The sequence below is a fragment of the Lupinus angustifolius genome, chromosome LG08 (assembly GCF_001865875.1).
Source record: "Lupinus angustifolius cultivar Tanjil chromosome LG08, LupAngTanjil_v1.0, whole genome shotgun sequence".
NCBI lineage: Eukaryota > Viridiplantae > Streptophyta > Magnoliopsida > Fabales > Fabaceae > Lupinus > Lupinus angustifolius.
Genome location: NC_032016.1, coordinates 7,639,713 through 7,743,667, shown reverse-complemented (window position 1 = coordinate 7,743,667; position 103,955 = coordinate 7,639,713). Strand labels below are relative to the sequence as shown.

The window sequence follows — 103,955 nt, the reverse complement described above, 5'->3', positions numbered from 1 at the left end:
CTAACTGGAGATCCCTAGAAATAGGTTCAATGGGTAAAAGCAAGTTGTGAAGTGATATGAGAATGAACATACTATAAAGTTATGAGAAGCATGATTCCTGCAGCATATGTAAGGATGAGTTAAACTCTTAATGAGATCTATACTCCAATTGGAGTAGAGTACCCAGGCTACATGAGTACTCTTGATAGACTCACCTATGTGAATGTGGAAGTGAGGTCACTTCCTATGAAATTTTGGGGCATAAATTTCTAAAGCGTTCACTATACAGGGATAGACGTGCATGACCTTTAACACACAAGTTTTACAGAATACACATTTGAAAAGATTGTGTGATTTGATGTCGGAGATAGAGTTCAAGACTACGAGCCACTCTAGTAAAATCTGGATCTTATTCACTATGGAGAGGTTCAAGTCGCATGACACAATTGTTTATGCACAATCTTATTGAGACCATAAAAATTCTTGGAAATCGTTTTTTAATTTCAAGTGGGAGATTGTTGGAACATGGTTTGTTGAAAACCATAAGTGGAAACTTTTGGGTGTGAAATATAATAAAAAACTCATAAGTCCCACATAGAATAATTTTGAAAAAAACAACTTCTAAGTCTCACATTGGAGAGATGAAGAACTTGGAAAAAATTCTATGTTATAAATAGAGGTCTTCCCTCATCATTATAATTTGCCCAAGTTGAATGCCCTTTCATTCAACTTTTTTTTCTCCCTCATATTTCCGTAGCCATATTATGGGAAAGAATTGGCACAAGTAGCCATATTATGAGAATTTTGAGAACTAATACTGGTAGTCAGTATTGTGGGAAGAGAATTGGTACGGGTAGCCATATTGTGGTGGATGTATTCAAGATCGGTTTTTATAACGGTAACATAGATCTGAGCTGTTTTATCCTGGGGGCGGCATGATTGATAGTTTGTTTGCACATTTTAGACAGTGCCACAAAATGTCTTAAAGAGAGCAATCTGGTCGTGACTCAACCAGTAAATATTATTTCGTGTCATTCAGAATTATTGCAAGCAACAATAACAATAGAAAAAAATTGATGAAACATTATAGAGGTTTGTGCAAAGTGGCATGAATATTACCAAAGTATAGTGTGAGAATATTTCCAAAATGAAAGTATAATAAATTAAGAGTGTAAATAATTATTATTTGCTTATCTTAAATATAATCTCCCAATTTATATACCATGGAATTCTAATTAAAGAGAAAAAGGGTAGAGAAAGAAAAACTTAACATATATTAAAGTTACCAATGAGATATGTAAAGACCATCTAAGTAAAAGTATTAAAAAAATCATTCAACGATATACAACAAAAGTCATAACTTAAAGCAAATGAATAACTATAGTGTATACTAAATATACCAAATGTATTATTTGTGTTTCGGCTCGACATGGTTTTTTTACCAATCTGAAATTTAATCCATTGATGAGTGATGTAGAGTGGGGGGTGAGGAAGTGCCTCATAGAGTTTATTTGCCGATTGGTTTTTGAAGATTAATAGAGAGAAAGTGAAGATTTTGGAATAATCTCAGCAATTTATTTGATAACTCTCGTGTATTCCTTTTATTCATCTCTAAAATTCAATTCACAAACATATATATTTAAGGGGTCGGCCTTAAGCTCCCAAATACTCCCTTCCAACATTGTGCACCGACCTCCTGTTGCAACAATTGTTGTTGTTTAACTAGTGTTGGTGTATCCGTACCCTCTTCTCATGTGCAAACATGTACAACATGCATGAGCACACCATTACATGAAAGAATGTTTTAAAAGAATGTCTCTTCACCACTCACACATGTCTTTTTAGCTAATCATCATTAAAATAAATCATGTTGCTAATAAGCCGTGCTAATAATTAGTATAAATTAATCTTCAATATTGTTCACTATGAAATTCAACACTTAAGCTCTCAAAGATCTACAACCATGCCTAAGTATTACTAATTTAATTTTTTAATTGTATTCATATGATGATCACTACTCTTCTTTGTCCAGAAAGTAATTAATTTTGGTGAAAATGATGACACGTGACATTAAAAACATTTAATAGAGAATTTTTTAAATTATTTTTCAATATTTTTTTTAAATCATCAAACTAATCTGGACTTCACATTCAAATTAACAATGAAGAGGATCTCAACCCAAACTATAAGTTAAATATAAAAATGTGAAGGTCTGCTACTTTTTAGAATAAAGACTTAGACAAAAAAAACTCTCAACCAAATATATGATTACTCTTAACATCTTTTTTATATGCAATTTTTCTAAAAGGGATTAATGGAGAGAGTGCATAATTTCTGGGATTTGAGTCAAGACAACTATATTTGACGTTTCACCAACTTAGTTGACTTTTGAGAATTACTCTCAAGATACTAAAGTATTTAGTGAGTTGATTTTATATCATACATGCATGAATCTTAAGTGGACTTGTAGCATCCAATCAACTCATATATCACATCAGACATGGTGATATATACATATGGACCCAACTACCAATTTTTCTTCTGTCCTGCCTTCATCCATCATAACTTTTTTTCAAAATTTCAACCCGAGCCGAACCGACTCGAGGAGGTGACAGTGTACATGTGTATGAAGGGGTTTTGTTTATGTATGTTCTTATATTATCTACCACAAAACCCTTGCATCTATGAATCTCAACGTGGGCGTGGAAGATGGAAGTGTTATTATTTGGCATATCTGTCAATCTAGGAATAATGAAAAGGATCCTCTAAACTCTAAATTTAGTTTTCAAGTGAAAAAGTAAAATTATATCTACACACTTAATTTACTAAAGTGAGTGTACTAAAAAGTTCATAAAGTATATCATGAAATCATTTATTGAATATAATTTGATTGCATGCATATTTTAATCTTTACGCTTTAAGATATAACTAAACACATTGCTGATGTCGTTGATTAGAACTAAACACAAAATAAAAGATTATTGTGTGGACGAAGTCGTTGGATTTGATCTAATCCACAATGCAAATATAAAACCTTAATATTGTGCCATTTGTAAAAGCAAAGAACATAAGTGAATGAAAGGAGCACAAATGAAATTTGAAAGCACGTCCCATTATGAATTCGAATGGGGATCTTTTGTCCTCAAATATCACTATTTTCTTGTCTCAAACCAATCAAATCTCATTAATAACACACAAAAAATGTTTTTTGATTTTTTTTAAGTATATGTCAACTTTCAATTAGCTTAGGACACAATAAGCCATAAAAAGTGGGATAGATGATCTTCATTCATGAAATTCATGGCCTCTTTGCAAAAGAATGGGTTGGTTTTCTTGTTTGTTAAGCATAGGAAAAGATTATTAAAAAGGATGAACTTCACGTAGGCAACTTTCTCCAACAATAACATATTTTGCATTGGAGGGATTTTCCATTGTTGTTATTGTTTAACCGTTTCTTAATTAGATGGGTCAGCTTGTATGGATAAGCTTTTCCACAAATGGATAACTCAATGAGTATTATGCAACTTTTGAATGGGAATTGCACTTCCATTCTCACTTCTTTCAATGAAACAAAAAATGTGCTATTATTGAACAATAAAATGATTGATTTTTTATATGTAAAACTTTATTAAATGGGGAACAAAATTAGAAAATAATATAAAACAAGAAAATCCAACAGGAAAAATAATAAAAACAAAACCATAACCCAAGACAAAATGACTTACTAACAACATTCCTCAAAATCAGATTAGAAAATTATTCAAACAAAAACATGATTGTGCCTCTGTGTCTTCCTTTAATCCATATTCAAGAATTGAACTTTATCTATCAAATCCATCCATTCTTTCATACATGTTTTTTTGTTAAAGATGATGTCATTTCTACGTACACTTTCAAAGGAACTAAATACAATTTATCCAAAGTACAGAACAAATTTCTTTCAATAACTGATCCTTAATTGACAGAAAATGTTACAAAAAATCCGATTGAAGGTAACACCACCATGAGCTTCAACCAATCATAGAAAAGCTAACAAGTTCAATAAAAAAATTAACAAGAGAAAAAATATGATTCATATTTTCTAGTTGAGTCTAACACCAAATACACATAAAATGATTAATTATATTAGAGTGAGTGAATTAAGAAAAATAAGATGGTTTATGCTTTAAGTTATACAATTATAAAAACTCTCAACTATATATAATATTACAACATCTATTGCATCATGGACCCAAATTAATTTAGTCTTTAACAAAATATATATTGGGGTTAATTTGGAAAAAGAGAGATCTTTCCCCATTCTTGGTGGGTCTAACCTGCCATGGCGTCACCCAACAAAAGGAACAACTTTTTGTAATAAAAAAGCATTCCACCCTTTCTTTAATTTAGAACCCTAGACCCCACCACCACCCCCAACTACGGACACATGCACAAAGGGGACATATATGGAGAAGACAACTAATTCATGCATTAATTGGTTATGCATAACATTATGTCCTTCATGAAATCATAAATCCACATAGGAAAGTGAACACCCATGCATATATATGTGACCTATAGTATTGGAAAATGTTCTATGTTGCTTGATGATGTAATTCAAAACATAACAAAGTATGTTAGTATCATAAAGTGATAATTAATCAATATTATTTTTATTTATTAAAAAAGTTACCTAAGCAAAAGTTGTACTCTAAAAGGAAATGGGGTGGATCCTTTTTAAGTTTCTGGCATAAATGTATACCCTTTGGCTTTCACTACCAAAATGGATAAGCATGCAACTATATGAGTGTGCTGGTGCACTAGAAGGAAGATATCCGTGTTGTCTAAACAACATACTGCTGATTCTTGGACTTGGATTCATGATATAAGTGGGCAATACTCGGTCAGGAGTGCTTATCAATCTTTGCATCATGTGGAAGGAAGTCAGGACATTGTTTTCTTTAAGAGGCTTTGGGCTTCTAATGTTCCAACAAAGATGAAATGTTTAGTGTGGAGAATTGCTTTGGATGGGGTACCAACTAAAGTGAACCTTTGTCATAGAGGTGGATTATCTATGCAAGATCCCCTTATTTGTTCTCTTTGGGGTGAGTTGGAAGAAACTACTAGTCACTTGTTTTTTTCTTGTTCAACATCCTATCTTGTTTGGCAAAAGCTTTATTCTTGATTTGGTCTTATATCTATCATTCATAATGATGTAATGACTCTCTTTGCATCTAATGAAAACATGATAGGGTTGGAGAAGGAAAAAAAACAATTATGGGTGGCTCTTTGGTTTGTCACAATTTGGACTATACTTGAGGTTCCAAATAGAGGAGATGGTGGAGCTTATTTTTCTGCATTCCTGGAACCTGATTATTGCCCGCTTTCCTTTCTTTTCTTACTCTTATGTTGATTGGATGAGACATCCATCAACTTGTCTTTCTCTTTGTTAATTTCAGAGATTCGGTGGATAGAAGTACCACTTGTTCTCCTAATATTTTATCTCTTGATTAATAAAGTTTTCATTGCTGATTAAAAAAAAAAGAACACGTCTTCACGTTTGTCAATCAAATTCCAATAAATAATATAAAATGTTAGTTTACATTTTTATTACTTTTCTTTTTAATTGAGTATCATTTTCTAATTGAATGAAGACATAATTGAGAACACAAATTGGGGACAACCGACTCAATTTTGGTACACTAAACCTATTCTCCATGTTTAATAGAAAGCTACACGTGCATGCTTTTATACACACATGTTTATACCATGCATTGGCATCGTTATCACTATAGAGTATAGACCTTAACTATACCATTATAAATCATTGGTTTTCGAGGTACAAACAATTGGACCACACACAGTATTAGTCTCTTTCCTTGCTTTAAGATTTCACTAATGATTTGGAGATCTGGTATTGGATAATATACCTCAAATCTATTTTAATCCACAATACAGAGACAAAGCTGAAAACCTTGGCATGATAAAATTAAAGTCCAAATTAAAGAACTATAATACATTGTGTATGTGATGTATAGAGTAAAATGAATAGTCACACATCCAAATAAATATATATACTTTTTTTCTCCATGAAATTAAAGCAAAGCTGGAGCTAGGCAAAAATGTCAAGTAATTTGTTTATACAGAAAGTGCATTCACAAGAAACATGAATAATTTTCATAATTTGGAAAAAAAAAATATCTTCTTTTATTTTCTTAGCAGCTTCTGGTTGAAAATGCCAAACCTATATATTTTAACTATATTCAGAAGACTTTGAGATGATTATTACATAACGCTTCTGTTTTCTTTTATCTCTAATATTTTGAAGGAGAGGTTGGTAGATAAAGAACTCACCTTTTTTGTTCATCGATAAGAAGATAGGGATTTACTGAGTTTTATTTTTGAGTTCATCGACAAGAAGATAAAAGATAAAAAAGTCGTTATTAGGAAGGGAAGAAACTCGAAGAAGTTACACTAAAACAATTCTACATAAATACATTATTGTACAACGAAATAAGAGAATATCCCTACACATAATTGGGGTAAGATGATAATGAGACATATTCGCCATAAAATTTGCTACCTAGTTTGTTTATGTGTGAATATGAACACATTAAGTTGTTCAATCCCTTTCCCATCATGCTCTAACCACTTTCATTGAAGTATATGGATGAAGATCGTTACAACCATTATTAACCAAGTTGACAATCATTTCGTAATCACTATCAGGAATTACTTTCGTCAAACCTTTACTCCATGCTAGAGTAAGAGCGGGATAAATGTCCCAAAGATTAGCCCATAAGACATTAGAAGCTCCCAAGTTATCGGAAAAACTAAACATCTACTTTCCTGAGTCATTTGTACAAACTCAACCGCAACTCGCCATGTTAGTTGTCTTTCTAACAGATTCATCCATGTTACATTTGAACCAACCAAATGAAGGGGGGTCCCAACCCACCAAAATATGACTATACATAGGGCTAGTTAGATGGAAATCTAATAATGAAGAAGATCCAACCTATCATTTGTGTTTAAGTGAACCAGAAACAGTGTTGCATTTGCTTCGTGACTGCGAGTGTGTGAGACTTTTGTAGGGTAATTTTCTCTCCTTAAATAACCAACAAGTTTTTAACTTTCTTCCTCCATTTAATTTTATTTTATTTCACATCTAGGTAACATTTTAAGTCATTTAAATTTAAACAGATAAAATATATATAATTATTACATATTTAATATCAATGAGGTGTATATCAACAGTGCACCATCCAACAGCATATACTATCAATCATGCATGGATGAGACAGAATGAAAGTAATAAAAATAAATGATTAGAACTCATGCATGGATGAGACAGAATGAAAAGATTTGATATTAGTTTCATGCTTTGAATAAATTAGATGTGCTGGTTATTTCTGTGCCTTTGCTCATATTGTTTTGTAATTGCTTTCATTCCATTGTTTTGCTGTGTCAGTGAATGAAAAGTTCGACTATGAACAATGCATTCTCTATGAATCAACCATGCATTATTATAAGCAACACAAGTGCCTATAAGTTGTAATTATAAATTCCTTATTAATAACATTACCTACTTATCTCAATATTATTAGATAATATCAGAAAAATATGAGGTGCAAATTTATCCAAGTCAAAGATGGCTAACAAGTAACAACTAATAATATGGACAACCCTTCCCCTTTCTCAAGTCTATCATAATATACCATTTTCACCATATTTTTGGGTAGATACTATATTCCACATATGCTTACATATCTGGCTTCTGACTTTTACCGTAGGAAAAAAAACTATTAGCGTCTGTTCGAGAGTTATGTTTTGGAGCGAAAACAAAGGAAAGAAAAAGTTTAAGAGTCATCTCAGTAGTTTATTTCATAGTCCTCAAGCTTTTCGTTTCCCTTTAAAATTCAACTCACAAACAAACCTCTAAGAAAATTGACAATTCAACTTTTGTTTTTCACTGTGTCCTTCTAAGCCCATTCACAATTTGGTGTTCTACTAAATACCGGTCAAACTTCCACACCAATTTCTATTTTCTTTCTTCCACAATGAGTTTCAACATAAGTGCATGGTCTACTATTCACAATGCCAAATCTTTTTTCTGTCACTAACTTCACATCTAGAACCTGCTATGCTTGAGCAATTGGTGTTGTTTCACTCTCACTATATCTATCCTTTGACTTCATTGTTCTTGATGATTGTAGTCTTGATATAACAGAAAATGTCTCAGAAAAGGAAGTTGACTTAACCTTCTTTCGCTTGGGCTTCTTTGGAACATGAGAAGCCCCTGAAGATGGAATGCAATTGTAAGTATTTGGTGTAGGTTTCTTTCCTCTGGATTCTTCAAAGTCTGTTCAAAGGGTTCAACCAATGAATATTTAGAAAACCTATAAACCAAAAAGCCATGTTCTTATAGATCATAGTTGTGCACTAAATTTAATACAATCAAACAACTCCATTTAAATAAAGAATCTAGATATCCTTTTCAAGCCTCAAATTTTATCCACAAACATTCAAGGGACAATAATAATCAAATACACATTCCCCTTTTACTATTTGACCCGTGAAAAACATGTGTTTGTATTATTCAGGTTAGAAAGAATGATAGTTCCACATTAATACAAGATATCAATATTTAATACAACCATATTTGGAAGCCAAAAACAACACTTGACTCAAGCATACCTTGAGAGGACCATGATGTATACATATCCTTAGGATTAGGGTCCCTTACTCCACCCAAGTTGCCCAGTGAAGTTGAAAAATTAGCTGTTTCAAAATCATTCATCTGCATACAAAAACAACAACAAAGGAATAGACAAAATGATGAAACATATGATCCTATATAGTTGTAACAGAAATAGAGAGATAAAGTACACTTAAACCACATAAGCTACATACCCAACTGGGTTCACTCCCTGAAAGACCATCCAATCCAATGTGAGCCACATGCTTAACATCTGTTGGATACCCAATTTCCATCTCCCTCTCCTTCACAACTGCATAAACAACACCCACATCACATCTTCGCCGCGAGAAAATGAGTAAAATGTCATTTTGGTCCTTCGAACTCACTCAATTCGATCTCTAATGTGCGAAGTAGATGATTAAATTGACATTTTTGTATAATCTTGGAAACCAAATTGATATTTTATACATAGGAAAATAAATACATTGATTAAGGGGTGTACAAAGATATAAAAAAATTACCAAATATTTGAGTGATATGTTTGAAACTCTTGTAGATTCCTTTAAACTTGGTTGCCATGGTAGAGATCACAAGTCTAATAATGATGTATGAAATGATTTGGCCTGTCACAAAATGGAATTTTGTTATATACAATACTCAGTTCACAAAAGGTGCAGAGTATAGGCTAAGGCTTCATTGCATGTGATTCAGGAATCACTTTTTGGTTTCCTGTGTATGAAGATTGGCACCTGCATATACATTAGATAAAAAAAAATGATTTTTTTATTGGTCGTGAATGTGAAGACTTCATTTTCAAATTGATTCTTAATAATACTAACAAACTTAAAAAACTTAGATGAGAAGTTCCAGAAAGAAGATAAGGGAAAAAAACAATACAATACCTCAAGAGTATTATGATGAATATTTCTGAGCTTTCATCATCATTCTAGAACTCATGTATGGAAATTAAAGTATCTATCTTTGTCTATTTCCAAGTAGAACTAAGGGGTTTATGAAAAGCTGAGATTTTAAGTGATGGGTATAAAGTGCAAGTTGAAGTGAAACATGGGAAAGATAGAGTATATAAAAAAGGTTGAAGTTCTAAGTGGAGGAAGAGAATAGAAGGTGGGTATCCATGAATGGAAATTTATAAACTTGTGAATGAATGAATGAATGAATGGTGAGAGAGAAGAGAAAGGTTGGTTTAAATATATGGGACAAAGATTCGAGAATGGAAGAATATTCAATATTTGATTTGTTTTGTTTATTAAGAAAAGGCTGAAGAGTACACTTATTGGTGTTGAGAGTTCAGAGATTAAAACAGGGTAAGTATCTTTTGGGAAGCAGATCAAGAACAAATGATAAAATTGTGATTTAGATACAATTAAATAATATTTTTAAGGCAAAAGCAGATAGTATAAAGATTTTGATTGAGAGTATATAGATTTATATTAATTACAATATGATTTATTATTTATTTGAATATTTTTTTGAAGAATCAATAGTAGTTAAATATAGATGATAGATGATGCCATTTTTTCATACAATAATGTCTTAATTTTTTGGTACTATACAATATTCATTTTCATAGAAGAGGGTTGGGAAAACAAAAGAAAAAAGTTGGTGTGATACTTTAATCTTTTAGATATAATAAGATTCTTAATTTGAAAAAAAAATATAATATCTTTCAACGAGGATTCTTTTCCCAAATTTAGCTATACTAAAAATAGGTCATTGAATTAAATGCAATAAAAATTAGGTTCCACTTGTCCTTGAAAAAGAAATGATTTTTTTAAAATATTTCCAATATTTATAGTTTACACACACTTATACCATATATAAATTTCCACCAACTCTTTTTTTATTTTTCAGAGTATTCCTGAATTGTAATCTCCTTATATAAAAAAAACTATAGATTAAGGTTGAAACTACAATCGAGAGGTATATATAGTTTGAAATCAAAACAAAATAATTTAAGGAAATTACGGATTGAGAAATACAGATGTGAAAATAAGAATCATTTGCTAAGCTGTTGTAAGGAAATTACTATGATATATATACATTTGTACATAACAAGCATAGCATATTAACTTCGATATATTAACATAGCTACCTGAAAATTAATATTTATTGACATTTTTAATACAATTGTTATGGCTTTAGTATAATAATAGTGTGTGTTTTCTTTCCAAATCTGAAAAGAAATATATATTCTCATAAAGGATATGTATACTTAGCATCTCTTATACTCAAATTTACTTGCTTTGTTGGCATATTTATCAGAATGGTTGAAGGCACGTTGTTGCTCCAGTTGTTCTTGATAGGAGACAGAGCTTATATACCTTTCTTGTTACATAATCAAAACCATATTGAGAGTCTCACATTAATTTGTATTTTCCTATTAGAAATGATATAATAATCACAATAGAAAATGATAAAAAGAAGACTCGTGAGTTAGTTTTTGGAGGGAGGATGTTAATGGTAGACCTCAAAGTCGTGAAATATACACTTGTGAAATGATTTTAAATTTTTTTTTTCCTCCAAAATTTAACTCGCAGACAAACCCGATAATACAATTATTATTGCATGTAAAACCGTGAATGAGAATTTGATGCATAATTTAGGTTGAAGTGAGACATACACGACAATTCTAGAGAATGAACAACATTTTTTTATGAAAATCAATATTTATGACAACCTTCTTGAGCTCTATACTATTTGCAATATCAAGGTCATGGTATGAACCTGAATGCTCAACCTGATATACTTGAAAAAACACATAAGTGACATTAAAATCATATTTACAAATTTAACTACATCATCACGTGGTATGCCTTCACAAGCGTCTTGAAAGGGACATTATTAATGGGCCGAATCTATAATTACTTTATAAGGAAAACATTCTCTATTTTTTCTACTTTGTCAGATTCACCAACAAAGTATATTTCTATATAAAATAATTCATCATCATTCAAATAATCATTCTACATACTAAGTAAGCAAAATATTGAATAGTTTTTATATTTAATAAAGCTCATATTATATATGACTTTCTAGCTAGAATCATCTTTAATTTGTGTGGTAGAGAATGTGTTGTATACTAAATCTACAATTTTGCATAATTTTAGGATAATCCTGACTCCCTGTTCACATAATAAAAAATCATTATCTTACATTTTGTCAAACTTCATATATCAAATATATTTGAACGTGAATTGTTAAAATTTTATGTATTAAATTTTGAGTGTAAGAGAGATAAGTGTAATTTCTTAAAACCTACATAAATCATCTCTAATTACAAATATACATTACACTGACTATCATCATTGTAAGCCTTGTAAGAGAGTAAGTGTAATTTCTTAAACAAAAATAGTGACGAGTGTAATTAAGTCAAACAAAATATAGTATATTGTGAAAACAAGTCCAAATAGTGTAAAATTTGATGTATATTCATTATGTTTTATTCATTACAAACTAAATCATTAAGTTTAAGGAAATGTTTAAATTACTTTCATACTATAATGTAACTAACCAGAATAATGAATAGTTACCGACTTTTATATTTGTCTTCACAATATACCATATTTTGTTTGACTTAATTACATCCGTCAGCATTTTTATTTAAGAAATTACACTTATCTCTCTCTTACAGGTAGTCAGTGTAATATATATGTATGATTAGGGGTGGTTTGTGTATGTTTTAAAAAAGTCTGATTTATGTAATTTCATTAAAACTTAAGGGATGTGAGTATAATTTCATCTTAAATTTTTTAATTTTTTTAATTTATTGTGTGTTTTGTCTAATCACAAAACTTAAGTATATGAAGTGACGAAAGAACATATGTGATCACCTTATTTTGGGGAGAAAAAACAAATATCTTGTACTTTGTTGCATCACCAAATAGACTAGGTTCTATGTGGAAAAGATTCTAGGGTGTTTGCATATCACCCAATGGTTAGTATTCTTTTACAGCTATTTTTTCAGTAAATATAAGTATTTGCCTTCTCCTTAGACAAACAAAAGACATGAGAAAGTTCTGTATTGCATGATACGTGTTAAATTCATATAAAATGTTGGACCTATTTTGTAAGCAAGAGAGGACAAAAAGAGATAAATAATCACGGGGGTACTTTGTTTTTAAACTTGACATGCTAGTCAACATGGGTTGTGTATGCAGGTGCAAATTTCAGTTTTCATAGACGTGTGGAGAACAATGGACATCTATTCACTGTGGCTGAGAAAGAGAGGGAGCACATATGTTGTCCAGCTTTTTGTGTCACATCATATACTATTACCTTTGATTGGTTATAAAAAATTATTTAAGTTAAAATTGTAATTATTAAATATTTTTCTGGCCGATCACATCTCCTGACAAATGAAGAAGCACAAAGGAGTGAGACAACAGATGAGTATCCCCATAGAGATTAGAGGCATTGTGTTTTCATTCTCTAAAGTTTTGGAAAAACTACATTACTCCATCTTGGATTGAAACATGTTCACAGAGTAAAAGTCCATTTTGGTTGTATTTAAAATTTTAAATGCTGAACACTTTCGATCTCTTATATATATCCCTTTGTAAATTTCACATCACTCGAAAAAAAATTAGTACTTCAATGATATGCATGAAGACTAATATAATATTTAGAATAATATATGAAAATAAGATGGAGAGGGGGTTTTGGAACATTGGAAGAAAAGGGAAATAACCAAGGCAAAGAAAGAACCATGAAATCTTGACTCAACAACACAGCTAGCCCTTGCTAGCAAATCTGCAGGAAAGTTGGCTTCTCTGTGATGTTAGCACAACTGCACAATTCACTCTCCAAGGATTTTGCCTCCAACCACCAATCTCCACTGCTAATGGAAGAAATGTATATATTCTCAATTTGAATTGCTTCCAAATAAGAGCTACCTGATTATGCTAATATTAGTGTTCAATTTGAAAATTTTGACATGAATGATCTCTGAGAGGGAGAATAGGGGTGCCATGCCTTGCAGAGCTACTAAAAAACGAAAAAAAACAATATGATTCACTATCTTTTATGAAGGGCTAGAGCCAAGCCTTTAAATTGTGGTCATACCCGCAATTGCAGCTTTAGTAGTCCATGCAAAGGCATTGCAACCGCATTTCCCCAAAATTGTTCACAATGATGAGAAATGCAACTACGCTGCCACCAAAATTGCAACCACAATTTATAATGGTTGGGACAATACATGACTTTTCTATAAGGCCTTTCTGGGTTTCAAAGATGGGTTAAACCTCTATTTGGTGGGGGTTGAGCTGCTATTAGTCAAGTGACTTTTTCGCAATCAATAATACTAAAGAGCAGGGGCAAAGAGTGAAGAATGATCACATCATGTGGGTCGGTGATATACTGATATGCAACCTTGGAAAGCTAGTGCTATCTTAAAAAATGGGCAGATTTGTTTGAGAGTAACACCAAAGAAATAAAGAAGGGAGCTGAAGGTGCTGGGAGGCGGGAGCAAATGTGTCTTTGTCCTCTCATTCCTTCATGGTAATGAACTGAAACCTATACTTACATATCAAATAAAAGAGTAATGAATTTAATAATACATGATAATGTGCAAAACACATAGGGAATGGATCCTACATATAGTTTTTTGACAATCTTTATGCAGAAGGAACACTCGCTGCATTGATTTTGTCATCCCTGGATACACCCTACACAATCAAACCATCCAAATCCTATAAACTACTTCAATATCCATCACACACTGGCACAACAGTACAGGTCTATGTATATTCAGTTTTAAGAGCATGATTAACAAGTAACGGTATAACAATCAATTCAGAAGAACATTTATACGAACATGCAACGCAACAGTATCCAATTCCTACATGAAACATAACAAGTCCAAACAAAATAGACACCCCTGGATTATAATCAAAAGGCAGACATTCAACTTTATAACGTAAAATTGTCTAAAATTCAAGTGCACCACAAAAAGGGCAGTAACAAGTTACATATATTCCTGGCAGAGTCTTAACATAAAGCATTCTTCCTAAAGTTTATAATTATCCATTGAAAGATGAAAACAAACGAAATCGTATGATAATGGCAAACCTCAATTCCAACCAGAAGGCCAAAATCCATGAATCCCATAACCTGTCTTCCAATTGTCCAAAAACACAACCTGTTTAACAGCCAAGAACGAAACCAACAGCGCGAAAATCATAGCAACCCTCTGCACAGCCACATTGTTCAACTTCACAAGCCCCTGTGTCAAAAAAGCCAACAACAAACCCACAACAGTGTACAAAAATCCAATAGTAAAACCCTCTGCGCCGAGCTGCATCCCTGAGCCCTGGTAAAAGAACACAATCTTCGACGGATCATTGCGATCCGCGAGAAACATCGGCATCTTCCTTATGATATTATGCATAGAACCAGAAACACTGAAAAAGTAAACAAACACAGAACCCGCTAGCCAAACTTTCGGGTCATGAAACAGAGTTCTACCCGCGATAACTCTTTTCGCATAAAACGGAATCCAAGCCAAGATCCCAAGCACAATGAGAATGATCTGGTTTCTAGATAGAAAAGGAGGTCGAACGACGGGTCCCACAGAGAGTTTCGTTTTCGATTCAATAAATTCAACCAATGATTCAGGAAAACGAGAGAAATCACCCTGCTCCATTACTTCTGAATCCTTGAAACCCTGATTGGGTCCCACAATGCGAATATGAGGGAGAGTGTTGACGCCGAATTGTGAGAAACTGAATTGAGATTCTTTGAATTCAATGTGACAGAAGAAGATCTTACTGATAGCGTCAGGGTTATCGATATTGTTGGCGATGAAAGAAGATGAAACGAGGTTGAATTCTTTGAGGAGTTCGAGGAGGTGGAGCTCCGATTTGTCGTGGAGGTGCACGGCGTCGAAGAAGAAGAGAAGAGAATAGGGACGAGGGGTTTTGACGGAAGAGATGAAACGAGAAAGGGATTGGTCGTTGAAGTGAATGACGCCAGATTTGGATCTGGATTGAAGGGAGAGAAGCTCGGCGACCACGTCGTCGTTTGAATCGGAAGTGGTGGAGGAGAAGGAGGAGAGAGCGATTAGGAGGAAGAGGAGTGAGAGCTTCTGAGAGAAAGCCATTGTCGTTGTTGGGAGAAATAGAAATGAACAAGGTTTTGTTCTGTGAGTTCTCTCTGTGAAGAAGACTTATAAACTATAGGACCAGGTTAAAAGTCCGATTCCTGGCACGACCAAGAGTATGGAACTAATCTTAACTACGACTTCCTTCGTAATAAGTGTTGGCTCTCAGAAATCAAATATTTGATTTTGAGATGTAATGTTGTTTTATGTTATTAGACCAACGTGCTGTTAATTATACTTTGAAAGGAAATAATTATTTAGGGATATTTTAGTTATAAAAATAAGAATTATAAGCTAGGCTTATGAACTAAAAAGTTATTTTTCATTTATTAGCCCCTTCATTACCTTATTTCATCATGGAAATATAAAATTTTTGAAGATTTTAACTGAAACACTTACTTCTATTATGCGTGATAAATTAACCAACTAAATTAAACTATCAAGAATTTTTAATTGATAATTTACATATGGCTAGGATTAGTAGAACAAATAAAGACCAAGACTATTATAGATGAAATATTAAATAAGGATGAGGTGAGTCAAATACAGCAACTTGATCCATGTGTTTAACCCCAAAAGAAGAAAAAAAGTCCTCCAGATGAACCATTTTCCCCCAATGGAATTGAAAATTAAAAAGAAATGTTATGATTTAAGTTACTTGAGATCCGTATACCTTAATACTTGAGCTTAATTGATATGATATCAAAACATGTACATAAACACAAAAAAGTGCGGATTTTTTTTAAATGAAATCATTTATCGCATATTCACATTTACTTGGGGATCCATGGCCACTTAACATTTTGTGCAGAATTTATTAAACAAAAAACAATTGATTTTGTCATCCCTGGATACACCCTACACAATCAAACCATCCAAATCCTATAAACTACTTCAATATCCATCACACACTGGCACAACAGTACAGGTCTATGTATATTCAGTTTTAAGAGCATGATTAACAAGTAACGGTATAACAATCAATTCAGAAGAACATTTATACGAACATGCAACGCAACAGTATCCAATTCCTACATGAAACATAACAAGTCCAAACAAAATAGACACCCCTGGATTATAATCAAAAGGCAGACATTCAACTTTATAACGTAAAATTGTCTAAAATTCAAGTGCACCACAAAAAGGGCAGTAACAAGTTACATATATTCCTGGCAGAGTCTTAACATAAAGCATTCTTCCTAAAGTTTATAATTATCCATTGAAAGATGAAAACAAACGAAATCGTATGATAATGGCAAACCTCAATTCCAACCAGAAGGCCAAAATCCATGAATCCCATAACCTGTCTTCCAATTGTCCAAAAACACAACCTGTTTAACAGCCAAGAACGAAACCAACAGCGCGAAAATCATAGCAACCCTCTGCACAGCCACATTGTTCAACTTCACAAGCCCCTGTGTCAAAAAAGCCAACAACAAACCCACAACAGTGTACAAAAATCCAATAGTAAAACCCTCTGCGCCGAGCTGCATCCCTGAGCCCTGGTAAAAGAACACAATCTTCGACGGATCATTGCGATCCGCGAGAAACATCGGCATCTTCCTTATGATATTATGCATAGAACCAGAAACACTGAAAAAGTAAACAAACACAGAACCCGCTAGCCAAACTTTCGGGTCATGAAACAGAGTTCTACCCGCGATAACTCTTTTCGCATAAAACGGAATCCAAGCCAAGATCCCAAGCACAATGAGAATGATCTGGTTTCTAGATAGAAAAGGAGGTCGAACGACGGGTCCCACAGAGAGTTTCGTTTTCGATTCAATAAATTCAACCAATGATTCAGGAAAACGAGAGAAATCACCCTGCTCCATTACTTCTGAATCCTTGAAACCCTGATTGGGTCCCACAATGCGAATATGAGGGAGAGTGTTGACGCCGAATTGTGAGAAACTGAATTGAGATTCTTTGAATTCAATGTGACAGAAGAAGATCTTACTGATAGCGTCAGGGTTATCGATATTGTTGGCGATGAAAGAAGATGAAACGAGGTTGAATTCTTTGAGGAGTTCGAGGAGGTGGAGCTCCGATTTGTCGTGGAGGTGCACGGCGTCGAAGAAGAAGAGAAGAGAATAGGGACGAGGGGTTTTGACGGAAGAGATGAAACGAGAAAGGGATTGGTCGTTGAAGTGAATGACGCCAGATTTGGATCTGGATTGAAGGGAGAGAAGCTCGGCGACCACGTCGTCGTTTGAATCGGAAGTGGTGGAGGAGAAGGAGGAGAGAGCGATTAGGAGGAAGAGGAGTGAGAGCTTCTGAGAGAAAGCCATTGTCGTTGTTGGGAGAAATAGAAATGAACAAGGTTTTGTTCTGTGAGTTCTCTCTGTGAAGAAGACTTATAAACTATAGGACCAGGTTAAAAGTCCGATTCCTGGCACGACCAAGAGTATGGAACTAATCTTAACTACGACTTCCTTCGTAATAAGTGTTGGCTCTCAGAAATCAAATATTTGATTTTGAGATGTAATGTTGTTTTATGTTATTAGACCAACGTGCTGTTAATTATACTTTGAAAGGAAATAATTATTTAGGGATATTTTAGTTATAAAAATAAGAATTATAAGCTAGGCTTATGAACTAAAAAGTTATTTTTCATTTATTAGCCCCTTCATTACCTTATTTCATCATGGAAATATAAAATTTTTGAAGATTTTAACTGAAACACTTACTTCTATTATGCGTGATAAATTAACCAACTAAATTAAACTATCAAGAATTTTTAATTGATAATTTACATATGGCTAGGATTAGTAGAACAAATAAAGACCAAGACTATTATAGATGAAATATTAAATAAGGATGAGGTGAGTCAAATACAGCAACTTGATCCATGTGTTTAACCCCAAAAGAAGAAAAAAAGTCCTCCAGATGAACCATTTTCCCCCAATGGAATTGAAAATTAAAAAGAAATGTTATGATTTAAGTTACTTGAGATCCGTATACCTTAATACTTGAGCTTAATTGATATGATATCAAAACATGTACATAAACACAAAAAAGTGCGGATTTTTTTTAAATGAAATCATTTATCGCATATTCACATTTACTTGGGGATCCATGGCCACTTAACATTTTGTGCAGAATTTATTAAACAAAAAACAAAAATAATGACAGCTGTGGGATTTGAACCCACGCCCTTTCGGACCAGAGCCTAAATCTGGCGCCTTAGACCACTCGGCCAAACTGTCTTCGTGTTACTTCATTCTAATTCAATTATATTTAACTTATTCTCATTGTTATTAAAAGGCACAATCAAAATATAATAATATTATTTCTCTCATGTAAGATTTAATCCTCCTTTTTCTATAGAACACATACAAAGAGATTGGTCAATATAAAACATAATTAATAAACTTATGAGATGTTTATGTTGAGCTTCTCTCTATTTTATCACTCACCTATCCATAATCTATTCTATATTTTATCTATTTTCTCCCCTCCCAACATGATTCTTTTTATTTTAGATGTGTATATAGAGCATTTTCTCAAAAGAATATGTTTATCCTATTAAATATAGTTTCTTGCATGTTTATGCAATTAATTAAACGAGTCATTTTATATATTAGTTAGGTAATGCTTTTGTTGTTTAAAAGTTTGATAATATTATTTTTTAAAAGGTATAGTTTCACCCATGCTACGATGCTCAATGTCCTAAGCAATATTTCTATCTAAGAAAGCGAGAGCATAAAAGAATATAGAAAAAAGTCTATATTAATAGTGTATAAATTTTATATTCTATCATATTATACTTTACTTCATTCTCCTTCTTCATTTAAACCACAAATATGGAGTGTTTTAGTTTGGAGTTTAGGGAGTGCCTCAATTTTTTTTAATATTTCAGTCTAAAAGGATGCTGATATAAGTCTTACAAAATGAGGGTAAAAATGAAAAGGTTTGGATATGCTTCTAAAGATTTTAAGGTGAAGACTTTATTTTCGGTGTCATAATAACTTACCAAACTAAATCAAGTCTTTAAGAAAACTTATAAAAAAAAATTAATTGATAATTTAAATTTGGATAGGATTGGTGAACAAATAAAGACCAAGATTATGATAGATGAAATATATGTTACCAACAGAAAATTGTAAACTAATGTGTTCATTATATACTAGATGACAACCTTAAAATAAGCAAAACAAAAGAGGTTACAATCAGTTTTAAGATTATACATAATAACTCTCCTTTGTTATTTACTGCACACTCAACCATTAACATATTACATAAACTGAATATAGAAAAAATATATCTTACCTTCCATTTCTTAAACTGAAAATTCTATTTTCAGTTTATTAACCATGCTGCTGCAGCTTGTGAACACCCAACAAATTTTGAAATGAAGGTGTTTTGAGAGGTTTGGTAAAAATGTTTGCCAATTGATCTTCATTTCTGCAATACTTCAAGACAATTGTTCCATCATTGTTAAAGTCTCTAAAAAAATAGTACTTAACATCAATATGTTTACTTCTTCCATGAATTACAGGATTTTTAGAGAGTTTGATGACTGATGTATTATCACAATATATTGTAGTAGCCTCCTCTTACTTGAAATGTAGTTCTTCAAGTATTTTCCTCAACAAAATGGCTTGACAAACACAAGTTGAAGCAACAACAAACTCAACTTCAGTAGTTGATGTGACTATAGGTTGCTTTTTAGATAACCATGACACAACTCATGTTCCAAGCATAAAAACTGCCCGAAGTACTTCTCCTATCCTCTTGATCCACTGCAAAGTCACTATCAGTAAATCCAATAAATTCTGATTTTTCACCCTTCTTGAAAAATAGCCCAAGTTGTTTTGTTCCTTAAAGATAATGGATGATTCATTTGGTAGCTAAGAGGTGCATTTCAGTTGGACTTTCCATGTATCTACTAATTAGGCTGACAGAATACATTATATCAGGCCTAGTAGCAGTTAAAATACATCATATTATCTACAATTTGCTTCAATAGTGTGTTATCCACCTTTTTCCCTTAAAAATCCTTGTTTAGCTTCAAGCCATGCTCAAATGGAGTACTTACAGGATTGCAATCCTGCATCTGAAACTTGTTTAAGAGTTCTTGGGATACTTCTTTTGAGAAATAAAATATTCATTAGTTGATTGCACTACTTCTATAGCAAGAAAATGATGCATCAAGCCAAGATCAGTCATTTCAAACTCAATAATCATAGACTTTTTGAACTTTTCAAACATTCCCAAATCATTTCTAGTAAATATAAGGTCATCAAAATATAAGCAAACAATAAGTATTTTTCCTTCAAATCCAATTTTAACAAAGAGTGTGTGCTCATATGGGCATTTTTTAAATTATTCTTTCAAAAAATATGTCCCATTCGACTATACTAAGCTATTGGAGCTTGTTTTAGTCCATAAAGTGTCTTCTTCAACCTATACACTTTATGTTCATTTCCAACTTTAATATAACCAGGGGGTTGATCAAAAAATATCTGCTCATCCAAGGTTCTATGAAGGAATGTCGATTTAACATCCATTTGATAAGTAAGTTATGAGTTTTGAGTTGCCATGGCAATCACCAATCTCATGGTATCATGTCTTGCAACCGGAGCGTACACCTCTTTATAGTACACACCATATTCTTGCTTATATCCTTTTGCCACCATCTTGCCTTATATTTATCAACTTCACCATATTCTTTTCTTTTAGTTTTGAAAAGCCATTTTACACCAACAATTTTCTGTCCATCTGGAAGATCAACAAGTTCCTATGTATGGTTTCCTACTATGGCTTCAATTTCTTCAACCATTGCCTTTTTGCCATTTTTATTCTTTGGCGACAGTCTCAAAAGTTGTGGGATCACAATATGAAAATAATACAAAATGAGTAACATGATCATCAATTTGATTAATTCCAGTTACATCAAAATCTTTCATCCAAGTTGGCCTTTTTCGAATGCGACTTCTATGAGGTTCAACATATGCATATGTTGAAGTTTCAGCTCTTGTTGGAGTTGCATTTTTTTCTTCTCCTCCATGTTCAACTTGTGAATTATTTGTACAAGTCTGCTTCCCATTTTCTTGTTCATCTTCTTCACGTCCAAATTCTGAAGTATTTGGAGTAAGTTGTTGCACATTCCATTCCCAAATTTTTTCTTCATCAAAGATGACATCTCTGTTTGTCACAATATTTTTAGTGAAAGGGTTGTACAACTTATATGCTTTGGAGGCTTCACGAACACTAAGGAATACACACTTTTCACTTTTATCATCAAGTTTCTTCCTTTTTTGGTCTAAAACATAGGCGTAATGTAGTCAAAATTCTAAGATACTCGACACTAGGCTTGTGTCCATTCCATGCTTTTGCAGGTGTCATGTTCTTCACAACAAATGTGGGACTTCTGTCTAGCAAATGAATACTCCAATTCACTCGCCAAAAGTTTCTTGGCACTCCACTCACCTTCGAAATGGTTACCCATGTTCAAGATATTTTTATTCTTCCTTTCTCCAATGCCATTTTGTTGTAGTGTGTAAGTTGATGTAGGTTGCCTCTTGATTTCATATGTGTCACAAAAATATGAAAAATTGTTGTGAGTTGTATTCACCACCACAATCATTGCGAAGAACCTTGATTGCATGCCCACTCGTTGGGTTAAAATAATTTTAGACTTTATAGGAAAATAGTTTGGGCATTTTCTATAAAAAAAATAGTATTTTTTAAATGATTCAAAATAAGAAATATGTAAATTCAAAATTTTAAGAGAAGTTCGAATTTTGAATTATATGCCATAAATCAGATTTTTAATATCGATTTAAATGTGATTCCATTCCAATCAGTGCACGAAACATTGTTCAGGCTCAATACACCGCGACACACCCAATCACTCCCTATTCAAGCATATTGGATCATGTGTAGTCGTGTGCATCACGCGATCCTACACCCTACTCCATCAAACATTCAAGGATCCGCTACATGTATGTCACCTCTCCTCCTTGCAGCTACACCAACCAGCCTGCAACATGTCAGCAGGCATAGGCAAGCTACACTACTTCTGCCCACATCGAATCTCCTCTTTAGTAAAGCTTCAACAAGTTTATCTCTTTTATATTTTCTTTCGTTCAGTCTCACATCTGAAAATTGTATCAATAATTTTGTTTAAAACATAATCTTACTCAATAAATGTTTTTATCAACGATTTGAAAAAAATATTTTTGATAATAAAAATTAAGAAAAAATCAATTATAGTGATGATTAATTTGCAGTATAATTTGATTTTATTTGGATCTTTTCTAAATGATGAATAAATAACATCAAATGAAAATTAAAATATGCATTTACTATAAAATATAAAATTCGGATATTTGATAATGATAAATAAATCACATCAAGTGCAAATCAATATATGTAATGCACTAAACTGGATTGTTTGATAATTTATGTTGAAATCTCATTATTCCTATAATTACGTAATAAAATATAAATCTTATGCGAGAATAAAAATATGATGTAATGATAAATAAATTATGCCAATTCAAATTAATATGTATATATGCTATAAAAATAAATAAGTAGTGAGAATTGGATTGTTTACTAATTTACATTGAAATCTTATTTATCTTATAATTACATATAAAAAATCTTTTAATGCATATTCGTGTGACAAAATATATCTCACATCGTAAAGAAAAAATAATTTTTTTTCTTAAAAAATAACCTTTTTTCTAAAACTTGCATTTAATTAGAATTTTCTTAAACCAAGTTTTGATATGAGTTGCGGTATCGGACATCAGGGGTATGGTGTACTCATATCTTTGAAAAGGGGTTTTAAAATAAAAAACAAAATTAGAATTTCCTAACCATATTTTAATATGAGATGCGGTATCGGACATAAGAGTTATTATGCTTCACTCATATTTTCTAAAAAATATTTTTAAAATAAAAAAAAAATTAGAATTCATTAATCAAGTTTTAATATGAGGCGCAGTAACGGACATAGGGGTCATGCTTCGCTTATATCTTTTTTTTTTCAAAAATATTTAAACTTCAATGTTTCTTTTAAGAAATAAAATTGACCCAACCAACAAACTTTTTTCTACTCAAAGAACTACGTAGTCTTGATTCCCATAAAGAGGATACGTAAGACCAAAATCACTTTTGTCAGACATAATATTAAAATATTGTTTTTTTGGGTAATAATAACACAATTAATAGTCCATGCAATATAATAGGGTACCGTTCAAATGGGCAACCAGGGTTCCCTAGTGTGTAATCGACTCCCGAATTTGAATATCAAAGTCCAAGGCCTAAGGCGATTAGGCCAAAAGAGTTTTCTACATTTTTGACTGAAAAAAATGTAGTGGCGACTCTAATAAGTTCGTGCAGCAAAAAATCGGGGCACGACAGTGACCATAGCGGAAATGCCAAAGCCATAAGGGATCTTTCACTTCACTCATTAAGCAAGTTTGTGCACTTTGAATCTTCAAAGGAAACAACTTGTTAGAACTCATTTTAACAACTACAATGACTCATCTGATAGGATCATATATCTCACAAACATCTTTTTGTATGATTACTATATAACCTTTTTCCTGCAATTGACTAGCACTCAACAAATTTGTTTTCAAGTCATGAACATAAAATTTATTAGAGATGGTTTCCATCAAACCATTCTTGGTTTGAATTTTACTATCTTATTTTTCCATCACATTTATAGTAGAGCAATCACCAAAAGTTACTTGAGATCAAAAGCTTTCGTCTAAATAGGAGAATGATGACTTACTTCCACACATGTGATTGCTATAGCCAGTATCAACATACCACACATCATATTGGAATTTCTCATGAGTTGTCATCAGCAATGTTTCTTCTCCTTTCTTCTCTACAAAGTTAGACGTTTCTCATTTTCCTTTGTAGTTAGGCAATTCTGTGTAGCACTCATAGACATATTGGCCAAACTTATTGCATCTCTAACACTCTACCTTAGACTTTTCATAAATTCTACCTCTTCCTTGTTGTCGGTGAGGATTGTCTTTAAAGTTCCTGCTTGAATCTCTATTTCCTCGACCCCCATGTCCTCTACCTCTACCGTACCCCTTCCTCTGAAGTTATTGGAATGAGTATTAGTAGAAGTCTTCAATGCTTGTTCCTCCGTTGTTGAACTTCTATTCATCTTTTGTTATGAACTAACAAGGAACTTTGAAATTCATCATGGGAGAGTTCATCAGTATCATTAGACTCTTCAATTGAGCACACCATATAATCAAATTTTGGTGTGAGTGAGCGTAGAATTTTTTCAACAAAATTGCCAGTAACCATTATCTAAGCTTACTGCAGTTCTGGTTCTGCTATTCGAAAAAAAAGAGGAAGATTCGTTTCTTCAATATAATGCAGTTCTTTGCTGTAATAGCCAAGGCATAGAAAAAAATATGGTATGTGCAGCACCACTTGAAAAAGAAAATAAAGTCTCTCCAATGCCTTGTCACTTTAATTGTTCCCTATGTTTATGTGGCTTTGATACTAATGTTAGGAAGAGGAAATTGCAAGTTGATTATTGGTGACTTTATTATACACTAGATGGTAGTCTTAAAATAGACAAAGAAAAAGATATTACAATAAGTTTCAAGTTTATACATAATTACTTCCCTAAAGTGAACTTAACTTGCTACACTACACACTCAACTACTAACATAATATATAAACCGAATATAATAAAAAATATCTAACAATATCAAATAAGGATGAGATGAGTCACAAATACAGCAATTGTTCCTTGTGTTTAAACCCCAACAGAAGAAGAAAAGTCCTGAAGTTGAACATTAAATAAGGAATGTTATGATTTATGTTTAGGTGAGACTACTCCTGGATTTCGAACTAATACATAACACAAAAATGGAGAATTTTAGAATGAAATCATTTATCACATATTTCACATTCATTAAACAAAAACACAAAAAAATGACAGCTGTGGGATTTGAACCCACGCCCTTTCGGACCAGAGCCTAAATCTGGCGCCTTAGACCCCTCGGCCAAACTGTCTTCGTGTTACTTCATTCTAATTCAAATGAATTTAACTTATTCTCATTGTTATTAAAAGGCACAATCAAAATATAATAATATTATTTCTCTCAGGTTTTCTACAATGTAGTCTTGCTTAAAATAATAAGCATCGTCTTATTTATATCAATCATCTATGTATACAAAGGAGTGCATAAGTGAGTTCATGAGATTAACAACACCAGAAACTGAAAGGGGCACAGTTCTGTTCAGTTATATTCTGATTCTGATTAGGGCTCTGAAATTGATCAGAAATTTCAAAATCAAATAGGAATCAAAGCCATTAACTACTGCAATGGTCTGCGAAAAGTGTGAGTTTCTAATCCCTACTTCTCACACCGTATTTCCCAATCAAAAAATGTGCTTTTTTTGTTGTGGTAAATTGAAATTGGATTGTAGGTGAGAAGAAATTAGCGAAGGTGATAGTACCAGACAAGTGGAAAGAAGGAGCAAGCAACACCACTGAAGGTGGTGGCCGCAAGATCAACGAGAACAAGCTTCTCTCCAAGAAGAACAGGTTCCTTTAACCCTTAAACCATATATATTTTCATTATCTGTTTTTTTGTTGCATTAATTTCTTTATTTTAGCATTGATTTTAAGTTGGTGTATTTTATTAGTTGGTAATGCGCTTAAAGTAAGTATCATTAGTTTTCCTAGTGAAAACTTTGGAATGCAAATTTAGTTGTACTTGTTTGGTTTAACAAAAGTATGGAGCGGAAATTGTGGAATTTGAGCTTGTTAATGTGGCTATTTGTCTGCATTACTTCATGATGTGCTATGCATATCTTCTATTTATTTTCGAGATAATTGGTCCGGTTCTTCCAGGTACACTTGTGTCACCAAATACTTGGTATGATACTCTCATGGTTTGACAATGTGTTTTGTACATGTATAGGTTTATGCTTGCTGTATGGCACAAGTTGAGACTTTAGAAAGAAACCATAATGTTTTCGGGTGATAGTTAGTAGTCTCTGAGTACTAGTTACACTTTTGAAGTTATTTATCAACTTTGGACAGATTCCAGGAAGTAAACTTCCTGTCTGCTGAGTGCTGATAAAGCGTTCAATTTTGAACAATTATATTGGTAATCCATTCTTTTTCGTACATCTACCCTCCCAGGACTCCACTAAGTAGCAGCCTCGTGCATTGAGTCGTCCATTTTTTATGGGTATCGGTTTCTCCCGCACAACTCTCCTCTGGTCACTTTATGCTTCCCAGTTTTCCCCTACATGATGTTTTGTTTCAAACTTTCTGTTTCTAACTATTGCTATTTATACATTTAAAACTGGGCATATGAACTGTGACTATCAAATGCTTTGATTGATGTAGCTCTTGGAAAATATTTTTAGCTAATGGTTCAAGCTTCAAAACTGCAAGGACGTATAGACTGATCTCTTTTAGCTTCCTATATCTCATATACTGGTATAAGATTATGTAATTAGTTTTCTAGTCATATCATTTTGGGTTTACAATGAGTGACATTATGGAGGAGAGCCAGTTCTATCCAAAGTACATTAGCAAGTACGCTTGAATGAGGGCCTTGTCATTACCTTTTGTAAATGTGTATGCATTTAGTCTCTCTTCTAATATGATTTTCAACGCCATCAACATAGTTTTTATCTAATAATCTTTTGCACCTGCATTTTTTGTGTTACAGTACCCTTTTGCCCTTTTCCAATTATGTTATTTGTTTCAGCCGCTTGCATGTTTGGTTCTGGTCATGACTATTATGTGAACTTATTGATTGCTTGCAGATGGACTCCTTATGGAAATACCAAGTGCACCATTTGCAAGCAGCAAGTGCACCAGAATGGCAAATACTGCCACACCTGTGCTTACAGTAAAGGTACTATTTCATCTGTCTGAAATGTTTTGCAATTGCAACCGTAATTTTTTATGTCTGTGGTAAGCTAGTTGCATTATGTTTCTCTTTCAAGTACATTACTTAAATCCTGATGTTTGTTGTGTTGCAGGAGTTTGTGCAATGTGTGGTAAGCAAGTTCTGGACACCAAGTTTTACAAACAAAGCAATGTGTAGTGGATACTGGGTGGTGTCTTCTGCATCTCCTTGTAATGTGCATAACTGCATTGTCTGTCTATTTAATTGTCTACATGATCGTGTGGCTAACATACTAATTGAAGTTGTAAAGAACAGATACAGTGAAGGGTTTTTCTGTTATCTGCATTTTGTAATTTAGTTACAGAACAATGTTCACTTCTGATGTTGAACATACCTCTGGCATTTAAATCCTTTTCTCTTGAGCTTTTATGATGTTAGTTCGTTTGTATAGCTGTAATCCTGATTTCTGCATGGATTTTTCTTCACACCTTTGTTCATCTTATAGAGATAGCAAACGTCTTGATGATTAGGGGCCTAATTTGGTTTGTTCTACTGAGTGCCCATTCAAAGAGCTGGTCCATTGAGTTTACCTCAAGAATTAAGCTCATTTTTTCTTGCATTTGAAGGTTTGATGACTAATAATGGCAATGAAAACCGAACCTCCCCGAACCTAACCCGAATTTAACAGGTTAAACTCGTTGTTATTGGGTTCGGGTTTTACCTGATATTAAATTTTAGATTTGGGTTCGATTTGGTACATGTGCTACCCTACCTCGAGCCCACCCCATTTAAAAAATTGAATAAATTAATATATCTTCTAACCCTAGTTTTGTAACAAGATGGCATAATTAGAAACTATTTAATAACTCAAAGTCCCAGTGAACCATCTTCTTTATTTATTCTTCTCCTTTGACACAAAAGCAATTGTTTTGTTGTCTATAATTAACCCTTCCATTTCCACTTTGGTTCACTTTTCTGCTCAAGCTCTGCACAAAATAAAACAAATGAATTGAAAATTCCAATTATGGATTGAGAAAAGCTAGTTAGTCGTATGAATGTACTTACTGTTTGGGAGAGCGAAGAATGGAAGCAGAAGAGAGAGCGTTGGCTGAAGCCATTCTTGGTTGGGGTAGAAGATAGTGGATAAGATGAAAAATAACATATGGTTTAGTATGGTATTGCTAATTTCAATCTCGCTCAATTCGGGTTCAGGTTTTGGATTTCGGGTTTGGAGTTAGGTAAGCGCAAACCCGACTCGCCCTGTTGTCATTCCTAATTATGACACACAACTAGGGATAGCAATGGATCTGGAATAGATCGGCTAGTGCACTACCTGGATCCGACTCATTATGCTATTTTAGTACCCATACCTACCTTAGATCCGTGCAGATACATGTTAGGTCTGCTACCTGCACGTCCTTGGGTACCCATCGGATATGCGGTTACTTAGAAATTCAAAAAATATTTTTAAAAATTGTAAATAATTTATACATTTGTGTATATGTTTCTCATGATCATATGTGCTATTTGAGTTAATAAAAATGATAATAATAATTATAAAACATAGTTAAAGTACAACTATATAACTTTAAATTTAAATATTTTTTTTTTTACTAAAAATATAATTTTAAATAAGACAATAAAACATATCAAACGTTTAAGATCTCTATGAACATAACATTAAATAATAATTATGAATTAACAAATATAATATCAACTCTGAAGAATATAATATCACGATTATGACGAAAAATAAGTTTTGCTAACATGAGTCAAGTTATTTTCACGAAGGATCATGTTAACATTATATATCCAAATATTTGGACCAAAAAATCAGATTTCATTTTATTCACACAACTCTATTTCAAGGTTATTTTAGTTAATTTGCTTTATATTGTTTTAAAACATTATTACATGTTCTCTCTATATTTCATCTCACTTTTCAATTATTTCCCTTTTCTTCTTGGAAATGTTACTCACCTCCTTTCTCATAAAACAACTTTTCATTTTGCTTTTTAAGATAACTTACATTTTTAGTTTCAAACGTTTTGCTAAAAAAATTTTATAGTCAAACATAATTTTATAGAAAAAATCTAACTTAATATATTTTAATAGTTAGATTTAATGTCTATATTAATACTTTAATAGTATTTTTGCTAATAATTAAATAATATAGATGCAGCTAATTAATTAAATAATATAGATACAGTCAAATTCTAATAAAGACTAAAGATATATTTCTAATCCGAAAAAAAATTGAAAAAAATCAAAATATAATTGATGCATTTAATTATTTGCATACATTTTCTCAGGAGGAGTATAAAGAATGTAGATGAAGATTGTTTTAAAAAATGAAATGTTTACATAAATGAAATGTGACAATGCAACTTTAATATATTTTGTCTCTTTGTCAATACTCAGACATAATTATAGTGTGCAATTTTCTATCATTTTTATTTATTATAAATTTGATTCATGCAACAACAAAAAATGTATATGTTTGTGGGACATAGGATCATATTTTATGAAAAAAATCATGTTAGCGTTATCATAAACGATTAGTGATATGTATTCTTTTTTGAATTTTTTTAGCAAAAGGTTTGAAACTAAAAATGTAAGTTATCTTAAAAAGAAAAATTAAAAATTGCTTTATGAGAAAGGAGGTAAGTAGCATTTGAAGAAGGAAAGTGAAATAATTGAGAAGTGGGACCAAATATAAAGAGCAAAAACATGTAATAAATGTTTTTAAAACAATATAACATAAATTAATTAAAATACCTTGAAATTGAGTTGTGTGAATAAAATAAAATCTAAGTTTTTAATCCAAATATTTGGATACAAATGTTCTGTTCAAACTATGTAGAAGTCTGCATACCCATTCCCATCCATGCGCACAACTAAGAATTTGTTTTAATCATGTGTTACTCACATTGGTAGTTTAAATTTATTATATACATTATAAAAGTGGTTTAGGGAGATGAGCCCAAAATTGGATTTGCACTTGATTACTTGTACATTGTATAGTAGGTATAATTACTATACATTACAATGTAATATAAACTTCGACCAGATTGCAATGTTATGAAATTCAACCTAAAGTTTTGATCCTCATGGTTCTCGCTCATTTTCATTTTGGTTAGAATAATATTTTCTTTCAAATCAACTCAATTTTCAACTACTCAACTTTTGTTTATTTCGCTCTCCACAAATTTTAATAACTTAATTAGTTATTCCACAACATATTATCTTCAAACATTAGCTCAATTGTTAGATATGAAATATAATCGAGTTTAAACTTTGGGAGTATTCTTACTAAAAAAGAAACAATCTATTAAAAGAATAGTTTTTAATAGTCTTAATAGACAAATAAGGAAGGATTGACTCACTAATGATTTCTGGTAGGAGATAATCATTTTGAGTTTGTAATATGATGACACTAACTCTCTCACTAAGAATAATCATTCTCTAATTGATTCGGGACAAAGAATGAGGACAACATTGGAGACAGATAATCTTTGTTCCTTAAAGCCACCTTTAAGCCTATGCAAACAGCATGAATCATGGCACTAAATGCCAGTTATAACTCAGCAACTCATTTCATTTTCATAAAATATACTTAAAATCATTAAACTAGAGGTGCACAATACCACTGCAAAAGATGCAGGAAAATCTGAGGCCATGTACCCAATTCACTGAAAAAATAATGCAATAGCTAAAAATTACTGTCTTCAAAGTATGCTATTTAGTGTTTACAGACTGTCATCAGAGAACAAACTATTTAAATTGCATGTATAAACTTAGTATTTTTATTATTATAGATCCACAATTTTGTGGTTGACATGAATAATTCTACACTACCCAGTATCCTCCAACAGCCACCCACAAGAAATAACTTTCAGCATCCCAATTTTAACTATCATGTTGCAGTTTAGTTCAAATGCAGAAGTAAAACAAATACTAGTACTTTAAAAGCAGCTATCTTCTGCGCTTTGATTCTTTCCGCGTATCTGCCACATAGCTCTTGAAATTTGATTTCACCCATAAGCGTCTCAGCACAAGATCTTCCTTTCTTGCTTCATCTATTGATAAAATGCACTAAATCAGTAAAATTCAAAAGGTCCATGACCATTGAGATACATGCTAGTAGGCTAGGCAATAATGTAGAATCCAGACCAATGAAGAAAATATAAAAGCAGAATGATTCTAACACAAATAATTACTGTACTTAAGTGGTGCCTAAAAGAAGTTCGTTGCAGATAAATTGTAATCACCTATATTAATCCATCTATCGTGAGGAATGCCAAGGGACCTTTGTGTCAGATAAGAAGCATCTTCCCAAGAATAAGAGTGTTTTCTCAAGTTGTATCTCCAAAACCAACAGCCAGACCACAGCAGCAACTGGATGGAGGGCATAACTAATTAGTACTCACACATAAAACAATATTAATTTCGAGGTTAGAACTGCTTGTGGGAAAGAATTTCATATATGTAAACATGGAATTAAAATAGAGCAATGAGAGCTACAAGAAAAGTAATTGCAGTTTCCAAATGATTTGAGCTCTAACCTTGCCTAAAGTATAGGGTAAAAGAACAAATTGCACACCAACGAGTGTCCATACAGAGGGTTTTTCTGCTCCTGTTATCTGCAGGTCAAGCTCATTGCTGAGGTCTTCCTCCTTTTTCCTGCATATACAGATTTCACAGGCTGTCATTTTGTGCAAAAGAACAAGAAATTATAGTGAATAAAGCCCAATCTTGTAAATTAAAGATAAATTGATTGAACAGAGGATGAAATAAGAATTTGCATGCCCTAAAACCAAACAGAACATGATATCATACTTGTCAATATTCTTTTGAGTCTTCTTCTTGTTTGTAACCCCTCCACTACGTTCAAGTTCCAATGCCTTTAGTCTATTTTTATATGCAGGCGTCTTCTTGACCATAGCCACAGCCTAGACAGAGAAAATTCAGGGGAATGAATCCAGATGCTTTAATCTTTAGAGAACAATTTTACCAATAACAAATAAACCGACTTGCACAAAAAGAATTGTAGTACATACTGCATATCTACTAAAGACAATGCATGTGCACAGCCCTGATCTATTTCAAATCTTTGCTACACATCTAAGATTATAAAGTACATAAAAACATTTTAGAACGCAACAACATCTGGAATCATTTGACATATACGATACAGAAAAGTTTTACCAGAAAAAAATGGGTTTTGGCAACCCTGAACTTCAAGACCTAGCTTCCTTACCAAGTTATGGTCAACAAAAGATAATGAACCCATATAAGATGGTTCACAACAAATCTAAAACACTTACAACATTGTGCAGTTGTGCTGGGGACAAGCAGGTTGAACCCAATATTTAAAAGTTAACCCCTCCCAGGCGCTCAAGATTTAGCTTAGCTGCATGAAATGTGTCTTTACGTATTTGTCACTAGGGCAAATCAGATGTCACTATTGGAATAATTGTTGGTGGTTCAAATGGTGGATATGCAAGCAGGATAACTTACATGCTATTCTATATCAACATAATCTAGGATCTATCAGTTTAGAGAACAGAGTAGGATAAATGCATAATTTAAAAAACAAAAGTGTGAACCTTAATTTAATCAATGGTTATCATATCATTCCAATCCATAGCACCATTCCACATCAAGAAAGCGTTAAAAAATCAAATGATAGTTAATATATCACAGTACCTCATTATATCTTGACGATTGATGTAGATATTGGAAACATGAAATTAAAATAAGAAGACCAACCAACACAGCTCGAGTATCCTAGCATCATGTAGAAATACACAAATATTACAAAAAATCAGGACCAATTGTAAAAATTAATCAATAACTCAACAATCTGAATCAATTTCAACAAAAAAAGTAACACCAGCCACCAGCGAAAATGAATGAAATCTCACCGTCTTGTGACCATAGTATGCACGATAGTACTGAGCAGTGTTATAAAACACCTGTAAACAAAAGATGAATATCCAGTTCAACTTTCAAAAAATTTTAAATTGACAATAGACCATATGAAAACCTAAAATCTAGTTACCTCCTCTGGATGTGCAATCGCATAATCGTATTGCTCTCGCGTGGTTTCATCCTTTAAAATCTGCACACAAGTTATGATAATTGTTATTCACATGTAGTGTTTTAAATTTAAATTGCACTTCACAACCGTAATATTGTGGTTTCCAGAGTCTCCGCACAGCGACCAAACGGAACCGCGATTTAAAACACTGTTCACATGGAATTTAAATCTATTGAAAAATGTAAAGTTGGAGTAGCATAATATAAAATATGCAGTATTGTAATTAGGCACCTCGTAAGCGTTGGCAACTTTAACAAATAGCTTTCGTGATTCTGGATCAGGATTTTTATCAGGGTGACTGAATCCAACGAAAACGGAGAGAGAAATTAAAAATTAGACAAAAGAAGCGAATGAGAATTCGAACCCAAAATTAATAAATTAAAAAATCAAAATTAAAAACTGACTATTTGAGAGAGAGTTTGTAGTAAGCTTTTTTGATTTCTGAGGCATTAGCATATTGAGTAACCCTGAAAATGTAGAAAACAGTGGCGAGGGTTAGAAGAAAAAATTGAACAAGATTTAGAGAAATGGAGGAAGAAGAAAAAAGGGAAGGTTATGTGTATCTTACCCGAGTAGATCGTAGCAATCGTCTTCGTCACAGTAGATTGCGAGAGAAGGAGAGATTGCGGCGAGAACAAGAAGCACCACGAGGAATGGAAATGCGGTTGCGCGCCACCGCATCGGAGGTGGTGGCAGATTCATTTTTTGTTTAGCCGCGTAGGTCGGTTCTCTCCTCACTCAAAACTCGAAACTCAAAAATGCCTCAGTTTCATAAATGCTTAGTCTTGGAAATAAATTGGGGTATTTAACGGCGATTCTGTCTCTCTTATTATGTTAATGCCTCTGAAGAATATACAGCATTAACATGTCTGGGTGGTGTAGTTGGTTATCACGCTAGTCTCACACACTAGAGGTCCCCGGTTCGAACCCGGGCTCAGACATTTAAATTTTTTTTGTTCTTGTCAATTTACCTTGCTCAGAAGGGCTACAACGTACCGTGTCTGATCAATCATTAATAACATGTTTAATTCTACTCAAATTCACATTTCTGTCACTTAAATTAACTCACCAAAAGGAGTCCAAAAATATTAGCTTTAAAAGTTCAAATCAATGCTTTAAACAAATGCTATTGAAGTAATTATAGATGTTGTCAAGGATCTCAAATAGTTATTAGAGATAACATTTTTTTCTCATTTTAAACTACATATTGTAAGGTACCAAAGTTGAATATTGTTGGAATACAAATTTCATTGACTACTGCCACTACTTATGGTGGTAGATTTTAGCAAACAGGTGTGCTTTTTAGATGTTATATCAATCTAAACTTCACATGATGAAATGTTACTCCTATCAATTTTGAAACTTGTAACATATGAGTATTTTAATTCTTATGAAGAGTATTAGATTTCAACAATCCTATATTATACATAATGTTGGAATTATAAATAGAAGCATTTAACATGTGTTCCTAAAAGTGTTGGTATAACTTCACTTATGAGGTAAGGTTATATACATTTAACTGACCATACTAGGTGAGTGTCTCATGCACTTGGTATTCCTTCATTATTAATTTTTTAAGTAAAAGTGTTGGTATACCAAAACATTTCTATAGGCACAAAAGACGAGTTAGAATCCTCTCAATTGTCAGAGAGACAAATATACCTAAAATAAGAAAAAAAAAATATAATTTGACATTTTTATCCATGAAATATAATGAGATGACACTTTTATTCATCTGCGCAAATGTAAAAGTGATAATTTACTCTCCATCTATGAAGCACGGATACTAATACGTGTGTCGGGTAAGATACGTATCCGATACGTCGATACATATTTTTTTTTCAAAATATAGGATACGATACGTTCAGAGATACGCGTATAAAATAATAAAAACACATAAAATATGATAAAATTATAAGTGTAAATCAAAATATTCAAAGTAAAAAATATAATTGAAATTTAAAATCACTGCCCTCCATAACAAATCTATCTTATTCTATTTTAATGAAAACGAATCTATCATAAAATCATTGTCCTCCATAACAAATATATTTTATCATATTTTAATGAAAACGAATCTATGTTATCATGTTTTATTGGAAACGAATCTATCTTATCCTGCTTTATTGAAAACGAATCTATATATCCTATACTTTACTGAAAACGAATTCATATATCCTATATTTTATTGAAAACGAATCGGATACTTGTCTTAATATTTATTTATTTTATTTTATTTTATTAATTTTTGGATACTCTATGAATACGTATTTTTCGAGAATCCGAGTGTATCCGTGTCGGACACCGACACGTGAGGGTGTTTGCCTGCAAAAGACATAGTAGGAGGTTGGTGATGGTATTCTCTGTTTTTATTTCCCTTTGAGAAGTTCAATCACAGTCACAACTTTTTAGGTTGAGATTGACATTTTGTTCACCTAAATGAGAGTTATGGAGTAAAAGCTTTCCTGAAACCTTAGGATAATTGTTTGCTCATCAACTCAGAATTGAACTTGATCCCTTATTATGGCCGATAATTGAATTAAATGCTTTTAATTTGAGGTTATCCTTAAATCCACAATTGGAAACACACATCACATGGTTGTTAACATATGCAAATGACAACATCAATCATAATGGTCAGTTGAAAGTTGTTTAAGGAAAAGGATCTAATCTTCACATGATTTTTTTTACCAAAGTACACTTGCATATGAAATTTGCCAAATTAACCTAAATCTTTTGCTTGGAATGAAAAATGTTTGTCACCTTTCAATATAACCTAAAGGGGGACAAAGATATGGACTAAGGAGTAGAAACTAGAAAGAGTAAAAAGTGATTTTATCCTCTAACTCCACAATGCCTTAAAAATACATCAAATAAACTGAAAGAACTCATTTACATGTGATCTATATCTGTTGCTGTATTCTATTGGTATAAAAGAAGTATTCCTTTCCCTCCCCTCTCTGTCATAGTTCAGTATCTCACTGAATTTGCTACTTGTAGTTCCTAAAGATGTAACTGATTCTGGCATCAAGGTGGTGGGAATGTAGCTACCTTTCAACTTCTACCAATTTGTCTTCTCCAAACCTCTTGTTTCCGAGTTTTGCTACAATCTGAGATTCTAACTTGGTTTTACTTCACAGTTCACTTCTCATTATCTCACTATTTACTTATAAGTTGGCAGCATAGTCAATCACCTCCATATTCTCCCACATTTTCTTTGCTAGTAACAAGGGTGAAATATATGAGCAACATTGTTCCCATGCATGACCTGTTTCACATCTCAGAGTATTAAAGCACATATAAATCCAATAGTGTGAGACCTGGATCCAAGTTATGATAGCTGAAACTTACAAGGTGGCACAGAAAAGAACAACCCTTTTAGGGTCAAGGAGCCATGAAGATGGTCGTTTGAAACTATATCTCCGAGATAGACTTTTGCTTTCGGTGTTGTTGTTGTTGATGATGTTACCAGCAGTTATAGTAATCTGATGATGAACCTGTGTATTGGTGGAATGGCGTGGGGACCCTACGGCGGCCACCGCTGTCTTTTCCGGCCAGTTAGACCCTAACAGAGAAGCTGCAGTTCAATGAAACTCATATCAAATATGAATATGATAAGAACATTACAAATTCAGAAGCTTGTCCTGATTTCTGACAATTGCAGAGTATCTGTGGCCCAAGTATGGGATCCAAACAAGCTATCATCATGTATCATTCTAACATCATATGATTTCTACTTGTAATCATCTAATAATTCAATTTCATTTAAAGTTGTTTATGAGTTGAGTTTTGAAAAGTAATTAATAGAAATGAAAGATTGGAGTCACAAGGGTATGGGAAGAGTAATAAATAGACTGCGACCGATTGTTACGTGGGTATGAGAAGAGTGAAGAGTCACAAGTGATACACCACGTCTTGAACCAAAACCTTAAGGCATTAGTTTCATAAGCCTTTCCTACTTATAAACTCTTTCACTCCTCTTCGCATATCCAATGTGAGATTTCACAGTTGAATAAACTCAACAGAGTTTAATATTAGGAATGATATGGTTGACACAACAAAACAGAGTTTACTATTAAGTTAGAACCCTAAAATAAAACGAGTTTGTGTTATTATTTTTATAAAGGTACCTTTTGGTGAGGATGTAGCAGATACAGGGTCCCCATCATAAAGTGTGGCATTGCCGTTCACCTTTCTATCAACCCCACGCTGAGATCCTTTCCTGGGAAGGTTCCTCTGCAACTTAACAATGTAATCGGTATAAAAAAACTTAAATTTGCATTGAAAATATTAACTATAATTAGCATTTTTGTATACACATTTTCTTAAAAGAGCACATTGAAAATTAAACATTGTATTCATGCTTAACAAAATATTATCTTTTATTTTTATTTCTTATCACACTTTTTTTTTCTTGAAATAATTCCTATGACGCAATTTTGTGATATAAAAAATTAGTGAAGGTGAAAGAAGTGGGGGAGGTGGGAGAATAATAATAATAATGTTTGAGAAAGACTTTCACTTCTAATGGCAGCAAAGGTTTAGTAAAGTTGATAACGTGTAATGTCCTTCCCTTTCAATTTCAATTAATTAATAATCATGGCCCTATTGGTGGTGGTGAAGGTCTAACATTTAAATTTAGGTTTATTTCTGAGTAGACACATTTAGATTTAGGTGAATTTAGTGTCTGGTTATTTTAAAAATAATGTATAAAAATTCAACTTCATCTTTTATTTTTGTACAACCAAACCAATGTATCCTGTCATTCTACGACTAAGGAATTAATCACTTTCAAGTGTGTGGTTGTTACTCTCAATAATAATTACTCTCAAGAATTAAACTATTGATTTTTTTGTATCTTATAGATCTAGTAGAACATTAATTATATTATATAACACAGGTTCATCAGCATATATTTTTTAAAAGGAGAACTAATTTTGGATAATTTGAATGAGACAACATAATTTTCATTAAAAATGTATTTTATATAATAAAAACTAACTTTTAACATTTACAAACAAAAAACAAATTCTTTTAAGAAACGGGGAAGAAAAGTTGAAAAGAACGTTGACCCATTTTACTTGTAAATGGACTCAAAAAATGATCAAAATAAGTATTACTTTCAAGAATCGAACTATTGATTTTTTAATGATCTTATAGATTTAGTAGGACATTAATTATATTATATAATAAGGGTTCATCATTTTTTAAAAGGAGAACTAATTTTAGATAATTTGAATGAGACAACATAATTTTCATTAAAAAAAATGTATTTTATATAATAAAAACTAACTTTTGACATTTACCAACAAAAAAACAAATTCTTTTAATAAACGGGGGAAGAAAAGTTGAAAAGAACATTAGCCATTTTACTTGTAAATGGACCCAAAAAATGATCAAAATAAAATAATTATGGATATTAGAAAAGTAAATATAATAAAAAATAACAAGAAAAAAAATAAAATTATCTTACTGCAATTCTGGAATTGGGTTTGGTATCTTTGTTGTTGATGCGTGGAGAGAAGGAATCCATATCAACTACAAAGCTCTCAGATTCCTCATACTGATATCCATTTATTTGTTCTGAAACTGAGATTTTCTCACTACCCATATTCTTCTCTTCTCTTTCCAAACTCTCACTACAAGAAGAATTCAAATTCTGCAAAAACACAAACCCAAACAACATAAGACACATTACAAAAGATTATGTTTTTTTAATATATGAAGGAACCTAAAAGCACCCATGTTTTTTTTAACAAAGAAAGACCCTTAATTCAATGGAACAGTTAAGAAACAGAGAAAAACTGAAAACTGAAAACGAATAATTCTTACCAACTTTGGAATTTCTACCACTTCCATCACTTTCTTGGTGAAGAGAAATAATGATTGGAGGAAAAATATATGTTCAGATTTCAACCTGAAAAGTTGCGTGTAAAATGAGTCATACAGCTCAGGCTATAACTATTCAGCACCTGATTCAACATGAATATGAACACCATAAGTCAAAAATGAATATGAATTTAAAAACATATAAATAAAATGGAACATCGACCCGTGAATCATAACCAGAAGCTTCTTCTCTTTTCCTTCTTCAGTTACCAGATAATTAGGAAAGCAAAAAAAAATCACTTACCTGAAGTTCTTTTATTCTTTGGGGTATTATTTTGTGTTAGTTAATTTGTAACGAAAAGAATAACACCTAAGTTTTTGTCTTGTGTGAATGAATTTTATTGGAAAGAAAAGAAAAGAAAAGAGAGAATGATGATGGAATGAAAGGAAAGAGTGCAAGAGGAAGAGACAGAGAGCTTAGAGGTTTCAGATTTTCTATAAATGTTTTCATATGAGTTCAACTATTATTATATTATTTATCATTCTTATTTAATCACTTTTTAAAAAATTAATTCAAATATAAATAATGCAATAATTGTGTATATATTTTTACATTAACAATATAATAAATTATACCATATTATTTTAGCAAAATGTTATTTACACACCAAATTTTTCACATCCTTATAAACCCATATTGATTTGGAAAAACAAAAGTGTATTGGTAAGTTCTTTTATTAAAGTATATCACGTTATCTTGTCTTGTGCAATTTTTTATTCAAAGTTATTGTGACGTGTAGCAGATAAATAACATTTTTAGGAATATAATTAAGTGGATTATCGGGCGTGAATCGATAAGTTTATAGGAATATAATTAAATGGATTTATATATATTAATTACTATATTATTATCCATACCATTTAAACGTTTGCTTAATTATATTTTTTAAAATTTTGAACATATAAAGTTGAAGAAAATTCTAAAACTTGTTACACCTATATCTATTAGTCAAAAGAGTAGATTGAAAGTCATTTCTAAATTATATCCAAGTATGATGTAATTATCTTAGTTAGTCAAAATATCAATCCTATTAAAAGTATATTAGCTATTTTTGAGAAAATTTGATATGACAATATTATCATTTAACCCGCTTTTACGCACAATAAGTATGAGAACTTGTAAATGATCCCTACATAATTACAAAGAAACAAACGCAGAGAAAAATCTTTAAAAAAAAATTGTAGATGTTGTAATCCAATTTTCGATTGAACATAAATTATATGACTTAAGAGAAGAGGAGGAGGGTCATATCCTTCTCCTTTATGATTTATTGAATCCCCACCAAATTTTTGTGGTTAAAGTAACAAAAACTTTTTTTATGTTCAATTTTATATATGATAGTCTTTTAGAGATTCAGATTTGAAAATCGATTATAAATTGAATAATATATTAGGATCTCATTTGATCATATTAAAGAGTAACATTTAGTTGCATGAACTACTTTATGCCATAAGGTGTTTTGTTATTTATTTATAAAGGAAAAACATAATATTCTATTTTTTATCTAACAAGATTTTATTTTGCTTCTTCATATTTGCATGTGTAACAAGATTTCTAGTTTGAAAAACATTTGCTCATTGTTTGTATTCTATTTAAAATGGAAACAAAAATGGCATAACGAGATCAATTAAATGATCCGTCTAAGAAAAGAATTGAGTAGCCACAATTATTCCCAAATCCTTAATTTTTAATACCAATTAAAAAAATATTAAAATTTATTTTATTTTGCATTTATTATTCATTATTAAAGCAAATATTTATTATTATTATTACCAGATACTTATGTATCAATTTTTATTTATTTACATTGAAGATTCTAATTTATTGTTTAAATTATTAAATTGAGTAGAAGTGATATATTCAAAGACCAAGCAAGGAAAAATGTAATCATGACCTTCCTTTCTCTTTTATTATTTTAATTTAAGAAAATAGTATTTAATTATTAAATAGACTATTTTATCCTTAAAAACATTCATTATTTACTATTTAAGAGGTATTCCTACAAAAAAATATCATTTGTTAATTACTTTTTATTAATAATTAATATTCTTTTTATTTTTATCGCAATTATTATTATTCAAATCAATATTATTTATATTATATTCATTATTTTATTATTAAAATTGTTATTTTTTTAGTAAATAAGTAGAAATGAAAGAAAGAAAAGGGAAAATACAATATTTAATTTACGGAAAACAGAGACCACGCTTGTTAAACGTTGTACAATAGCATTTAGTCATGACACCTAATTATCTTTGGAGAGTCCGAAAATTTCAGTATCTTCTGTATCTCACAATCTTATCTATACGGTCTATATAGCCTTTTCTTTTTATGAATCATTTACACTTTGACGTTTTATTTCTTCAAATAACTTTATAAAATGAATGATTGCACTATGAAAATTTATCATATAGAATGCAAAAGATGTTACTTATTATAAAAATATTGTAGGCAAAAAAGGAAACAAATCTTTTCGTACTTTTTATATGTGTTAGATGGCTCTCATTTCTATGTCTTAAAAGAATTTTATGACTATTTTATGGCTCTTTTTAATAGCATTTTATGTCACTTTTATGACTTTGTTTCCAAACATCCAATGCTTCATATCCAAGATACCAATACTTTGCTTGCCTATAGAAAGACACATATAGAGAGTTTCAAAATCATATTCACAACACACAACATCTCTTTCATTTACACATATATTGTGAGTGCATTCTTGGTGAGAATTCTTATTCCATTTGAGAGAGTATTTGTGAGGAAAATATTGTCATTTGTCTCCATCATTATAAGAGGATTTCTTGTACTCTTCTTTTTTACATAGTGGAATTTTGCTCTTGTTCGCCCGTGGTTTTTTTTCCTCTCACACTGAGGGGTTTTTCCACGTTAAATCTTGTGTGTTATTTTCTTTATCCTTTACTTGCTTCTCTTTTGTTCTCAATTGATTCAATCCTGTGCTTCCGCATTGTGCTCTAACCTTAACAAGTGGTATCAGAGCTCTTACTAAATTGAGAATTTCAAAATGTCTGCAAAATTTGACATTGAGAAGTTTGATGGCAAAATTAGCTTTTCTATTTGGCGAGTCCAAATGAGGGCCGTTCTTATCCAGAGCGGATTAAAGAAAGCTTTAGATGGGAAGTCAAAGAAACCAGTTTCCATGACCGATGATCAATGGGACGAGTTGGATGAAAAGGCGCTTTCAACAATTCAACTTTGTTTGTCGAAGGAGGTTCTTCGTGAGGTTGCCAATGAAGAAACCGCTGCGGCTTTGTGGCTGAAGTTAGAAACTTTATACATGACCAAGAGCCTCGCAAACAAGCTTCGTCTCAAAGAACGGTTATACACCATTCGTATGGTTGAAGGTACTCCTATTCAAACTCATCTTGATGAGTTTAATTCTATTATTATGGATATGCAAAATATTGATATTAATATTGAAGATGAAGACAAAGCTGTTTTGTTGGTTGTCTCTTTACCTTCTACCTATAAGCACTTCAAAGAAATCATGTTGTATGGAAATAATGATACCTTATCATTTGAAAATGTTAAATCTAATTTATTGTCCAAAGAAAAATTTGATCTTGAAGTTAATTCTGTGGACAAGGGTGAGGGCTTAAGTGTTCGAGGTAGAACTCAAGAGAAAGGGAGTACCAATTATAAAAAGTTCAGATCCAAATCCAGAGGTCGCAAATCCAACAAAACTTGTCGCTATTGCAAGAAACCGGGGCATGACATTCCTGATTGTTTTATCTTAAAGAAAAAACAAGAAAAACAAGATAAGGGAAAATTTCAACAATCCTCTGAAGTTGCTAATATTGAAGCCAATTCTGACGGTGATATTCTTTTATCTGCTGTCTCTTATAATAATAGGAGTAAAACAGAATAGATTCTTGATTCTGGATGTATTTTTCATATGTGTCCTTATAAAGACTTATTCACCACTTTTGAACATGTTGACAGTGGTGTTGTTTTGATGGGCAATGATACCCAATGCAAAGTTGCAGGAATAGGTACTATTCAGATCAAGGCTCATGACGGTGTTGTCAGAACCTTGGCTAATGTCCGCTATATTCCAGATTTGAAGCGGAACTTAATTTCTCTTGGCACCCTAGAGTCTCTCGGGTGTAGGTATTCAGCTGAAGGTGGAGTTCTAAAGGTATTAAAAGGTGTTATGGTATTATTGAAAGCTAACCGGACTGGTAGTTTATATGTCTTGCAAGGTTCTGTTGTGACAGGTTCAACAGCTGTATCTTCTTCAATGCATGATAATGACATTACCAAATTATGGCACATGCGCCTGGGCCATATGAGTGAAAAAGGTATGCACCTTCTAAGCAAACAAGGTCATCTTGGTAAACATGGCATTGGTAAATTGGATTTTTGTAAACATTGTGTTTTTGGGAAACAGAAAAAGGTTAGTTTCTCCACTGCAACTCACCGTACCAAAGGTATTCTTGATTATATTCATTCTGACCTTTGGGGGCCTTCTAAATTTCCTTCTCATGGAGGATGTCGCTATATGATGACCATCATTGATGATTTTTCTCGCAAATGCACACAAGCAGACACTAAACTTTATATCAGGTCTACTAGTAGTAAGATAAAGAATGGAGTCAATCATACCTTGATACTTTGAAATATTTAGGCATTTATCAACTTCATTGGTATTGATGTATGTTCCTGAACCCATTGGAGTGACAATAGCTTTATATTATCCATTTAAAAGCATTTGAACAAATCTCTAAAATACTTGGATTTACTGACAAAGATGACATCCTTATCAAATTCACTATACAAAATCTCATTGTCGATAGGATGATCTTGGTGTCATCTCCACTCTTTAGGCAAGTCATAATGAGCATGCTCTTTTTGTGATGGTAGATCATCATCTATTTTCATTTGCTCTATGTTGGTCGTCTCATCAATAATAAATACTTCACTTTGAGACGAGCTAGGTAAGCCATCATCATCAAAAGCAATCTTATCCTCTTTAGAGGGGTTAGTTTCATCAAATGAAACATTGACAAATTCTTCAACGGTTAAAGTTCTCTTATTAAAGATTCTAAAAGTTTTACTTGTAAGAGAATAACCAAGAAAAATTTCTTCACCTTCTTTTGCATCAAACTTACCTATATTATCTTCACCATTATTTAGCACAAATCACTTACAACCGAAGACATACGAATGAGAAGTATTTGGTTTTCTACCTTTGAAGAGTTCATAGGGGGTTTTCTTTAGAATTTGTCATATTAAAACTCTGTTAAAAACATAGCATGTCGTACTAATCCGCATATGCTCAAACGTTTTTGGGAGATTAGTCTGATTCAATATAGTATGATCTAGTTCTTCCAAAGAATGATTCTTTCTCTTTACAACACCATTTTGTTGTGGTGTTCTAGGAGTAGAGAAATTGTGAGTGATTCCAAGTTCATCACAAAATTCCTCAAAATAAGTGTTTTGAAATCCCCCCTCCTATGATCACTTCTTATAGCAACAATTTTTAAGACTTTTCATTTTGAACTCTCTTAGCATACTTGCTAAAGACATTAAACGTCTCATTCTTCTGAACCAAGAATATAGTCCATGTATATCGAGAAATTCATCTACTATAACAAGAGCACAGTAGTTTCCCCAAAACTTCAGGTCTGAGATCGACCAAATAACAAGATCTTTCTTAATCAGTTTATTCAAATGATCCACATGAATATGAGAAATTCTCCTATGCCAAATCCATGCATTATTACTTTAAGTGAAGCATCATTCAAAACAATAATGTAAATATTATTGTTTCTCTTACCGACCAGTTTAGAGTCTTTAAATCCCTTGACCTTGTTGATGCATTTTTCGGGGTAGAAAGCCACATGGACCCCTTGTCACATAGCTGACTAATACTCAACAAGTTGTGCTTGAGTCCCTCAACATATAGAACTCCTTCTATGGTGGTAGAAGGTGGCTTTCCAACACGACCTACTCCAAGAATTCTTCCTCTATTATTGTCCCCATATGTGCCATAACCTTTGTCCATTGGATACAGGATAGAGAACATGCTTTTGTCACCAATCATATGCTTTGAGCAACTGCTATCCAAATACCATAAATCACTAGCGACTCCCAAGCATTCCTGCAAAACATGTTAAGTTATATTATGTACCTAATTTAATTTAGGTCCTAGTGGGTTAACACTTTTCTCTACTCATTTGAAACGTCTTGAGGGCACACCATATTTTCTAATCATGCAAGGATTGGGTGTACACCTAGAATTTTTACAATAAGTACAAATGAGTTGATGCTTAAGTATCCTAGGATTATTTTTACGACACTTAGATGTATGGATAATTTGTTTATGGAAATTGATTTTAGTAGAGACATAGTTTTTCTTAGATGTGTGGTTGCTTGAATTTCCTAGACTTCTTCGTTTTGTAGAATTTCTCTATACATTTAACTTCTTATCTATATTTTTAGTACTCTTGTTTAAACCATTAAGTTCATGACTTCATGTTGAAATTTTATTTTTAAGAGTAGCACAATTCAAACATGAAGAAGAAGAAGAATATGGTCTATTTATTTGAACATCTAAATCATTTTTCATAGTGAGATTTGTTTTTCTAAAATAGTAAATTCAATTTTCTGTTTTGAAAATAGTTTAGGTAAATTAACATACTCACTATGTAATTCATTGAAAGTGTCTTGAAGTTCATAAAGTGAAGGTTAATCCAAGAGTTCAGATTCACTTACCTATTTGTCATTAGAGTGATGAGACACCATTAAGGATAGGTGTGCTTGCTCGTCACTTTTAAGGCTATAAATTGGAGCTTGTATCATTATTGTTAGATGTCTCTCATTTCTATGCCTTAAAAGAATTTTATGACTATTTTATGGCTCTCTCTAAAGACATTTTGTGTCACTTTTATGGCTTTGTTTCCAAGCATCCAATGCTTCATATCCAAGATACCAAGACTTTGCTTGCCTATAAAAGGACACATATAGAGAGCTTCAAAATCATCTTCACAACACACAACATCTCTTTCATTTACACATATATTGTGAGTGCATTCTTGGTGAGAATTCTTGTTCCATTTGAGAGAGTATTTGTGAGAAAAATATTGTCATTTGTCCTCATCATTATAAGAGGATTTCTTGTACTCTTCCTTTTTACATAGTGGAATTTTGCTCTTGATCGCCTGTGGTTTTTTTCTTCTCACACTGAGGGGTTTTTCCACGTTAAATCTTGTGTGTTATTTTCTTTATCCTTTACTTGCTTCTCTTTTGTTCTCAATTGATTCAATCCTGTGCTTCCGCATTGTGCTCTATCCTTAACAATATGAAAATTTGATTGTGAAGAAATGACTGACAATTAATTGAATCAACTCAGTATTCATTTCGAACTCGATTCATTATTTAGCTCTATAAACTTGGTTTATGAACCAAGTGGACTGAACTTGAGCTAGAAATTGAGCTCGCTATATAAACGAATCGAACTTGAGTTAGATACAGTTCACTCATTATGTTTATGAGCTAGTTCAATATATATATATTATTAATTTTTTATGTTTATTGTTATTATATCATAACTTATGTATTATTTTTTATATTTATTGTTATCATATATATATATATATATAAACAATATTATTTATATATATATATTTAACCTTGTGCAGTTTTTTAAAAATAAATTAATTATTTAGGTTGTCCAAATGAATCATTCGAGTTGAACCGTAGTTTGTGAACTTTAATCGAATCAAACTTAAACTAAAAAAATAACTCGTATTAAACTCAAGTTGATTTCGAGCAAAGCAAATTTTTATCGAGCTGATGAACTCTTGTTTAACTCGGTTCCTTTTCCACCCTAATTTGAGGTAATATAGATAGGAGAGGAAGAGGGGAAATGAGATGGCCTAAAAGCTCTTATCTTCAAATTTTGTACCCCCATTTTGGAAGGGAAGACAAATAGATGAATATTTATGATTTGGATAGACAAATAGATGTTCACATTCTTTTACTGAAATTTAAATATGAGTATAATATGTATTTATTGTTAGTGTAAAAATTCACATATAATTAATACATCATTAATCGTTCATTTATATATTATTTAAGAGTTAACAATTAAGTATCAATGATATATAATATAATAACAATATAAAAAACTCAGTGTGTACAATTGTTTACTTTAAATATTACTCTATTATTTCAATAACCAAAGTAAAGCTCACTTCTTCTGTCAATAATAAACGTGTTAGATCTTTTCTTTATAAACAAATTTTAATATATTATTATTTGTAGAGTATGAGATTTAAACTATTAACCTCTTTATCATACTGAAATGTGTTAAATCTGAATAATATGTGCACGTCACCCAATTTCAATAACCATCTATAACAAGTCCCCGATCAGTTTGGTCGGTTTTCTCTTCTAATGAGACGTTTATGTTAATTGTCAAGCAACATTTTCGGTTTTGTTAGAGTTCATTCAACACTTAGATCAGTTAGTTAACTTTAGTTGTTTGGTGTAAGTCATAGATAACTTTATAATTTGTCCCAATAGACCAGCTTCCAACTTCAGTGATTATCATTAATCTTATTATATTCTTCTGTTTTTTATATAAACAAATCGTACATAATATTGTTTTTTTGTGAAAAGAAAAATTAATTCATTTTATACTTTGGCTAAGATTTAAGAATTGTCTTTTATAAGTTTGCTACACGCACTATATAAAGCGTGCGGTAATGCCTACTTTTTGTTTCCGTGTTTATATGATACATTTTACTAATGGTGACAGATAAACAACAAAAACCGTGTTAATTAATAATGCCTTAATGCTTTTCAGAAACTGCAGAGTCCACCAGCTTATATAAACCCAGTCATTGATTAATGTAAATTGGTAATAATAATCAAACACTCCAAGAACATGGAAAGTAATTCTTCTATGAATATTTTAAGTGGGTAAGGGATGATGAAAGCCATTATTTCTTATATTTTTTTAAACGAGGAGATCCACTTAAACTTACTCTACATCTTAATATTCAATTTTAGGGAAATTTAATAGTTTGAATTAGTAAATAAATTTAAACCATTAGATTTTCCTAGATTTGATAACTAAGATATAGAGTAAGTGGATTCCCATCTTTTTTTTAAATATAAGAATACAAAATGAAAGGCACATGCTTAGAGGGTTTGGTGCGGTGCATGTCACGCCCCTAGTGCATGCAATGCCTACTTCCAAGGGAATGTTGGAGAATGAAGATGTTAGAACGTTGGACTGCGAGAAAGTGTGGTGTGGAAATTGCACCAAAGCTAGTAGGTAGATTGGTCCCTCGGCACTTGGGGAGATTTGGTTAACGTTATATGAGGAAAATGATCTGATGTCTTTAAACATGTTCTAAAGTCTATTCTAAACTAATTATAATATCTCATATCCGTCAAAAAGTTAAATATTTATGACTTTGTCTATTTTTTCTTCATTGTGATTGGTTTGTGATAGACTTGTTGTTGGTGCAGCGGAAGCGATCGTTGCGCAGCATTGACTACAAAAATCAAATAAAGGCATGAAATAAATATAAGAGAAGACGAGAGAATTTGTTAACAGGGTTCGGCCAATAGTGCTTACATCCCCGGAAGCGCTGAGCGGCTACCAGTATATTATTAGAGAATTAGGATTACAAACTCTAGCACACTCATGAGCACACCTGCCCATGAGGTGTTTCTATTTGGTGCTTATATCTGGTGCACATTATAACAAGGGACTTGAGTCCAATATATAACATTGGTATACTACTTTATTCTAATTCTAGGCAATGTGGGACTTCACCTTGATTGAAATAGACAACAATCTCCACCTTGATCGAAATAGACAAATATCTCGCTCCTTAGGAAATCTACACAATAATCTCCACTTAGCGAATATATGACTTCACCTTGTTCATTGTCTAATTCTCTTTAATTGCTCCCCTACGGCATAGACCTTCTAAGTATCATTGACAATGTTATCAAGAGCTTAGCTCTCCAAACTTATAGTGCAGCTTCCCGTACCGCCATTAAATGAATCACGCTGCCTAGCCACCTGTTGCTAGGAAGTCTTTCGATATATTGGAACTTCTACACAGAAGTTCACCAACAATCGTCCTCTTCAATACTCAGTCAAACTGAACCTTGGAGCTTCCTTGGAAAGCCTCAACCGCTACCACCATTGTCCACTTCGACAATCCTAGTTCAAAAGAACTATCATACTCCACCATAAGGAGTATACCCACAGCACACACCATGCGTCAATGCTAACTAATGTGTGTGTCACATTCTTGCATCCAAGCCAATGCCCATGTCACACCTCTGCATCTCTACCAATGCTCGTGTTACAACTTGCATCAAAGCCAATGCCCATATCACACCCTACATCAAAGTCAGCCATCGCCCTTGTGCTTTTGTGGATCTGCTAACAATTAATATCTTTCACTATGACGTCTCACACACGCCATTACGATATTCTCTTTCTCATCTCCAATGAGAACATTCTCTCAGCATCTAGAGAGATATTGTCAGCATCTAACTCAACACATGAGTCTTTATCTCCACCTTGATCCTAACCCAATACATGAACTTATGGGGTTTTGGATCGACACATATATCGCCCACACTACAGTTCTACCATGTTTCATTCTCCTTCAACTGGCTACCAATATATTATTAGAGAATTAGGATTACAAATTCCAGCACACCCATGGGCCCACCTGCCCATGGGGTGTTTCTATTTGGTGCTTATATCTGGTGCACATTATAAAAGGGACTTGAGTCCAATATATTCTACTTTATTCTAATTCTAGACAATATGAGACTTCATATAATAACATATTTCAAACATCTCCAACACTTATAGATACATTTGGGAACAACAAATCCCTGTCCATAATGTGAAGCTGACACTTTCATCAATGTATCCTAAATTTAGTGACCTGACATGCAATGGAAAATCATAGGCTGGTTTCATTTTTCAATAATATTTTCATCAGCTTTATATCATCTATTAATTTATTTTTCTCTCTTGAAGTATATTTGGTTGAGTTGGTTCATGACAAGATTATTATTATATTCTTTTAAAAAATTAATTTAAAAATCCCCCCTAATAATAACAATAAGAAAGTAGATAGGAAGTGACGTTTATCAATTTCTTATAATTATGAAAAATCCTTCCATTGATTTGGTATAAGAATATAACGTTTTTCTTCTTAGAAGTTAGAATCACAGAAGAAGGAGAGTAAATAAAGATCAACATATTATATCCTAAAAAATGTACTACTTCATAACTATTATTAATTGTGACATATGGAGTGATACTATTTATGAGACAATAGATGTCCTCGTGTAAATAAAATCCGAAGATATACTACAATCAAAGGGAAGAGGGGGACCAATCCGAAATAATTGGGAGAGTTCAAGTTTATATTTAGGCCCCGAAAACAAATTTTAAGATAAGAACTTTTAAACTAACCAAATATAAGCATATTAACAATTTTTGTAATATATATATGGGAAAGAAAAGCATATAAAAATACCAACGTGAGTTGGTTCATTTAATCACAAAAATCTTTTTTTTTTCTGGAGCTTTATATCTTCCATTATATTGTGTCTGCGGCATGCAAGTTCCCTTTTGCTGATTCTAATTAAATAGATAACCCAAGCTTCTATTTTCTTATGGGGTTGGCCAGACCTATATTACTATAATAGAAAAGTGGTATTATGGATATAATGGCACATGAAAATGGTTTACACATTAATAATCCACTTGCCTTAGTGCATATTATAAACTTCACGATCACAAAGCTTTTCATGTGTGCTCCACATAGAGCAGTACCACTTTCCCATTTGTTATTTCTAGAACAGTTTGGTCGGTAATAAAATCACAAGATAATATTTCCATAAAAAAGGTTTCATCAATTTTGAGTCCAGATCCCTTTTATTTCTATAAGAAACAAACAATGTCTAGGTCTTTAAATAATTTATCTTTATGATAAATAATTAAATTGTATTATATTTAAAAAATTAATATTGAATTAAATTATATTTATCTAGACAAGAAATGGAAAGAAAGAATCTCCACCTCAAATTATTTAATATTGAATTAAATTAATATTAGTTCACTATCTCACACAAAAAAGTTAAAAGAGTCAAATTTTAAAGGATTAATTAATATACGAAATTCTCATAGCGAAGTATGTGAACGACAAATATAAACAATCTTATCTATAGAAATAAAGATTCCCTTTATTGGTATCACATTCTCTTCCCTATTTTTTTTGTCATTCACAACATATTTTCATTAGGTTCTATCAACTTTCCTTGGTCCTCATCATTACAAAGGAAAATCCACAAAACGTCCTATATATGGTTTCCCTATGCAATTATATATATCCACATAACAAAGAAAGAACCAGAAGCACAAGTGAGGGGCTGGATGTGTATTGATATATTCATCACGTTACTAATAAGAGTATTAAATCTATACACTGACATTATAAAAATATATACACAATTGGTGCATCATCCACCATTCATTTGAATTACTTTTTGTGTAAAAAACTCTTATACTATCAGTATATACATCATTTTCTCTACTAATAATTGTCAACTAGACTATGCCTACTAACATAAAACTCCAAAATGTTGCTCCCCTATTACATTTTGGTTATTTTGATCATTAAGTCATCAAAAATAACTTTATGTGGTATATATTTTTTAACGTGTTGAATCATGCTATGACCGGGGGAGTCTTCAATCATCGGGAAATTCCATTGTTATTGAAGAATAAAAAAAGTAGAAAGTCAAAAGTGAGATAACAACATCTTAAACCAAAACCTTGATACAATGATTTTATGAGTCTTTTCTACTTATAAACTCTTAGCTTTCACCAAAGTTTTAATAAAAAATTAAATAAAAGTAGTTCAAATTTTTAAAAAAATATTAATGTTTCAAATTTTCAAAAAAATAATTACGGGAAATAAAAAGATTTATTAAATATGGCGGAGTAATAAATAAAATATAATTATGAAAGGGTATCACTATATTTTTTATATACTATTTAATATTACCAAGATATTATAAAATTACTTGTGTTTGATAAAAAAAACTTTAATTAGAAATAAGAACATAGGAGTATTTTTTCCTTTTATAATTTTATATTATCTCCATGTTCCGTGTATTGAGAGTTATTCAAGAGTTGCTTGCAAATCACACTATAAGTATATATAACTCTAGATTTGTAAACTAACCAATCCATAAATCTTCCTTGGTGACTTGGTAGTAAGGTTTTAATATAAAAGTGAAGAAACTTATGAATATGGGAACTATAATATGATATGCATAATGTACAGGTATATATGGGTCCCCTAACACATGACTTGATGATCACCTTAACTAGAATTCGTATATACTTTATGCAACATTATACGAAACCTTGATACCTTATTTCCTTCTGGATAATTACCAATAATTATTCTATCTTTTTTCCTGTTTAAAATAATAATCGTTCCTATATATGACACGCACATGATATATCAGAATGAAAACGCTTATTACATTTTCTTTATTACTTCAGTTATAGATAGATAAAGCTGCTGCTAGTTGATCTAAGTTAATATAAGTACACTACAATATATAATTAAGTACATTAAAAGAGCTTTTAATTATGTCAACCAATGTACTAAAAACAATTTAATTTAATTTTTAATCTATTACACTATCATATAATAACTTTTCAGAGTTTTATTTGAAGAATTCAAATTTAAAAATTTCTCTCAATTATTTTTATGTCTTACTTTTCATATTTTCTCTATATACACAATTCAAAAAAACCCATAAACAAATTAAAAAATAATTTAAAGTTGTTGTAAAAATATCATTATTGATTTTCCTCCTAAAATATGTTTTTATTAGTGTATAAAGTACAAATAAACACAACAATTTCATAACCACGTTAATAGCTAGCTGCCTAAAGTTAATATAAACCAAAGCTTTTTACTGCTGAAAGCTGATTTTCATCGAAAGGATAAACACTTTGCATACTGATCACACAAATTATACACTCAACAATACATATAAGTAACATTATCAAAGGTAAATTAAAAGGTAAACATGTAATTAACTTGTTGCAGCTAAGTTAAAAGTAGTAGCAGGAAATGTTTCAGTTATATGATCCTCAAAGGTGATAATGCAAAAGTGAAAAAAGCTAGAAAAAAAGAAGAGTGTAAAATCTCACACAAAGTACAAAGATTTATACCCATGCACCTCCTCGTCCACCATTCATTTGAATAATATTTTTTGAAAAGTTCACAATAATTACATATTAATGATGGAAGGAATGATAGTGTATAAAACTCATACATTGTGATAGAAGAAAAAATTTATTTTCTCAATAGACATTAACATGCACATGCAATTAATGAAAGACAAAATTGCATATTCTTTTCTTCACCGATGCACCACACTCAAAGTTTCTCTCCCTTCCTCTATTCAACTCCACTACAAAACCACAACCCTTCATCATCTCAATTTTCTCAAACAACACAAACCAATAAAAATGCACAGCAACGATAACATACCTATTCACCATGTACCAGGTCCGAACCCTAAACCACTTCAGCGCCACCGCACTCGCTACTACATGCAACGTGTCCAAGAAAGCCTCACCACTCGCGTCTCCAAAATCATCTGCACTATCTTCTTGGGCCTTCTCTTCATCGCGGGCCTCATTGCCTTCATTCTCTGGCTCAGTCTTCGTCCCCACAGGCCCAGGTTCTTCATTCACGATTTCTCTGTCCCGGGCCTGGCCCAAGAATCAGGGTTTCAAAATGCCCAAATAACTTTCAAAGTAACCGCTAGAAACTCCAACCAGAAAGTTGGGGTTTATTATGAATCAATGGTCGGTTCGGTTTTTTATCAGGGACAGAAAATCGGGTCGATGCCGTTACTTTTTCCGTTTTATCAGGAGCCTAAGAATACGACGGAGGTTAACGGCGTTCTGAGTGGGGCGACGTTAAATGTTAATAACGAGCGTTGGGCTGAGTTCCAGGGAGAAAGGGCGCATGGGAGTGTGGTGTTCCGCTTGGAATTGACGTCTGTGATTGAATTCCATATACACACGTGGGGTAGTAAGCGCCACACGATGCATGCAAACTGTGATGTGGGTGTGGGACCCGATGGGTACATCTTGCTTGCTTATAGAGACAAAAGGTGCCCTGTTTACTTCTCTTGAGATTTTACCACCTCAACTGGCTCTGAATGTAATTTCCATAATTTCTTATGTAATAGTTCCATACTATTCTTATCTTAATTTTCCACTTGAATTTCTGAATTCTCATAAGTCGCAACTCTCTTTTCTGTTCTATGCTAGTATAACTAAACATGTGTGAAAAAAAATTAAATTATGATTATAATCCAGAAAAAAAAACCACTCATAGGTTGATTTGACGAATATTTTAATGATTAACATTAAAGATAAATTTACATGACTATTTGTATAGTTCAATTATATTATGTACATTTTTTGTGTAAGAACGGTTCTAAGTCACTTTATATAAATATATATATATATAAAATAACATGTTAAATATACTTAACAAAACAATTTTACCTTGAAATGATTTGTTTAATACCATGAGGTAATATTTTTCATTCAGGTTTCCTTAATATGTATTATGTAGTACACTTTATAAAAACTCATTAGTATTAGACTGAATAATGCCTTATAAATACTAATAAGAAACCAACAACATATGTATGCGTACTACTAGTGATTTGTACTCGACATCACTACTATTGTATTCCCATGTGTTTTTCATTGCATTATGATTCGTCAATGCGGAAGGTACAAGGAAACTTGACAAATATACAGTTGTGATGATGATGTTGGTATCCGGTGTTTTTACAATGAAAAGCTTTTATAATCAATACTTTATCAATTATCTTTGCTAAATTTGTTTTGGTGTATGATAATACAGGTTGGCATGAATATATATATGACTTTAGTCTATTTCTTAAATACGTAAAAAATATTCGAGTTAGGAAAGGTGGAGTGAGGATAGTCTCTGTGAGGAAGTGCTGTAAGAAGAAAAACAACATATTATATTGTTTTATCTTTTGTCTTAAAGAATGTACCACTCAACCAACAAGACATTGGTCTAATGATGTAAGGTCCACTAAATTTTGAAAATAATTAAAATGTTAAATATTTGATTTTTGTGAACATACTTATTGGGAAGGTCAATCACTAAACGAACAGATGTACTGAAGTGGACACCGACCATATTTACAAGGCTACACACGCTTTTATTCAATCTTATCAATTTAATTGAAGCTTCATAAAAAAAGAAGGTTGATCTGTCTCTTAATTCTATTTTCTCTCTCAATTTGCAAACTATGTATTCCTACATCTTCTCCCTACTGTTATTACCAATCATATTTCTCAACCATACTGCAATAGCACACATCTATTCCCCTTCATTACCATTCCCTCACTGTTCAACCAACAACACTTATGCACCAAATAGCACTTATGACACCAACCTTAAAACTCTTCTATCATGGCTTTCCTCTAATGCAACACACACAATCCAAATTTACAACACCACCATTGCAGAAAGCAACACACTTTCCAACACCATCTATGGCCTTTTCATGTGTAGAATTGGAGATGCTGTCCCTGATTGTAGAGACTGTGTTATAAACTCAACCAAGGTGATAACAAAACTATGCCCCATGTCTAAAGAAGCTATAATTTGGAGTGATAATTGCTTCATGCGTTACTCAGATCATTATTTCTTTACAACAGTGGAAGAGAGTCCTAAACATTGTGCCATGAATGAGAATGACTATGTAGGACAAGTAGAACATTTCAATAGCATACTTTGGGATACATTGAATGCTGTGAGAAATCTTACAGCAAATCCTTCTTTTGGAACTATGAAGTATGGTTACAAGTCAGTGGATATCACTGCTAACCAAACACTATATGCAATGGGATATTGCATTCCATACCTTTCTTCAGAAAACTGTAGTTTGTGTCTCAGTGATGCTATAGCAGAAATTCCAACATCTTGTTGTAAAGGAAAAACTGGAGGAAGGGTTATTTACCCAAGTTGTGGTATTAGATTTGAATCATATCCATTTTATCAACTTCCTTCAGGGTCACTACTTACTCCTACTCCTAAATTGGGTCCTTTTGCCTCTTTGCCATTCCCAGGTTTGACATAACTATTAACTAAGGCTTTTTCTGTTTTTCTCTATATTCATTTCAAGTAAGCACCAATGGAATAGTCCTACACATGTTATTGTTAATGACACTAGGTATTAATGTTCTTGTAGGGAAAAGAAAACATTCTGTAACGGTAACCGCGGTGGTTGTACCAATTATTTTATTGGTGGTGGTTTTATGTTTGGCTTGCAGCTGGTTTCTCAGCAGAAGACAGAGGAAGAGTCATGAGGCTATTCTCAAAGAAAGCTGTAATGTGTTAAACTATTGAATTAAGAAAAGTGTTATGAGATAAAAGACACTACTTTATTTGCTTATAAGTTGAAATCTGTTTGATGCAGTTGGAAATGAAGTAACAACTTTGGAGTCCTTGTGGTTCGATTTAAGTGAAATAGAGTCTGCAACAAACAAGTTTGCTAAAGAAAATATGATTGGAAAAGGTGGATTTGGAGAAGTTTATAAGGTAACATCACTGCCATATTTAAGACAGAATAGAGTCGCATTATGCGTAACTAAAAATCGGGTCGCGACAGCTGTACAAACAGGTTATTGTTTATCATAGCTTTGATCGTAGTTGATAGCTAGTTCAACTTATTTTACAGGGTGTTCTTTCCAATGGGAAGGAGATCGCTGTGAAGAGACTTTTGAGAAATTCTCAGCAAGGGGCAAGAGAATTTAAGAATGAGGTTCTTGCCATAGCTCAACTTCAACACAGAAATCTAGTGAAATTACAAGGATTTTGTCTGGATGGAAAAGAAAAGATGCTAGTATATGAATATGTACCCAACAAGAGCCTTGATTACTTTTTATTTGGTGAGTACTTTTAGTTAAGATATTAGATAGATATATGTTTTTGCAAGATCATGAATGATTTTAAGACAACACAATCAAAACTGAACTTTTGTCTAGCAGATCCCCAAAAGAGAAGAGAATTAAATTGGTGTGAAAGGTACAAGATTATCGGAGGAATTGCTCGAGGAATTCTTTATCTCCACGAGGATTCTCGTCTTAAAATTATACATCGTGATCTCAAACCTAGTAATATTTTGCTAGACGGTGACATGAATCCAAAAATCTCAGATTTTGGAATGGCAAGGATTGTTGCTGCTGATAATATTGCAGAAAACACACAGAGAATTGTTGGAACATAGTAAGTTTTATCTTCTTACTTTTCCACTTGCAATTTTTCATTTGCTCTGAGAGTAGAACATGCACCTACCTAATTATTGACCAATTTTATCTCTTCCTCTGATCTTCATTCTCTCTTTTATTCATCTTTTGTACAAGTCCAAATGTTGATAAAAGTTCTATATGCAGCGGTTACATGTCTCCAGAATATGTAATGCGTGGCCAATTTTCGGTGAAGTCTGATGTGTTTAGTTTTGGTATCATGTTGCTAGAGATTATCAGTGGAAAAAGGAAAGGTTTTTCTTCTGAATCAGAACATGTAGATGGCATAAGAAAATATGTGAGTATTTAATTCATGTATCAAATCTCTTATTTTAGTTCATATGCAAGATTAAATGAAGAGAAAAATGATATATAAATAACACAGCCCAGTACACGAGACTCTCGGCCATTAATTTGATTAGTTCGATATTTTGTAATTAATTGCAGGCTCAAACAAAATGGAGATGTGAAACACCATTGGAACTCTTAGATCCTAAATTGGAAGGATGTTATTCTGAAAGTGAAGTCATTAAATGCATTCAGATTGGTTTATTATGTGTAGAAGAAGACCACAATGATAGACCCACAATGGCAAAAGTTGTCTCCTACTTAAACAGTTCTTCACTTGATTTGCCATTACCAACTGAACAACCATTTTTCATTAATGGAAAAGAGGAAGAAATTATGTCTAGAAAAATGTTGGAATCTGCTACCTATTCACACTATGAATCTAGAAATGAAATGACAATTGAATTTTACCCACGATAATACTTTCATGGGTCACTTTCATAGCAGAAAAAAGGAACATATATATGTTCAATAGTTTGATAAGTTATGGAAAAATTCCATCATGATGTTTTCTTTTTCTTTTCCATGCAGGTATAAATGAGAATTTTATTAAGCACACTCCTTTTTATGACTTACCATTATAGCGTGAGTTAAATTTTTTATACACAATCAATATATCATTTATCGTTTATTTATATTACTGTATTAATTTACTTATTCGATATATAAAATTATAAGTTGCTTTTAATTCATATAGACTTGTTGCGTACTCTGGACGTGGGAAAATTCTAACCCACTTCGGATATAGTGAGAAGACTTTAAGTCAATCATCATTTCCACATCCAAACCAATTCACACTTTTCTTTTTTTCCATCTCTTAATCTGACCTTTTCTTCAACATGGCTTACAGTAAACCATAATAAACAATAAAAAATATAAGTTTTTTCACAAAAGAAAATGAAAATGAATTTATTACATAACAACAAAGCTTGATTTTTCTGCCTTTAAAGTTCAGGTCCATTCTCAAGACTCAAGAGTGAGGAGACTTCAAGTCAACCATCATTACTCTAACCTTTTCTTCCTCTCTCTTTGTGTGGTTTAGAATTCACGTATGCTACATGCATATTACATCTAATTCTGCCAATATAAGCTCATTCAAGTAATATAGTGTTCCATAAATAATATACAAAAACTTAAATATAGTGTTTGTTACTACTGATTCTGAGAGAATAATCATGGGTGTTGTTTCTTTTATGTTATTTTCATTCTTATGTTGTCTCTTTGTCATACCCATACCCCAAGCCAGAGCCGATGAGCCATACCATTGTTACAACGATATAGGTAACTACACATCCAATAGCACATACAAAACCAATCTCAACAACGTGCTTTCTACTCTCATAAATTCTCCCAACACAGAAAATAGTTACGGTTTCTACAACCTCACTTATGGAGAAAAGAGTGACAAAGTATACACGATTGGGTTGTGTAGTGGAGATGTTAACTCAGAGGATTGTAGTAGTTGCTTTAACGAATCTAGTGTCTCACTCACAAAGCTATGTCCAAACCAGAAAGGTGCAATTAGGTGGACTAGTCGCTGCATATTGCGTTACTCTAATCACTCAATATTTGGCATCTTAGATACTGGAACTAGGGTTATTTTTTATAATACAGCAGATGCAAGAAATACAACTCAATTCACCCAAGTTCTAAATAACCTAATGATAAACCTGATTACAATAGCTGCATCTGGTGATTCTCGTAGAAAGTATGCAACGGGAAATTCAAATGATGTTCCGTTACAAACAATACATGGTCTTGTGCAGTGTACACCTGATTTGTCTCAATATGATTGTAATTCATGCTTAAATGATGTTTTCTCATATCTCTCAGTCTTTTATGGTAAGGTAGGTGGTTTGGTATATACAACCACTTGCATTATAAGATATGAAACTTACAACTTCTTCGGACCTACAATAGATCTACCATCATCGTCATCATCGTCACCATCACCGTTATCATCACCGGAGCTGCCTTGGGGAACAACTCACAGCTCTTCCTCGATAGGTACCGGTCATTATGCTTAATTATATACAACCCTTAAGTTCACTTCACGATTCATATTTCCATGTTTTCTTCTTCTTATATGTCAGTATTTAATGTTTGATCAGTATCATATCTAAATAAAATTTTACAAAGCTATTATCCTTTATATTTCGAACACGTGATTTTTTTTGTATAACTAAAAAGTATTCTCTCATCTCATTGCTAAATAACTTATATCTTTTAGGTGTGTGACTCTAACAAATGTCATTCTTACAAATGGAGCATTTGGCCTTTTGTCGATTAAGTGATGCATAACATGAATAGACCAACATAGATCAAAAACATATTTAAATCTTCTCAAAATAGACAGAGATAGACTTTGCCATTCAAATTATGTTGCAAGTGTCTCAAAATTCATTTATGTGCTATAAGATTAACATAGACTATCATATAGAAGATACAATCGTTCTACTATGCACAAATTTTGTTTGTTTTTTAATGAATTTCTTTTAGTTTTGCAGGAAAGAGGAACATATCTCGAACTGCTATCATAGTAGCTGTGCTTGTTATCGTTCTTGTTGTTTCACTGATCATTTGTGTCCCCCTCTATTTAAGACGAAGAAAGGCAAGGAAATTTCTTAAAGGTAAATAAATCTATACTCTATATTATATACATGATTAATAATTAAGATTTTTCTTCTTCTGATAAGCTAGTTATTTTGAACAGGAATATATATGTCTTTGTAAGTATAAGATAAAAAATTACTTATGGTTGATATAGAATAGGAAGAAAGAAAATAAATATCAATGATCATTGTGTTCAGATTTCATCCAAAGATGTCAACATTCTCAAAGTTCTAATTGGACCACATTGAGTAACTTATAACAGAATAATACTCATCACAATTTCACAAACTAAATAGTTTAAACATGTTCTCTCAATGTGAAGCTGAAGAGGATGATGATAATGACGACATTACAACTAGAGAGACATTGCAATTCAACTTTGACACCATAAGAGTTGCTACAAGTGGATTCTCTAGTTCTAATAAACTAGGGCAAGGTGGATTTGGAGCTGTTTATAAGGTAAGATATAATCATTCTTTCATAAATATCAAACATTTGAAATAAATAAATAAATAAATTATTGTGGTATATTTTCAGGGTAGGCTTTCTAATGGAGAAGACATAGCTGTGAAAAGGTTGTCAAGGGAATCAGGCCAAGGAGATATTGAATTTGAGAATGAAGTACTTTTAGTGGCTAAACTTCAACACAGAAATTTAGTTAGGCTACTTGGTTTCTGCATAGAAGGGAGAGAAAGACTACTTGTCTATGAATTTGTTCCAAATAAAAGCCTTGATTATTTCATATTCGGTAGGTCTCCTAATAAAGTATCTTCTCATAACAGGAGATAACTTATCTCATTCGGCCAATAAAAGTGTAATATATGTACCAAAATTCATTTATGTGCTATAAGATTAACATAGACTATCATATAGAAGATACAATCGTTCTACTATGCACAAATTTTGTTTGTTTTTTAATGAATTTCTTTTAGTTTTGCAGGAAAGAGGAACATATCTCGAACTGCTATCATAGTAGCTGTGCTTGTTATCGTTCTTGTTGTTTCACTGATCATTTGTGTCCCCCTCTATTTAAGACGAAGAAAGGCAAGGAAATTTCTTAAAGGTAAATAAATCTATACTCTATATTATATACATGATTAATAATTAAGATTTTTCTTCTTCTGATAAGCTAGTTATTTTGAACAGGAATATATATGTCTTTGTAAGTATAAGATAAAAAATTACTTATGGTTGATATAGAATAGGAAGAAAGAAAATAAATATCAATGATCATTGTGTTCAGATTTCATCCAAAGATGTCAACATTCTCAAAGTTCTAATTGGACCACATTGAGTAACTTATAACAGAATAATACTCATCACAATTTCACAAACTAAATAGTTTAAACATGTTCTCTCAATGTGAAGCTGAAGAGGATGATGATAATGACGACATTACAACTAGAGAGACATTGCAATTCAACTTTGACACCATAAGAGTTGCTACAAGTGGATTCTCTAGTTCTAATAAACTAGGGCAAGGTGGATTTGGAGCTGTTTATAAGGTAAGATATAATCATTCTTTCATAAATATCAAACATTTGAAATAAATAAATAAATAAATTATTGTGGTATATTTTCAGGGTAGGCTTTCTAATGGAGAAGACATAGCTGTGAAAAGGTTGTCAAGGGAATCAGGCCAAGGAGATATTGAATTTGAGAATGAAGTACTTTTAGTGGCTAAACTTCAACACAGAAATTTAGTTAGGCTACTTGGTTTCTGCATAGAAGGGAGAGAAAGACTACTTGTCTATGAATTTGTTCCAAATAAAAGCCTTGATTATTTCATATTCGGTAGGTCTCCTAATAAAGTATCTTCTCATAACAGGAGATAACTTATCTCATTCGGCCAATAAAAGTGTAATATATGTACCATTTTGTTTAGTTTTAGAAATATTTTTGTAGAAAATGATTAAATAGGACACATTTCATGATTTTAATAGCTGAATGAGATATTTTATTTTCTTAAACTATACCTCTCTATTAGTTAAGTTCTAGTTCAACGCTAAGACTTATTACATGCAGTTTCAAAACTCTAATTTTTGGATGCATATATGTAGATCAAATAAAGAAAGGAGAATTGGATTGGGTAAGGCGCTACAAAATCATCGGTGGAATTGCTCGAGGCCTTCTTTACCTTCATGAGGACTCTCGATTGCGTATCATACATCGTGATCTGAAAGCAAGTAACATACTCTTAGATGAAGATATGAATCCCAAGATATCAGATTTTGGAATGGCAAGACTCTTTGTTGTGGATCAGACACAAGGAAACACAAGTAGAGTTGTTGGAACATAGTAAGTACTAAAAGATGCCAGAATATATTAATTATTATTGGTAATGTCATGTTTATCATAATCAATTAAAACAGAGTAAAAATTCCTATATATATATCGTCGAAATATTCAATAACATTTATGTTTACTTAAGCTTGTACATGTTCGTATGTAGTGGATATATGGCACCAGAATATGCATTGCATGGACAATTTTCAGTAAAAACAGATGTGTTTAGTTTTGGTGTGTTGGTTCTTGAGATTGTGAGTAGTCAGAAAAATGGAGGCATTCATTATAGCGAGAATATGGAGGATCTTCTAACCTTTGTAAGTTATCATTTTCTTCCCATTTTATCTTCATTGCTATGAGAAATGTGACATGAGAGGATTATGTGTAATTAGTGTACATTACTGTAGGAGTAAAATTAAATATGTGAAGTAATACTTATAATATTTGTAATTGAGGAAATTATTTCAGGTATGGAGAAACTGGAAGAATGGATCTACAAGGAATATTATGGATCCCACATTAAACAATGGTTCATTAAATGAAATCATGAGATGCATCCACATTGGGTTGCTTTGTGTTCAACAAAATGTAGCTGAGAGACCAACCATGGCTTCTGTTGTGTTAATGCTTAATAGCAATTCTGTGGCTTTGCCAGTACCTTCAGAACCTGCATTTTTTGTAGGTACAAGAACTGGAAACATTTCATGGGATTATAATTCTAGGGCAATGAGTTCAATTCAATCTAGTCAATCTAGAAATATATCAGCTCAAGAATCAGTAAATGAAGCTTCCATTACTGAGCCTTATCCTCGATAGATTTTGATAATGGTGGTGAGGTTCGGATTGAGATCCTCTGTCCCAAAAATTCATTCTCTTTTTGTTCCTGTCCAATAATTTTACACCATGTAATATAATTTTGTTTTTATGATTTTTCTATTTAATTGAATAATATATTTGAATTTGTTCGAGACACAAATGAGAGCATCAACTGATAAGGCTGATAGGTGATTTCCATCTAATTTGAAAAGATTACATATTTTCTACATAATTCTTTTAGCGTTATGATATTTAGATCTGGTTGTAATGATATGAAAAATCAATAAAAAGAAAAAGTTGGTTATAAGTATCTTATCCATGTTACACCTTTTTATTAATGGAGAGACAAGTACTATGTAAAAGTAAAGAAAAGATAACACATATTGACATTTATATCCCTTTTATTTAAAATGATATTACACTTTTACTCTTAAAATATAAAAGAAAAAGTCACTTGTCTCTCCATTACTTTTGAAGAGTCTCACACCTTATCCATACGGGTCGGAAATGTGAGGCATGATTACTTGCAAAAATATCATGGACAAAAAGTGCATTTTAGCCTAACACTTTTAAAGTGTATTAAAATATTAATTGATTTAATTCATATGGTGTATTAAAACATAATGATTTGGGAAGCTTAAAATAATGCGCGATGTAATTGACCATCCTTGGAACAAAGATTTTCACAACATTATTTGTCATTAAGATGATCTTCAAAGTATTTCTCTAGGAATATATCTGCTGTCCCACATTTTATGTCACTCTATGTATCATGAGTTTTTGATTCGTTAAAAAATATTTAATAATTAAATTTTAACTTAATATATTTTTCTGACCAATCACATGTCCATAAGACATAAAGTAACACAAAATGTGGGACGGCAGATGTCTACCCTCAAGAGTAGTATTCCTCATTTTCATTATTATACAACTATAGCAACAACAATCAAAGGCATGTTAATAAACCTATTTTTTTTTTTCATTTTTAAGAACTAGTAAACAAATTGTTAATAAATTTAGATGCAATTAATTTTACAATTTGGTTTTGCTATTTAGCCTTTTCCTGAATTATTTATATAATACAAATATATGATGTGAAACTCGTTATTTTCTTACTGGGTTTTCTCCGCTATTCCAAACATGAATGAAAGGTATATGTAGAAATTATTATATTTGACATTTATAGTATGCAAATAATTTTTGTCCAATCCTAAATAATAAAAATGTAGGTCAACCGTGAACATATTAGTTTTTATAAATCAGGTTGAAATTGTATTATAATTTATAGTTATATTTTAGGTTCATTTGATAATAGATTAGGACTCTTTAAGATTTAAAATTTATAAATTGAGATGTTAAAACTTTAGGCAAGCATTAGCCACACAATTCCCTCCATCCACATACAAAATTTGGTATGAAAAAAATCTGATTTTTTATTTAAATTTGATTTGCATGGCTTTGGTGTTCTGGTTCTAAAAATAATAAGTATATAAGGTAGGAAAATAACAATTTTTATTAGGTTATGTTTGGTTCTATGAAAAAAAAAACGAATGAATAGAAAAGAAAATAAGAAAAAAATATCATTTTTCATTATTTGGTTACAACACAAAATAGGAGGGAAAGAAAAAACATGGTCCACAAAAAAACTTTAATTCCCTTCTTTGTGAATGTAAGAAAATCACGAAAAATTACAAATTTGTCCTACACTATAAGTTAATTAAAAGAACAATATTCTAGGTGAAAATAGATAAAATATAATGAACTTATTATTTGTCTATATTTAATTCTATTTGAAATTAGTTTATTTAATTTTAATTTCATTGGTTATCAACTCACAAATAATGATAATTATGTGTGTTCAACAAAAATGTAGTGAAAAGAAAAAAATGCAATTTCTTAAAATTAAAAACAAAATGACAAATAATAAATAAATTAAAAATTTAAAATGAAATGTGAAAAAGTGCGATGATTATAAATATAAAAGTGAGTATCAAATATGAGTTATGATTTCTTTAGATGCAGTAGTGAGAATAAAATATAGAATATTAATGATTTTCATTGGATTATAAACATAAATTGCTATGTTTAATTAATATAAAAAATTATTTATTTATGTAATTTGCAACAAGAACTAGATATGCTACATAATTTTTTTATATAAAAGTAACAAGAACATTTATATCATTTTTGATAAATTTTATGTATAAATATATATTTTCTTTCCTTTTATTTTCTTCTCATTTTTAATCATAACAATAATAAAATTATCATCTCACTTTTTACCATTTTCCCCCTTCTATTGTCTTTCCTCCCACTTTCTCATGGTCTAAGGTGGTACTTATTCAAGATATAAAATTATCAGTTAATTTCATATAGGCTTTCTGCGTATTCAGGACCATAGTGTCACTATCAACGACTTCATCTAAAAAACGATGAACATAGGAAAATTCTACCACGCTTCCGATATCCTTTTCAACTAAAATTAAAAGAAAAAATTGTAAAACAATTAAGTTGATATATTTCTTTTTCCTTTCACGCGATTATATCATAACGGAGGACAAACTCCACATCGTCACTTTGAAGTATTCACAAAAGTATTGAATATGTGATTGAGAGAAAATCTTACAATAGTTAGGATTTTATAACAAATACATCAAAAATAATAAGAAAATAAAAAATAAATATATAACATGTTTATGATTTAATATTTTTAGCGTGCAGAAACAATAATTAATCTTTATAATATTATATATCATTCTTTTCTTAAAGGGATTATGACAAAGATCACATGTTTCAAAAAGTTCATGTTTTCACGTCCCAAACTAATCACATTACAACAAGTAATAAAAAAGAATTACTTTCATTTTTTATGATTTTTTTCTTAACTACTTGTTTTTTTTACAGGATTACTACACAATGAGATACCAAATCTTGGGACGGATCATCTTCTTCTACCAAGAAGGATCACATGTCTCAAAAAATTCATATCTTTATATTCCAAGCCAATCATCTTACAACAACTAACAAAAAAATTACTCTTTTTTATGATTTTTTCTTAACTAGTTATCATTTTTTATTTTTTATAAGATTAGTACATAATAGGGTACCAAATCTAAGGACATTTTAGTTCTTAACGATTACTAGAAATAATTTGGAAACGTTGTTGTTCCACTTGTTCTAGGAAGCAAGAGACCCATTTTCTCTGAAGAGTGAGAAGACTTTAAGTCAACCATCATTTCCACATTCAAACCAATTCATACTTTTCCTTTTTCCCATCTCTCTTACTCTGACCTTTTCTTCAACACAACACTAAACAATATAAACAACAAAACATAGAAAAGGAATTTAATACATAACAACAACAAAGCTTGATTTTTCTGCCTTTAAAGTTCAGCTCCACTTGCCATAACCATAAACATAAACAAATCTTATCAAACTATAAACTACAACACTCAATCTTTCAACCAAAAACCACTGTGACCTGAAACATTAACTCCACCATGTCTTCAAACTCCATCAACCTTATCTTTCCTTTTATCCTTATTATCTTCTTCCATTTTCCATTAACTGAAGCACAAGGTCCTACTTATCTTTACCACATTTGTTCAAATTCAACCAACCAAACCACTGTTCAAAACAGTGCCTTTCAACTCAACCTACATACCCTTTTCTCTTCTTTATCTTCCAACGCCACTGGGAACACTGAATTCTACAACACCACTGTTACTGCCACAAATTCATCAGATAAAGTCTATGGACTTTTCATGTGTAGGGGTGATGTTTCTTCTTGTACACAGTGTGTGGTTGATGCAAATGAAAAAATATCCTCAGACCCAAAATGTTCTTTGTCTAAACAAGCTGTTATTTGGTACGAAGAATGCATGGTTAGATATGATAACACTTCATTCTTCTCCACTGTTTCGATAAGACCCGGGGTTTACTTGTTAAACACGGCTAATATTTCCAACCAGGGAAGTTTCATGGAGTTATTGTTTGATACCATGAACAAAACTGCAGATGAAGCTGCAAATTCTTCTGTTCTTGAGAAGAAGTATGCTACAAACCAAGCAACTATTTCAGGATTTCAGAACCTTTATTGTTTGACTCAGTGCACACCAGATTTGTCACCCCAAGATTGCAGATCATGTCTTGGTGAAGCCATAGAGAGACTTCCAACGTGTTGTGAGGGAAAGCAAGGAGGGAGAGTTTTATTTCCTAGTTGTAATATTAGGTATGAATTGTACCCTTTCTATCAGTCTCCAACACCAGCACCAACACCAACACCAACACCATCAGGGCTTGTTCCTCCAACAAATAAATCTAATTCAGGAGGTAATATATGTACTTCAATTTTCGTATACTTTCATGGGTTAAATATGTATACTTGTATCTACCAACAATACATTGGTTTACTAGTGCAAGAACCCACTAGATCCACAGGATTACCAAAATATAAATAGTTCAATTCTAGGGAGCAACACTTTTTGGGAGGGATAACCATACACCCCGAAAAAAATTAGTTCCTTACCCAAATAAATTTACAACTTTGATTATGGTAGAACAAAAATGTTTTATCAAGAAATATTTTCACAATTTACAACTTTGATTTTTGTAAGTACTTATGTTTTTTTTATTGTAAGAAGTTGTTGGAAAAGTTGTCTAAATTTATCATTCAGTTGTGAGATTACAAATGATAGACTAGTTTGGAGTTATTGACAATATTTGGCTATGAATTGCAGGAAGTAGTGGGATCTCATCAGGGACAATTGTTGCAATTGTGGTCCCTATTACAGTGGCTGTGCTGCTATTTATTGTAGGCATTTGTTTCATAAGTAAAAGAACAGCTAAGAAGAAAGACTCTTCTCAAGAACAAAAAAGTAAGGATCCACTATTGTAAACTGAAAAGATATTAACTTTTTTCATTTTCTCCATATTTGAACGCCCTGCTGTTGTAATTTTATCTCATATGCATACAACTTTGCTTAGTAGCTGCAAGTGAGATCACCGGTACTCAGGAGTCGTTGAGATTTGATTTTAGTACAATCGAAGCAGCCACAAATAAATTTTCTGAAGCTAACAAGCTTGGTGAAGGTGGATTTGGTGAAGTTTATAAGGTATAAAGTGAACATGCTTTTTGTTTCTTTATAAAAAGGAAATTATACAGTTTGTGTATGTACCATTTAATCTTATGCACAAAAATTCAGGGTTTGCTTCCAAGTGGACAAGTCGTAGCTGTTAAACGACTCTCTAAAAGCTCTGGACAAGGTGGCGATGAATTTAAGAATGAAGTAGAGCTTGTTGCAAAGCTTCAGCATAGAAATTTAGCAAGGCTTCTAGGATTTTGCTTGCAAGGAGAAGAAAAGATACTTGTTTATGAATTTGTTGCCAACAAAAGCCTTGACTATATTCTTTTTGGTAAGTTCATCTTATCTGAATTCATTTGATTTGTTGTACTTGTTTCTGCATTTCATTAAACCGATTCACTTTTTGTGAGATTTTAAATATGGGTTGAATATATTGTTTGTTCAATGCGCAGATCCTGAAAAGCAAAGGATGCTTAATTGGGCAAGACGTTATAAGATTATCGCAGGCACTGCTCGAGGCATTCAATATCTTCATGAAGATTCTAGGCTCAAAATTATCCATCGAGACCTTAAAGCTAGCAATATATTGCTGGATGAAGATATGAATCCAAAAATCTCAGATTTTGGTATGGCAAGACTATTTGGAGTGGACCAAACTCAAGGAAATACCAGTAGGATTGTTGGGACATAGTAAGTTGCAGCTTATATCTTAGTTTAATGATCAGAGTTTGTTCAAAATTTCAAATATCTTAGCAGTTTCAATGAAACAGAATTAGAAGCTCAGTCAAGTCTTCCAGATTTCTGTTCCGCCCTATGCTAACATTGTTATGTTTTTATGTGTTTTAGCGGTTATATGTCTCCAGAGTATGCAATGCACGGAGAGTTCTCCGTTAAGTCTGATGTATACAGTTTCGGAGTCCTCATTTTGGAGATTATAAGTGGCAAGAAGAACAGTTCTTTCTATCAAACAGATGCTGCTGCTGATCTATTAAGCTATGTAAGTGGATAAAACATTACAAATTGGTCCTACTTGGGTTAATTCATTGCTTATCGTGAGACCGAAAATATAGTGATCAGATTGTAACAAATGCTTGATGAAATTTTTGTGTAGGCCTGGAAACTTTGGAAGGATGGAACACCGTTGGAATTGATGGACCACACACTAAAAGAATCATATCCTCCAAATGAAGTTATCAGAAGCATCCACATTGGTCTACTTTGTGTTCAAGAAGATCCTGCTGATAGACCTACAATGGCAACAATAGTTCTTATGCTAGACAGCCACACTGTTACTCTACCGGTACCGAATGAGCCTGCATATTTTCTACACAGTGGAACTGATCCAAACATGCCAAAGGAACTGCTATTTTCTCAATCTGCAGTCATTTCCACCCCACAGTCTGTCAATGATATGTCAATTAGTGAAATGGATCCTCGATAAGTTTGAAAATGTGCGTAGGTTTAAATCGATAAGAATAGTAGTCTATATATAAAACTGTATATATCTACCATCCTTAGACCACTTAAGGTGGCAGTTTCGTACACTAGGTCACCTTTTTTTTCTTTTATATTTTCCACGTGGAAATAATACATGCGGGTCGTCTAGTTCATCTTGTATTATGTGTGGACTTTTATATGTTGTTTTCTGTCTGCAAAATGTAAAATTTACGCGTTGATGTGGAAATTGAGGATCAACTATTTGCAACATTTTGAAGTTATGATGGCCATAGCATCTGTCTGAAGTTGTATTTGGAACTGTTATTGCTCAAATCTGTCACTCCACTAGTTGAAGGAGCAAAACAATATTTATAAAGGACTTTAGCCTCTAAAATCTAAATGTCAACTTTTGCCTCAAGATAGAAGAGCCTAATATTTGTTCTATGTGAAGATAAAATGATCTAGAACATGTAATGGCATATGGTATCCACACATTAGTTGATGCCAACTAGAATTGTCCTGCTATAGTGATATTCACAGTTAAGCCATCAACATTGACTATATATAAACCAATCAATCTTTAGCTAATTAAGAAATGAAGAAATTTCTTCACTTTTGTTAGAATTAGAACTAATGAGAGGGTTGAAAACTGAATTAGCCACCCTCTCAATAATTTAACTAAATCTAATATTTTAAATCTTTTCCTCCACCTATATAACATGAAATGGTTGAAACCTGCTTTAGTTAATGTGTAAGCTTTTAAAGTGTCTGATTCAGCCCTTCTAGTAGCTGTCTTAGTCTACATCAGAGTAAAATACCATGTTTTTGGTAAAACTCAACCAAGTCTATTGTTTAATTTTAATGGTTTCCTATCTTTTAGAATTTATGATTATGGAATTAGAGGCCGTGTGTAACAGTGCAATTAAGAAACTGAGAATGAATATTGATTAATATAAGAGAAAAAATATATATGCTCTGATTATATAGGAGTTTTATATACTGTTATTATATCTTCTACTTTTTTATGTTGAATTATTATTGACTTTTTAAAAAAAAACCCACTTAATATAATTGAACAAAGGTTCCACATTTGGTTACTCTCCATTTAAGAACAAAGTGTGGCCTTAATATAATGTAGCTCCTATATTGAAAAATGGTTCTAAAATGAAATAAATAGATGCTTCCACGTCTGGATTCAAGAAAAATCTGGCCTTAATATATTGCTCATGGCCACGCATCGGAAAATGAGGACCCAATTATGGAGCTACAAGCACATATGTTAGATTCTGGACATACAGAATCTGACATAAAACGATTAATATGATGAAAAATATAAATTGACCCAGATTTCTTTGACCACAAAAAAGAAGAAAATATTAAATTTTGTTTGTGAAACATAAAGTTAAGAGTATTATGTGTATTTACTAAAAAAATAAATTAATTTTACCTATTTTTTATCATGTGGATGTTGATTTGATACTATCATCAAGATTTAATATCTCAAAATCAATTGAGGTAGATAAAGATGAGAAATTCCAATAGAATACATTTATATAACATATATAAAATAAAGTCTCAAATCATGCCTCTAGGACATAAAAAATGAAATAAATTTTTTCTTCCTTTGGTTTGACTTTGTCAAGCCATTAAGATTGACTTGACCATAAAGAGTCAATGGAGTGATTTCGACGTTAGTCCTCAACCACTCAAGCCTCCATCAAATGTCTTCTGAGAATGTTTACAATGTGTTTATGTTAAAAATGGATGTACAAGTTATAAAGTTCAGATAAATGTACAAGTTATAAAGTTCAGATAAATGTACAAGTTATAAAGTTCAGATAAATGTACAAGTTATAAAGTTCAGATAAATGTACAAGTTATAAAGTTCAGATAAATGTACAAGTTATAAAGTTCAGATAAATGTACAAGTTATAAAGTTCAACTAATAAATATTTTTTTAAAAATGCACCAAGTTGTATTTTGAAATAAGAAAGAACTGAGAAAGAAGCTTGAATTGTATAAGTATTTATGATGCATGGTTGGTGTAAATTAATATAACAAGGAAGCAAAGGTGTCCTCCTTCATTCACTCCTGTCATATTCTTCATTCAACCTTTCTAAAAACAAAGATTTGTTCAGTTGAAAAAATCAAAGTCTATGGAGTGCAGAAAGAGTCAAAGTCTATGGAGTGCAGTGTCCAAAGAAGTTTCTTATTTATATTTTTTAATCAAGGATATCCCTGTCTCAATAAGTATCACTTCTAAGAATTGAACTTTGACTTAGCCTGATATATCCAAGGACCTCTAACCTAATACACGTGGATTAAGTGAGATTTACGCTATTAGATCAACACATTGTTTCGATAACATGAATAACCAATGGCAATTACACTATTATAAAGCTATAATGCAGGGACCTTAAATTCCAAACTCCAAAGTTAAATGTTCATAGCTTTCACACTTGTTGAATAGTACAAGGAAGTTCATGGTTTGAAAAGGCCATGGAATATACATACCTATGCATGTAAGATAGAAGTTGCAGCCAATTTGAATCACTTCTCCAATAGAATCTCTGTTTCATAACCATCAATCTTATCATAGGACCATGGTTTTATTTCTTAGTATCCTTATCATACTCATATCACAAATCAATGCTCAGCCAGAATTCCTATACAACTTTTGTCTCAATGACAATGGTAATTACACTGCTAATAGTAGCTACCACAACAACCTCAATACCCTTTTGTCCAACCTCTCTACTAACACACAAATTGACTATGGCTTCTACAATTTCTCTCATGGCCTAGGCAATGATAAGGTTAATGCTATCGGCCTGTGTCGAGGAGATGTTAAGCCGGATAATTGTCGCAGCTGCTTAAATGATTCAAGAGTCCTTCTCACAGAACTTTGTCCTAATCAGAAGGAAGCAATTGGATGGTATGATAACTGCATGTTACGCTACTCGAATCGATCAATATTCAGCACGGTGGAAATTTTACCTAGTTTCTTTAAGTGGAACAATGGGAACGCAACAGATGCTGATCAATTTAATACAGTGCTAACGAACTTGCTAAATGGCCTAATAAGCCAAGCTTCATCAGGAGATTCGCGGCGTAAGTTTGCAGTAGGGAATGCAACAGGACCGGCATTCCAAACCCTATTTGGTCTTGTGCAGTGTACACCTGATTTGTCAGAGCAAGATTGCAGTGATTGTTTGCTAGGGGCTATAACAGAAATTCCAAGATGTTGTGATGACAAGAAAGGTGGTAGAGTTATAAGACCAAGCTGTAACATCAGATACGAGATATATCGATTCTATGAACTTGCCAATGTTGCAACATCATCACCACCACCAACAATGCTTCCTCTTTCTCCTCCACCTACAGATTCATTATCTACAGAAGGTACCTACCCACATGCTGTTACAAATGATAATTCAAACCTTATAAATCTTCAACCTATGACTATGTTGGGGAAATAATTATCCTTAATCCTAGAAATGTCTTAACTAGAATAAAGTTCTGCTTCTGCAGGAAATAGCAGCAACACGCGAACTGTAATAGCAATAGTTGTGCCAATTGTTGCCTTTGTCGTATTGGTCATCATTATCTTCATCTGTTTAAGAATGAGGAAGTCATGGAAACATATTGAAGGTAAGCTAGCATGGTATTTTCTTTTAATATGTTATTCATATGTTTAGGCCAGCTCTTTTGAGACATGAATTATGTAGTGTAAAATGTCTGCTTAACACTACAAGTGCAATATATGACATAATTTAGAGTAATTTCTTGTAAATCTATTTATTATGGGTTTATAAGAATAATAGAATAAGTTTTTTGTTCAGTACTAAAAAAATGCATGATTCAATTCCAATGAAGAAGTAAAATGATAGATAAAGTCAATTGCAAAAATTTGTGAAGTACTCATAATAAAAGGTGTGGTAGGAGCTAAAGAACTTGGCTTAACAAGAGCTACTAATTGTGTCATAAGGTAAAACATTTGTGATAAGAGAAAAGAAAGACAACTTCTTTGACCTCATAATTTGCATTCATGTGTTTTATCAAATTAAAAAAGATATATAAATAACATTATTAATCCAAATGAACTTGAATTCCATAAGAAGAACTTACTGGTTGAAAATTGTTCACAGATGAAGCTGAAAGTGGCGATGAAATTCGATCACCTGAGACATTGCAATTGGACTTTGCTACCATCATGGTTGCTACTAATAACTTTTCAGATACAAATAAGCTAGGACAAGGAGGATTTGGACCTGTTTATAAGGTAAAGATAAGTGTTACATGAAAATATACACAACATGCACCTCAAATTATGGTATTCCTCATACTAGGCCCTGAACTATATTTATCAAACTCAAATTTTCAGGGCATACTCTCCAATGGACAAGAAGTTGCAGTAAAACGGTTGTCTGGGAATTCCTTTCAAGGAGACATTGAGTTTAAGAATGAAGTGCTATTAGTGGCCAAGCTTCAGCACCGAAATTTAGTTACGCTACAAGGTTTCTGTTTGGAAAGAAAGGAAAGGCTACTAGTCTATGAGTTTGTTCCAAATAAAAGCCTTGATTTCTTCATATTTGGTAAATAAGAACTTTTGCTTGATAGAACTGCATATCTCTTACTTTGTTTCTGTAGCATGGTGATGTTCTTTAACATTGTATATAGTCTAGAATATTATATCTTGGCTTTGGGTATGTAGATCAAGTGAAACGTGCACAATTGGATTGGGAAAGGAGGTACAAAATCATAGGAGGCATTGCTAGAGGTCTTGTTTACCTTCATGAGGATTCACGATTGCGCATTATTCATCGTGATCTCAAAGCAAGTAACATTCTCTTGGATGAAATGATGAATCCTAAGATATCAGATTTTGGAATGGCAAGATTATTCGCAACGGATCAAACTCAAGGCAATACAAGTAGAGTTGTTGGAACCTAGTAAGTATTAGAATATGCTAAGACTAATAGGTTACACAACATTTGTATCTGATTGAGCTTACCCATGTTGACATGCAGTGGATATATGGCACCAGAGTATATGTTATATGGACAGTTCTCGGTAAAGTCTGATGTTTTTAGTTTTGGTGTACTTGTTCTGGAGATCGTAAGTGGCACTAAAAATAGTGGTGTCCGTCGAGGGGAGAATGTAGAAGATCTAGTGACATATGTAAGTGAACCTTCTTTTTACCACTTCTCTTTCTCGTCTTTGTAAGTACAAGATTAGAAGATTATCTACAGTCCTGTTGAAAAAACGTGGTCGAGTGCACGAGGCTTTAACCTAGTAGGTCTTTTGAGGGTAGATGTACGCAGCCTTATTCTCGCAAGGGAAGTGGCTGTTTTGAGTCTGTTTCACCCTCGTGTATAGAAAAGTAAAAATAAAAACAGAATGAATATTTCTAATATTGAACAAATGTTTGTAGGCATGGAAAAACTGGAGGGAAGGGACAGGCTCAAACATTGTTGATCCTACACTTACTGATGGTTCAAGAAATGAAATAATGAGATGTATCCACATTGGACTGCTTTGTGTTCAAGAAAATGTAGCTGAAAGACCAAGCATGGCTTCAGTGTTACTCATGCTTAACAGCTACTCTGTTACTCTTCCACTGCCCTCACAACCTGCTTCATTTAATAGTAGGAGAAGCCTATCAGCCAATGCAATCCATTCAGAAGAGTATAATTCAGGGGCAACAAAAAGTTCAAGTGAATCACAAATTCAATCTGTTCAAGCATCAGTAAACGATGCTTCAATTACCGAGCCATTTCCTCGCTAGATTTTACTCATTGAATTCAAGTGTTGTAGTTATCACTATCTGAATTTTTTAGACCACCTGGAATAAACTTGATTGAGATTTTCTTTATTAAAACTAATTTAGTTCATTGCTTCAGTTGTTGCCATACTCTCATATTGTTGGATGGAGATATGAATACATGGAGCTAGTAAAGGCGCTATTTGTTGGCCATAGCATCTGTCTGAAACTCAATACTAGTAAAAACCAATATTTATGAAGGACTTCAGCCTCTAACATCTAAGTGTCTACTTTTGCCTCAAGATAGAAGAGCCTAATATTTGTTCTACTAAAAACCTTCAATTCTTATCTACCAAAAAAAAAATATATATATATATATAGTAGAGATCTTAATTATGGCAATAAATTTTTTATCCTCTATCAAAAATAATAACTAATATTAGTTGGTATGATTTTATTAACTTGATATTCAGAGATAGAAAAATAGTGGTATAGAAATTCTTCACTTGCCACAAAAAAATGCAAACCGGTTTTGTCTTATTTTGGTACTACTCCTATTGTGAAGATAAAATGATCTACAACATGTCAACATCTAATATTGACATTCACAGTTAAGCCATCAATATTGACTAAATATAAACCAACCAATCTTTAGAAAATTAAGAAATGAAGAAATTTCTTTGCTTTGTCAGAATTAGAACTAATGAGAGGGTCTCCCATTGATATCTGTCTAATTCTAATTAGCCACCCTCTCAATAATTTAACTAAATCTAATATTTTAAATCTTTTCCTCCACCTATAACATGAAATGGTTGAAACCTTCTTTAGTTAATGTGTATTCTTTTAAAGTCCTTTACAGTGCCTAATTCAATTTGACTGTAATTATATATTAAATATACCATTCAGTTTCTTCTAGTGGCTGTCTTTGTCTATATCTGATCAAAGTTCCATGTTCTAAAGAAAATCTAAATTAATACAAAATTCAAAAATAAAATAAAAAACTATTTGTAAATTCCAGAATTGTACAATCCTGTGCAAATTTTTCTCCAAACAAGGATCACCAAGAATCCAAGATGTATCCTTCCAAATACTCTGTATTTTCCTCTGTTTCCTTCTCCCTCTTTATCTTCCTACTCTTTTCAACTGAAGCAGCTCCAATTTACAGTTCTCATTGCTGCACAGGCTCAATCAGATATCAACCAAATAGCACATTCCAAACCAATCTAAACCTCATCCTCTCTTATCTTTCTTCTAACTCCACTGAAGGCAAACATTTCTATACAACAAGAGTAGTCAGTGATGCCACTAACAAAGTCCAGGGCCTATTCCTCTGCCGCGGCGACACCCTCACCACGGCCTGTTATGACTGCATAACTGCCGCATCGAAAGCGATAAAACACCTCTGCCCGGTTGAGAAAGAAGCAATAATCTGGTACGATCTGTGCATGTTGCGCTATTCGAACCAATCTCTCAACAACATAGTTCCTGGAGTGGACTTATCTGATTCAAAGAGCATTGCTTTGACAGAACTTGAGAAGTTCAATGAGTTGTTGTCTGGTTTGTTGAATGCTTTGGCAACAAAAGCGGCGAATTCTATGAATGATAAGAAGTTTGCAACAGGGGAAGTGAACTTCACTAGGACAATGAAACTTTATGGACTTGTAGAGTGCACACCAGTGTTGTCCTTTTTTGACTGCAACATGTGCCTTAGAAGTGCCATTGCCTCTGTACCTAATTGTTGTGATGGGAAACAAGGTGCAAGAGTGTTGCTTCCGGGATGCAATATTAGATATGAGCTATATCCATTTTATAATAGCACCAATGTGCCGGTTCATACGTCTCGTCCCTTAGGTAGTGTACTAGTTGGTTATGCACTTAGTAGGTTCATAATTGGTGATGGTTTTGAGTTTTGACTGCTAAATACTAATCGATGTTGGCGCAGGAAGGAATCGCGTTGAAGTAATTCTAACATTTGCTATTCCAATTGTTGCTGCAATGGTGCTTTTCACTTTTGGCATCTGTGCTGCAATGAGAAAGCAAGCCAGAAATATGATACAATTATGGGAAAAATCGGTATATGATGTAATCTCATTCTTTCTTTCGATACAAGTAGCCTTTTATTTTGCTTAATATTGATGCTGGGTGCTAATACTTTCATGTTTTGTGGCTGTAAAGCAGAATTCCTCTGAGATATAGCCAAATGCTGGAAACATTCAAGATAAGAGATGATTCTCAGTACCGAGAGTTTTCGGAAGTTTACTGGGACAATCTGCTGAGCTTCAAGACTTATTTCCATTTTGAAAGCTTAGTTTCTTCGGGTGTAGTTCGAAACAAGCTTGCAAACATTATTTGTGTACTGTCCTAGTGAACTCATCTCAAATATCTTGTTTAGAAAGATTGTTACACTGATAATATTCAACAAGCAATTTGGCAACATGGTTTTCAGTGGTGTCTGTTGACTAGTGAACTTCATGAGATTGGAGTAGCTGTTGCATCAATGACCAATCTCTAGCTAATATAATAAACATAATATGATATCATCTTAGTGTTATATGCTAAATGTTCAAACTTATGATTTTATACAAATAATTGTAATCTATTTTCTTCATCTAACACCTCACACTCCATGCCATCATTCGAAAAAAGTAAAAAAAATCCAGGAGTATATGTTGTTTACCTTTACCTCTTAAGCTTCCATTCACATGTGTGAAGAAGAAAATAAGGCAAATTTTCAACTTTTAACCAAAATAATTCTGAACTGCTAATGTTCAACTCTATCCTTTAGCCATCGAAATTGACTTTTCTTTTGGAAACTTTTTGTACCCTTTCCTTTCAACTAGCCTCACTCCTTTCTCCATCATAAGACATAAAGAAGTCCTTGCCCCAATAGTAGTTGATTCAATATTTGACACTTCTACAATACAATTTGAGAATCTACAATACACACTTGAATACCCTATGGTTCATAATTTAAGGGTTGCAAGTCAACCATATTGCCCTCAATATTTTATGATATAAAAAAAATTAAGTTTGACAATTGTGGTTTATGGGCTATATTTACAAGTTAATTCTTGAAGGGTAATAGAATAAATAGAAAGACTTTGAAATTATGTCATAAGTGTGTTTTATGATTCCAAAGTTTCTATATACTCTAAAAACCAAATTTAAAATAGATCATATCAATTAAAAAAGTTGTTGAGGTCTTAAGCATATAAGGCTTAAAGTTTTCAACCTTCCATATTTCAATTTGACTTTAAAACAATAAAATACATCCTACATTTGAATACAAGGAATATTGTAGTAATTAGAAATATCAAAGTAAGGAAAGAAAGATAATTCATTGGAATCAAATTCTTCTCCCTTGTTAAAAGGAAAGTACTATGAAATAACAAAGAAAAAATCATATACAATGACATATGATAGTAAGAAGATATTTTTACTCTTAAACCTAAAAGGAAAAAAAAAACAGTATGATATATAGGAGAAAAGTCTAACTAGTGATTGGTGTTTGAACATTTCCATGTTAGCATACTAGTCCATAGGTGTTTCGTATTGACTTACATATTTCTAGAATCCGTGAAAGAGAATAAAATATGAATCAGAAAGAAAACAAAGAGCACATAGCAATACTCATCACATGATATTGATAATCACTAAGATGCTTCTCTTCTACATCAACCATGTTGTGACCCCATTTCTTCTCCTATCTCTGCTATTTGTATCATTTACCTCATCAACTCCTACTTATAACGGTATATACTGTCCAAACAACATTACCTACGAAACCAACAACAACACTGTCTTCCAAACCAATCTCAAAGTTCTTCTCTCTTCTCTCCTCTCTAACGCCACCCAAGGCAGCAGCTCCTACACCACCGCCATGGGTATGGGCAACTCCAACGCCGTCAACGGTGTTTACCTCTGCCGTGGCGACGTCTCCACCGCAACATGTACGGAGTGCATGGTCACCGCGGTCGCAAACATAACAACCCTTTGCCCAAACAAGACTGAGTCGATAATATGGTACGATGAATGCATGTTGCGTTACACAAACACTTACTTCAACCCTTTGAGCATCGACCCAAGATTGAACTTGTGGGAAAACGAAAGCATATCTACGTCGGATTTAGATAAGTTCAACGAAACGCTTTTAAGCTTTTTGGGGAGTTTGGGTTCAGACGCTGCGAATTCTGAGACAGCGATGAAATATTCGACCAAAGAATGGGACTTCACGGAGGAGATAAGGGTGTTTGGATTGGCGGAGTGTGCTCCCGGCGTGACGAGTGAACAGTGTGAAGGGTGTTTGGTAAATGCGAGTAAGACTCTTGTGACGTGTTGTGAAGGAAAAGAAGGTGCACGAGCTTTGCTTGCATGGTGTAATATTAGATATGATTTGTTCCAATTTTACAATACAAGTGGAACATCTATATCCCCACCTTTTCTTTCTCCTCCTCCTCCTTCAGGTAATTTACAAAACCCATGTTTCTGGTGCCAAAAAGATATGTGATATGTGATATGTGATATGTGATATGTGATGTGTAAAAAGATATTTATATTAAGTCCAAAAAGCTTGGAGAGCAATGCTTGAGCTTCTTTTAAGCAAAGCTTGGTTCTTCCAACATGAATAACTTTAGTCTTTTAATTCTCCCCCCTTGAGCTCAACAATATTGATATCACTGGTATTAAGTTTTTGAGAAATTGAGTTTTCCCCCTACAATAATATATGCAGGAAAGAAGAAATATGACACAAAAACAATTGTGATCATTGTTGTCCTTGTTGTCTTTTCAATCATTCTCATTTGTTTGGGCTGCTGTTTCCTATTGAGAAGAAGATTAAGGAAGAAATATAAAACTCTTCTAAAAGAAAATTGTAAGTACAAGAATAAATTCAGCTCTCATTTGTTTAACAAAAGCTCAAAGGGTATACACATTTATCTAGCTTGCTAATCCATCTATATTGTTATTGTCACAGTTGGAGATGAAGGTGCTGCTTTGGAATCATTACAATTTAATTTAGCAACAATTGAGGTTGCAACAAAAAAGTTTTCAAATGAAAACAAAATAGGCAAGGGAGGATTTGGAGAAGTGTACAAGGTAATAAATTGGAATGAAAAGTATATCTATGCTCTATTTTTATTCTTTTCTTCACAATCAACTGATTAATTATAATCTTATTAGGGTATTCTTTCAAATGGACGAGAAATAGCTGTAAAAAAACTCTCTCAAAGTTCAGGACAAGGTGCAATTGAATTCAAGAATGAGGTTTTATTGATAGCCAAACTTCAACACAGAAACCTAGTGACATTATTAGGATTTTGCTTGGATGAACAAGAGAAAATGCTCATTTATGAATATGTGCCTAATGAAAGCCTTGATTACTTTCTATTTGGTAAGGAACTTCTATTCTTATATGTTTTGATATTTAAAATTCATGCTAGTAGAAAATGTTGTACTAAACTTCTTCACTTAAATGTGCTTCATATATTTGTAGGTTCTCACGAGAGCAGATTATTGAATTGGTTGGAGCGTTACAATATTATTAAAGGGATTGCACAAGGAATTCATTATCTACATGACCATTCGAGGTTGAAAATTATACATCGTGATCTCAAAGCAAGCAATGTGTTGTTAGATAGCAACATGAATCCAAAGATATCAGACTTTGGCATGGCAAGAATAATTGCTTTAGATGAAGATCGAGGAAGTACATGTAGAATTGTTGGAACATAGTAAGTATCACTAAATGTATTTTCAGCATACTTTCAGTTATTTTGGTTTTCTTCCATCCTCAATTCTTAAATTAGCATGTAGCTAGGATGAGATAATGGAAACTACATTTGAATTTGCACTTCAAATTCAAAAATAAGCATTTAGTAGGAAAACAAATAGAGAATATATGGAAGCAACTTATAATATTTCTAACATCTAAGTTGTGGAAAAAGTTTATCTTAACTGATCTTGAGTGTAAAGTAGGAAAACGAAGATGTATTTTTTTTATAAACCATTTAGGCTGTTGAGATTTTCATACATTTAACTAACAAAATGTAGATATAACATTGTTACTTTCTCACTTTATAGTCAAGTAAACATTTTGTATGGAAACACATGGAAAAGATAGAAGTATTCCTAATCTCCTCTAAACTAAGCTTTAATGTGGTTATAAAGTGAAGTATGTATTCTCTCTAAGATCATTAGTTGTATTGAGATTTTTATGCACTTTAACTAATCTCAAAAGTAGTTATATCATAAAAAATGTTGTGATTAATACTTGATCTATAGTTATTAGATGACCTATTTTATTTAGTTTTTATTCATGTCACATATGTTCTAGAACGACGTGTAAAACATGGATTTTTTCATTGGAATTCAAGTATTATACTTGGTGTACCTGCATGTACACAATAGAAGAATAACAAAGAAATATTGAAGTGTACTCCAACATGTTCATCATTATATCTTTCTCATGTACATACATTTCTAAATCTAATATTGTTATTTTTTGTTGTTATTACAGTGGTTATATGTCTCCTGAATATGCAATGCATGGACAATTTTCAGAAAAATCAGATGTATTTAGTTTTGGAGTCATACTTCTGGAGATAATTAGTGCAAAACGGAATGCACGTTCTATTTTTTCAGATGATTTGGATGACCTCTTGAGTTATGTGAGTAACTAAGTAATTTTTTTCTAGTGGTTTGTTTATTTTATTATACACAAAAGAGGCATAATAATGAATGCAATAATTCATATATCTAATTGAATAAGTTGTTGCAGGCTTGGAAACAATGGAGGGATGAAACACCATTAAAAATATTAGACCAAGATATTAAAGAATGTTGCAATGATAGTGAAGTCATTAAGTGCATCCAAATTGGTTTATTATGTGTCCAAGATAGACCAGATGATAGACCTACTATGGCCAAAATTGTTTCTTATTTCAGTAGCACTCATTCTGAAGTTGAGTTGCCATTTCCAGGAGAACCAATCAATTCTATGCATAATCAAATATTGCAAAAGATTGTAGTAGATGACTCAAGTTCAGGTTCTAAACAACTCAATGAATTGTCTATGCCTAGGTAGAATGATGTTATGCACTCTCTGTCAATGTCTTCAAACATATAACTTGATCAATTGTAGTTTTGTTTATATCATCAGAAAATTTTGTTTAATAGTTTTGTGAATTGTTAGTGGCAAGAAAAAAGTGACATCCCTCATAGGGAGAATTTACTAAGTTTTGTAAGGATTTGTCTACGAGTAAGGAAGTGAATGAAAATGTTTTAGAGCCAATATATATTTGTGAAATGTAATGCTTTCTAATCTTTTAGAATTTATAATTGTAGGATTAGAGGCACTGTGTAACTGGTAAAAATGATGCCTAAATTTATAATTGTTTCTTTTCATTTAATTAAAATTGTGTAATTATATCTGGAAAAAGGATGCCTAAATTTAAGGGTAGGAAAATCATTGAGTTCCAAATTTTTTTTATAATAAAATAATATTATCTACAAAATATGAAATTTTTGATAATTTAACTCAAGTAATGAGTCACCATTAGTATGAGTGGGAAGGTAAACCATGCAAATTGTCATTACTTCTCTGTTGAGATAGACCTTATTAATCTGGTGCAATTTTTTCACCATAAGTTGACGATTTTACAAAATAAATGCACAACATATTTGTTCAACTTTATCCATGTCACAATTTTCAAGATTATTTTAAACGGCATCTAGAATTTTAATTATAAATTTTTTATATGTAAGTGTTTTATATTATTTATAGCCACTTTTATTCTTGTTTTAAAACTTCAAAATAAATAAAAAAAAAGTAATAAATATTTTATATACTTATACTAAAAAATAGCTTCATTAGCATTTTGAGGAGTCCAAATTCGTCTTAGTTTTAATTGTAATTTTGTTTAGTCAAAATTGTTATGAAAATATGATATCATAGATCTTATTGTTGTTAGGTATGAAAGGAATGAAAAGTTATAAATGATAAGTTCAATATTAACTCTTCAACAAATAAGAAATTTATGAGAGCTTTATTTTTAAACATAAATAAGTGAAAGTTAAAATAAATATATACATTATATTAAACTAGTATATCGATAATGTTTGTCGATTCACATTTTATATTTTATACAACTAAATACTCAATTTGTATATATTTTATTTTGAATAATTAGAATGTCCTTTTTTTTATATTTGGTGTATTTTTATTATAACTTTTTTATTTGATATATTGTAAATTATAATTCTTTTATTAAAATGTCCAATTTAAGATGAGAGATGTAGTTTTAACTTGCAATTATTATATAACATTTATAGAAAATAAAAAAATCTTAAATGCAAAATAGGAAAATAAAAATTATATCATGATAGTAGTTACCCCATGTTTTAACTTTTAACTTTAAATATATTGATGCAACAGAATCATTGTGCAATGTTGGACACCAAAATCAAATAAAAACATAAAATAAATAGAAGAGTAAAAACAAGAGAATTTGATAACAGAGTTCGACCAATTGTGCCTACATCCTGAGAGTGCATAACACACTCATGGGTCCAACTTCTCATGAGGTGCTTCTATGTGGTACTTCTATCTAATGCACATTATAACAAAAATCTTGAGTATAATATATAATATTGATTATTCTACTTTATTTCAATATTAGGCAATGTTGGACCAATAACATGACATATTTCAAGCATACAAAATAAAAATATAATATATAATATTTAAAATCAAATTAATATAATTGTAAAAAGCTGAAAAACAAGAAAATCAGTTGCCATGTTTGAATATTCAATAAATCGTAAACGTGTATGACCAAGAGGGACTTTGAATTGTATAAACTATAAACTTTGCAAGATTCTCACACATTCATTTTTCCTTATTTAATATCATGATGTCAAATCGTCAAATCCGTTTTTTAATATAATAGGATGCATTGATTTTTGCGGTGTACCACACTCCAAAACACTGCTTTTACATTCTCACATGTGATTCTACAATCCTACAAATGATTCATTTCCTTCTTCTATCATTCACTACTTTTTCAACCCAACCAAACATGCGCTGGACTTTTTAATATAGTGTGTAATATGTAATCATTATGAACATAAAGATTTATACAGAATTAATATATTATTATTCACTATTTATATTAGGGATGATAAAAATATCCGACTCATAAATATCCGTTAAAATATTTGCAATGGATACCTAAAAAAATAGCTTATAGATGAGAATGTGTATCATAATATCCATCATGTGAGTATCCACATATATATTTTAATTAAATACTTTTTATTTTTATATTTATTTTTTATTTTAACATTATATATTGTCTATTTTAATATTATTTCATAATAATAGTACACCTGCAGATAATTAGGAGCAAAATAAGCTCTTGTGAGACACAAAAAATAAAATATTTTGTTTCTTTAAAATAATTTTTGAGGGCATAAAATTCATACAATTAGTGAGAGTACCGTTTTATCACAGCCAAACAAAATGCTAATACATTCTCTATTCTTTATTCTCTGGTCTATAATTGACTTTTGAACTCAAAACCCAAGTGTAAAATGCCATATAATCCAAGTCGTTCATAAAAGAGATTTTTACACATTTTAACTACAAAAAAAAACATTGTAGCGACTCCAAATCTTTTTAAGGTTTTCTAGTAACTATTGTTACTTAAGAAATTTTATACAAAAATAACCCAACCTTAAATGAGAATGAGGTTTCTCACTCATTTTTGTATTTAAAGATCACTTAATTAACTCAATAATAGTATAATATTATTTCCCCACCACATCTCATTTTATTTTTAATTAATCATGGTTAGTTAAGACTTCTCATTTACTCAGCCCTAAATGTTGGTCAAATAATTGCTTATTGAATCCAAACTAGAGCTATATTCGAATGTTAATATGACCCCAAATATTGGCCGATCCAGCTTTTAAACTCTTATCTGGTCCTAAACCCGATTAAATATAATGCATATTCATTTTAGAAAAAATTCAATACTAACTATCATTATGAATATATAATTTGACATATATAATGATATATATATATACATACATATTTTGTTAATCATTCATCTATATGTATATATGATGAATTTTTTTAGAGAATCAATAATATTTTGAGCTAAAGATTGTCATTATGTTGTACACAATTGAATTGACACATACGAACTTGACGAATGAGTGAGCTTAAGAGACAGGACGGGTCCAAATGAGTCATGCTCATTCCTTAATCGATCCTAAATATTGTGAGATCTAATTTTTTAAACTTGAACCTAAACCCAATGAAACCTATCATATTCATGTCCTACCCACCCTTATTATTATATATATCAAATTTTACATTTTATTCTTTTAGGTTGTAACCTATTTAATCTATTATTATGGATGATAACAGGGTGAAACGGGCACATGTAGTGCTTTCCAGTACCCATACTTACACAATTTGTGGGTACTTGTATGGGTATCAGGTATTTTGCGGTACCCAATGTGTTCTTACGTTTAATTTTTTAATAGTCAATATATATAAAATATTATTACATGAATAATAAAATTTATGTACATGTTAAATTTATCATTATATTTCAATTACTAAAGTTCATTATAAAATAATAATATATAATTATAAAATAATAAAAAGTGTAATATATATAAAATATTTAATCAAAAAATTAAATTTATAAATATGCAGGAATTCATGGGACGTGTATCATAATACCCATAAGCTATTTTTATGGGTACCCGTTGCGAGTATTTTAGCGGGTACCCACGAGTTGGATATTTTTGTCATCCCTATTTATTATATTAAATTTATTTATTTTTTGTACTATCAAGGTATCTTATCACCTTTTGCGTAAGAAACTAATCTTTTTGGGTACGTGGCTGTTCCTCCAAACAAGTGTCGCTCTTAGGAATCGAATCATTGACTTTTTAGCAACCCTAAAGATCTAGTGGAGCCATACACCACTAGTTCAACTCTTGTTAGTAAATTTATTGATTTAAAAACGTGAATTAGCATGTCAAAATGCTACTAATTATAAAGTTAAAATTTATTATTATCCTGATAAGATTGTAATTAATTTTAGTAATGGTGGTTTGACATGTAACTTCATCTCTGTCAATCCATTTTTAAAATACAAAAAATCATAATTATAAATTAATATTGATATCAATAATTTTTTAATATATTATTAAAAATTTAGCATATAATGGTATATCTCATTTTATAGAGATATTTTGAATAAGATGTAGGATGAGAATATACATTTTTAATGAAAGTAAAATAGGAAATACAAAACTATATCTTCTAACCACTATTCTATCTATAATTGTAAGTACAGATTATTAAACTTTATTCTAATTATTACTAGGATTTACTTTATTTAGTTTTATTAAAAAAAATGTTTCTTTTTTATCCGTAAGATTTGTTGGTATTATGTATATGATCTTCATTCAATTAGAAAGGGGTGAACCTTTCATGTAATCATCATCATAGTACTAGAAATTAACATACACTACTACTATAACAATGGAAATGATTTATTTACGTGATGAAATTAATATATCAGAGAACAACAAACAAAAACCATCAACAAAAAAGTGAGATTTTATTTCAGGGTCGTCATAGGTGAAAGGACGGATTATTTAATTATAAACATGTTTGTTCTTCACATAGATTTTATTGAAAAAAGAAAGCAATAAACAAGAGGAAGTGAACAACTAGTGAGGTACCAGTTATAATTCACATCTCAAAATCCAAAAGCACAACCCACCCAAAAAATAAAATTGTTGGAAAAATATTCAAAGGTAGGCATGCCTAAAACCGAGATAATAGGCATTATTTGGAAGGGTAGAAGCAATATTCAACCCAACACCAGATTTGTTCTCAAAAGCATCATAACGTCCAAACCCATTAGCCCCAACAATTGAATTCATATTTGTTTGCTCCATCATGATTTTGCTAGCATGTTTTCCCAAATTCTTCTTCAACTCCTCAATTGAAACCTTCAATTGTAGCAATTCATGCAAGCCAAGCTCATCAACTTGGCTTTCCCACCAAAATTGCCTCTGCCTAGCTTTTCTCACATGATCTAGCTCCTCTCCTCCTTTCTTTTCAATCTCCAAATGGTTAAGAAGCTGAGTCAATTGCATGTTGAGATCACGAACATTAGCATTTCTATGAGCCTCAACAAGTTGACGAGCACTACATTCTGGTGGAGTGTTTCGAGTCATATATCGATCGATAATGGACTCAACTTCAGGATGTCCAAAAGAGAATGCTTTATCAGCCGGAGAGAAAACTACAATCGTAATCTCTACACCACAAAGGGTGCAAAGCTCACTAGCTTTCTTGAATAGTCCTGAACGACGCTTAGAGAAAGTAACTTGTAGATGACTCTTTTTCGGTATTTTTTCAATAGGAATCTTTTGGCGACCCAAACTAGACTTTTTCTTGGACATGGTTGAAAAAGAAATAAGTGCTATGAGAGAAAGAAGCACAATGCTTCTTCTTTTGGTTGTGGATTCCTGGAGTGGAAACTAACATGAGTATATATATTGCTAAATCTTTGATGTATATCACCCATCCAATTAATATTCCATTTTTATGTTTATTACTTTTTATTATTACTCCAATATTAGAAGTTATATAATCTTTGTTGTTAGTACATGATTAAAATATGAAACCTCCTATATATTAGATGGCATTGTTAAAGAATATTTACTTTTGCCATATTGAATTCTTGATATCAAAATTGCACTCAATTAAATTTTATATTATAAATCTATTCAAAACGTATTTTCTCTTTACTAGCTATTTAGCACATCTTAGTTGAACTCTTGTAATGGTTTATTTTAAGAGTATAATATTTATATAGTGTTAGCGTAAAGATTTATGTATAATTATTATATCATCTAATATTTATTTAAATTTTTATTTTTTGATGAATCAATGATAATTAAATATGAATGATGAATGATACAATGACAATATATAAAACTCATATATTGTGAAATTACATACATTTTTATCACTTGTCTTAAAAGTTAAGGCCACTTATAAAGGAAGATAAGTATGGGTAAATTTTTCAGCCTTATATAAATATTTTACTATGTGGGTTTTGCAAAACATATTTTCAATGTAAAAAGATTTCCTAAAAAGGTATTTTTAAAAGATATTTTCTTAGAATGTATTTTCAATCAAAGCAAATTTTAAAACAACGATACACCTTGGTGTATTTTTTAAATGCTTGATTTATTTACGAAAATGACTATTTTACTTGTAAAAGTGGCAATAATTGGCCACCAAAATATTTTCTATTGATTCGTATATATATTTCATTAAATCAAAAGTGATCTTCTATGTATTGAAGGGCTTTATTACAATTTTAATATACAGGTATTAATTGGGACGATTTTGTGATCAAGTATTAATGTCTATATTCTCGAGTTCTTTATATTCTCAAGCATTACTAAACTCTTTGGATATGAAATTATTTTCTTCCAGCAATGATATTTATCATTCAGCACATAGCGTGAGACTAATTTCTCCTTATAGGCATAAGTATTATTGAAATGAGTTTTGTATCAATCAAAGTCTTATTATCTACATACATCATATAAATCAAATCTGTTACACCATCCTCTTTGAATACTTTTTTAATATTTTTAATTAATAATTTAAATATGGTTTTTACTTATTTTTTGTAATAATGTAAAATTACTCAACCAAACATTTTATGTTTTTTCTTAATTGTATTAAACGCAATTTATTTTTGAAGTATACCAAACATTTCGTTTAGTACCCAATGTAAACAAATGTTTGTTAAGATGATTGTACAGTTTAAAACTATAAGATAAGTGTATTATAAAGGATATTTAAAGCATACTAGAGAAACTGACTCTTAAAGTAGTAGTTTAATATCATGAAAGGAAATATTTCCTGAAATTAAGGATTCAATTTTGGACATGATAAAACGTCCCATTTAAAAACTTTTATGTGTATTTTTATTACATTTTCCGACATTTTCAAGAAAACTAGATTCTAAGATGACAATAGCTGATAAAAATACAAGAATGCATAATACACTTATGAAGGCATAATGCCTACAAGCCTGAGCTGACACATCTTATAAAAATACATGAATGCTTTCTTATGCATTTAAAAAAGTTTCAAAATCCTCCAAAAGAAGCAATCGTAATAAAAAAACATGTTGGCATTTAAAAGTAACAAATAAATGAAAGAAACCATAACAATATTAATAAAAACATTAAAAATATATTTTTTTCTATATGCAACAACTCTCCAAAGATGCAACGTTAAAATAAAATAACTTTGCATATAAAAAAAAGTTGGAGAAAGAGAAATAACGATGGAACATAAAATAAACAAAAATTAACTATGTTTGCACCTGGATGAATGAAACTTATCTTATCCAAAAGTAGCAATAGTGTCAAAAACAACTGCATATAAAAAATAAAAGAATGGAACCAAATCACAACAAACATTCCGAGAAATTTCAACGATTGTCCAAATGAAGTAACAACAACAACAAAACAACTTCGTAGGTAAAAGTTATATTTTTTCCATAACAATAATAGTTTTGCATAAGCAACTACAAAAAAAATCACGCCATATAATCTAAAATCTGAGAAGGAGATAATAAATGAAAGGAATTAAACATCTAATATCATATATCGTCATATTTAAGTAACTCCGTTGTTTATAGGTTAAGTCTGATTACTTTCTAGCTGTGCTATTATGAAAACAAACATGCATCCTAATATGTATTTGTTTAGTGTTTCAATATAAGTATTTTATTTTATTTTTAAAATCCTTATAAAAAAATAATGAATCCTTTGTGAATTTTTATATTTAATATACCCATTTTTTGTTTTATAATATTTGATCTTTATCTTTTCTTTACCATGGAGATTATTCTCTTCAATACTAGAAGCTAATTTTTGTTATTATGAGTTATGACACTCCTTTTATTATTAATTTATTATCAATGTCCATTTCAATTTTATTATATTGATAACAATTAAAAATGAATAAAGTTATATGTCGATGATTAAATATTTAAAGACAAAATCATTTTGTGGATAACAATCTCCATACAAAAGGAGTAAATTTGTTGCTATTTTGTACCCCAAAAAAACATTTGTTGCTATAATAATATTGTCATTATAAAGTTTACATTTGTGTATATTCTTATTAGTTAAAATGAATTATCTAGTATGTTGAAGATAAACTATTTTAATTGTCATATTCAATCCATTCCTATTTTCATATTTGGTTGCTAATTTATAATTTATTAGCCAAATGTAACTTAATATTAACATCACATAAATCAAAATTATTTAGCTATCTATACATATACATTTATTTATTATTATTATTATTATTGATAAATTGGTGCATCTTTTTGGTTTGCAACTTTTTATTTTTTTTAAATTGCCACCAATTATGTCTCCTTATTATTGCTAATAAATAAGAATAATATGACAATTATTATGCAAAAATATTATTGTCATAACTTGGCTCTTCATAATTTGACAATTATTGACTTTATAAGGATTTTATTTCTTTTGTTTAAAAAATAAACAACATCACCAACAATATTATATTTATAAATTGTAATAAATGCAATGCTTTATGTAATTTTAAATTCCTTAAAAGTTAAAAAATCTAAGTTTATCTTAGTTGTGATGCTAATAAACATAAAAAAAAAATGCAGGTTGATAGACATGTCAATGTCAATAAAGGCGTTAATTAGAATAAAGAAAAAATGATGCACATAATGAGAAAAAAAGAGATAAGTTACACACAAAACATGAAAATATTTAAAATCAAGACAACATAATACATTTCATCTTACTTATGCATTCCAATAAGTTCCACAGAATCTTTAAAGGGACATGGTTTATGAGATAGTTTGGGAAACAAATTTTTGTTTGTAATCTACGTCCAATGTCAATTCCTTTTTAGCGCTGCACTATGTCATTCAGTTCTGTAGTGCCACTTGTCACTTTTGTAGGTCTTTTTATTTTATTTTTTGCTTTCTTATTTATTACATTATTTCATATTTATTATATTTAACATCAATTAAAAAATTATTAGTAATAATATTTTATTTTAGAATAAATTAAAATTAAATAACTAAATAATGATAATTCAATACATAAAGATTAATAAATAATTAAAAATACTTTAAACATTTCACTTTAATGGGTTTAAGAGAGAGGTCATTACTTATATCGTATATTTTCTCATAACTCAAGTTGAGAAGTAATTATGGTCATATTATGTCTTTCTCAATGCAGGAAGGTGATTCACAATAATGCACTATCTTTACTATTAATTTTCTCATAATTAATTAAAGTAATTTTCATCAACATATTAATTAAAATATAGCTTGTGTCATATCTTACTTTTTATTAGGATTAAGAAGTGATTGGAGTTATTAGTACTATCATTGTCATCACTCAAAGCTAGAAGACGGTTAATGGCCAAAATGTCAGCCAAAATAATTTATTATATAAGCAAAATTTGTTGAAAACAATAAAATAATAATGATGAAAATAATAAGTAATAAGATAAACATAAATTATAAACAAATTCAGATAAAATGAAACTAAGTAAATCCTAGATAAGATAATTTATGTCAATCTAAATATCCTCTAACACGCCTCTCAAGCTAAAGCTTAATAAACTTTAAGCTTGTTACAAATAATTCCTTTCAAAATCAAAATAATCAAATAATTATATGGACTCCATAAAAATCATTGTATGATGTTGTGAGATGCAAAATCTGCATATTTAATCTACATTAAAATGATCAGATACAATAATTTAATTCACCATTATGACAAAAAAAGTGTCATTGGAATGATCTCATGTGAGAAGATAAACAACTAGTATAATCACCATTGGGATGATTATTGATGAGAAAAAAATCATTACTCACATAATTCTTCAATTGAAGAAAAAATGCATCATTAGAATGAACGTTGATAGGAATAGAAAAAATGGTATAATCACCATCAGAGTGATCGTATTGGAGTAGTGTTTGTTTATTTGGATAATTGTTCCATGTAATATGGAATATTGAGGTTGAGAAAAAAATGTATGTATGTTAACGAGAAGGTGACATGATAAATGGAGATGACTAATAGAATTTTCAAATTTTTCGGTATCTCAAAAGCGGAACAGTCACTAAGCAGGTCATCGAGGATAAAATTGTTTTGATACTATGTAAAAAATTATGAGTTGTAAAGATTGATCAAACTCAAATATGAGTAAATCCAAGTAATTTATTATATATGAAAAACTTTTACAAACGATAAAATAATAACGATCTAAATAACAAGATAAACATGAACTATAAATAAATTCAGATAAAATAAAACCAACTAAATCTTAAATATAATATTTCTCTCCCAATCCTCTAATAATTACTAGTATCATTGTTATCACTCAATGATGAAAGGCATTTAATGGCCAATGTGGTCTTTGCTATTATTTTTTCTTTTAATTAGATAAAATTATTTTTGTTGATAAACAAATATTAATGTAAATGATTTTTATTGCAAAATTACTAAAATTAATTTTTTTAATTGGCAATTGTTAGTATATTAGTCTTTTGTTGTGGGTGAGACTCCACCCTCAACCTCCTTCATACCCTATCATCAAATCACCTTATAACTCTCATTTTATGTTGATGGTGGGACTCGAACCCACAACCTTACGACCACCCTCTTCACCATCAGACCACCTTATGTCATATTTTACTTTCTACTATGGGTTAAAAAGTGGTTACTTTCTACTATTTGTGTCATCTCTCAAAATGGGAAGACGGTTAACAACCAATAAAATTAGTAAATTCTTTTAAAATAAATTGAGAAATGAAAGAATAATCACAATCTGTATTATTTTTTCCTTTCTATTTGGGTTGAGAAGGATCGCAATCATTAGTACTGGATGTAGAATCTCACGAGTTAAGGAGGGATATCTATATAAGATCTATTTCTTATCTAGTGATACATATGAGTAAGATGACATCTTGTGAGACGCCCTAATAAAAAATATATTATTTTATTTTAATAATTAAATATTTTATTGACCAAGTTTTGAATATAAAAATTCATGCTACTAGAGAGGGCAACAATTTAATATAGGCGGACGATGTCCTAATATTTTCATTGGTCCGTAATCGACTATCGAGCTCAGATTTTTTGTTCACTCGCCATATTTTTCGAATTAAACATAATGAAAGTTTTTTATATTTTGACCATAAAAAATATAGTGAAGACTCCAAATTATTTGAGAGAAGTGGAATTGCATTCCACCCTTTCTTAAGTGTAAAATCAATGATCAATTGGGGTGAAGGCACATATCAATCAAAATATCCATTTTTTTGAGCCATGTTTTTAGTCCAAATTGAGAATGATTATTAAAAGATTGAGTTGAATAAGATGACCAACAAAAAATAATATGATTATCCCATATGCATGTCTAATGCGATGGAGGATGAATGTGGTACATATTTCACTTTTTTTCACGATTTAGTGACTAAACTAGTTGACCATGAATTCCAAATGACATTTTCCCTATTTTTTCATAATAAAGATAGTTACCTGATTAATTACATAATACTCAAATATCTTATATAATAAAATTTTAAACAACTAAATCATAATATTTTTTAGTAAAGTGTGCTTATTAAAAAAACATAAATAAAAGGCATAAAAATTGTATTTAAAATCATTAAATGATTATAATTGATTTAACTTAATTAATACGCGTTCAAACTTAAATTATTTATGATTCCAATTTAAATTATATATTTAAAATTTGAATTGATTTACCGATCCATATGTTTAGAATGCATTAAGATGTGTTAATTCACTTTATTACTTGTATCTAATATTTAGTGCCACAAATGAAATAAACATATCCAAAGTTCAATACTCGACTAGTTGATTAGTTTAATAAATTTAGTTCATAAATAAAATGAGTTGAACTTAAAATAAGGAAGTAAAATTGTTAAGTAAATCAGTTAATCTCGAGCCAAACATAGCTTGATTCATTTCTTCATCAACTAGTTCAATTATATATATACATATGAAAAGTATTTTTTAATTACTATATACATGTACTTATTTTATTTCAATATGTGAATGTAATATTTATTAAAATTAATTTTGTATAAAAGTCGATTTAAAGTTTACTTTCTCCTATATAAATTATTATCATTCGAGTTGACAAGATGCATAAGTTTGACTTCTTAACTCGTTGAAATGTTCATAACTATTAAATAAGTTGATCTTGCCAACAAAATAATCCACACTAAGGTCGGCTCAAAACTTGACTTGAGTGGATCCTTATTAAGTGGAGCTAATCCAAGTCAAGCTTAACTCGACTTGTCTCATTTGGATTGCAACTAAATTGACTAGTGTTATAGGGACAGGATCGGACAGTCCGACTGTCTCCCAGCACCACAAGTGGCTCCGTTTTAGCCAACAAATCGTCCACTTAATCAGGCCAATTCTGGTTGTTTGAAATCCGGTCCAATTGGGTTGGACCAGGTTTGCCCGGAACAACCCGATAAGTCAGACTAGTTCGGCCAACTACCATTTAATAAAAACCCTAAAAGCTAAGTTAGAAACAGCACACTAAAAAACCACAGTAGCAACACACACCGTCAAAAATGCAGTAGTGCACACCATCACCCATCACAAAAGAGGGTCGCAACCACTGTCGTGGGGTAGTATCGTCGCTAGTTGTTAGGTATCAGTGGCCTAGGAACACCTAGAAGAGGGGGTTGAATAGGTGTAGCCGTTATCGATCACCACTTCTTGAACCAAAACCCAACTGCTGGAAACAGCCCAGTTAATCGATTAACAACACACTTTAATCGATTAACTATTGCATAGAACAGAATAATCAGACAGGTAAATTGCACAATTATTTAAACACAATTGAACAGATATAATACAGATATTTTTACGCACAAATATTAAGCATATGGCAGTAAACAAATATCCAGAATATTAGTTGCAGATTCAATTTATAACAGCAAGAAACTTAAAGAAGATTAAGAGAGAAAAAGAGTGCACAATATTGAGGGGGTTCGTTTGCGGTCCACTGCAAACTACATCCAGACCCCCTTCTGATCTAGGGAGATTTTCTTCTTCACAATATTGAAATACAGTATGAATACACACACCAATTCAATTACAAGCACAAATGATGCTTCTTTCTTGAAATCTAGGACCCCTAAATTCTTGGTTTGACTCTACCCTTCGTATGAGAAAACCTTTCTCGCAAAACAGCCTCAGCCAAGATTCTTGTCCTCAAATCAAGACTAATCCAGAATTACACAAAAAAACACGTTAAACAGTAAGGTATACTAAGCACAATAATGTTTGGAATATAACAATAAAAAAACTCAAAGACTAACCCACTCACTAATCACTTAAGCCATCAAGATTTATCTGAGTTAATCAAAAGTAGAATTCAGATAATCTCTCTAAAAATCTATTTAATGCATGAGCATGTGAGCAAGATAAGAATGAACACAGAATTATGCAAAACAATAAGCAAATAACAGAAATCAGAATAGCATAATATCACTATTCTCACACATGAAATCTCTCTTGCAAATCAGTAAAACAATATGCAATATGCTCTCTAATCAACCATATACAATAGAATACAATGCTGTGGTTTTCTGAACGTTGCCTCTTATTTATAGCAAGTAGTTTTGGCAGTTAGATTCGTTGCAAACAGTTAAACCAGAAATTAGTTATAACGAATAACAGACTAGTTAATCGATTAACCATGCAACAGAATGACACAGAAAACAGTTGTAACAGAAAGCATTGATTTAACAGAAATGTAGTTGAGTTAATCGATTAAGTCACCACGTTAATCGATTAACTGACACATTAATGCACATGTTTCAAAAGGTAAACTTCTCATGCGTAATGCACATATTATATACATATTCTAGCAATTATATTATGCCTAATATGCACATATAACATATATGAATAATGCATGAACATACAATTAACTATATGATATGTCTCGTAGATATGATATGACAATTAAGATGGCTTGAGAGACTAGCACTTAGGTTCACCTAATCTATATTCACTTACTACGGCATACATCCCAGACTACTTAGAATATAAACTCAAATTATATCCTAATCTAGATATGACCAAATGAGCATTAGGCATGTTGATTGTTGAGCCATCTTCAAGCTTTAATAGAACTTTGTCTTCATCAAAACATAGACAAAAAATTACTAGTGTTATCCTTGACACTTTGCACTTTCACTAGTCATACTTCACCGTTGCCATTCACACTCCACCATAGCCCGTGTAAAGTTTAATTGCAAAACAATGGTATGTTTGTATTTATTTGTCATTGCCGCAAAGTATATTTGTATGTAATGTCTCCAAAGTTGATTTGAAGTTATTGGAATTTTTATTAGTTTGCACCATCACAGGTATAGCATCTTTAATTACTTAGTTATAATTTTTATTAGTTTGGGAAGTTATTTGATTTTATATTAATTTTCACTTTGCACTGTTTGTAAATTAAAGTTTAATTTTTATTTGTATGTAATATGAGTTAAACTTGTTTGATGGACTTTTGTTTTTTATTTATATATGTATATATTATAAAAAATATGATACTGAGAAGTGTGTCATTAACTTATTTTAATTAATTATATAATATATATAATCATATATAATATTATGATATCGTCTGGTTCGACTGAATGGTCTAACCAGTTAGAATCTGTACAAAACCTTTTCCAGTTTAATGATTGGCTCAGGTTTCGTAACATTGAAATTGACACAATAGTCAAATCAGTAAGGGAAAAAAATGAAAGTGAAATAATTGAAATTTGAATCAAATTCAAAAATGTTTGATTAAATTCCTATATATAAAAAATAAAACCCAATTTAATTAATATTTATATAAGAAACTCGTTTGGAAAAAATATCAATTCTCATTTCATATTTTTCCAAATAAATAATTTCTTTTTTTTTTGTAAAGTGCATTACTATAAATGTGGGGATTTCCAACTTCTATATATATTAATTCGTCATTTATAAGATAATTTTGAATAATTTCACGTGAATTAAGAAAGATGATTAATATTATTAAACTTGTCATTCATTAAAAATACTCATTATTTGTTATTTCCATTCAATTAATTAGTAAGTTCCTTTTTAATCAACATAAAGGTGTTTTGATAATAAAATCAATTATTTTATATTAAACTTAATTTGAAAATGTTCCAGTAAAAAAAATCAAAACTAATTCGTCATAAAAAATTGTCCTCAAAAGAATTTTATAAAATGTACCGAAAGAATATTAAAACAGAGGTACCATTAATTGATAGTTGAAAGAAAAACTATTTCTTTTCATAGAAATAGCGAACAAACATATCATATTACATAAGAAATTAAGTCATCTTCCAATAAGTACAACTCTTCATATAGTGTCGTATGAAAAAATTCAGATGGACGCTTTTGAAATTTCAGGAATGTTGGAAGTCTACTTATTTATAAAATAATATCTCTTTTAATTAATGCAAAATAATAAATAATCTGTAGTTAAATAATACAATTCACTTTATCATCTTCTCTATTTTTTGCAGTTGATAATTTCCTCAACCCTAATTTTCATAGGATTTTACAAGAGAGTACTGTCCAATATTGAAACACCACTTAATTACAAATCACTATTTCATATAATTCAATGTGACTTATTTACTAAGTTTTGGCTCATTTTAAAACACAAATCTTAATCGTTATCCTAAATTTTACAGGATGGTAGCATGCATATAAAGTTGAGTGGTCTTCTCACTAGTGTCACTCTTTCATATATTTGTTCATATAACAGTTATTGTATAATTTCGTAATGTAAATTATTTAATAACTTTTTACAACAATTATGTAATAAATTGTAGCTTGTTTTACAATTTACCCACATCTTTATTTTATTTTTTATCAGAAACAAAGTAGGATTTTATTAAAAAATGAGGAGGACATGAGAACAAGTATCTATTTCACACAAGTTTAAAGAAAAAGTAATAAACTCAAAGAATTTAACATTCCTTCTACATAAGAATAATTAAAAGTTTTAATTATTGCTTTTAGAATGTTCAAGAATTTACGTAGATTAGTTCATCTTTATTTTATTATCTTTAAGTTGGTAATTTGACAATCCTCAACCATTTTAATTTATACCAATAGTTAACTGAAAAACAATGATTCACATGAGTTCAGAAGATTGCAATTCCAAAGAGATTAGAAATACTATAAATAAGATGCCCTTTATTTGATAATACATATATCAAACTACAAAGCAAACAATACATCCATCCAAAGGTACATAAAAAAACGTCACACATAAAAGCATAACAAAAGACAGAACATAAAAATCCAAACCCTGAACTGATCAAGGTTTGAAATAAAAATGCAAAAAAAGATTGGAAAAAAAGAAGAAAGGGTCATCTTCCTAAGAGAATCTAAAGAGGATTAAAAGAATCCAGTAGAAAATCCATATCCTCCTCCCATATTGTTGAAACCACTTGGGTGGTGCATCATCATGGAATGCATGATAGAAGGGTTTTCCGATGAGGAACCACCTTCAAAGGACTGCTGTTGTGGTGGAAAAGGAAAAAACTGTGACGGTGGAGGACACGGTGGTTGATGAAGCATAAAAGGTGGGTTGTTATTAGCTGAGGAACCACCTGAGAATAATTGTGGATGTTGGTTAGTAGAAAGAGTAGGACCCTGAGAAACATGTTGGTTTTGCGCTTGGAGAATCACACTCTTGAGATCCTCCAAAGCCAACTTCAGCTGATGAAGTTGTGTTGTATTATTAATCTCCTCAATTGGAGAAGCCCACCAGAACTGTGCTTGTGCTTCTTTTCGCTGCTTGTTCATCTCATCATTGCACACCTTCTCTATCTCAATATCTGCATTGATCTGGGTGAGATGATCGTTTAGCTCACGCTCCTTTGCACGGTGTTGAGCCTCTAAAAATTGGATGGCTACTGAGTTCGGTGGTTGGGGTTTCATCATATAACGATCAATGACCGTACTGACATTTGGGTGGCCGTAAGAGAAAGCTTTATCAGACGGAGAAAAAACAATGAGAGCCACTTCTGCGCCACAAAGGGTGCAAAGTTCACTCGCTTTCTTGAAAAGCCCAGTGCGTCGTTTTGAGAAAGTGACTTGTAAGTTGCTCTCATTCGTCATCTTTTTCATCTCAACCTTTTGGCGACCCTTGCTCTTTTTAGGGTTAGAATTAGATTTAGACATGGCTGAACTGAATGAAGATTTAGGGAAGGATAGGAAAATTGATAGATTCTCAAGAAGGGTATTTGGGGCTAGGAATGACACAAGAAATTGACAATGTAAGTCTCATTTTATAGTCCCTTTGGCATATGTGCTATTCTACCACTTTAGGGTTGGTAATGCATATCAACTAATACACACCTGACATTCCTTAAGGAGACATTGAAAGTGTTTCTAGATTCAAAGATTCTCAAATGGTAGGAACTTCAAGGTAAATATGAATGGAAAATGGAATGAACTTCAAATTATATTTTATCTTATAGTAACACATTTTTTGTAGATGAAATGTACGTGCAAAATGAGTTTAATATTTTTTATAAGCAAATAAATATATATTTTTATCGGCAAATGTTAGTATGTTAATATTTGTTGTAGGTGAGACTCGAATCATCAACGTCATTCGCTTTCCTCTTCTCCCTAACCATCAGATCATCTTATAACTTTTTTATTATTAAATATGTTATGGTGAGAGACTTAACCCAACCTCATTCATTCCATTCCTTAAATCTTTCACCTTAATTAAAATAAAGAGTCGATAGAAAATTACAAAAAATCCATTAATACATGACTGATGATTATTACACCAAAGTGAGAATCAAAACTATCTTCAAGATTTATTCGAATCAAGACCATAAGTTAAATATAGTTGAAGCTATTTTAATTAGACATTTTATCTTTCCTCATAAGTGAAACTAACCATACCATTACATGTTAAAATATAATCCAAATTTTCTTTCTCTTTTAACTAATACGCATGGATATGTGATTGTTGAGGTGCCTTAGAAGCAAATCCATGTTAGTTTCACAGCGAAGAGTACATCCCTTGCTCAAAAGTTTACAATTATCTAACATATATAAAGAGGCTATCAACATTTTTTATATAGTTATTGTTTATTGAATGATGAATTAGTTTAATAGGTAAATTGAAGTAAAGTACCTATATATATAAATACAAAGAATAACAAATTTTAGACTAGCATTTGATCACAATATTCATGAGTTGATGATTATTTTATAGGAATTTGACTTTTAAAATATATTTGTTATTTAATGGGTGCCGCAAGTTGATAAACTTTCTAAAGAGTTTAAAATTTATACACTCACAGTGTAAATTTTTCTACACTGTCAGCACATCATTCACCATCATTGAGTTGTAATACTTTTGTTTGATAATCAACAATAACTAACGTATGAATGATGAGGATTTACTGACAGTGTAAAGAACACTTACACTATCTGCATGTGTATTAAATCCAAAAAAAAATTGTAGCAAACAATGGGCAATGATTCTCAATCAAAATAGTGATACACCAAAAAGACGAAAGCACATTGTTGCAAGAGTGGATTCAGAATTTAATTCGTAAATTTGGCCCGAAGTATTTTAATTAGGCATCATTTTCAACTTTTCATTCTCCACTTCCGAGTAGGGATCACAAAAAACCTGTACACGTAGGTATCCGCAAGTAAAGTCCGTACGGACACGGGTACAGGCCATAAATGAGTATTCATGGGTATTATAAATGAGTTTTAAAACATACTTGTAGTACATACGGACAGGTACGAGTATTAGGGTGCTCGTGCTCGCAGTTACCCGTTATTTATATGATTAATATATTATATTTAATTAAAATGAAAATTACATTATTCTAATATTCATTACATTATGTACATTTTTTCCTTTTACTTTGTTTAAATATTTTATTGAGTTTGGTGGTGAAACACCCTATAAATATTATTACATGTGTAGAAATATACATGTTTTACAAAGAAAATATATATTTTTTGTTAAGGAAATGAGAACAAAAAATCAATAAAATAGAAAACATCAATAAATTTAGCATTTTTGTCAAGTATTCAATTAAAAGGTACAAAAATAATTAAGTTTCATCTCATTTGAAACATAATAGAAGTAAAAAAATTAAAAATTCATTTATAATATATGAAATTCGCGGGTACCCAGAAATATCCGTCAATACCTGCATACGTGTACCTTACGGATGGGTATGAGTAATATTCTCCAATTTTAAAACGGGTAGCGGATAACTACTACCTATGTCCGCCCGTGCTCATTACCATCCGTACTTTCGAACTATATCATTCAAGTTCATCTCGTACTACATAGCATTTCGCATAAAAAAACAAAATTGCTTGATATAATTTTTCTATTAAAGTAGTGACCAAATTCAAAAAAAGCATTAATTGAATTTCCTATCTTATTAAAGTAATTTTTAAAAACATTTAATAATTAGAAAATAAATAATTTAGAGTTAATGTGTTAAATCACTCATTAATCTATGACAAATTTGAGCTCGTGCTCATTAATGAATATAGTGGGATACTTCACGTCCATCCACCCACTATTATAAAATTCATCTTGGACCAACTGATTTGACCGATTCAATCACGAACAAGACATCTGCTTGGTCTGAGCCTCTCATCTAACAGGTTTTGTATCAAAATTGTATTGACTTGATTCAACTTGGTCCATTCAAGTCTAAAATTGGTGACTCAGATGATCAGACTGATTGGACGGTCCGAGTCAATCACAAATATATTTTTTTAAAACAACCAAAATAATTTCATTTTGAGATGAAAAACTTTTAATTTATTTGTAATTATATTTGTCATTTGTTAATTTATATTATAATAAAATATTTGTTGTTTAATTAACTTTTAACTTATGTGCATTTTTGTTGCAATTAAACCATAATATATATGTCATTTGACAATGTTTTCAACTTATTTGTGACTAGTAATAAAAGTTTCTTTGTTGATTAATTAATTATGTGTATTAATGTTTTTAAATTTGAGTTATTAAATAATGTTATGAATTTATTAGTTTTTTAATATAAATCGAGTTAATTGGTCCAAACACTGACTCACTGATCCAACCACTGACTCATTGGCTTAATGTTTTGACCGAGTTATTGACCGATCCGAGTTTAATAATAATGCATCCACCTTCACAAATATATTGTCAAATATACCTATAGGTGGAGATGGAGTTTGGATGCATCCAAGATCTATGTTCTCAAACCTGTATATCTTATCCAAGTGGATCAAAATCTCTTACATTTAGGCTTTGTTTAGGAGTGTAATTTTGGAGGGAAATAGATGAGAAAGAATGACTTTA

General features: G+C 31.4%; 14 protein-coding genes, 1 long non-coding RNA gene and 3 other non-coding genes across 23 annotated transcripts; 8 read left to right on the top strand and 10 right to left on the bottom strand.

The window, feature by feature from the left end:
• Positions 7,893-9,870, bottom strand: LOC109354088 (CRIB domain-containing protein RIC10-like). 2 transcript variants are annotated; one of them, XM_019596443.1, is made up of 5 exons: positions 9,562-9,870; positions 9,181-9,408; positions 8,872-8,969; positions 8,656-8,758; positions 7,893-8,320 (listed from the first exon to the last, which is right to left on the bottom strand). In XM_019596443.1, the coding sequence occupies exons 2-5, from the start codon at positions 9,236-9,238 to the stop codon at positions 8,100-8,102; spliced, it is 480 nt and encodes a 159-aa protein (XP_019451988.1). In that variant the 5' UTR covers positions 9,239-9,408; positions 9,562-9,870; the 3' UTR covers positions 7,893-8,099. The 2 variants fall into 2 exon arrangements, with proteins under 2 accessions (XP_019451988.1, XP_019451989.1); XM_019596444.1 differs by having other exon boundaries at positions 9,181-9,282.
• LOC109354812 (probable dolichyl-diphosphooligosaccharide--protein glycosyltransferase subunit 3B) lies at positions 14,460-15,834 on the bottom strand. Its single transcript, XM_019597558.1, has one exon. It carries the CDS (start codon positions 15,774-15,776, stop codon positions 14,748-14,750), a length of 1,029 nt encoding a protein of 342 aa, XP_019453103.1. The 5' UTR covers positions 15,777-15,834; the 3' UTR covers positions 14,460-14,747.
• On the bottom strand, positions 16,751-18,123 carry LOC109354824 (probable dolichyl-diphosphooligosaccharide--protein glycosyltransferase subunit 3B). Its single transcript, XM_019597572.1, has one exon. It carries the CDS (start codon positions 18,065-18,067, stop codon positions 17,039-17,041), a length of 1,029 nt encoding a protein of 342 aa, XP_019453117.1. The 5' UTR covers positions 18,068-18,123; the 3' UTR covers positions 16,751-17,038.
• Positions 18,906-18,985, bottom strand: TRNAL-UAG. Its single transcript has one exon. It is a non-coding gene; the product is annotated as a tRNA-Leu (tRNA).
• On the bottom strand, positions 25,708-25,787 carry TRNAL-UAG. Its single transcript has one exon. It is a non-coding gene; the product is annotated as a tRNA-Leu (tRNA).
• On the top strand, positions 25,955-28,088 carry LOC109354072 (cysteine-rich PDZ-binding protein-like). The gene is made up of 4 exons (XM_019596427.1): positions 25,955-26,116; positions 26,205-26,322; positions 27,561-27,652; positions 27,780-28,088. Exons 1-4 carry the CDS (start codon positions 26,101-26,103, stop codon positions 27,842-27,844), a joined length of 291 nt encoding a protein of 96 aa, XP_019451972.1. The 5' UTR covers positions 25,955-26,100; the 3' UTR covers positions 27,845-28,088.
• Positions 28,579-28,811, bottom strand: LOC109354186. The gene is made up of 2 exons (XR_002108519.1): positions 28,708-28,811; positions 28,579-28,632 (listed from the first exon to the last, which is right to left on the bottom strand). It is a non-coding gene; the product is annotated as an uncharacterized LOC109354186 (long non-coding RNA).
• Positions 31,318-34,530, bottom strand: LOC109353348 (chaperone protein dnaJ 50-like). The gene is made up of 10 exons (XM_019595581.1): positions 34,318-34,530; positions 34,154-34,216; positions 33,981-34,047; positions 33,711-33,770; positions 33,574-33,624; positions 33,356-33,436; positions 32,486-32,598; positions 32,212-32,329; positions 31,918-32,044; positions 31,318-31,725 (listed from the first exon to the last, which is right to left on the bottom strand). Exons 1-10 carry the CDS (start codon positions 34,449-34,451, stop codon positions 31,622-31,624), a joined length of 918 nt encoding a protein of 305 aa, XP_019451126.1. The 5' UTR covers positions 34,452-34,530; the 3' UTR covers positions 31,318-31,621.
• TRNAV-CAC lies at positions 34,617-34,690 on the top strand. Its single transcript has one exon. It is a non-coding gene; the product is annotated as a tRNA-Val (tRNA).
• Positions 36,564-40,047, bottom strand: LOC109353664. The gene is made up of 6 exons (XM_019596010.1): positions 39,883-40,047; positions 39,582-39,721; positions 39,223-39,408; positions 37,880-37,985; positions 37,101-37,326; positions 36,564-37,017 (listed from the first exon to the last, which is right to left on the bottom strand). The coding sequence occupies exons 2-6, from the start codon at positions 39,606-39,608 to the stop codon at positions 36,936-36,938; spliced, it is 627 nt and encodes a 208-aa protein (XP_019451555.1). The 5' UTR covers positions 39,609-39,721; positions 39,883-40,047; the 3' UTR covers positions 36,564-36,935.
• On the top strand, positions 54,108-54,932 carry LOC109353651 (protein NDR1-like). The gene has a single exon (XM_019595991.1). It carries the CDS (start codon positions 54,209-54,211, stop codon positions 54,881-54,883), a length of 675 nt encoding a protein of 224 aa, XP_019451536.1. The 5' UTR covers positions 54,108-54,208; the 3' UTR covers positions 54,884-54,932.
• Positions 56,025-58,949, top strand: LOC109354454 (cysteine-rich receptor-like protein kinase 25). Its single transcript, XM_019596958.1, has 7 exons — positions 56,025-56,869; positions 56,992-57,129; positions 57,220-57,341; positions 57,481-57,691; positions 57,791-58,028; positions 58,196-58,346; positions 58,496-58,949. The coding sequence occupies exons 1-7, from the start codon at positions 56,047-56,049 to the stop codon at positions 58,814-58,816; spliced, it is 2,004 nt and encodes a 667-aa protein (XP_019452503.1). The 5' UTR covers positions 56,025-56,046; the 3' UTR covers positions 58,817-58,949.
• Positions 59,453-64,192, top strand: LOC109354451 (putative receptor-like protein kinase At4g00960). Its single transcript, XM_019596951.1, has 7 exons — positions 59,453-60,403; positions 60,904-61,026; positions 61,332-61,468; positions 61,547-61,757; positions 63,070-63,307; positions 63,462-63,612; positions 63,764-64,192. Exons 1-7 carry the CDS (start codon positions 59,572-59,574, stop codon positions 64,109-64,111), a joined length of 2,040 nt encoding a protein of 679 aa, XP_019452496.1. The 5' UTR covers positions 59,453-59,571; the 3' UTR covers positions 64,112-64,192.
• LOC109353867 lies at positions 67,467-76,534 on the top strand. Its single transcript, XM_019596226.1, has 14 exons — positions 67,467-68,443; positions 68,851-68,988; positions 69,098-69,225; positions 69,316-69,526; positions 69,648-69,885; positions 70,042-70,192; positions 70,307-70,633; positions 73,182-74,034; positions 74,164-74,283; positions 74,781-74,914; positions 75,017-75,227; positions 75,347-75,584; positions 75,663-75,813; positions 76,067-76,534. Exons 1-14 carry the CDS (start codon positions 67,612-67,614, stop codon positions 76,418-76,420), a joined length of 4,086 nt encoding a protein of 1,361 aa, XP_019451771.1. The 5' UTR covers positions 67,467-67,611; the 3' UTR covers positions 76,421-76,534.
• On the top strand, positions 77,246-79,004 carry LOC109354453 (cysteine-rich receptor-like protein kinase 25). Of its 5 annotated transcripts, none has more exons than XM_019596956.1 (3): positions 77,247-78,247; positions 78,339-78,469; positions 78,572-79,004. In XM_019596956.1, the coding sequence occupies exons 1-3, from the start codon at positions 77,470-77,472 to the stop codon at positions 78,590-78,592; spliced, it is 930 nt and encodes a 309-aa protein (XP_019452501.1). In that variant the 5' UTR covers positions 77,247-77,469; the 3' UTR covers positions 78,593-79,004. The 5 variants fall into 5 exon arrangements, with proteins under 5 accessions (XP_019452498.1, XP_019452501.1, XP_019452500.1 ...); XM_019596955.1 differs by having other exon boundaries at positions 78,339-78,478; positions 78,575-79,004; XM_019596954.1 differs by having other exon boundaries at positions 78,339-78,478.
• Positions 79,917-83,666, top strand: LOC109354452 (cysteine-rich receptor-like protein kinase 10). Its single transcript, XM_019596952.1, has 7 exons — positions 79,917-80,859; positions 81,126-81,266; positions 81,369-81,490; positions 81,575-81,785; positions 81,888-82,125; positions 82,911-83,061; positions 83,172-83,666. The coding sequence occupies exons 1-7, from the start codon at positions 80,034-80,036 to the stop codon at positions 83,475-83,477; spliced, it is 1,995 nt and encodes a 664-aa protein (XP_019452497.1). The 5' UTR covers positions 79,917-80,033; the 3' UTR covers positions 83,478-83,666.
• LOC109354092 (agamous-like MADS-box protein AGL61) lies at positions 88,219-89,124 on the bottom strand. The gene has a single exon (XM_019596449.1). It carries the CDS (start codon positions 88,889-88,891, stop codon positions 88,232-88,234), a length of 660 nt encoding a protein of 219 aa, XP_019451994.1. The 5' UTR covers positions 88,892-89,124; the 3' UTR covers positions 88,219-88,231.
• LOC109353866 (agamous-like MADS-box protein AGL62) lies at positions 99,998-100,839 on the bottom strand. The gene has a single exon (XM_019596225.1). It carries the CDS (start codon positions 100,784-100,786, stop codon positions 99,998-100,000), a length of 789 nt encoding a protein of 262 aa, XP_019451770.1. The 5' UTR covers positions 100,787-100,839.

Bases quoted from the DNA above. Each gene is read 5' to 3' on its own strand.
- LOC109354452 (XM_019596952.1), top strand. From the start codon at position 80,034: ATGATATTGATAATCACTAAGATGCTTCTCTTCTACATCAACCATGTT. The intron at 81,491-81,574 runs GTAATAAATTGG...TAATCTTATTAG, and splicing joins GATTTGGAGAAGTGTACAAG to GGTATTCTTTCAAATGGACG. The intron at 83,062-83,171 runs GTGAGTAACTAA...AAGTTGTTGCAG, and splicing joins TGGATGACCTCTTGAGTTAT to GCTTGGAAACAATGGAGGGA.
- LOC109354454 (XM_019596958.1), top strand. From the start codon at position 56,047: ATGTATTCCTACATCTTCTCCCTACTGTTATTACCAATCATATTTCTC. The intron at 57,692-57,790 runs GTGAGTACTTTT...TTTGTCTAGCAG, and splicing joins CCTTGATTACTTTTTATTTG to ATCCCCAAAAGAGAAGAGAA. The intron at 58,029-58,195 runs GTAAGTTTTATC...TTCTATATGCAG, and splicing joins CAGAGAATTGTTGGAACATA to CGGTTACATGTCTCCAGAAT.
- LOC109354812 (XM_019597558.1), bottom strand. From the start codon at position 15,776: ATGGCTTTCTCTCAGAAGCTCTCACTCCTCTTCCTCCTAATCGCTCTC.
- LOC109354451 (XM_019596951.1), top strand. From the start codon at position 59,572: ATGGGTGTTGTTTCTTTTATGTTATTTTCATTCTTATGTTGTCTCTTT. The intron at 61,027-61,331 runs GTAAATAAATCT...CTCAATGTGAAG, and splicing joins GGCAAGGAAATTTCTTAAAG to CTGAAGAGGATGATGATAAT. The intron at 63,308-63,461 runs GTAAGTACTAAA...GTTCGTATGTAG, and splicing joins AGTAGAGTTGTTGGAACATA to TGGATATATGGCACCAGAAT.
- LOC109353866 (XM_019596225.1), bottom strand. From the start codon at position 100,786: ATGTCTAAATCTAATTCTAACCCTAAAAAGAGCAAGGGTCGCCAAAAG.
- LOC109353348 (XM_019595581.1), bottom strand. From the start codon at position 34,451: ATGAATCTGCCACCACCTCCGATGCGGTGGCGCGCAACCGCATTTCCA. The intron at 33,771-33,980 runs GTGCCTAATTAC...ACTTGTGTGCAG, and splicing joins AAGTTGCCAACGCTTACGAG to ATTTTAAAGGATGAAACCAC. The intron at 32,330-32,485 runs GTATGATATCAT...CTGTATATGCAG, and splicing joins ACTCAAAAGAATATTGACAA to GAAAAAGGAGGAAGACCTCA.
- LOC109353651 (XM_019595991.1), top strand. From the start codon at position 54,209: ATGCACAGCAACGATAACATACCTATTCACCATGTACCAGGTCCGAAC.
- LOC109354092 (XM_019596449.1), bottom strand. From the start codon at position 88,891: ATGTCCAAGAAAAAGTCTAGTTTGGGTCGCCAAAAGATTCCTATTGAA.
- LOC109354072 (XM_019596427.1), top strand. The intron at 26,323-27,560 runs GTTCCTTTAACC...GATTGCTTGCAG, and splicing joins CTTCTCTCCAAGAAGAACAG to ATGGACTCCTTATGGAAATA. The intron at 27,653-27,779 runs GTACTATTTCAT...GTTGTGTTGCAG, and splicing joins CACCTGTGCTTACAGTAAAG to GAGTTTGTGCAATGTGTGGT.
- LOC109353664 (XM_019596010.1), bottom strand. From the start codon at position 39,608: ATGGAAGTGGTAGAAATTCCAAAGTTG. The intron at 39,409-39,581 runs GTAAGAATTATT...GTGTTTTTGCAG, and splicing joins TGGTAGAAATTCCAAAGTTG to AATTTGAATTCTTCTTGTAG. The intron at 37,327-37,879 runs GTACCTTTATAA...ATTGAACTGCAG, and splicing joins TGCTACATCCTCACCAAAAG to CTTCTCTGTTAGGGTCTAAC.
- LOC109354088 (XM_019596443.1), bottom strand. From the start codon at position 9,238: ATGGCAACCAAGTTTAAAGGAATCTACAAGAGTTTCAAACATATCACT. The intron at 8,970-9,180 runs GTAATTTTTTTA...TTGTTTATGCAG, and splicing joins ACATATCACTCAAATATTTG to TTGTGAAGGAGAGGGAGATG. The intron at 8,321-8,655 runs GTATGCTTGAGT...CCCTTTGAACAG, and splicing joins TACATCATGGTCCTCTCAAG to ACTTTGAAGAATCCAGAGGA.
- LOC109353867 (XM_019596226.1), top strand. From the start codon at position 67,612: ATGTCTTCAAACTCCATCAACCTTATCTTTCCTTTTATCCTTATTATC. The intron at 68,444-68,850 runs GTAATATATGTA...TATGAATTGCAG, and splicing joins AAATAAATCTAATTCAGGAG to GAAGTAGTGGGATCTCATCA. The intron at 70,634-73,181 runs TAAGTTTGAAAA...CAGCCAATTTGA, and splicing joins TTAGTGAAATGGATCCTCGA to ATCACTTCTCCAATAGAATC.
- LOC109354824 (XM_019597572.1), bottom strand. From the start codon at position 18,067: ATGGCTTTCTCTCAGAAGCTCTCACTCCTCTTCCTCCTAATCGCTCTC.
- LOC109354453 (XM_019596953.1), top strand. From the start codon at position 77,470: ATGTATCCTTCCAAATACTCTGTATTTTCCTCTGTTTCCTTCTCCCTC. The intron at 78,248-78,338 runs GTAGTGTACTAG...ATGTTGGCGCAG, and splicing joins TCATACGTCTCGTCCCTTAG to GAAGGAATCGCGTTGAAGTA.